At 45.3% G+C, this 117,468-nt stretch overlaps 5 protein-coding genes and 1 pseudogene across 6 annotated transcripts; 4 read left to right on the top strand and 2 right to left on the bottom strand.

Annotated features, from left to right (window-relative positions):
* Positions 1-13,302: 13,302 nt before the first annotated feature.
* LOC132583462 (olfactory receptor 11L1-like) lies at positions 13,303-14,099 on the bottom strand (annotated as a pseudogene).
* Positions 14,100-24,732: 10,633 nt separating this feature from the next.
* On the top strand, positions 24,733-25,695 carry LOC132583461 (olfactory receptor 6N1-like). Its single transcript, XM_060255098.1, has one exon. The coding sequence runs from the start codon at positions 24,733-24,735 to the stop codon at positions 25,693-25,695; it is 963 nt and encodes a 320-aa protein (XP_060111081.1).
* A 16,891-nt stretch (positions 25,696-42,586) lies between these two features.
* LOC132583460 (olfactory receptor 5V1-like) lies at positions 42,587-44,517 on the top strand. The gene is made up of 2 exons (XM_060255096.1): positions 42,587-42,598; positions 43,567-44,517. The coding sequence occupies exons 1-2, from the start codon at positions 42,587-42,589 to the stop codon at positions 44,515-44,517; spliced, it is 963 nt and encodes a 320-aa protein (XP_060111079.1).
* A 4,009-nt stretch (positions 44,518-48,526) lies between these two features.
* LOC132584402 (olfactory receptor 10C1-like) lies at positions 48,527-49,948 on the top strand. 2 transcript variants are annotated; one of them, XM_060256274.1, is made up of 2 exons: positions 48,527-48,538; positions 49,025-49,948. In XM_060256274.1, the coding sequence occupies exons 1-2, from the start codon at positions 48,527-48,529 to the stop codon at positions 49,946-49,948; spliced, it is 936 nt and encodes a 311-aa protein (XP_060112257.1). The 2 variants fall into 2 exon arrangements, with proteins under 2 accessions (XP_060112257.1, XP_060112256.1); XM_060256273.1 differs by lacking the exon at positions 48,527-48,538 and having other exon boundaries at positions 49,007-49,948.
* A 17,855-nt stretch (positions 49,949-67,803) lies between these two features.
* On the top strand, positions 67,804-83,026 carry LOC132583459 (olfactory receptor 5V1-like). Its single transcript, XM_060255095.1, has 4 exons — positions 67,804-68,273; positions 68,563-69,014; positions 73,132-73,284; positions 82,704-83,026. The coding sequence occupies exons 1-4, from the start codon at positions 67,804-67,806 to the stop codon at positions 83,024-83,026; spliced, it is 1,398 nt and encodes a 465-aa protein (XP_060111078.1).
* A 7,416-nt stretch (positions 83,027-90,442) lies between these two features.
* Positions 90,443-91,399, bottom strand: LOC132583458 (olfactory receptor 5AP2-like). The gene has a single exon (XM_060255094.1). The coding sequence runs from the start codon at positions 91,397-91,399 to the stop codon at positions 90,443-90,445; it is 957 nt and encodes a 318-aa protein (XP_060111077.1).
* Between the last annotated feature and the right edge of the window lie 26,069 nt (positions 91,400-117,468).

Raw genomic sequence — 117,468 nt, 5'->3', positions numbered from 1 at the left:
TGCAACTGAGAAATTTTCTAACCTTTCTAATAATGAACCTATCCCTTCAGTGAATGTAAATCCCTGTATGTAGTTTACTGCATGGAACACCTGCCTATGTTAAAACTTCCTGAAGCCAGAGCCTCCTCATGGATGTTGCTTCTCACCTTTTTCTTCAACAAAAACCTTAGACAACCAGATCTGAATCTTCACTTTGTCCATGAAAGTTTTCTTAATGACTTTGGGCCCATCACAATCTCTCAAGTTTTAGCCACCAAACAAAGTATTTTATTAACTTTACTTAATTTACATACCACCTTTCTCCCCAATGGGAACCTCAAGTAGCTTACAACTTTCCATCCTGTATTGTATTTTTTATGTTTCACTTAGTTCAACTCTACTGAGTAGGCAAAGGCAACTCCCAGCCGATGAAGTGTGGGAATTAGACTTGTATTGTTCTAGAAAGTTCTACAAATTAAGATATTATTCCAGTTGGAATACAGGAGTGTCTAAGAATGTTTTACTGTAGTTAAAATACAATGAACAATGACCACAGACTCAAATGTTGGCAAATTCTAGGTTAAGAGGGGAGGAGGATGTTTCAGTTTTTTTCATTTGCTCACTTCTGCTGCAAGACAATTAAACTTGATGAAAACTGGGCCCTTTTGATTAGCATCATTATACATTAAGGCCTATAAGAATATCATTGTCCTCTCTGATGACATTATATTAAAATAAATTAAAAAGTTATCTATGAAAATGAAGGCCTTTTGGCATTTCAGTTACTACAATGTCAGATGAAGAGAGTCTTGTGTCTCCCAGAGGACGGTAACAGCTTTGATACAGAAAAAAAAAATAAATTACTACCAAGGGAATTTATTAGCAGCTTTTTTTACAGTAGTAGGTTCACAATATGCATTCTCTGCCATCTACATATGCCTTTGCAGCTAGAGGAGGACCCATTGTGACCTTTTTGGAAGTCATAGGGGTCACTCAGTTAACTCCTTTCGGAAGAATATGGTTTTCACTTGGGATCATTAAACACCTACTGAGCCCTAGATGACAAACAATTAAAGAAGACTCAATCAAACAATCAAAGAAGACTCAAGTGTGTGATTAGCTTATGAGAAATAAAGAGCCTAATTATCCTGACTAGCAACAAGTTTATTTGTGCAAGGTTATTAAAAGGGCATCTCTGATGAAGTAGCAATCATGAGGAATGATGCAAAGAATTTTAGAATTGCCAGCATGCTTGTTTACTGGGATATGTGAAACCTCATTAATGACTATTTCTCTAGAGTTTTATTAGTAAGTGTGCTGGAGGGATGAAGTGCCCTCTCATCATACTGTTAATCTGACTGCTTGTTAGATCCAATAAACAGTTTACAAGAATATACACTGATTTCCTTGAAAAAAACCTCCTTGATTTAGTGGATGTTTTGAAGTTCTTGAATAATGATGATCAGCTGTGCCAAATAATCTCAAAATCATGCACACAATATACATGGATCTGATTTTCTGCTGATAAAAAGATGAAAAGATGGTCCCCTTTGTTCATCTTAAAAGGCTATAATGAGGATCATGGGGCTGTCAAAGACAAAAGCCAGGAGAAACAGGGTGTACTGGTGCACTTGCCCGAAGAGACAAGGGCTGGGGTCAGCAGGGTAGGTCATAGGCAAAGTTGTAGACAGTAATCAAAATCCAATCCAGAAGTCAGGGGTTCAAGGGAGCAGGTATACCAAAGCCCAGTCTAAAATCAAGGAATTCCAGGCAGCAAGTCCAAGTCAAGGTCAGGTTATCCAAAAAAGCCAGTTGTCAGGTCCAGTCCACAGTTCAATGTTGCAGAGGTCTGTTAACAGCAAGGTTTATGTCTCAATAGCAAAGTGACTTGTTGCATCCACAAACTGCTGCTTCTTCCTGCTGAATTTATAGCCAAGTCTTAACGAGCTAATTTCCCAGCCAATTCTTTGGCAGTCATCCCAAAACTACTTGTTTCTCTCTTCAATTGACAGCTGACAATGGGTCATGGGTCTCACACTTCTTCGCCTTTCTTGCAACTCTAAACGTCTGATGGCATTGGTACTGCAAGGGTGTGGGTGAGGTAGGTGGGCTGGGAGTGATTTCTGGAGACTTGATTACTGCTTCAGAGCTACAAGCCTTGGGCTTGATTTCAGCTATAAGCTGTGACTTATCAGCTATCAGCTGGTAACCTGATCTCTTGTTCTTCTTCTTCTGGCTCAGAGCCAGCTGTAGCAGGCTGTTCAATTACTAGTTTAGGGTTAGCCACAGAGAAATCCAGCCACTCATCAGAGAAATCCAGCCACTCACTCAATACTGACTGACTTACTGCACAGGGGCTGTAGAGAACTGAGCAAGGTTGATCAAAAACACTGTGGATCCAACTAACATGAACTAAGAATCAGCACAGAGGTCTGAGAGAGAGCAGAACAGAGCAGAGCAGCTCTGATAGCTGAGACAGCTGGAGAAGTTGCTGAGAATTTCTGAGTTTTGAAAGACTTCATTCTGAGGTTTGTGGGACTGCTTAAAATTCTGAGTTGTGATAGCTGGGGAAATGCTGTTTGTTTGGTTGGGTGGGCTAAAGGTTAAAGTGATTGAGAGTGATTGAGAGTGATTGCTGCTGATTGCTTAGGAGTGGCTCTGCTCACCCTCTTTGCATTTTAAGCTGCGCCTTGCGAAAGGCGTGAACCGAAGGTCTCATGGCCTGTGGCTCTTCGCCTAAGGACCAGGTTCCAAGATCCCTAATTTCCTTGTTCTCCCAATAAGGTAAGTTGACCCTCCAGAAGGGGAGCCACAGAAGGGGCTTTCCAGTGTTTTGCACTGAGTGTCACATGTATGACTATCTGCCCAAAGGACAGAAGTCTTGGGTGTGTGCTCGATACAAGGAGCTCCTGGTCCTCAGGGAACGAGTTTGTACCCTTGAGGCCGAGGTGACTGCCCTGGAGAACAGAGACTGTCAGTTAGGCACTTGGGGAAGACTCTTGGGGGCATATTAGATGAGCCCCACTCTGAACGTAGCAGCCCCGTTGCTGCCAGAGAGCGTGAGGGTCAAGAGGGAACAGGGCACCGTGCAAAGGGGAATGTGCTCTCAGAAGGGACCTCTTCTTCGGTTGGTGAACGGGAATCCTTTCATGCCAAGGAACCATCCCTGGGCAGGGGGAGAGGGGGGGGGTTGGTAGTTGGTGATTCGATCCTTAGGCAAGTAGACAGCTGGGTGGCAAAACCGTGTACTGACCGTATGGTGACTTGCCTGCCTGGTGCAAAGGTAGCGGGCATTACGCCTGTAGTAGATAGGCTGATAGACAGTGCTGGGGAGGAGCCTGTGGTCATGGTGCATGTTGGCACCAACGATGTGGGGAAATGCAGTCGTGAGGTCCTGGAGGAAAAATTTAGGCTGCTAGGCAGGAGACTTAAGGCCAGGACCTCCAAGCTAGCCTTCTCAGAAGTGCTACCTGTTCCACGTGCAGGGCAGGAGAAACAGGCACAAATTAGAAGTCTCAATGTGTGGATGAGACGATAGTGCAAGGAGGAAGGGTTGAAGTTTGTTAGGCACTGAGATGCTTTCTGGAACAAGCAGGAGCTGTACAAAAGAGACGGTCTCCACTTGTCCCCGGATGGAACCAGGCTGCTGGCGCTTAAAATCAAAAAGGTGGCAGAGCAGTTTTTAAATTAAATCTTGGGGGAAAGCTGACAGGAGATGAAATGTCTCTGGTTCGGGAGGACTCGTCTCAAAGAGATGAAGGGTTGGCTGCTATTTTTCTACTGGGTAACGGATCAGAGTTGTCCACTGTGATGGTGACAAACAGTATGGACTGTCTGCCAGAGTCTTGAGGCGGCAGGAGGAAGGTGGTGGGCCTGGGAAATTATAGATGTTTGTATGCAAATGCTAGAAGTGTTCGAAGTAAAATTGGTGAATTGGAATGTTTAGTGTTGGGAGAAACCATAGACATTGTGGGAATTTCAGAAACTTGGTGGAATGAGGTGAATCAGTGGGACACGGTGATTCCTGGATATAAGTTATATCAGAAGGATAGGGAGGGAAGGGTTAGAGGAGGGATGGCTGTGTATGTCAGAGAGGATATACGGTCCAGTAAGACTGAGGTCAGAGAATTAGATTCCCTTTCAGAAATGCTTTGGGTTGAAATAGAGGGCCCAAAAGGAAATTTAACTATGGGAGTTTGTTATCGCCCACCAAATCAAAAGAGAGAGAACGATTATAATATGATGGAAAGCTTAAAGATAGCGGCTAAACGTAAAAACTGTGTCATAATAGGTGATTTTAACTACCCGCAGATTGATTGGGTCAATATGTGTTCTGGTTGAGAGAAAGAGACTGAGTTTCTTGATGCTCTCAATGACTGTGCTATGAAGCAGATGGTCTCAGAACCTACCAGGGCTGGGGCAATCCTAGATTTGGTCCTAAGTAATGCCCAAGACTTGGTGAGAGATGTAAAAGTGATTGCGCCACTTGGGACCATAATGTTATTGATTTCACCGTTTGTATAAATAGGAAGTTGCCCAAAAAGACCGTCACAACCACGTTTAACTTTAAAAGATGAAAATTCTCTGAGATGAGGAGGCCTGTAAGGAGGAAACTGAAAGGAAAGGTAAATACAGTCAAAACCCTTGGGGAAGCTTGTAGACTATTTAAAACTATAATCCTAGAAGCTCAGATAAAATACATACCACAAGTTAGGAAAGGCACAAACAGGCATAAGAAAAGGCCTGCATGATTAACAAACAAAGTAATGGAAGCTGTAAAAGGTAAGAAGGACTCCTTTAAGCAGTGGAAAACCAGTCCAAGTGAGATTAATAAAAGGGAACACAGGCTGTGGCAAATCAAATGCAAGACTGTGATCAGGCAGGCAAAAAGGGACTATGAGGAGCATATTGCAAAAAACATAAAGACCAACAATAAAAATTTCTTCCAATATATTAGAAGCAGGAAACCAGCCAGGGAGGCAGTGGGGCCTTTGGATGACCATGAGGTAAAAGGATTACTGAAGGAGGATAGGGAAATGGCTGAGAAGCTGAATGCATTTTTTGCCTCTGTGTTCACTGTGGAAGATGACAACTTTTTGCCTGCCCCAGAACCACTAATTTTGGAAGGGGTGTTGAAAGACCTGAGTCAGATTGAGGTGACAAAACAGGAGGTCCTACAACTGATAGATGAATTAAAAACTAATAAGTCACTGGGTCCGGATGGCATATATCCGAGAGTTCTGAAAGAACTCAAAGTTGAACTTGTGGATCTTCTAACAAAAATCTGTAATCTTTCATTGAAATCTGCCTCCGTTCCTGAGGACTGGAAGTAGCAAATGTCATCCCCATCTTTAAAAAGGGTTCCAGAGGAGATCCGGGAAATTACAGGCCAGTCAGTCTGGCTTCAATACCAGGAAAGTTGGTAGAAACCATTATCAAGGACAGAATGAGTAGGCACATTGATGAACACGGGTTATTGAGGAAGACTCAGCATGGGTTCTGCAAGGGAAGATCTTGCCTCACTAAGCTGTTACATTTCTTTGAGGGGGTGAACAAACATGTGGACAAAGGAGACCTGATAGATGTTGTTTACCTTGACTTCCAGAAAGCTTTTGATAAAGTTCCTCATCAAAGGCTCCTCGGAAAGCTTGAGAGTCATGAAGTAAAAGGACAGGTCCTCTTGTGGATCAAAAACTGGCTGAGTAATAGGAAGCAGAGAGTGAGTATAAATGGGCAGTCTTCGCAGTGGAGGACGGTAAGCAGTGGGGTGCCGCAGGGCTCGGTACTGGGTCCCATGCTCTTTAACTTGTTCATAAATGATTTAGAGTTGGGAGTGAGCGGTGAAGTGGCCAAGTTTGCGGATGACACTAAATTGTTCAGGGTGGTGAGAACCAGAGAGGATTGTGAGGAACTCCAAAGGGATCTGTTGAGGCTGGGTGAGTGGGCGTCAATGTGGCAGATGCGGTTCAATGTGGCCAAGTGCAAGGTAATGCACATTGGGGCCAAGAATCCCAGCTACAAATACAAGTTGATGGGGTGTGAACTGGCAGAGACTGACCAAGAGAGAGATCTTGGGGTCGTGGTAGATAACTCACTGAAAATGTCAAGACAGTGTGCGTTTGCAATAAAAAAGGCCAACGCCATGCTGGGAATTATTAGGAAGGGAAATGAAAACAAATCAGCCAGTATCATAATGCCCCTGTATAAATCGATGGTGCGGTCTCATTTGGAGTACTGTGTGCAGTTCTGGTCGCCACACCTCAAAAAGGATATTATAGCATTGGAGAAAGTCCAGAGAAGGGCAACTAGAATGATTAAAGGGCTGGAGCACTTTCCCTATGAAGAAAGGTTGAAACGCTTGGGACTCTTTAGCTTGGAGAAACGTCGACTGTGGGGTGACATGATAGAGGTTTACAAGATAATGCATGGGTTGGAGAAAGTAGAGAAAGAAGTACTTTTCTCCCTTTCTCACAATACAAGAACTCGTGGGCATTCGATGAAATTGCTGAGCAGACAGGTTAAAACGGATAAAAGGAAGTACTTCTTCACCCAAAGGGGATGTGGAATTCACTGCCACAGGAGGTGGTGGCGGCCACAAGCATAGCCACCTTCAAGAGGGGGTTAGTTAAAAATATGGAGCAGAGTTCCATCAGTGGCTATTAGCCACAGTATGTATATATGTGTATGTATATATATATATATATATATATATATATATATATATATATATATATATATATATATATATATATATATATATATATATATATATATATATATATATATAAGTTTTGGCCACTGTGTGACACAGAGTGTTGGAATGGATGGGCCACTGGCCTGATCTAACATGGCTTCTCTTATGTTCTTAAATTCCTAAAAGCACAAATTAAGCCAATACAAATCCCATTGATTTTTATGGGAGAGTCAGGCACATGCATAACTCCTTCAGTGAAATCGATGGCATTTCAAATGAGAATTTCTACTTTGCACCCTAAAAGATTTCAAGGGTGAAAGCAGGAACACTACTACATTTGAGTGAATGGAGGATATAGTAGCCCAGAAATGTGTGCTCAGGACTATTGCAAACCCAAAGGGTCTAAAAGGTTAAATTTGGTACACATAATATAATCCAAGGTAATTACTCCAGAAAGTGAGAAACACATTTAGATGAGATGTGAAGAAGCAATATCATAAATGCCCATTTAAAAGTAGGGGTATACATTTGCTAACATGCAAACTGTCAGGGGCACACATTCTCCTAATTTGAGATCTTGGAGGAGTGAACCTGGAACCTTCTCTGTGCAGAAGATGCACTCTCCAATTGAAACACAGGGTAGCCAACTTCCAGGTGGGGCCAGAAGATTTCTTAGAATTACAACTGATCTGCAGACTACAGAGCTCAGTTTCTCTGGAGAAAATGGCTGCTTTGGAAGATGGATCCTATAGCATTATACCCTACTGACCTCTTCTCCTCAAACCCCACAGTCCTTGGAATCTACCCACAAAATCTCCAGCAATTTCTAAACCTGGAATTTGCAGCCCTAGAGGCAGAAGGAATCTATAATATAAAGATTCATCCATCCAGGGCTTCTGAGCGGGAGTGGGGAGGGCAAATTCTCAGGACTCAGTCAACTCTTTGTGAGGTTTTGCCCAGATTCAGTCAAGGAGGCTTCTCTGATGAATGCCGAAAAAGCTTTATTGGAAAGATCAGTAGCAAACACTCAGCAAGGTGATCCTTGCCAGAACTGGATAAATCAAAACTAAGCACATATATATATACAGATATAATGGTCTTAGTTTGTACGCCCAGAGTTAATGCTCTTCACACATTTAAAAAGTTTTCCAAGCCTTTACAACATCTCTATGTTCAGTTCAAGGTTAGTTTTACGCAGACAGGAACATTTGCTTGTGCTAGTCTTGTTCATTGTCTTGGATACCAGATAATCACATTCCAGAGGTAACATCCTAAGGCCGATGCTCATGCAAACTCTCTCCTATATCTAACAATAGTAAAACTTCAGTATAAAGTCTGGTTACATGGTGATTATACAATGGATAATATATATGGTGATTACATGTTAAGGAATATGGATATAAGAATCAAATGAATAAATGAAAAATCAGAATAATAACACAAGGCAATATAAAATTGGAATCATAAGTAATGACAATACTAGGATATGTGATTAATAAGCAAGGAAATAATACCAAGATACAGAACACACCACAAAGTCTATAATCCATGAGCAAGGAAAGCAATACTGGAAACTCATGTTAGGAGACCATCCTAATACCCTTGAAGTATCATGCTGCATTCCTGGAATAAATTTCAGGGCGTTTTCCCACAGAGTTTACTGTGGAGCGACGTCCCTCTTCACCGCGCAGCGTCTGCGCGGATTTCCCACCAACGTAAACCAGTTTACGTTAGCAGCACAAAAGCCGCGGATCTTCCTAGTTATGTGGAGCAGTTGGTGGGAAATCCGCACAGACGCTGCGCGGTGAAGAGGGACGGCGCTCCGCAGTAAACTCTGTGGGAAAACGCTCTCAGTTTTTATTTTACATCTGGTGCAGTTCTCAGGTTCTATACTGCAGCCAGTATGAGTGTAGGAAAGGCAAAGCCGAACCTGGTGCTAGAGTTTCTGGTGCTCCATGCCGCACCCTGCACCAGCTCCCCCTCCAATGCTCCTCTCACATGCGCTTTGCACACAGGGCTCAATGACATCACCGGAAGTAACATCATCAGGCCGCGCGCACTTTGTGCAAACACTCAGCTCAGCTCTCTTCCTCTTCAAAGGGAGCCAGGAAAACCCAGCTCCCTCTGAAGAAGGAGAGGAACTCCCGTGCACCGGCCCTGCCTCCCAAGCCCCATTGAGGTCTAGATAGCAGCGAGTGTGCTCAGAGCTCAACTCTGAGCACAGTTGCTGCTATGCTCCTCCCCGACTTTGTCAAGGCTTCCCAAGCTTCGGCGAGATCCAGATAGCAGCTGGCGTGCTTAGTGCTGGGCTCTGAGTGCACTCACTGCTACCCCCTCCCCCGACTTCGCTGAAACCTCAGGGGAAGCCTTGGTGAGGTCGAGAAGGCAGGAGGCTCAGCATGTCTGTGTGTGGGGTGACTCATGGTGCCTCTAGGCCAGATGGTGCCCCAGATGGCCACCTACTTGACCTACTCCCATGCACCAGACCTGTGCAGAGCACAGTACTATGACTCTGTTGGCTGGGCCTTCTTAATATTTACCATGAAGCTGAGGGAAATCCTTGCTTCTGAGATCCTGCTGAACACATCAGCCAAGCCAGCACTGGAGCAAGATAAGACCAGCCAACACAATCTACAGTTATAGCCAAGATGCAGCCTCCTAACAAGATTATTATCTATGGTTTCCCTCCTCCTTTAGTTCCACCCAGCTCCATGGTACTATGTGCAATGGAAGCTAAGAAAACAACTCACCTGAAGCTAAAGCTAGGAGCCTCTGAACTGGCCACAAGTTTCAGAATGATCATGGGAGTTCCAACATCAAACATGGAATAAAATTAAAACATCCTATTATGACAAAGTACAACTGAACTTTAGCACCATCCAGTTAGTTATCTTATTAGTTAACTAATATCTTAACTACTACTAGTTATCAGGGCTTTTTTGTAGCAGGAGCTCCTTTGCACAGGGCAGTCTCTACATATTTTTGAGGGGGAGGGCGAAAGTAAAAAATGGCACTCATATTTTTCCTTCATTTATATAAGACAATTTCATGTATGTGTTCATGTGAAGCGTTGATTATAGTTGGCTGCCAGGCAGGACCAGCCTTGATGGAGTCTATATTGCTTCTGCTTAACTGTCTGGAATGGTTAAAGCAGACTCTCACACAGGGAATAGCAGAAAAATAGAGTCAGGATTACTGGAAAGACCAGTGAAATAGCTGCATGCAGCACAATGCATAAGGCTGGGAGACAAGGGAAAAGGGAAGGAATTAGGGACGTGGGTAATGAAACTTAAAGGAGACAAAGAGATTGTAGTGAGCAGGGGAGGCATTTGGGCAGAGTTAGAAGTAATTCATCCTGTTCTAGTCCAAGTCTGGAGTGCATTTTAGTTTCTAGAACAGATTCTACAGTCCAGTTCAAACACACACCATGAATCCCAGCTTTATTCTCTCTGGATATGTTCCAATGCCTCCATGGCCTGTGGTATCTGAAATCATCATCTCCCCCACTTCTAGCCCAGAATGTGGCCACTCCTGAGTCCATTCTGAAAAGTATCCATGTTAAAAGATGAATTTCTAGTTTGAGTTCCAGTTGGATCAGAATCTTCATACATCCCTAAATAAGGGATCAACTGGAAATATGAAAGGCTTGAGGAAGTCTAGAAAGGCTCTACTGAAAGCTGAAGAAGAGTATGAAGACAAATCCAGAATCGTTGTTATACCTGTCTTAACCAGTTGTTTCACCAACTTCTACCTCTCTGTCCAGCAAACAGGTCTTACTCACAGAAACAAACAGGACTCTTTCTGGCTGAATTGACTGACCAAACAGAAACCCCACTTTGTTAACTATAAGGACAACTACAGTTGAGCAGAATGGACTTCTGCTAAAAGCACACTTTAGGAAAAGGCTGGCATACTGTAAACACATAACAATATTTTATGAACATAAGAACATAAGAGAAGCCATGTTGGATCAGGCCAACGGCCCATCAAGTCCAACACTCTGTGTCACACAGTGGCAAAAAATTTTTTATACACACATACACTGTGGCTAATAGCCACTGATGGACCTGTGCTCCATATATTTATCTAAACCCTTCTTGAAGGTGGCTATACTTGTGGCCGCCACCACCTCCTGTGGCAGTGAATTCCACATGTTAATCACCCTTTGGGTGAAGAAGTACTTCCTTTTATCCGTTTTAACCTTTCTGCTCAGCAATTTCATCGAATGCCCACGAGTTCTTGTATTGTGAGAAAGGGAGAAAAGTACTTCTTTCTCTACTTTCTCCAACCCATGCATTATCTTGTAAACCTCTATCATGTCACCCCGCAGTCGACGTTTCTCCAAGCTAAAGAGTCCCAAGCATTTCAACCTTTCTTCATAGGGAAAGTGCTCCAGCCCTTTAATCATTCTAGTTGCCCTTCTCTGGACTTTCTCCAATGCTATAATATCCTTTTTGAGGTGCGGCGACCAGAACTGCACACAGTACTCCAAATGAGACTGCACCATCGATTTATACAGGGGCATTATGATACTGGCTGATTTGTTTTCAATTCCCTTCCTAATAATTCCCAGCATGATGTTGGCCTTTTTTATTGCAGACGCACACTGTCTTGACATTTTCAGTGAGTTATCTACCACGACCCCAAGATCTCTCTCTTGGTCAGTCTCTGCCAGTTCACACCCCATCAACTTGTATTTGTAGCTGGGATTCTTGGCCCCGATGTGCATTACTTTGCACTTGGCCACATTGAACCTCATCTGCCACGTTGACGCCCACTCACCCACTCACTCTAGAACTTTTTCTAGAGTGATGGGGAAAAAATTAAAAAAGAGATTCTTGTTATTTTATTGCTCTAAAGTCCCAATCAACTTATAGTGATGCTCTGGGGTTTTCAAGGCAAGAGACATTGAGAGGTGGTTTGATACTGCCTGCTGCTGTGTAGCAACCCTGGTGTTCCTATGTGGTCTCCTATCCAGGTCCTAATCTGTTTAGCTCCTGAGATCTGATGAGAATGGGCTAGCCAGGTCAGAGGAGGGGGGAAGAGCAGAGAAAAATGAGAAATACAAGAGATCAGTTCAATAAAGACTACAGGAAAAATTCTGGGATATAATTTGTATTTCATCAATGAGATGCCAAGCAACCCAAAGTAGTACTGGATCAGGTTCAAGGTCTTGGTTTTGAACTTCAAGTCCCTTAGTGACAGGGATGCAAATTTTTTGGAGGACCACCTCTGTCAGTATTTTGTGTGAATATACAGTGATCATTGAAAAAGCAACCTACCAACCAACAATGATGCAGGGCAGGGGTGGCCAATAGTTGCTTTCCAGATGTTTTTTGCCTACAACTCCCATCAGCCCCAGCCAGCATAGCCAATGGTTGGGGCTGATGGGAGTTGTAGGCCACAAACACCTGGAGAGCTACCGTTGGCCACCCCTGATGTAGGGCATGCCTTGAAAGCCTGTACTATGGAATTGTAAACTGAAACAAATGTTTGGAGAGAATTTAAATATCACTTTATTTAAGAGTTCTTCAGTGTTAGAATATCTAGAAATCCATAAAAAAAACTACTCATAGTTAGCTGATATAAAATGACAAATGATCCATTAAAATAAAGAGTGACAAAGAAAATGATCTGTGCAATCTGGCAGAGAGACATGTCAGAAAATCTACATAGAAACAGGGGAAAATGTTAGTCAGGTTGCTCCTATATCTTAGTTCTTTACCTGAACTTAGTTCCATTTGTATAACTTTCCATCAGATCAGGTCATGGATGCTTTTAAGGAAGCAATTATATAAAACAAGATTTTCAGCTTCTCCTGGATTATACAACTACTACTTTCCATTAAGGTAGATTCAGGCAGGTAAATGTGCTGGTCTGAAGCAACAGAACAAAGTTTGAGTCCAGTGGCACCTTTAAAACCAACAAACTTTTATTTAAGATATAAGCTTTTGTGTGCACGCAGACTTTTTCAGATACACTGAAACAGAGCAATAAACATAGCTTAGGTTGGATGAAAGTAATCAGTAAAACCTGTGAACAGCAGCAAATTGGCATATAATAAAAGAGTTTACAGATGCAAGAGCAGAATTACATTAGCATGTATAATGACATAAGAAATTGATATCTGTTAAGACCTTGGGGTTCCATGGTCCTGAGTGTTGTAATAACTTGTAACTCCACAATCTCCCATTCTATTCTGTTTCTGAAATTCCTTGTCAATAAAACAGCCACTTTGTGGTCCCCTATTGAATGTCCTTGATGGTTTAAGTGTTCTCCTACAGGTTTCACAGTTTTGTGATTCTCAGTGTCAAATTTGCATCCATTTATCCTTTGGCATGGGGTTTGACCTATTTGCCCTACATAGAGAACTGGAGGGCTATTCACAGGTCTTACCAATTGCCTTCATCGAATCTTAGCTATTTTATTTCTCAGTTACTTTATTTGAATTGGCCTTTCCTGGCAATACCCTCCCCACTCTCTACCTATGTGTAATAGTTGATGGCTTTTGTTTCAAGATATCTGAAGAAGTGTGTGTGCAAATGAATAATTATCCCTATAAAGAAACTTTCTTGGTCTGAAAGGTGCCACTGCATGCAAACTCTGTTCTACCTCTATCATTGACATCTTTAATTCATTGTCCCACTTAACATGATGCTTGATTTTGATGCCAACATGCACTTCCTTTGGACTGCTTTCTGCAGAGCATCTTTGACCTCCTTGTTTCTCAAACAGTAAATGACTGGGTTTAGCATGGGAGTAATCACAGTGTAGAACAGAGATACAACTTTGTTGAAATCCACAAAGTCCACAGAGAAGTTGGATGTCGGACGCACATACATGAACATCAGGGTGCTGTAGAAAATAGTCATGACTGCCAGATGGGACCCTCAAGTGCAGAAGGCTTTTTGTCGCCCAGAAGAGGATGGGATTTTCAAAACAGTGATTATGATACCATAATGAGGAGGAAGGAACTGACAATGACACTGGTTGCCACAATGAAGTTGGACAATTCGGCTTTGTGGGGCGGAATGCAAGAGAGTTTCAGTAAAGGGGGTGCATCACAAAAGAAATGGTTAATTTCATTGGGCCCACAAAATGGCAGTTTACATAGTGAGATTAGTGGTGGGATATTAATTATGAAAGCACCAACCCATGCACACACAGCAAAATAAAGGCAAACTTTGTTATTCATGAGAGTTGGATAGCGCAGAGGGCTGCATATGGCTAAGTAGCAATCATATGCCATGATGCCAGAATGAAACATTCTGCTGTACCAAATGCGATAAAAAAAATAAAGTTGGGTAATGCAGCCAGTGTATGTGATAGTTTTGTCTTTACCTAGGAAGACTTCTAGCATCTTGGGAACAATATTTGAGGTATACCATATCTCTAAGAAGGAGAAGTTGCTGAGGAAGAAGTACATTGGAGTGTGGAGATGTTGGTCAGTGTGTACTATAGTGATAATGATGATGTCAAGGTCTGTGAGATCTGTCTAAAGCATCAGCCACTACAATATTGTGGCCGTTGGCCTATGACATTTGAAATAAGTTTCTGGGATTCTAGACTGCAGAGAACTACATTAAGGAATGATAAAAATAAATGAAGTGCACTAATCATTTAGTTAATAAAGATGACTAAGAATGCAAATATAATAAAAGTATTGTGATACTGAATGATTTGAAATTTCACTGTTGTGCTTCCTCCTCTCACATATTACCAGAGAATCAAGAATGCAAAGTATGTTTGGAAGAATTGATACATTACTACCATATTCAAAGTAAGAACAGATATCCTCTCACTGATCCTTTACATACAATTTTAAAGTAAACATGTTTCAACATATTGCAAATGGAGATTGGGAGTAAGGTTGAGAAATAACAGCCAGACTGAAACCATACTGTGAGTTCAATGAGAGAAAAGTTGAGGCAGGGTTCCTTTAGTTTCCACAATCTTACTTCCCGTGCTATACAACCATTTAATTAATTTTCCTTCCTCTATTGGTTGCTAGTCAGAAAGGATCTGACTAGAGAAAGCAAGAGGATCTTAAATTTTTGCCGTTCTAGGTAGATGACACTCTTTCCTTTATATCACTGACTGGGTGTGTGTGTGTGTGTGAAATTCCCTTCTGCAAGTAGAATAACACTGAGAATGGACTTTGTAATCTGGCTTCAGGGAAATGGCTACCCAACACTAAAACACTTTAATAAGTTACTTACCTTTTTAGATTTTGAATAGTTGGAAATTTCTGTCAAGCATGCGGGTTCAATGACGAGTCGAAGTTGATACAAAGACTACGTTTATTGATAGACCAATACTTTTGGCATAGCCATGGCTTGAGAGTAATGAAACTGATACATAGATACGACACTTTTAAGGTCTACTTCAAAAGGATTCCAAGGGAGGGGGTTGCAGGTTAGCATTCACACATAAAGCATCATAAATGTCTACATTCCCATAGCATTATCAGGACCTCGTCCTTGCTTTCTCCAGATGTCCCGTACTCCCTTAATAGAATGTCTGGGAAGGTGCTGATTATTTAGTTTTGGTTCACACTACCTCTTATTATAAGCAATAAAGCAAGGAAGGGAAAGAGGGAAAGAATAACAAACTGACAATATGGGTCCTTCATTACACTTTCCAGATCTGACTTAGGCAGGATCCTAAAACAATCAATTATCAGTGGAATTTCACCATGCTTGACAATTTCTCTGTTGTACTTCCTTTCCTCCTTTCATATATTACTAGAGAATCAAGAATGCACAGAAGTACGTTTGATAGAAACTGGCTTCAGGACTTAAATGCAAGTTATGTGGATATGTAGCTATATCCCTAAGAGCTGAGAGTCACATATGATGTTTCAGAGAATGTCATGAAGTGATGAAGGAGCTTCCTGTACCTTCACTAAAGTGATGGAATGGTGGAAAATATAATCTTTTCCACTGCACATCTCCACTCTTATTGGGAGCTTTGGTTTCCCCAGAGTACTGACACTCTAATAAGATCTTCCCTGACTCAGATAATTAGGTTGGCAAAACTTTTGTGGAGGAGGGGGAGCAGATATTCATATGTGTATCTTTTTAGTTGCACAGATTGTATTTTGTAATTTTTTTCCCTGGCCAAAAAAGGAACAAGGAATTTCTCAAATTGGGATGTCAAGTCAAATCAAGTCAAAGACCTTTATTGGCATATCTACAGTCAAAAGCAAATAAAGCAGTGTAGCATAACAATAAGGTCCAGGGAAGATTAAAAACGTTTAAAAGCAATACTGTTGGAAATCTAAAAAAAATTCCTAAGAGAGTTTGCGTCATATAAAACATTGAGCCGTGGGAATCAGATCTAGGATTCCATACAGATAAGTATAGTAAAGAACATTGCTATCTAAAATTTTGAATTTTAAGAACTTCTATAAGAAATTTGGCAACAGCATTAGTGAACTCAGGGACCAAATCATTTGAAAGAAATTGACATTTCAACTTAGTATTCAAATACCTTTTGGGACAGAGCCAAGTTAAGAGCAGTTTTTCACAGGGTAGCTCATACAGAGGACATTCCACAATTATGTGCTCTATTGCGTCCAGGCAGTTAAGACTACAAGGACATAGCCGTTCTTGTCTTGGGATCTGATGGTATCTGCCATAGAGCAATCTAGAGGGGAATGCATTACCCCTTGCCAGAAGAAAGACTCTGTGTTGGAGAGGAATATCAAGATTATAAAAATATTGGGGCATTTTCCCAAAGTGATTAGTGAGCATAGCAGGAGAACAGTTATGGGGTTGGGTGAGAAATAACTTTTGCTGCTCAATGTCAAGTAATGGTTGTTTGATTAATTTAAAAATATAAGATTCCTCTGATAATGATAAATCATCAAGAGGGATAACAAATTGGCTTAATTTAGATATAATCTTGGAGTTCCAGAAGGCACAGCGCAGTTCTTTTTGAAAAAGAGATGAGAGAGTCTGGCTCAGTTCTAAAACAGAGCCTGAGCCAGTAGCGTGATGTCAAAATCCAAACTTTGGTCTCAATTAGGTTTTGTCCAACTTCAGAGCAGATTGTAAAATAAGGCATGCATTTAGTGACACCCAAAATTTGTCTGATAAAAACCGCTTGGATATTCTCGACATCGTGATTGAGAGCACTGAACCAAATAGGGGTTCCAAACAGGACCTGAGGTAGGATTTTGGAGTTAAATATTCTAATTGCAGCAGGGACATATTGATTGCCATTAGTAAAGAACAAGAGACCTGAGTTGGGAAAGGGAGATCCTTGCCAGTTTTATAGCTCTACTTCTGTGAGCTGCCCAGTTGAGGTTGTAGTTAAATGTGACACCACGACATTTATGACTTTTAACTTGTTGGATTTTGATTTTCCCCATGTGCCATCTGTCAAGCTTGACTTGATTCTGTTTAAGAACTATTGGGTTCCGGGCAGGCCACAAGCAGGCCTGGATAAATCACACTGAACCAAATGCTGCTAGTTTATTATCCTTTCCTGGCCCCTCTTTGTTTTATGACTGGTAATTACTGAGAGCAAAGCAATCAGCACCTTCCCATGAATCCTCTTGCGGGAGGAAGCACCATCTGGGTGATACAAGGCCGAATGCCTGATAACTGCCCTGGGAATGTATGTAGTTTTGTAGCTTATGTGTGAATGCTCCCCTGCATTCCCTCCCCGTAGGAATCTCTTTGAACTGTACCTTAAAACTCATGTATCAATGTATTGGTTTCATTCTTCTCAAAGCCAAGGCTTGAGCCAAAGCAACGGTTTATCAATAAATGTAGTCTTTGTAGCAACTTCGACTCAGCATTGAATCCGTCTGCTTGACACCATCTGAAGGGGGTTGGTGAAAAATTTTTTTGGTGAATTTTGGTGAAAGCTAAAATCACAGTATCATCTGCATAGAAGAGGATAGGTAATGGTTGGACTCCTAGTTTGGGTAGAGAGCCAATTTTGGTGTAGTGGTTAAGTGTGCGGACACTTATCTGGGAGAACCGGGTTTGATTCCCTATTCCTCCACTTACAGCTGCTGGAATGGCCTTGGGTTAGCCATAGCTATTGCAGGAGTTGTCCTTGAAATGGCAGCTGCTGTGAGAGCCCTCTCAGCCCCACCCACCTCGCAGAGTGTCTGTTGTGGGGGGAGAATATATAAGAGATTGTAAGCTGCTCTGAGTCTCTGATCCAGAGAGAAAGGCAGGGTATAAATTTGCAGTCTTCTTATTTTAGAAACTGTGATGTTATGAAAGCATGTATAGGTGAAGGGGTCCCTAAATCCCACATTGAGCCAGGTTCAACCAGTATGGTTGCCAAAACTTTGTAGGGATGCCAGTCTCCAGGTGATCTTTCTTGCCAATGTTGCTGCCCTGCCTATTGTATCACTAGGTTCCATTCTCCCCCCCCTTTTTTTTTTTGCTTTCAAGTCTCTTGTGCCCTTTATAGCCACCAGTCAAAAAGATATTCTATAAATGGTGGCAGCGGAATGTGCTGTCAAGTCACAGCTGACCCACAGCAATCCCATTATGTTTTCAAGGTAAGAGACATTTGAAAGTGGTTTGCCATTACCTTCTTCTGCATCATGACCCAGAACTTCTTTGGTGCTCTGCCATCCAAATACTTCACTCTGAAACATATACCCGGGTCAAAAAATTTCTTAGCCGATGCGCTGTCTAGACTGCTCCAACATGAGAGTCAGAGGGAGGAAATAGTGGACTCCATCATTCCCCCTAGCGCCGTAGCAGGCTCCGTGACCACCCGGTCAGAAAAGAAGTGGGAAGTGCCCGAGCCGTGGGGGGGCAATAGACTGATCGAAGAGACAGAGTGCGATGGTGAGGAATGACCCGAAAGACTAACTAAAGGGACAGGGGGGATTTGGTACCACGATGGAAAACTGTATGTTCCAAAAGCCCTGAGGCAAGAGGTTTTACAGCACTGTCATTGTAATAAACTGTCCGGTCACTTTGGATATGTAAAGACGTTACATCTGGTCAATAGACAATTTTGGTGGTCGCAAATGAAAAAAGACATCTTCGAGTTTGTAACCTCTTGCCCTGTGTGTGTAATTGCAAAAAAATGAGGCAGGAAGCCCCCCAGTCTCCTCCAACCCACTTCCACGGCAGAGCGCCCTTGGTCAGTGGACTTTATAGAGGAAATGCCTGCCTCACAGGGAAAAAACGTAATCTTGGTAGTAGTGGACACCTTCTCAAAGCAAGCACACTTTATCCCCTGTAAGAAATTGCCTACAGCAAAGAAGCTTGCCTACTTATTTTTCCAACACATTGTTAAAGTTCACTCTTTCCCTGATAAGGTCATTAGCGACCGCAGCTCGCAGTTCGTTGTCAACTTCTGGCAGGAGTTTTGCAAACTAACAGGCATGGAGCTGGGGTTGAGTTCTGCCTATCACCCGCAGACGGACGGGCAGATGGAACGCGTAAACGTGCTTCTAGAGCAATATTTACGGTGCTATGTGAACTACCAACAGACTAATTGGGTAGAACTGCTGCCGTTTGCAGAATATGGATACAATAACAGCCTCCAGAGTTCAACCAAAGCAACCCCTTTTAAGATTGTGAATGGCTATGAGGGAAAACCATTCCCACTGTTGCCTAGTGGCAGCGGGGACAACCCCCCCCCCACTTCTTGTCAGCGACAATGGGAAACATTGGGAAAAGGGTGGGCTATAATTCAAGAAAACCTGGAAATGGCCAAGCGGGACTATAATGCAAATTATGACAAAAAGCACACCCCAGAATGGGATTTCAAAGTAGGAGAAACTGTGTTCTTGTCTACCAAAAATCTACCTTTGCCGCAAACTTCCAGGAAGCTCGCTTACAAACATCTGGGGCCATTCAAAATAAAGAGAGTGATAAATAAAGTGTTAGTGGAGTTAGAATTGCCAAAACTGTTTAGTAAAATGCACCCTGTTTTCCATTGCAGCCTTCTTCGGTGAGATCCGAGGGCTACGAGTTGGCACCCTCGCCCACCGGAGCCCAAACCTATTCAAGTGAAGGGTCAGAGTCATCATGAGCTGCAGGAGATATTGGATGCCAAAGAAAAAAGGGGGGTACTGCACTTCCTAGTTCCTTGGAAGTATTTTCCCCCTAGTTGTGATGAATGGGTGAAAGCATCTGACCTCTGGGCCCCCCTTCTCCTCAAAAGGTTTTATCTACTGCACCCAGACAAACCCCGAGCAAGAGCTTAGGGGGGGGCAGTATGTCAAGCATTGTATCTTTATTTTCTATTGAAGTATTTATACCATAGAATTGTTACTAACCATAAAGTAACCTCAAGCACATCAAAGTAGCAACCCCCCTCCTTTGCTTCTTTTGCTTCTACTAACAAATGCAGGAATGTACTCTTTGAAGATAAGACCTCCTGGGACCGGTTCTCAGGCACAGCCAGGCCTGAATCCAGGATGCGCCAGCCGTAATATAGATAAAAATTCTAGGGTGTGAATTTCACACGAGAATGTAGGATTGTTGATAGAGTCTTTGATGTGCCATGTTAAAGCCTGTATTCTGTTGTTACAATGTATCAGTTCCAATACCTAGCTCGGCTAAGCCACATGGATTATCAATAAACCGAACTTTGTTTCAAAATCCAAGGACTGGTTATTTTGAAATCCCATGCTTGACAAATTCATTTATTTACATTGGAACATGGCTCTGTAGGTCATCACTGGGACTCCTCAGATGGCACACATCTAACCTGTGTTGTGCAAGTTGCACTGGCTTCCAGTGGAACACTGGATCAGGTTCAAGGTCTTGGTTCTGACCTTCAGGGCCCTTCGTGGTCAGGGATGCACATGTTTTTGGGACCACCTCTCTCCATATGCCCCCCAAAGAGCGTTACACGAGGGGAATAAGAACCTCCTGGTGGTCCCCAGTCCAAGAGAGATATTGCTGTCCATGCCTGGTAGAACCTTCTGTCAGGAAATGGCTGTGCCCTGTGGGATTTACTACTTTTCCACAGGCGGAGATGTTCCACAGGTAAGGCAGAGATGTCCCATTGGGCATTTTGTTGAGAACAGCGATGGGACAGTACACAATCTGGCACTCTAATACTTTCTCCACTCCCTCCCCCCTAGCTGGCTTTTGAAATTTTTTCCTGCCATCTCCGAAAACATATTGGGGTTTTTTTCTTGTATTTTATATTTTAACTCCATTATTTATTGTTCCTGTTCTGCTGTAAGGCACTCTGAGCCCTGCCTGCAGGGAAAGTTGACTAAGAAATCTAATTTAATAAATGAATAAATAAATAAGCAAGCAGATGCAGAGACCAAAGTTTATAATAACATATTTAGCTGTGGGGACAATAGACAATTGGGGCTTAGAGCTGAGATTAGGTAACTATATTTTATGAAAATTCATTGTTGAATTGGTTAGAGACTAGAGTGCTAGATTAGCATTTTAGAGATCCTGATTCAAATGCCTGCTCAGCTATGGTGTTATCTGGACCAGTTGTAGTATTTCAATGCAACCTACTTTACAGGGTTCTTGTGAGAATAAAACATAAGAAGGGATGGCAATAGGGTTGCCAGGACCAGCCTGCCAACCAGCAGGAGGGTTGGGGGTGCATGGCATTGGCTATGTTATTATGTCACTTTCACAGAAAATCTAGAAGTGATGTTGAGCAACTATAGGAAACTTGCTGGAAACTTTATGGTTTTACGTCACTCATTGCATTGACACAGCCAATGTCATTGTGTTTTTTCCCCTTCCACTGTCATAAAGAGCAGTGGTAGGCAAAGGAGCTTGCCAGTAATAAGCCTTCCACCATAGCATGAGGTCTGGCAGTCTCAAATGGCAATGAATGCTGCTCTGAGCTTGTGAAAAGAACTGGCTGAAATAAAAAGCTGTGGTGGACTGTACATACAGTGCAACAGTCTTTAATTTCAGCAGTGATACTGTGTGCCTGGAGAAAATACAGAAGATAATATTAGATTATTAGTCATGCACAAACATCTGATTTGCACAATCTTACAATCTTCTTAAGGGTGAAGAATGCCAAAACCGGGTATGCTTATGTATCCTCCTCTCTGTAGTCCTGTCCCATGTGGCTTTTGACCATCGGGGTGCAACAATCTCAATCACGGCATTTGAGGTGGTCAAAAGGAAGCAATCCTCGCTCTTTCTGCTGTGGAAATGCTGGCATGATCCAAACCTTTAACCTTAAATCTTCAATTAGATAGGGACAAATTCTTTATTAGTCAAGTTGAAACTTTTATTAATTTCACAGGGATTTAGCAAGGTAATTAAAATGGTGGAATAGACTCTATTAGTTTAATCAGTACTGTTTGTAGAGTTAGACAGGTTAAGAAGGCTGCCAAAAAGAGGATCTATATTTCCTAACTTTAAACTCCAGTGTCTGATCCTTTGGAGATCAGGTTCCCCAGAGTTTGAGTATGTTGATGAAACAGCATCAACTCAGAAAGTGCTTATATGCTGGGGAAAATCTTCACATGTAAACATGATGACAGAATTGATTTTCTGGCCAATGCTTGAAAATATTTCAAAACATCCATATTCTATTATTCTTTCTAACCTCTTTGGTTCTTCTTTTTTATACTTTCCCTTCCTTCCTACTTGCTACATTGTTCCAGAAAGGATTAAAGGCCTACCTCCTACCCCAAACAAGCTTAGAATAAAAATTAGATTCAAGATGTGTCCTTTCCATTAATGTGAGTATGCTCAAGCCATTTCACCACTATCTGATCAAATGTAATATAAGCTGGTATAATGATACCCAATTTTTAGATGTCTAGAAAATGCAAAATATTTCAAAACTTTTACTGTTTTTGTAACAAGTTTATGTTAATGTTTGGACTTTTATATGATATCCTACAGAGATAAGCTTAATGCATGTTTTTTTAAGCAGGTGTCTGTGGGTGAAGAATGACATTTTGTTTCTTCATTTCAGTAATATTTACAAAGGAATATAACAGGAAGGAAAATATTTCTATATGAATTATACATTCTGTTTTGTAGTTTCATTTTTAAAAAAATCTAGGATATGTTTCTTTAAATTTGGAAATTTTACTAAGACATTTGTGAAGAGGCTATATCTATGAAATAAATGTTACCAAAGGCATACACTAATATTTTCCCTATAGTTACAAAAATGAATTTCAGAATAGTACCTATATGATAAGGTAGTCTGTAAAATGAAAATATTGCAAGTTATCTTCTAGAACAGGGGTGGCCAAACTTGCTTAACATAAGAGCCACAAGACATGAACATCAGATGTTTGAGAGTCACAAGGAAGGAAGGAAGGAGGGAAGAATGGAAAGAAAGCAACTTTAAATGCATTCTCCAAGCTGTCAGCTGGTTTGACTTGGAGAAGTGATTTAAAGAGACAAATGCCTTCTCCAAGCTGGCTGACAGGGTAGTGGAGGCTTCAAGAGCCGCACAATATGTGTGAAAGAACCACATGTGGCTCCTGAGCCAGTTTGGCCACCCCTGTTCTAGAACAAAACTAAATCTGACATACTGGTAGCATGGAAGGGGGAAAGACCTCTTAAAATGATATGCAGCAAAGTCCTATACATATTTGCTTGAAAGGAAATTCCATCAAATGCATTTGGAGTTACACATAACTATGGAAAGGGTAACAGTCTTGGCAAACTGTATTCAGTTGCATCATATGTAAATGAAATGTCAATAGTCCAAACACACTAACAATCTGTACCCTGTGTTACTAGAGGGGGGAGGGAGGGAAGAGTAATACCATTGGCCAGTTGTACATAAATGCTATTTTTCTCTCCCTCACCCCCTCAAAAAATGTGTTTAGAAGGTTCTTGATACAGAAACCTTGTTAATGCTAGGATGGTTTGTGCTTGTGAGTTCCATGTAAACTAGGGCTTTTTTTTGAGCAAGAATGCACAGGAACGCAGTTCCGGCTGGCTTGGCATCGGGTGTGTGGTCTAATATGCAAATAAGTTCCTGCTGGGATTTTACTACAAAAAAGTTCTGTGTGAAACAATGGTGATGTCAGAGGGTGTGGCCTAATACACAAATTAGTTTCTCCTGGGGTAGTCCTGATGTTCACTACTTTCATAATGGAAAGCTCTCTTGCCATGATCACTAATGCCGTATGCTCACCCATACAGGTGATGCAGACAGTAGGTGAGCTGTCACATTCTGCACCCGCTGCAGTTTTTGGATCAGTTTCAGGGGCAAGCCAGCATAGAGCGAGTTACAGTAGTCCAGCCTGGAAGTAACCATTGCATGGATCACTGTAGCCAGATCTTGGATAGGTATGGCGCTAGATGCCTGATCTGCTGTAGGTGGAAGAAGGTAGACCGTGTAGCTGTTGTGACCTGGACCTCCATGGAGAGGGAAGCATCCAGAATCACTCCCAGGCTCTTCACCTGCTGGGCTGGCACCAGGGCGGTGCTGTTCAGGGCTGGGAGCTGGATGTACAACCCCCCCACACCACCCCAATTCAGGTACAGGACCTCCATCTTAGTTGGATTTAACATCAGTTGACTCTGCTGTAGGCATCCAACCATGGCTTCTAACACCTCAGACAGCTGTTCAGGGGCAGAAGACGGTCTGCCGTCCATTAACAGATAGAGCTGGGTGTCATCAGCATACTGGTGACAGCCCAGTCCAAAACTACGGGCAATTTGGGCAAGGGGGCACATATAGATGTTAAATGAACTAGGCAAGAGAATAGCTCCCTGTGGCACTCCACATATAAGTGGGTGCCACAGGGAGGTCTGCTCGCCGAGCCCTTTTCCCCATCCCTGGAGGAAGGAGGACATAACCAATTTGAGTACTTTGTTTTCCTCTGGCTACTGTTGCTTAAAAAACACTGTAACCTCTATTTTTATGTTTTGTAAAACACATAATGCATAGGACTAGCATTTAATTCCTGAATGTTTTGTTGGAAATCTTTGCTCAACTGGAAAACTTTAGGTTTGTCTGTTGAACTATTCTTACTGAAAAATCATATAAAATACTCCTATATTACTACTAGGAAGGAAGGAATGTTTAATCCTAGAGACAACAGCTATCATATGAAATTTTCTTTTTCCCTTTTCAGGTAAAGAACCAATTGGAAGATGGATATTTCAAACCATACAAGAGTGAATGAATTTATTATCACAGGGTTTCCCAGTCTGCAAAATATAAGAGTACCATTACTTGTTCTGGTCTCAATAATGTACACACTATCACTAATGGGGAATGTTGCCATAGTCTTTATCACCAGATATGAACCCTCTCTCCATACACCCATGTACTTCTTTCTGGGCAACTTTTCCTTTCTGGAGATTTGTTTTACCTCAGTCACAGTCCCAACAATGCTGGTTGACCTCATGAGGAAAAAGAATATTGTATCCTTCAACAATTGCCTTGCCCAGATATATTTTTTCCATGGTCTTGGTGGTGTTGAATGCCTGCTTTTAGCTGCTATGGCATATGATAGGTATGTGGCTATACGATCCCCTCTGAGATATAACACCATTATGAATAGCACTGTTTATATTCAACTTGCTGCCTGGTGCTGGATCATTGGTTTGATCCTACCATTAATACCAGTGATCCTTATCTCTCAGCTCAACTACTGTGGCAGCAATGTGGTGGATCACTTCTTTTGTGACATCTTGCCTTTGTTGAGGCTGGTCTGCAATAGGACCCAACTGAATGAAATGCTGAGTTTCTTTATCTGTTCATTTATCCTTGTTGGCTCTTTCACAATAACTATAATTTCATATGTTGCCATCATTATCACAGTTCTAGGCATCCCTTCTTCAGCCGGATGCAAAAAGGCCTTCTCCACTTTTGCCTCCCATTTGACGGTGGTTGGTATCTTCTATGGAACAATGATGTTCATATATGTCAGACCTACCCGAAACCTTTCCTTCAATATGGATCAGTTAGTCGCTGTGTTCTACTGTTTGGTTACACCAGTTTTAAATCCTGTAATTTACAGCCTCAGGAACAAGGACGTGAAAACAGCCCTTAAGAAAGTTATTTTTGCAAAGAGGGAAACTTCAATGGCAAAGTGTTCTATGGAAGGCTGAAATAAGCCAGAAGGGGGAGAAAACAATAACTTTCTGTAAAGGTGACAGAAAAAATTCAGACTTTTTGAATTTTGGACAATCACATTTAGTTGCCAACAAAATGAGCTCTTGACAACATGATGAATAGTACTGTTAAAACTTCTTAATTACCTTCTCCTGATTTCCATAACCATTGCTTAAAGTTTTAGGATAACATTTACAGATTACTTCAAAGTGCAATGCTATACACCCCTTCTCAGAAATAATTCTCAGAGTTGAAGAAGACCTCTTTTTTGCTAAATAAATATGGGTGACTGGAGACTTATGCTTGTGTATCTAACCAGCTTTTCGGCTGATGAAAAAGGGAGGTTTCTCTTTTACCAACCTGAAAAAGGTGGAGACCTTGGGATCTCTGGCAACAAAAGCCAACCAGAATAAGGATGGTAATAATGAGGAGAATTAGGCAGGACTGAGAGAAAAAGCAGGCTGGATCCTATCCATTATTTTACTATTAGAGATGCAGGTGCTTCTCTGTCCTTTGTCTGTGTGTGTGTAAAAGGAAACAGCATTGTGTTGTTGGGGGGGGACTGCCTACAAAATTCATTTTTTTAGATTTAGCCATTGATTCATCTTATTCTCTTTTAAATGAGAAATTTGTCTTTCTTTTCTCTTTATATTTTCCTTGTAGAGAAATCAATGCACCTTTATGTAACTTCAGTTTTGGCATTTATTTTATACTACATACCACAGGGTGCTGCTCTAGCAGAAGGATAGGAGGGTTTGGGGAAATTTTGCCTGCCTCTAAACATCTATGGAGTAAAATTCTGAAGTTTTAAGAACTTTCCATTCCTTCTCATTTCATTTTGAAAAACAAAACAAACCCAGAATTAGCAACTGACTTCAAATTCCAAAAAAGAGACAAATAAATGGATTGTTGCATTTCAGTGGAAAACTGGGTGAAGAAGAATTAACAAAAAATTTTATAACAATGCTTCTCCATAAGATAATTATCAAGGTTAATAAAAGTACAATATTTCAAAGTGAGAAATTATTTACATGGTAAGAGCGAGTTAATTTTACAGGTATCAAAATTATGAAACATTTACTGATTAGTCACCCATATCTTAAATTAATAAACAATTTAAGTTTGGTTTGTGTACACATATTTTTGATATTTTTTCAACTGTTTCTTATTGCCATGATTACTCTTATTCTTCCTCAGTTCTTAAATTCCATTGCTTACATACCATAATGTGATAGAGGGGATTAGCAATTTATTAGACAACAGATCCAGTGAACTCCCCCCCCTCCTCATTTTTCAAGCTCTTCTTTTCACTTTTCATAAATTAACTTTTATCTCATATGTATATTGTACAGTTTTTATATGTGATGAATTTATATATAGCATGCAAGTTAAATAAACTACTGATAGTGTTAAAATATGTATATGTTATGAGAAAGCTTTTATGTACAAACAAAACCCACAATTTTTGCAAGGTGAGGTAAAAGTGATATGCACATTTTCAGAATTAACAAGCAGAGATGAGGGATCTGAAATCATAGTAATTAAGTGCCATTTACTTTTTAATAGAAATGAGGGGGACCCTGAATGTTTGGTGTTTCACAGGTCTGAGATTCCCAATTATTGTTTTCCTTAATTATTATACAAAAATGTAACCCTGCATGTATGGATCCAAATTTGGATGCAGATTAAATAAATGTAAGGAAAAAGCTAATGTCATGCCATCAATATTATTGATTTAAATCTAATTAAATCTGATAAAACACAAAAACTGACAGGATCTGAATTTGTGGTAAGAACAGAGATTATGATGTTATGTGAAATATTAACTTAGTGTGCAGCAGCAGTGCAAAGACAAAAGTCACATTATGGATTGTTAGAAAATGAAATGAAAATAAATATATTCTCATAACATCTTTCAGCAAGTCTATAATGATTGGTATTTGAGATATCGTGTATAGCTCTGGTCTTCCCAACTTTAAAAAGATAACATAGGTAAGAAAAATTGCAATAAAGGACAACCAAAATGATCAGGGGGGTTGTACACCTTCTATCTAAGGAACACCCTACAGTTTGAGCCTTTTTGGTTACAAAGAAATCTAAAAGAAAGCACAATAAAGGAACTCATGCACAGGAAGGAGAAATTATCAATCTTTTCCTCTCATAATATTAGCATCTGTAGTAATTCAAAATTATTGTGTGACTCCAGGACAGCCACATTATTTACATAATACACTGTTTACATATAGAATTTGCAGTCATGGGGTATTGTGAAATGATTAGATAAATTCATGGGGTTGGATAAAACCAGCTTTTCTGATAATAAAAAAGAGAGGAAGGCTCCCCTTTGACCACCCAGCATATCTGTGATTAGGATCACAGTGAGTTATCAGCGGACTGGATCCTACTTTTTTTTTTTTTTTGCTTTCTCTCACCCAGTTTCTCTTATCACTGGTTTCACATGACTTTTTCCCACACAGGACCCACAATCTCCAGCATAGACTTTTCAGTGCTCACAGCTCTTCCCCACCACTAGATAAATTGGTGGGATTTAGCCAGTGGTGGGATTCAAATAAATTAACAACAGGTTCTATGTCCTAATGACCATTTTAACTATACCAAAAGATATACCGAAAGGTAGTTTAATAATTCATGCATTAAATACTGCAATAAGAACAGTAAAAGAGGTCTGGGGTGGGGGCTATGTTCCAAGTGTTGTAATAACTTGTAATTCAGCAATGTGCTTTTCCATTTTGTTCCTGAAGTTACTTTGCAATAACAGCTACTCTGAGGTCACCCGTTGAATGTCCTGGGAGGTTAAAGTGATGTCAGATTTGTGTCCATTTATCCTTTGACTTAGGAACAGAATGGAAAGGGAAATTGCTGAATTACAAGTTATTACAACACTCAGAACAAGTACCCCCAGGACTTAACAGGAATATCAGTTTCTTATCTCATTATATATGCTAAACTCATTCTCATCAAGAAGGACTACACATCCTCCATATTTTATGCATTTCTTTCTTTCTTTTTTGAATAATATATTGGCATACTGTTTGTATTGCAATTCAATATATAGGAATAGATTTTCCTGACATAACACCTCTAACAAAACAATACATTGGTATAGCATTTAGAACACCATAGTGATTGTAATGCAATGCAATGAAGCTTTAAATATATTTTCCTACATAGCACTAGTCTGCACCCCCCAAAAAATGCTGTTTGTTACCATCACACTTGAGAGAAGACAAATGGGGCATCCTAAAGGAGTCTCAGTTAATTTCCCACAAGGAAATTAACAAGAAAGAATTTCCTTACACATGTATTGCCTATTTTGACATTTATTGATTCAACTATTGTTCCCCTCTTAATTAAATCCCTGCATGTAACTATACACTTAACTTGTTATTCCTGTTTTGTCTCAAAATACCTTTATCATTATATGCTAATTTGCTGTTCAGCCTCTGTCTATAAGTTTGAATGGTTTTCTTCCATTTCATTTTATCTGAAGAAGTGTGCCTGCACACTGAAGCTCATACCCTGAATAGAACTTCGTTGGTCTTAAAGGTGCCACTGGACTCTAACTTTATTCCTTCAGACCAACACACACCTACCCTTTTGGATCTCCCTTTTGTAATAGCATAAGGCTTTTTAGTTGCTTCTCGATTATTGTTCTAAATGAGTCTCTTGATAAAGTAGCAAGTTTATTGTAATCAGAACTGTGGACCATGGCAGAGATTGAAGGACTGAAACACATATGCACTAATCCAGTATTTAAAGTATGAATCTAAAGGATTCCTACGGGGGGCAATCTATGCAACACATCTTCACACTAGGATGCTACTTCTTTCGTTCCCAGACCGAAGTCTTGACACCCCATACTCCCCACAGAGAACAAGGCTGGGAAGGCGCCACTATCTTGTTCACAGGTTAGCATTTCAAAGCAGGTTACACAACAAAGGCATTTCTAGAGAGGGGGCAGGAGAGTGAGCTAGCAGCCCCCGGTGTACACTGTAAAGTACCCAGACTCCTTCACTTCAGAACCAACCTTAATACAGATATTGAGTAACCCATAGCAGACTTGACATACTGCCCCCCCTAGGATCCCCCTCCTGCCGGGCGGCCTTGCAAGGAGGGCGAGTCACATTTATGGCTCCGGAACTCGGGCCCCGAGAGGCTCCGGCACTCCCCCTTCGAGGGGAGGGTTGGTGAATCTTGTGAATGCCATTTGGACGGCCCCGGAGATCTGCGCAGTAGGCTGCAATGAAAAACAGGGTGGACTTTACCAAGAGCAGGGGGGAGGTCTAACTCTACTGTCACCGGGTTGATTACCCGCTTGATTTTGAATGGCCCTAAGAACTTAAAAGCCAATTTCCTAGACGGTTGTGCCAGAGGCAGGTTTTTTGTTGACAGGTACACGGAGTCCCCCACCTTCAAGTCCCAGACTGGCACATGGCTTTTATCGTACTGTTTCTTATACGCCTCCTTGGCCAGCTTCAGGTTTTCTTGAATGGCTGGCCAACATTGGCTGGGACCTTGCCACCATTGCTCGAAACTTGAGCCCGTCAATCCCTCCCCCCCTGGCAGCATGGGAATCGGCTTTCCCTCATACCCGAACACTGTTGCAAAGGGAGATGCTTTTGTGGAACTGTGAGCGCTGTTGTTGTAAGCGTATTCAGCGAAGGGGAGGAGGTCCACCCAGTCCGACTGGCGTAGGCTCACAAAGCACCGTAGGTACTGCTCTAGCACCCTGTTCACTCTCTCAGTCTGTCCGTCCGTCTGGGGGTGATAGGCAGAACTTAGCCCCTGTTCCATCCCTAGTAACTTACAAAACTCCCGCCAGAAGGTGGCAACGAACTGAGGCCCCCTGTCACTTATGACCTTGTCAGGGATGGAGTGATGTTTGGCCACGTGGTCGAAAAATAAAGTCGCTAGTTTCTTGGCCGTGGGTAATTGGCTGCAGGGGATGAAGTGGGCTTGTTTTGAAAACGTGTCCACCACCACCAGTATGACTGTTTTCCCCCGGGAGGGGGGTAGCTCGACTATGAAGTCCATGGACACCATGGCCCATGGCCGTTTTGCTGTTTCCAGAGGCTGTAGGAGTCCCGGGGGTTTTCCCCCCCCCTCCTTTTTGCCATCACACACACCGGGCAACCAGCTACAAAGTCCGACACATCCTTCTTTAGGGACGGCCACCAGAACTGCCGGTGCACCAAGTGCAAGGTTTTTACATAGCCGAAGTGCCCAGCTAATTTGGAGCAGTGACATAGTTGGAGAATTTCTTTCCTTAATATTTCCGGGATGTACAGTTTCTCCCCCTTGTACCAAAGAGCGTCTTTTCTTTTCTGCAACCCCTCCGGCCGCCCACCTCCCTCCCGTTCGGCCTCTAGGGTGATTCGTTCTTTGCTTAGCCCGCTCAATTCCTTTTTCCTCTGCGATCGGGTAGTGACCATAGCCGCCACTTGTGTGGGGGGGATCAGGGAATCTACCACTTCCTCTCTCTGGCTCTCATGCTGTGGGAGCCTGGACAGGGCGTCTGCTAGGAAATTGCGGGTCCCCGGGATGTGTTTCAGGGTGAAGTCGAATCTGGAGAAGAAGCCCGCCCACCTGATTTGCTTTTCACTCAATTTTCTTTTCCCTGTTAGTGCCTCTAGATTTTTGTGGTCCGTCCATATCTCAAAGGGCACCCTGGCTCCCTCCAACCAGGACCTCCAAGTTTTCAGTGCAAACATGACAGCGAAAGCCTCTTTGTCCCACACTGACCAGTTCCTCTGCTCCTCCGAGAACTTTCGCGAAATGTAAGCGCAGGGTCTCAGCTTCCCCTCCTCATCCCTCTGCATGAGAATGGCTCCTACGGCGACGTCGGAGGCGTCGCATTGGACCACAAACCCCTTCCGCTCATCTGGGTGGCTTAAGACCGGCTCGCTTGTGAACAGTTGTTTAAGCCGGTCGAATGCCGCCTGACAAGTCGGTGTCCAATTCAGCCTGGCCCCTGGTCGCTTTGCCTCCTCCCCCTTCCCCTTCGTCTTCAGGAGGTCTGTTAGGGGCAGAGCGATCTGGGCGAACCCCTCAATGAATGTCCTATAGAAATTGGAGAATCCGAGGAAACTTTGGAGCTGTCTACGTGTCCTCGGGGGGGCCCACTCTAGAACTGCCTGAACTTTGGCTGGATCCATGGCCAGCCCGTCCCCAGACACCCGGAAGCCCAAATAGTCTAGTTCCGTGCGGTGGAACTCGCATTTAGACAGCTTGGCGTAGAGCTGGTGCTTCAGCAGGGTGGCCAGCACTTCCCTCACTAGTTTCACATGGGATTGTTCGTCTTGCGAATAAATAATGATGTCATCAAGGTACACCACCACCCCCTTGTACAGAAATTCCCGCAATACATCATTTATGAAATTCATGAACACCCCCGGTGCCCCTTGCAATCCAAACGGCATGACTAAATATTCAAATTGCCCCATCGGGGTGTTGAACGCCGTTTTCCACTCATCCCCCTCCTTGATGCGCACTCGGAAGTACGCGTCCCGCAGGTCAAGCTTTGTGAAAATCTTCCCCCCCGCCACCGTGCTTAGCAAATCTTTGATGAGGGGGATGGGGTAGGCGTTTGACATGGAAATCGCGTTAATCCCACGAAAATCCGTGCAAAGCCTAAGACTGTGGTCCTTTTTCTTTCTAAACAACACGGGGGCCGCGTGGGGGGCCGTCGCGGGTCTGATGAACCCCCTTTTCAAGTTCAAGTCTAGGAATTTTCGCAGCTCCTTCTTCTCAGCCCACCCCATTTGGTAGAGCTTGGCCCTGGGAAGGCTTTCCCCGGGGATTAGTTCTATCGCACAGTCTGTGCTCCTGTGGGGGGGTAGCTGGTTGGCCTCCCGCTCACTAAATACCTCCATCAGGTCGCGGTAGGCGTCCGGGACATGGTGCACCTCTTCCACCAGGACGCACGCCCTCTCCCGAGCGGCTGGCGCTCGTGGCCCCCATGCTGCCTGCCAAAGGTGCTGGTTGCAACTTGGGTCGGGAAATCTGATGGTCTGGGCTCTCCAGCGGATGAGGGGCTCGTGCTTTTCCAACCACCCCACTCCCAGGACCACGGGGTAGCCGCAGGCGGGCGCGATCACAAACGTCTCTGAGTCCCAGTGATCCTCAATCCCCAGGGGGCACGGCTCAGTCTCTTGCGTGCAGGGTTCCCCCCCCCCATTACTGACTCATCCATCTGTTCAAAGTGCATGGGGTGGGGCAGTTGTAAGCGTTTCAATCCCAGAGCCTCCACCACCTTGGGGGAAATCAGCTCTCTATTACAGCCCGAGTCTATGAGGGCCCGGATCTGTAGGAACCTTTTTAGCTTTGGGTTCAACAATTTGACCACTATAAAGTACAACCTTCCCGTGGGTCTCACCGTGAGCGGTGCCTCCTCTCGGTCGACCTGCTGGTTGGCACCGTTCAAAGCAGGTCGGCGTCGTTTCCCGCCGGCTCCTCTTCCCACGCCAGCTCGGCCAGCTCCTCTGACAGACGCACCTCCTCCTCTTGTAGGTCGTCTTGCACCAGGAGCGCGCTGCTCTTCGCCGCGTCCTTAGGGCGGCCGGTGGTTTTCTTGGGGCCGGGGGTGCCCGGGCGGGTGGCTCCCTGCGGTGGGGCGGCCCCGGTGGCTGATTGGGGGCAGCCGGAGGCTAGATGGTTGGGGTCCCCACACCGAAAACAACGTCGGGACCCCCCCGGGGCAGCCACCGCCTGCTTCTTGACTTTAGGTGGCTCAGCCTTCCCGGGGCTTGCTTTCGGCGTTCCCCTGCCGGCGGCCAGTGCTTGGCGCAGCATCGCCACTCGTTTCAGGTTGGTCTCCACCTCCCCCGCCAGCTGAATCCACCCCACCAGGGTATCGGGGCGGGCTTGCGTGAGCGCTCTATCCAGGATGCTCGGGTTCAGCCCATTGGTGAAGTGCTCGATCTTCATCACCTTGTTCCAGTTCCGAGCCCGGGCGGCGTTGGCCTGGAAGTCGGCCGCGTACTCCCGGATGGATCGGGCCCCTTGCTTCATGTTCCGCAGCGCCGCCAGCGCTCGGGTTTCTTGCAGGGGGTCCTCGTACTGGGTCAGCAGGGCCTGCACGAAAGTGTTTACGAAATGGAGGACCGGGCTGTTGGTTTCGCATAGGCTCACATACCACTTCTTCGCTGCGCCCCGTAGCTTCGACCCGAGGTAGTCCACGCGGCTCATCTCATCGGGGAATGAGTCCCCCCAGTAGTGCATGTAGCTGTTTGCTTGGATCACGAAGTAGTTCACTTCCTCCGGGTCCCCGTCGAACGTGGCGTCCAGCTCCCGGCCCCCCCCAGGTCTCTTTGTCTGACCGGGGCAGGGGGGGCGCCGCTGGGGCTTGCGGGGCCGCTCCGGGTGGAGGAGCGGCGGGGCCCTGTCGAGCCGGGGGTCCCCGCGGACCCGCCGGGGCTGGCTGTTGCTGGCGAGCCCCGGTCACCCCCAGCGCTCTGCCCAGCTGCGCGGTCAGGGTCTGCATCTGGTCCTTTAGGTCTCTCACCGCCCCGTCGATCTCCCTGCGGACCATCGCGCGAAACGTCTCGTACTCCTCATCGGTCTGGTCCTTGGGGCTCGCCCCTCCGTCCTCCGCTCCGCACTCGGCCCCTTCGCTTCCACTCTCGAGGTCCTGCGCCCCCGCGGCGCTGGCGCCTTCGCTCGCCTCGCCCGGGTGGACGGCGGCGGCCTCGGCCAGTTGGACCCGCTTGGTGTGGCGGGTCATGATCGCCTCCCGACGGACCGGGGCTTGATCCATCAGCGTAGTGGAGGTTCTTGGCTGGTATTGCCGTGGGGTCGCCACCAGCTGAAACTGTGGAGGGGAGGCCGCGGTCCTTCTGGCAGTATGGATGTGCCAGGGTGTCTCGGCCCCCTCCACTCTGGTTGGGAATCCTCCATTCTCCGGAGACTGTTCGGACATCGCCTTTTCAGTTGCCGGAAAGGTTGAACTCCAAGATAGGGAGTCCTTCAAAATGTCAAGTCGGCTGAATTCAATAACGAGTCTCTTGATAAAGTAGCAAGTTTATTGTAATCAGAACTGTGGACCATGGCAGAGATTGAAGGACTGAAACACATATGCACTAATCCAGTATTTAAAGTATGAATCTAAAGGATTCCTACGGGGGGCAATCTATGCAACACATCTTCACACTAGGATGCTACTTCTTTCGTTCCCAGACCGAAGTCTTGACACCCCATACTCCCCACAGAGAACAAGGCTGGGAAGGCGCCACTATCTTGTTCACAGGTTAGCATTTCAAAGCAGGTTACACAACAAAGGCATTTCTAGAGAGGGGGCAGGAGAGTGAGCTAGCAGCCCCCGGTGTACACTGTAAAGTACCCAGACTCCTTCACTTCAGAACCAACCTTAATACAGATATTGAGTAACCCATAGCAGACTTGACATTAGAGGTTCCAGTTTTAACACACTATACCAACAGAGGACACATTTTCCCATCATTGCATTATAATGCCAAGAAAATTCTCACTAAAGTTTGGGTGCATTCACACTACATTAAATAATGTGTTTTGCAACTAGATTTTTGCTATTCTTACACAGTAAAAATCCAGTTGCAAAATGCTTTATTTAGAGTGTAGTGTGAATACACCCTTATTCCTGTCAGGACTGTTCAGGATGCAGGAACCTGGCGATCCTAAGGGTTCAGGATTGCAAACTCCATTCGGTTCTAGTTCAGTTCTATATACACGAGATCACAGGTCTTTCTGTTGCAATTAAATTGGGGTGGTTGAGTTTTATAAATCCCTGCTTCTAAAGTACATAAAAATGCGAATATAGGCTTCCATAGCGATAGTATGGGGGGAGGGGTTGGGGGGGAAGCTTGAGTGTGAAGAGAACTAGCCCCAGCAACCCTCTGCTTGTTTCCTTGCAGGCACCCCTTCAGACAGACCAGTGGGAGGAAGAGCATATGTTGGTCTCTTAGGGCAAATGAGAGTCCTCCGTCACTCGGAGTAAGTCCTCTTTTCTCTAATTAGTAACTTATGAACATGATTTTTCTTTGCTCAAATTAATCAGAAACAAATTAAGCTTGTTTCTGAGACATTCTGATTAATTTGAGCAAAGAAAAATCATGTTCATAAGTTACAATGATCGCTTCTACATTCTGCCCAATGTGAGTACAATTTTTTGTAAGAAGGATCCAAAAGGCATTCACTTTTCAAACCATGGACAAATGTGGGGTTTGTATCAGGGTCCAGAGGCCTGGAGAATTGCGCAACACATCTCTTATTCAAGTGTACAGCTGTAGACGGATTGGACCTGAGTTGCTTGCAACTTGTGAGCAGGGCGAAAGCTAGGTCGCTGTCGTTATTGCAGATGGCTACCACTTAAGGTCAAGGGGGATGAAATTCTTGGCAGCCTCGGCTGTGATGCACCTCACACGATGACAAGGTTGTGATGCGCAGCCTCACTGGAGGGGACCGGGCCGGCCTTTCCCCTGCGCTTTTCACGACCCCCTGGGCCTAAAGCATCAAGAGGGGCAGCAACCACAGGGCCCCTCAGGTGTGACATGCTGCACTTCGGGGAATCCCTTTCTCTTGGTGGCAGAAAGCACCGTCAAGTTGCAGCCGACTGTAGGTTTTCCAAGGCCAGAGGTGGTTTGCCATTCCCTGGCTCTGCCTGCCCGGCAACCTTGGAGTTCCTTGGTGGTCTCCCACCCAAGCCTTAGCCAGGGCCTGCCCTGCTTAGGTTCCAGGATCTGAAAAGGTGGGACTAGCCTGGACCATCCAGCCCAGAGTTCCCTGCTTGAATCCAGCCTGACTATGCCGCCTTCTAGCAAAGCGGTTGTCACCGACCGGGCAGAACAGTTTCATGACCCGTGGCCTGGGTGGGAGCCAGCCAGCCATTTGGTCTGGCCTAGTCAGTTTACCCTCGGCATCGACTGGGAACCCAAGAGAGAGTCCCTGTCTTGGCTGCCAGCTGAGCAACTGGGGGAAGCTTTGCTCCGTGGAGCAAAAGGGAACCAAGGATATCTCCCGTGACTGTGCACAGACCCCGGATGGCTGCCCTTTGGCAGCCTCAGCAGTTCTGCACGCCGGAGAGGCTGGGGTGGAGGGGAGATCCCGCTGTTTTTGTGCTCCACCTGGAGGCTGCGCTCCCCAAGTGGGGCAGGCAGGCGAGCGGCAGGAGAGAAGAGAAGCGGGGAGCCGAGAGCGGCGGCCAAAGGACCAGAGCGGCGGCATGGGGGTGCCTCTGGCTTTGCAGGCGCGTTGCCTCCGCCGGAGACTTTCTGCCCACAGAAAGCCAGCAGCTCAGGAAGGAAGCCCCTTCCCGCTAGCCCACAGCCCAGCCAGCCGCTTGTGTGCTGAAGGGACATCGCGTTTAACCAAGGGGTTTGGTTTTTTGGGGGGGAATGATCCCAGCAAGCCACCTTCCTCCTCCCCCACCTCGCCCCCCAGCTCTGCCACTTTTCTGCCGAGCCTTCCCTGGCTCTGGAACTGCGCGCTCGGGTCGTCGTGACCACCACTGATGCTGCACTCCTGCCGGGCCTCTGACAAGCGAGACAAGACGTGGCCGGCTCAGGCGCGCTCGTGGGCCACTGGTCCTTGTGGTTGGGGGGGCGGGGGAGATGGCAGACCCCACCTGCAAAGCTCTGCTTGGGCCTTGGCCACGAGGGCTCTTCCGGGTCGGTGCCAATAGCACCATTCTCCAAGCCCCCCCACCTCCTCCCAGCCCCCTTTTGGATGGAGGGAGCACCGCTGGTTGTGTCTGTGCAGGCTTCAGCTGCCCTCCGGCCTTCCCAGGTCCGGCAAGACAAAGCCGGCCTTGAACAGCGACTCCCAAGCCACTGCCCGCCCGCCCCCTGCCCGCTGGGGAAAAAGCAGGGGAACAAAACCGCAGCTCGTTTGCCTGCCCGAGCCCAGCATGGGGGCAGCGCGGGCCGTCAATCTCGCCCTTTGTGCCTGCCCCCCCTTTGTTCCCCAACCCAATGAGCGCCACTTCTCAGGCCCTTCCCGGTGGTTCCTTTCAGAGCCCCACAATGGGCTGCTTTGCCTGCGCGCTCCTTTCCCTGTTCAGGGCCCGCCTTCCCACCTGCCTGCACATTATCTCCGTTCCTCTTCTCCCGGACCAGCCGAGGGGATCACAGTGCGCAGGCAGAGCTCCCCGAAACCAGCCTCCCCCACCCTTCTGTCACCACCCTCCCCTTAAAGGCATAGAGCAGCGAGGCACCTGCGGAAGCAGCAGCCATGAGCTCCCAACGGTGGAGCGCTGGGCCTGTATGCACCCAAGATTGCAGCTCAAGGGAATGGATTCCTGAGCTAGGCTGCTGGAGGCTCCATTGTCCAGGCCAGGGCAAGCTGCGGTGGACAAAAAAAGTAATAAAAATTAACAGGAGGCACCCGGCCAACAAACGGTTCTGCCGATCCGATAGCACATTAGGTATCGGTTTGGTAGAACCGGTGCGAACTGGCTGAATCCCACCACTGGATTTAGCCCATTACAATAAAGATAATAAACATGCAGTTTTAAAATAATATGGCATGCTAAGACAACCAAGAGGAGTGCTTGTGTGGGGGTAGTATTTTGCCTTTAGCCAAATGTCTGGGGAAATTAGAGTATCTGAACCCGGCATCTAAAATTCAGGTGTGTCAAATGAACAGATACAGGGAAGCTATTCCATAAATGATGCATTACAACAGGAAAAAAAACACCTATAGAAACCAACCACTCTCATTACTTTGGAAGACGAAGGCACATAGAGAAGAGCCTCTGCACCAGATTTTAACTTTGAGGAAAGTTCATATGATACCATGCAATAATTTGAATACTCTGGTCCCAGACCATTTAAAGCAGGAGTGTCAAACATTCAGCCCAGGGGCCAAATCAGGCCCCTAGAAAGCTCATTTCAGCCCCCCAAACAACTGGTTGTTGTCCATTTCCTTTTCCCTCACTCTTGCTTCCTTCTGCATCACAGATTGCTTTGCCAGGCTTGATCAATCGCACAGAAGCTACACCCTGGACAGTAGTGACCATATGATTTTGGAATTTACAGTCTTAGCAAAGGGAAAAGGTATACGTAGTCAGACTTATAAGTTGGACTTCAGAAAGGCAAAGTTTGATAAACTTAGAACTATGCTGGGTAAAATCCCATGGTCAGAGATACTTAGAAGGAAGGGGGTTCAGGAGGGGTGGGAGTTTCTTAAAAGTGAAATACTGAAAACATAATCACAGACGATTCCTATGAGAAGAAAAAATGGAAAAAGCCTAAAGAAGCCGAAGTGGCTCCATAAACAGCTCTCTAAAGACTTGAGAAATTAAAAAGACTCCTTTAGGAATTGGAAGGAGGGCCTTATAACCAAGGATGAATATAAACAAATCACCAGTGCTTGTAGAGAAAAAGTTAGGAAAGCTAAAGCTCAGTATGAGCTTAGACTGGCCAAAGATGCTAAAAACAACAAAAAAAGGGTTCTTTTCTTATGTTCAGAGTAAGAAAAAGGGCAAGGATATAGTAAGCCCATTGCGAGGGCAAGAAAGTGAAATTGTAACAGGTAATGAGAGGGTGGAACTGCTCAATTCCTACTTTTCCTCAGTCTTCTCTTTGGAGGGAAATGGTGCTAAACATGGCAAAAACAGAACATATAAGGAGGGTATGAAGTTCCAACCTAGGATCAGCATAGGGGTAGTACATAAACAGTTTCTTTAAATGAAACTAAGTCCTAAGGGCCAGATGAATTGCATCCAAGAGTTCTAAAAAAGCTTGAGGATGTAATTTCTGAGCCTCTGGCTATTATTTTTGAGAATTCCTGGAGAACAGGAGAGGTGCTGGAAGATTGGAGGCGGGCGAAGGGGAAAAAAGATGATCCAGGTAACTACCGACCCATCAGCTTGACATCTATACTTGGAAAAGTTTTAGAACAAATCATCGAACAGTCGGTCCTGGAACATTTAGAAAGAATGGATGTGATTACTAAGAGCCAGCATGGTTTTCTCAAGAACATCAGACTAGCCTGTTCTCTTTTTTTGAGAAAGTGACTACCTTGCTGAATCAGGGGAATGCTGTAGACATTGCTTATCTTGATTTCAATAAGGCTTTTGATAAAGTTCCACATACTATCCTTGTTGACAAGTTGGTAAAATGGGGTTTGGATCCTGTTACCATTAGGTGGATCTGTAACTGGTTGATAGATCGCACCCAAAGAGTGCTTGTGAATGGTTCCTCATCCTCTTGGAGAGGAGTCACAAGTGGAGGGCCTCAAGGTTCTGTCCTGGGATCTGTATTGTTCAACATCTTTATAAATGATTTGGTTGAAGGAATAGAGGGAATGCTTACTAAATTTGCAGATGATACTAAATTGGGAGAGATTGCAAACTCAAAAGAAGGCAGAAACAGGATACAGGATGACCTTGACAGGCTGGAAAACTGGGCTAAAATCAATAAAATGAATTTTAACAGGGATAAATGTAAATTTCTACATTTAGGTAGGAAAAATCCAGTGCATGATTATAGGATGGGGGAGACTTGTCTTAGCAGTAGTATGTGCGAAAAGGATCTAGGGATTTTAGTGGATCATATGCTGAACATTAGTCAACAGTGTGATGCGGTGGCTAAGAAGGCAAATGCCATTTTGGGCTGTATCAACAGAAGTATAGTGTCCAGATCACAATATGTGATGGTATCGCTTTACTCTGCTCTGGTAAGACCTCACCTGGGGTATTGTATTCAGTTTTGGGCTCCACATTTTAAGAAGGATATAGACAAGCTAGAATGGGTCCAGAGGAGGGTGACAAAGATGGTGAGGAGTTTGGAGACCAAGTTCTATGAGGAAAGGTTGAAGGAGCTGGGGATGTTTAGTCTGGAGAAGAAGTTCAAAGCAAATTAAAATTACAATATAAACAACTAAAAATAAAGACAAAATTTAAGACAAGACTTATGCAGTGTCAAGACCCCTGTGTGATATGAGAGCCTTGAATGCCACTACTTATGGGTTGGTATTCATTTTATTTAATTTTATTAATTATAATCTGACTTACTCTTTGAGAATCAATGTGGATTGCATAATATAAATCAATGCAATCAATAGAACAAGACATCTGTTATATGTAACTAGAATTACAGAAATCTGAAAACAAAGCATAAGTATTGCACTTGATATGTTAACAATGACAATAGGTAGTGAGAGTAGTCAGACTGTAGTAAGGGCAAAATAATACAATCTGCAATTAGATAATAATTATATTAATAAAGTCAACACAACTATTTAATAATGAGTGCCCCCTCCCAAATCTGCCAAATGGATGAGTTACTGTTGGCTTTGGAAGCTCCTTTTCATATGGCTTAGATTCAGGTTGAGGGTACTCTAATATAATCAATAATTTCTGGCATGTTTAGAGAAAGCTTTATTTTATCATGCATTTTACTATATTGTGCTATTATTTTATACCCCTGGATTCATTAATGGGATATACCCAACAGCTTCTCCAAAGAATTAAATTACATCATACACCAGCATATATAAAAGGAGATTCTCTTGCTTCTTGCACTCTCATGCCCAGCTTTGGACCAAAAAGTATGCAGTCAAGGGAGATACTGTATAAGATGGTGTGTTGATTGGTTGCCATTAAATCAAAGGTGCTCAGTCTGATATATTGGTTTCTGTACATCTAAATAATGTTGCATTTGAAATGAATTGATTTTGTTATTCCAAGATTCAGTTTTTGTATGTTTATTTGGTGAGCTAGATTCTGCCTAGACAGCAACATCCACGTTGGACTATTACAGTAGTGTCGTGTCTACTAATATGTGGATCTTTATATAGAAAATGGCAATGTCTATAGTGGCACAAGATACATCAGTGTTTTTAATCATCTCTGTATTAGGAGAAAATGTAATTTAGGGCTTTATTGATGACAGCTAACACAGTTTAGTTGTAGGGTGTCATACTAAGCTCTGGGAGACCGAGGTCTGACACCCACTCTGCCAAAAAAGATCACTGGGTGAGCAGTCACCCAATCTCAGTCTGACTCTGAGAGTTGTTGTGAGAATAAACATGGAAGAGAGGTCAATAAATGTAAACTGTTTTGGGTCCCTATTGAAGAAAAGGCAGGGTATCAATGAAATAAATAAATACTTTCCCCTCTATTTAAAATATTCTATTACCATTTCTTTTAAATGTTCTCCAAATGGTAGTGCTGATTTAAAATGTGTAGTTTATCCTGTTTTCATTCCTCTTTCTGACACAAATAGCCACAAGTTGTATCTTTTCACTCCACTAAGCTAAAAACATGTTCCTCCAGTACAAGGAATTCTCAGCTAGTAAAATGACTACATATGTGGAGTTAATAGGCAGCACTTAGATAGGCTAACTAGACTACAAAGGTAGGAGACAGTAATGGGCACCTATAGAACCACATGATGCAGTAGTAGATCAGGGAAGAAAGGCTTTAAAAACTTCCAGGTCTGAACTTGATCCAAAGTCCAATCTCCTATACATTTTCAGATTTCTACGCAATGGTTTGGCTTAATTGGTACTATGGATGGATTTTTGAAATGGCCTGTCAACTAACTTTCTGTGAACCTGGACCTGTGAACAAGGCAATTTGGGGGCATGCAGATCAGGTGAAATGCCGAAATATTTATTTTTAATAGTTAAAAAAGTCTCCAGGTATTGATAGTGGGCTGCCAGAAAACAAACAACAGAACAGTATGAAGCAGAGAATGAATAATGGCAGGAATGTAAGATTTACATCACATTTCCTGGACAACTGCAATTGCACAATGTTGCCCACTGGATATTGAATTACAAAGGTATGAGAACATTTTCAGAACAATATATATATATAGGATGAGCATGTACATTTTTTAATCTTAGTGGTATTAAACTGAATGGACCTTACTAGAATATAACACTCACATGGAGTTATATGTCTAGCCTTTGCTGACTTTCTACCAAGGAACAACAGATTGCATAATAAATAGACGAATAGAATATCATTATATTTGTGTTGAACACTCTTTCTATCTCTGCATGCATGTGTGGTTGAATTCCACTAGCTTTTCTGCTGATTCAGAAGGGAAGCTGAGTAGCTTTTGAGCCCTCAAAAGATTGTGTTAGAAATTTCATTTCATTTTCATGGGAAAGAGAATGAGGCAGCAAGGAAGGTAATTTTCATGAGATTATCCCTCCTCTCTTGTGCCAGTTGGAGGGGGGGGGGAACACTGAGATGATCCACGCTATAATGTTTTGAGTACTGATGGCATTTCACAGGCATTGTCAGAAATCCTTTCAACAAACATCAAAGGTTGATTGGTATTCCTTTGAAGGTGGGAAAATCTAGATAGATTCAGGCAATTTAAGACCACCCGTCATCTTCATGGTGGTTGAAAAAATTGAACCATGAACTTCTAGGTTCACTTCCATCTCTTCACCATCAGTGCCTTCTTAATGGTTGTAAAGCCGCAGACTTCCAGAGACATATAAATGGGGAAGAGAGGAAACAAGTTTATTCAAAAATGGAGAGAATCAGAAAGTCACTCTCTAGGTACTAAAAATGTTTGGGGGAACATTTGCAAGGTGGCTAGTTCATAATAAAGGTGTGTGTGAGCGAGCGAGAGGGAGAGAGAGAGCAGGAAATCTTTCTAAACCACCATGACATACTCTCCTAATGCCAGCACATGTAACAGTTTCCTGTTGCAATAAATAACAGTTGACATACAAAGGTATTCCAAGAATTGATATTCAAGGGATCTCTGTGAGTGTGATGAAGCTTGTATCATTTCCTTATATCTAAATGCGATATTCTAAAATTTGCAGCAGCACTTATGCCACATGCTTACTTTTTTTTTGTATTTCTAAGATTTAGATTAGAAATCATGAACCTGTCCTGCTCTGAGAATCAAACATCCATCAAGGAATTCATGTTATTGGGATTTGTCAAAGTCAAGCAAGGAAAAAGCTTCCTTTTTGTTCTCTTTCTTATCATGTATACTATCTGCTTATTAGGAAATTCACTCATAACTGTTGTGATTCTCTTAAATCAGACACTCCACACTCCTATGTATTTCTTTCTTGGCAACCTCTCTTTCCTAGATGTCTGTTACATCTCTGTGACTGTACCAAAAATGTTAGCAGATACTTGGGTTGAATCTCCAAGCATTTCTTTCATGGGATGTGCTGCACAGATGTACTTCCTTGTAACTTTAGTGGGCACTGAGGGATTTCTACTGGCCTCTATGGCTTTGGATCGTTATTTTGCTATATGTTGCCCATTAAGCTATACCAGACTCATGAGTAAATGGACTTGCCTCCAGATTGCTGCCACATCCTGGATTTGTGGCATCCTCAACGCTTCTCTCCATACAACACTCACATTCCGTCTGTCGTACTGCCAATCTAATGGAATTAGCCATTTTTTCTGTGACATCCCTCCACTGCTGAGTATCTCATGTTCAGACACATCAGTCAATGAAGCAGCTCTTCTCACAGTGGGTGTCTTTGTAGGGCTTAGCCCTTTTTTCTTCACTCTAGTCTCCTATGCTTTCATCCTTCATGCTATTTTGAACAGTCGGCAGAAACAGCAGAGTCACAAAGCTGTTTCAACTTGCATATCCCACCTGACAGTTGTGATTTTGTTCTATGGTTCTGGCATCTTCACTTATTTCCGTCCTACATCCAGCTACTCGCTTGAAAGAGACCAGCTTGTTGGGGTTCTGTACAATATTTTAACACCAACACTCAACCCTCTTATATACAGCCTGCGGAATAAGGAAGTGAAATTGGCAATGAGGAGTTTGATGATCAGAGAACATTCTGTTTTGGAAAGGAGGCTTTGCCACAACAACTGAGTTTAATTGACACCCTCAATTTGCGGTTGAGGAGTTCAAAACCATAAGTGCTCAAGAAACATTTCAAGGATTTTAGCTATCATGTTATCATTGAGAAGAGATAAATGAGAGATTTATCTTATCTGCATTTAATATTTAATAAGAATAAATGCTCAGAGTGGTTTCAATGGTGCCAATTTTACCAGTATCATTGATTTGTTTTAATGTAGGATGGTAAATTTACTCATAGGAAACATCCAGCTAGCATTTTTGCTGATGGAAAAGGAAAGAGGGGTTCTTTTCAGTTGCCCAGATAGGCTATGCTGGGGGTTATCAGATCTCTGTGGCCAAAAGCCATGGAAATGGATGAGAATGGGGCAAAAAACAGGTTGAATTCTGGCAGCCTCCTGAAAGGGTGAATTAGAGATTCTAGATGTTCAGCACAGGAATTACATCAGGGTGCCTAGCCTCTGATGAGAATTTAGAAAAATATAGGAAGAACACTGATTTTGAAAGGAGAGTGGATTGTTCATTGAAATTGGTAAACTAGCATGTTTCTCCTTCCTAGGTGCTATCCTGCAACAGGTGTCTGCAGACTCTGGTACTTCCGTATTCACTGTCACCTGTCTTAGGAATAACATGCACACCTTCTTCTAATTTGTCATTTCATTCATATTCTTCCTCTGTATGAACTTTGGTGCCAGCCCATTTTTCTCACCGATTCCAAATACTAGTCTCCACCAGGAAAGGAAAGGTCCCCTGTGCAAGCACCAGTCGTTTCCGACTCTGGGGTGACGTTGCTTTCACGGCAGACTTTTTACAGGGTGGTTTGCTATTGCCTTCCCCAGTTTTTTACACTTTCCCCCCAGCAAGCTGGGTACTCATTTTACCGACCTCGGAAGGATGGAAGGCTGAGTCAGCCTTGGGCTGGCTACCTAAATCCAGCTTCCGCTGGAATCAAACTCAGGTCATGAGCAGAGAGTTCAGACCACAGTACTGCAGTACTGCTGCTTTATCACTCTGCGCCAACAGGATTGTAAAATCTGGATAGCATTTTCATAATCTTTTTTTCTGTCACTGCACCAACATTATGTAATGACAAGCAAAAATCTGCATGGATTTGGAGTGGGCATTTATTTTTTCCCTCTTCACACTATTTCTTTTTTCTCTAGCCCTCCTGTCCTTACCCTTCCTTGCTTTCTTTTCTCCATCTCAGGAACAAACAAACCTTTAACTGTCCCTCCCAGTCTTCATCTTTATTATTTATTTACTTCAGTTATATGGCTTTCATACCAACAGGGATATGAAAGTTTTACATCATTCTTTTTTCTTACATTTTATCTTCCAGCTGCTCTGAAAATTACAGTGTTTGACCACTGTCACCCAGCAAGCTTCCATGATAGAATTGGGTCTCTAGACTGGCATTCTAATTACTACACCGTACCACCTCTCAACATTTCTGGCCTCTCTCCCCCAACAGTCTCTCCCTGGGAGTATCTAACCAAGTTGCAAAAGTCATGAGGTGGCAAGTAGTTGAAGTGAAATTGTGTTGGTGGCCAGTGCCAGGCCTGGTCAAGTCATGCAAGTTGTGTGGAGCCTGCTGCTGGGTCCAGGAAAGTTGTGCAGCATCAGAGTATAACTGCTGCCTCACCTGAGTGAGTTGCACAAACTACATCATAGCTAATTGCCTGATGGTTGCTGCTAGTCCATGTCCTGATGAATTTTGTCTCCAGGGCAGGTGGGAGGACAGGGTATTAGACTGGGGTGCTAAAATAGCCCTCCCCACCATGTTACTGACAGAAACCTAGATTCGAAAGCTTTTAATGTTACTGTCGTTTGTCTAGCATCCCTTACAAAGGCTACTGTGATATGTCAAGGGGCATCCATTTCTTAAAGGTACAGTTTCTGCTTCTATTGTTTTGGGGTGTTATAACCTGCCTATATATGAATGCATGCATATATGTATATTTTAAGATTTTTTCCCAGGAAACATGGGGGCTCAGGTTTGCAGAAAGATCTGTCTTATTTGTTCATAGATCTGATCTCTAGATTTAAGTGTGCACAGATGATTCATGTTGAGTATTAGATATATTAGATGACAAAGGGCCTCCTCATTACTGGCCTTTAGGAGACTGTATGTGAGGCCATATTGTTAAGTAGGGCCTTTTATTGAAAGGTGGAGAACAGAATTTATGTCCTTATGTTTGTGTTCTGGGAGTTTGACAAGATGTTTTCTAAATGATGTTCAGTTAGTTGTAATGATTGTGAAATTATATGTTGTGTTTTTAAAATGTATGAACCCCCCCCCCCCAGTAGAATAGAAATGCAATAAATAAAATGAAAACTTCACTCTGCATCTAAAGCCTTACTACTGTTAAGAGTTTAATCACTTCTCATTGTGGTTTCGCTATTAAGTCATTCTCTGTAATGGCAACCTCCTACATGAAAAGTCTGGCAACTCTGCTTCTTAATTCATATTTCTCTTGAAACATTTTGTGTCCTGACTGTGATATCAACAAAGAGACAGAATTCAAAAACCATGACTCATTTAACCCAATCTACTTTGAATTGGACAGATGCATTTATCACACAGTTAAACTATCCTTCCTATCACTTAAGCATGTTCCCAGTATGGAGTCAGTCATCTGTTGGTGGTAATATCACACCATGGTGGTAAAGTGATAATCTCACACCATTCCTCTGTGTGCTACAGCCCCCATTCCACATGACTTTTATCAGTGTAGGCTACATGATTCTCAGCAGTTTTGGAGTTAGTCAAAGGAACCTCCCCTTTTCCTCCCTTACCAACTGAATGTCTGACTGGATGCAATCCTTTGTCTCTTGAGTGTGAGTCATGTTAGACAAGAACCCCCCCCCCTCATTTTTCATCCACAAGATTACGGCATACATATTTAGCTTTTATTTGAACCCCCCAGTGAACTAATTACTATGATACTCTCATGAGCTTCCCTTAATTACTAAGTTGCATCAAAGGGTGATATAAAAACAACCCCCCCCTTCATTATACATTGGTGAACTGTTTTGGAACAAGAAGGAAGCATTCTGCAAAGTACGGTTGTTGTTTTTTTTGCAGGTTTGTCTTTTGCCTTTAAATCAAAAGGATTCCAACTTTTTTTTTTGACTGAGAACAAAGTTGAGATGATTGTATTTGATTTGCACTAAATTCTATAATTGTATGACATGGGTGACATAGGTGATATCCAGCCAGCTTTTTTACTTACTCAGACTATCTTTGTTATGGTCACCATATAATTTTTGCCCATGCCTATCCAATGGCCAGCAGCATAGCTTGTGTTTGTTAGTCAAAGGGGACCCTGTCTTTCTTTCCTAACAGCAGAAAAGCTGGTTGGATTCAACCAGCTTTTCAACCCAATATCTATGCTGGGCTTGTGATTCGGTCACTGTACTGATTGAATCACAGGCTGTGAGCACACTCTAAATAATGCCCTTTCAATCCACTTCTAATACACTTTCTGACTGGATTGTACTGTATGAACTGGCAAAACCGAGTTGGAAAGTACATTGTGAAAGTGGATCGAAGGGACATTATTTAGTCTGTGTGATTCCAGCCACAGTTTACTAAGTGAACTTCTGTCAGAGATGTTCAGTTCACAAACTTCTTGTAAAATTCAGTCAACTATTGAAAGTTCTATAAACTGTTCATTTCTAATTCATCATCTATAATAATAAAAAGTGGTATCTGTCAGTCCATCCATCAGTCTGTCTGTTTGTTCATCTGTGGCAGGAATAATTCCTTAGTACATCAACAGTGGCCATCTGCTTCAAGATGATCATTGCCATAGTAATGACAAAAATGAAGAGTCTCAAAGCATCCTGGTATGTATTAGCTCGCAAATATCACTCTGGTATTTGTATTGGATAAAAAGATTACTCACAAGAAGCCACAAAATGGCAAGCAGCACGGTAAAAGAGGGTGGAAAATATCCCCTCTGTTACAAAACCAGGTGGCTTAATAATTCCCCTGAGCTAAAAGAACCCATGTGGTATAATGGCTAGAAATGTTGGGCCCAAGTCAAGGAGACCGACGTTTGAATCAACACTCTGCCATAGAAGGCTGCTGGTTGATTTTGGGCCTGTCATATACTGTTAGGCAGATCTATCTCTCCAGGTTGTTGTGAAGATGAAATTGGATAATGATATAAGCTTCTTTGGGTCCTCACTAAGGAGAAGGGCAGCACAGACAGAAATAATGGATCATATTCCTTTGTTAATACTAATATGGAAATTGTACAAAATGTGTTTTTTTTGTGAAGAATGTGGAGTGGAAGGCTGTTTTTTTGTGAAGAATGTGGAGTGGAAGACTGTCTGTATCTTTCTTGTACTTATCACAGCTTTACAGCACAATCATAAACAGAATTACACACTTCAAAGCCCATTGAAGTCAAAGGATGTAGCTCTCCTTAGGGCTGCATGGTTAATTCATTTTCAATATATATCTTTTTTCCTATTCATACAGGCTACTCATTCTATGGAAGAAACTGGAGAGAATGAAACCAATCTCAATGAGTTTATCTTAGTGGGATTTTCACACCTGGCTGAGTTACAAATCTTGCTGTTTTTGCTGTTCCTGATGACATACCTGGTCACCATAATAGGGAACATGCTCATTATCCTGCTGATCAAATGCAATCCTTCCCTTCAAACACCTATGTACTTCTTCTTGGTGAACCTATCATTCTTGGAAATTTGCTACACTACCAGTGTGGTCCCACAGATGCTGATCCATTTATTAACAGAGCAAAAAACCATTTCCAAGAGTGGCTGTGCTGCCCAAATGTATGTATTCACTATCCTGGGACTGACAGAATGCTGCCTGCTAGCAGCCATGGCATATGACCGCTATGTAGCCATATGCCATCCACTGCGTTATACAGTCATCATGAACCACCAAGTCTGTTCTCAGTTAGCAGTAGCATCATGGGTCACTGGCATCTCAGTGGAAGTAGCTCAGACAGCATGGATCTTTAGCTTACCATTTTGTGGTTCTAACCTTATCCAACACTTTTTCTGTGATATCCCACCTCTGATGAAAATGGCATGCACTGACACTTCTAAAAATGAAAATGTACTTTTAGCAATATCGGTACTTTTCATCATGGGTCCATTCATGCTAATAATCCTTTCCTATATCCAAATTATTTATACTATCCTTAAGCTTCCTTCTGCAGCAGGAAGGAGGAAGGCTTTCTCCACTTGTTCCTCACACCTGATGGTGGTCACATTATTCTACGGGACAGCCATTTTCACATACTTGAGGCCCAAGTCCAGCCATACTATGGGAAGTGACAAAATGATTGCTTTGATGTACACTGTGGTTACTCCAGTTCTAAATCCCATAATATATACATTACGGAATAAGGAAGTCATGGCAGCTTTTAGAAAGACACTTATAAAGACGTTATTAGCATAGTTCTGGACAAATTGAACTTCTGAAAAAATTGAGAGAGTACCAGTCAAGGACTGAACACCACAACTATAATTGAGGTTTAGGAGTCCATGGCCATGCTATTAAAGCTCTTGCTTACAGCTGAGTTGTTGCAGAAAGACAGTTTGATTCTAAGGTGTTGAAAGAAAAATGTCAATGAACACAAGTGTAACTGGACTGGGGAAAATATTTAGTATCATTTGTTGATAAAACGCATATCCTCACTAAAGAGACTTTCACAAAAAGCAGTTGAGATGGTAAGGATATATGTGTGGTTCTAAATAGGGATAGACATAAGCACAAAAATTCTTGTTCAGCTCAGGATTTGAGGAGGTTCCTAAACCAAACCCTGAACCAAGCAAAAAAAAAAAAAAAAGCTCAAACCAGCCAGTTTGGATCCCCCTTTCTCCTCGCCACAGCAAACCACAGCTGGTCACCCAGAAAGGATTAAATGGCTGGCAGTCATTTAACTCATCCTTTGCTTCCCCCCACTTCAAAGCTGGGGACTGAAACAGAGAAGTTTAATTATTTGCAGCCATTTAAATCTAAGAACTGATGGGCGGATCTGCTATGCTGGCAGCCATTTAAACCTAACAGGTGAGCTGTAGACCTGTGCCCCTCACCTTTAAAAATGAGGTTGTGGTACTGGCTGTTTCAGTGCTTTCCATCATGGGACCATTAGTGTTGATAATCCTTTCTTATATCTCAATTGGCTATATTATCCTTAAGTTTCCCTCAGCAGAAGGGAGGAAGAAAGCCTCTACTTGTTCCTCACACCATGCTGGTCACATTATTCTATGGGACAGCCCTGTTCACATACTTGAGACTCAAATCTAGCAATACCTCAGGGAGTGACAAAATGATTGCTGTGATGTACACTGTGGTTACTCCCATTCTTAAGGCAGAGGTGTTAAACTGGTTTGTTAAGACAGATCTGACATAAATGAGACATTGCCAGGCCAGGCCATGTGTGTCATCAAATGCAATGCCAGGTATCAGAGATGTAAACTTTATTAAGGACACAGGTAAACCCAATTAATATTATTCTTTAACTTATAATACAAAAGTGCTCAAAACAATAACACTCTTGCCATATTTTACTTATTGAACAGTCTTTATATATATCCCATATTTTACTTATTGAACAGTCTATATATATATCCCCACACCTCTCTCCCTCCCCCCTCCCTCCAAGCACAGAATATGGGGCAGAGCCACAAAGGCCCACACAAGCCTGACCCACACAGTAAATGTGCTTACATTACATTTGAGATGAGGCTAATTTGCCACAGGGAAGCAACCACTCACAATATCTGTTTCAGCTTGATGATTTGATTTCCATTTATTAAGATCCAATGCAATTCCAACTGAATTTGATGAGCATAGTTTTTCAAATATTGAAACAAAATAGTATGCAAAAGCAAACCAAGTTGATTCAGTTTTATATCTCTTATAGAACAAAGCCACCTCTTTTACATTGTAAAATGGTTTAAAAAAGCAATTTGTGTCCTTTTAATAAAACCTGTTCCAAACTAATTAAAATAAAGCTTCACATCAAAAGAAAATGAATAGGGATGGTAAGAAATATATCAATGTAAAGTCATTTCTTCTGCAGGAAAGCATCACAGGGAAAGATGGGGGCACTGCTTGGAATAGACAGAAAGCACAATGGGGCCTACAAAAACAGCAATCTGCTCTGCACTACTCAGATATTGGTTTTAGTTCAATCAATCAATATATTTATTACGATCATAGATCAGAATAAAACAAAGAGGTATCAATCAAGAGAGATAATATAAAACTAGATAAAAATTCTATTTTGCCCTAAAATAAAACAAAACAACTTGTTGCTGTGATCTCTGGCATATTCTATAAGAAGCTGTGAAGAATTTTGCACAGTTAATAGTTGTTTGAGAGTTAGTCCCTTTCAGAAGACTTTCTGTGATTTTGTTATCTGAATGTCCGGGGTAAGATTGAAGTGAAGGGGCAATAAACTTCACACAGATCCATGCACATATTACAGTGTAATAGGATATGCTCAACTGATTCAATCTCATTAGATCCCCAGAAACATAGCCTTTGTTCTAAGGGAATCTTCTTGAATTTTCCATCAAGTATGTAGTTGGAGTGATGGATCTTTTCATGCATCATGATATAGTACATGCTAGCTTTGACTTATAAACAGATTCTCAAAAGTCTGGTGACACATGTCAGCTCTGCTGAAAGGCCTGTCCAGGAAGAGCCGACAGGGTTACCAGAATCAGCAGAGCTGAGAGCGGGCCCTCTCATTGCATAACTGATTTATGGCCACCAGCCAGCACTTCAGCTGATGAGGCAGAGACACCTCCCAGCTCATCACCTCATCTGGATTGTGTCAGAAAGAAGCTCTGACAAAACTTAGAGATTAGGCAAAGGGAGGCCAGAGCTAGGGCAAGAAGATCTCTGAGTCCTGAGTTTTAACAGAAGCTCGGCTGTGATACTGCTGACTAATTGGAAACTGTTACATAAAGCTTCCATTTCAGGCAATATGTACTGTGGATGTCAAGTCGACGGATTCAAGAATGAGTCAAAGTTGATACTAAGACTACATTTATTGATAACCAGTACTCATGGCACAAGCCTCTAGCTTGCTAAGAATGAAACCAATACATTGATACATGGGTTTCAAAAACATTCCTACTGGGGGGGGGGGTTTACAGGAGGGAACATTCACACATCACTCCTAGATACTTTCTCAGGCGATAGCTAGCCAGTGTCCTTGGATTGTTATGCAAGGCTTCCTCCCACCTCAGGCCCTGAGAAGGCGCTGACTAGTTCCTTCACAACAGTTACAAATCAAAATAAGAAAAGGGGGGGGGAGGGAAGCAACTAAGGCAGAACATTAGCAGCAGTGGATCCATTATGATTTTAACCAGGCCTATTGCTTAGGCCGGATCCCCCAGTATTAAGCCATTATTAGTCAATCCTGACATACTGCCCCCCTTAAGCGGACCCTCTCAGCCTTTGAGGGTGTTTAGATAGAAATTTCTTGATAAGGTCAGGGGCTGACACATCTTTTCCTGCTACCCACTCATTTTCACTAGGAGGGAAATGTTTCCATTTAATCAGGTAATACAGCTTCCCATGTTTAAGCTTTGACTCCAGGATTTCCTGGATCTCATGGTGACTCTGGCTCCCCATCTGGATAGGTTGAGGTGCTTCTGGCCGAGGATGCCAAGGGGAACAACCAGGGTCCTTCCGAAGAAGACTGCAATGAAAGACAGGGTGTACTTTACTAAATATCTTTGGCAACTCCAGCTCTACTGTAACTTTATTTATCACCCTTTTGATCTTGAAAGGGCCCAGGTATTTGTAGGCCAATTTTTTGGACGGTTGAGTGAGTGGGAGGTTCTTTGTGGACACAAACACCGAGTCTCCTACTTTGAAATCCCAGGCGGGTACATGGCTCTTGTCATATTGCTTTTTGTAAGCTTCCTTGGCTGCTTCCAGGTTCTCCTGTATTTTCTTCCAACTCTTAGTCAGGGTGCCCCACCACTGATCAAAAGGGCTCGGCTCTTTCTTCACTTCCCCCCCGGTAGTAAAGGGAAGGGCTTTCCCTCATACCGTTTGAAATGGTGAGGCTTTGGTGGAGCTGTGGACACTGTTATTATAACAGTATTCTGCAAAGGGCAACAGGTCTACCCAATTGGATTGTTGATGGTTTATATAGCATCTTAAATACTGCTCTAAAAGCCCGTTCACACACTCAGTCTGTCCGTCTGTCTGGGGGTGGTAAGCGGAACTCAACCCCTGCTCCATACCCATCAGTTTGCAGAACTCCCGCCAGAAGTTGGCAATGAACTGCGGCCCGTGGTCACTAATCACCTTGTCTGGGATTGAGTGTAGCTTGGCAATGTGGTTGAAGAATAAATATGCCAACTTCTTTGCGGTGGGGAGTTGGGCACAGGGAATAAAATGGGCTTGTTTGGAAAAAGTATCTACTACCACAAATATCACTGTTTTGCCATGAGATGGTGGTAGCTCTACAATGAAGTCCATGGAGACTATCGACCAGGGTCTAGAGGTGGTCTCCAGCGGTTTGAGTAGCCCAGGGGGCTTCCCTCCCCTTCTTTTAGCCATTATGCAAATAGGGCATGTAGACACAAACTCAGATATATCCTTTTTCATGGAGGGCCACCAAAACTGCCTGCTGACCAGATGCAAGGTCTTGATGCACCCAAAATGCCCAACCAGTTTGTTGGAGTGACAGAACTGTAGCACTTCTAATCTCATGGTCTTAGGAACGTATAGCTTTTCTCCCTTGTACCATAGCCCATCCCCTCGTTTCTGGATTTCCCCTGGCCGCCTCCTTTTCATCCCCCTCCTTTTCGATTTCTGTTGCCATTCTTTCTGTTCCCCAACCCTGTAGTTGGCGTTTCTTTTGTGACCATGTAGTTACAACGGCAGCCACTTGGGTGCGCAGAACTAAAAAGTCCACTATTTCCTCCCTTTCACTGTTGTGCTGGGGCAAGTGAGACAAAGCGTCTGCTAGAAAGTTCTTGGTGCCTGGGATGTGCTTTAGCACAAAATCGAATTTAGAGAAGAAACCGGTCCACCTGATTTGTTGTTCACTCAATTTCCTCTTCCCTGTGAGGGCCTCAAGGTTTTTGTGGTCGGTCCATATTTCGAATGGCACTTTCGCCCCCTCTAACCAGGACCACCATGTTTTTATGGCAAAAATTACTGCAAACGCCTCCTTGTCCCACACTGACCAATTTCTTTGCTCCGCTGTGAATTTTTTTTAAGATGTAAGCATATGGCCTCAATTTCCCTTCCTTATCCTTCTGCATGAGAATGGCCCTGACGGCTACATCAGAGGTGTCACATTGCATAACGAAGGGTTTGAGCTCATTGGGGTGTCTCAGGACCGGCTCACTTGTGAACAGCCGCTTCAATTTATCAAACGCTGACTGGCAGTTTGATGTCCAATTTAACTGGGCTCCCAGTTGCTTGGCTTCCGGGCCCTTCCCCTTTGTCTTTAACAACTCAGTTAAGGGGAGCATGATTTGTGTGAACCCCGGTATGAACGTCCTATAGAAATTTGCGAACTCGAGGAACGATTGGAGTTGTCTACGTGTCCTCGGGGGAGCCCAATCTAACATGGCTTGCACTTTTGCCGGGTCCATTGCCAGTCCCCTAGCGGACACTCGAAAACCCAAGTAATCCAGCTCCCTTTTGTGAAATTTGCATTTGGACTGCTTAGTTCTTATGTTCTTCTTTAATTTATGACTCAACAGGGTGCTTAGCACCTCCCGCACCAATTTACATGAGACCGTTCGTCTTGCGAGTAAATAATGATGCCATCCAGGTACACCACCACCACCTTAAACAAAAACTTTCTTAATACATTGTTTATAAAACTCATGAACACCCCGGGGCCCCCTGCAGTCCAAACAGCATCACCAGGTATTCAAACTGCCCCAGTGGTGTGTTGAACGCCGTTTTCCACTCATCCCACTCGTTAATGCACACCCGGAAATATGCATCTCTCAAGTCCAACTTTGTGAAAATTTTCCCCTCCAACACAGTACTCAGTAAGTCTTTAATGAGGGGGATAGGGTACATGTTGGAGGTTGAAATCGCGTTTGTCCCGCAAAAATCTGTGTAAAGTCTAAGCGAGCCATCCTTCTTTTTCCGGAACAGAACCGGGGCTGTGTGGAGGGCCATGGCCGGCCTAATAAACCCCCATTTTAAGTTCTTGTCCAGAAATTTGCGCAGCTCTGCCTTCTCCGCCCAACCCATCGGGTACAGTTTGGCTTCGGTGAGCGATTCCCCTGGTGTTAACTCAATAGCACAGTCCGTGTCCCTGTGGGGTGGCAGCTCGTTGGCACCCTGCTCGCTGAACACCCCCATCAAGTCCTGGTATGCCCGGGGGATTTCCGGGACTTCTTCGAGTGTCAGGCACACCCTCTCGGTGGAGAGCGGAGGGTGAGACCCCCACTCTAAGTTCCATAGGTGATTTTTGCACCGCGGGTCTATGAACCTTATGATTTGCCTCCCCCACCGAATGTCCGGTTCGTGCCTGGCCAGCCACCCCATCCCCAACACTAGTGGGTAAGAGCAAGAAGGGGCAATTACAAAAGACTCCTGCTCCCAATGCTCCTCGATCCCCATTGCCAGAAATTGAGTCTCTGAAGCACAGGGCTCCCCCCGCGTTACTGACCCATCCATCTGTTCGAGCTGTATGGGGCAGGGGAGGGGGGTGGTAGTCAGGCCTAAGGCCTCTACTATTTTGGGTATTATTAATTCCCGGTTGCACCCTGAGTTAATTAAAGCCCTCACTTGCATGAATCTCTTGAGTTTGGGGTTCAACAGTCTCACTGGTACAAAGTATAGTGATCCAGTCACTCTCACCCTCACTGGTGCCGGCTCCTCTGCGACCTGCTGGTGGGCACCCTTCAGAGCAGGTCATTCTCATTTCCCGACAGCTCCTCCATCCAGACCAGCTCACTCAGGTCGTCACTCAGGAACGGTTCCTCTTCCGCCTCCTTGATAGCCGCCACGTTGCCTTTCGCCGCTTCCTTAGGGTGGCCGGAAGGCTTCTTCGGGACGGGAGTGCTCTGCTTCGGGGCACTTGGTGGTGCTCACGGCGGGTTCGGGCAGCTGCTCGCTAGGTGCCCTGGGTCTCCACACTGAAAGCACTTGCATGTCCCGGCTGGCTTACCCCCACAGAACCCCCTGCTGGTTTCTTCACCTCTGCTTTCGTGTCCCGTCCCCCTTTTCTGCTCTGTTGCTGGTGTTGCATGGCAACACGTTTCATATTGGTCTCAACCTCACCCGCTAACTGGATCCAACCTACCAACGTGGTAGGTCGGGCTTGGGTGAGGGCCCGATCCAATATGCCCACATTCAGCCCCCGCGTGAAGTGCTCGATCTTCACCAGTTCACTCCACCCTCGCACCTTGGCTGCATTGGCTCAGAAGTCCACAGCATACTTCCGGATTGACTTCTGCCCCTGTTGCATGTTGTGTAGAGCCGCCAACGCCCAGGTCTCCTGGAGGGGGTCTTCGTACAGGGCCAACAGAGCCTGTAGGAACATTGCTACATATTCCAGTTCCAGGCTCATGGCTTCGTACAGGCTCATGTACCACCTTTTGGCCACCCCCTTCAGCTTTGACCCCAGGTAATCCACTCGGCTGAACTCATCTGGGAAGGTATTCCCCCCAATAATGCATATAGCTGTTCGCCTGGATTGTAAAGAATTCCACCTCATCTGGGTCCCCGTCGAAGGTAGCATGGAGCTCCCTTCCTCTCCCTCCGTCGCGAGGGGCAGGAGAGGGGGCCGCCTGCCGGGGTGCAGCGGGCAGCGCTGGGGCCACGGCTGGTGCTGCTGGAATGGGAATCGCTGGTGCTGGTGGCTGCCAGATGGGGGGGGGGGGTTGAGTAATCCTCCTGGGCCCAGGCAGCCCTAGAGAGTGAGAGATCTCTCTGGTGATCTCTCCCGCCATGCGGTTGGTCATGGCCTGCATCTCCGTCTTCAGGCCCTTGACCACGCTCTCCACTTCTTTGCGGACCATGGCTCAAAACTCCCTAGCTGTTCCATCCTCCTCGTCTTTAGGAGCTGCCACACCCAGTTCTCTCTCGTCTGGCTCCGGGCACTCCTCATATATCAAAACCACCACGATAGTGTCGATCTCCTCTGGCTCCATGCGTCCCGGATTGGGCCCTTCCGCGTTCGCCAGTTGCATCCTTTGCATGTGCCGAGTCACGATGGCTTCACGTCTGGCCGGGGCCTCATCCATGGTACTGGTGGAGGTCCGGGGCTGCCACTGCCTCAGGGTGATGAGTAGCTGCTGGAATTGTGGGAGAGATGCTGCTACTCTCCGGGCATCCAGGACGTGCCAGGGAATGGATGGCCCTTCTTCGGTGTCAGGAAGCTCACCGCCTTCTGGTATCTTTTCAGCCATTTAGCTACAAAGTGGCCAGGGTGGTTAAGCTTCAAAGTTGATTCTTAGCAAAATGTCAAGTCGACAGATTCAAGAATGAGTCAAAGTTGATACTAAGACTACATTTATTGATAACCGGTACTCATGGCGCAAGCGTCTAGCTTGCTAAGAATGAAACCAATACATTGATACATGGGTTTTAAGATACACTTCAAAAACATTCCTACGGGGGGGGGGGGTTACAGGAGGGAACATTCACACATTACTCCTAGATACTTTCTCAGGTGATAGCTAGCCAATGTCTTTGGATTGTTATGCAAGGCTTCCTCTCACCTCAGGCCCTGAGAAGGCGCCGACTAGTTCCTTCACACCAGTTACAAATTAAAATAAGAAAAGGGGGGAAGGGAAGCAACTAAGGTAAAACATTAGCAGCAGTGGATCCATTATGATTTTAACCAGGCCTATTGCTTAGGCCGGATCCCCCAGTCTTAAGCCATTATTAGTCGATCTTGACAGTGGAAGCCACAATATTCAGTGATTTGCAACCACCCCAGCCCCGTTATCCTTGACTCTGTTCCTGCTGTTTCCACAGTTACCTGACTTCCGGCTTGAACGACCTTGCTTTCAGACTATGATTCTGATTGAGGCTTTTGGTTCCTGCAATACTCCCCTGGATCTGATGTGGACTACACTCAGACTACTCTCTTGCCGGCACCACAGTGTGTGACACATGCCAAACTAGGGGTGGGGTGGGGGAAATCAGACACAAACTCAACTTTTATACTCAAGATAACCTAAAGTTCTAGAAACAGGGTGACTCAGCAATATAAACACTGTAATTATTATTGCACAGATGACACAGCAAACCTTATCTTGAGATTTAGTATTTGTCCTAAAGAATTCATCACCTCTTTTTTTTCCAGAGATACCTTGAAGCAAAACACTTTTTGAAGCAAAAAGACAAAACAATGATTTTTAAAAATAATAAATGAAGCTAAAAAGATTTTCCAGTTGACTGAGACAGCTGTTATGAGATAATGCCAACAATAGCTCTCCAGTTGTTTTTTGCCTACAACTCCCATCAGCCCCAGCCAGCATGACTGATGGCTGGGGCTGATGGAAGTTGTAGGCAAAAACATCTGGAGAGCTACCGCTGGCCACCACTGAGATAATGGATCAAAATGACTCATTTTACCTATTCCCACATTACAGTCTTCACATCCTGCTTCAGAGATGGCCGCCTACTGGTTGAGTCAGATTGAGATATTGCCTCCTCACTGGAAATGGAGGCAGGGAAGGGAGGTCTAGGCAGTGCAGGTTGTACCACCTGTAGAACAACTAGATTTTCTATGGCTTCTTCAATTGTGGTAACGTTTTCTTGGAGAAGATCTATATTCTGGAGGGGGTTAGGGGCAGCAGCAGGCAGGCAAGTACAAGGAAGGAAGGGGAGGGGGAATGAGGAGATTTCTAGAACAGCCACCTGACTCCAGCTTGATGAGAATCAATAAATGGCCCTTTGAACACATGAATCTACTTTTTGAGTCACAGCTTTCAGTCCAACAAGGTCAGTATCACACTGCAGTTTCAAATAGTGCAGCCCCACCCACCATTTCAAAGTTTCCCCTAGAAGGGAAGGAGATTTAAAGTTTACTGAATGTCCTTTTTTATTTTCCTTAAGCTCAGATTTGTATTAAAATGTAAGCATTGGTTAGATATTAAAAAGACCAAATGTTTGCTATGTTTGTTTTGGATATTGGTATTTTAATTAAAATAAGAACCTGGAGAATCTCAATTAATATCAGTTGAAATAAGATTGTCTATTCTAAATATGTTTTCCAGTCCATCTTCTTTTTCTAGATGAAATTGGGATGCTGTTATGTACCAGGAAAGAGGTTTAATGTTGATGGATTTAGATTTGAAAAACCTGTATTGCCAAATATGTTCCCATTGCATAGGTGACATGATTTTACAATCCTTTTGCCACTTAGTTTGGTATGATAAATTGGGAGTTGTCATCTGATGCTAATAGTGTGGAATACATTTTAGAGATTAAGCCTTTGCCAATGTTTTGTTGCACTTTTCGGTAAGCGTTCAAAAGGTATAAGGACTCTTTTAAAGTCAGCTCTGAGATTCATGTTTTCCAGGTGATGTTTTAATTGGAGGTATTCAAACCATGGAATAATTATATCTGAGTTCTTTTCTAACTGTGCCTTTTCTAATATTGTGTCACCATGAAAGATCTAACAATTAGGATTTGTGAAGGGATATCCATTGGTTAAAAGTCTTGGGATCTCTCCCTGGACTGAACCAAGTTTGGCACAAAAAAAGAGGTGAAGGGTGTAATTTCAAATTTGTTTTCTTTCTATTTCAAATTTTAAACGTAGTTAGTAAAAAAATTATTTTGTTTTATTTGATGTGGTCTTTCATGGTGGGATTTCCATAGTAAATCATACGTGTCATACGCCCAAATAGGATGTTTCAATAAATGTTTCAGATGAATATAATAAGCTATGTAGATAGATCCAGGTGGGCAGCTGTGTTGGTCTGAAGCAGTAGAACAAAGCAGAGTCAAGTAGCACCTTTAAGATCAACATAGTGTATTCAGAATGTAAGCTTTCATGTGGTCTAAGTGTGCTTAGAGGACATGAAAGCTTACATTCTGAATAAAACTGTGTTGATCTTAAAGGTGCTACTTGACTTTGCTTTATAGTAAACTGTAAAAAAACCTGTAAAATACAATTCTTCCAGCCAGATAATTAGTTACTTGACTCTATGCTCAGCTCTAAGCTGAAGCCATAATTTTCCTCCTCCAAAGGAGCTGCCAGTCAGATTAAAAAATAAAAAGGTGATACCAGGCTGTTTTAAAATACTGTGTCTGGACCAAAAAGGGTAGAAGTCCCAAAAAATCAGGTAGAAATATTCAGCCCTATTCAGATCTGTTCAGAGAGCTTCAGAGTCAGTAAAATCTTCTCTCTCGGCAACTAGGTAGACAGTTTACTGAGTGCTCCAAGCCAAGTGAAGGAGAGAGGAGAAAAGATAAAAGGGGACTTAAGACGCCCAATATCACAGTACATAAAATTAGCTTTTTTTTATGCTTGATAAGAGCTTGTTAAAACTTTAAAAACTCAGGTTCGGCATGTTTGTCGGGCGCCACCCACCACTTGAATCTTTATAGTAGACTAAGATATCCAGAGAGTTGAAATGGTGATCTCTTACCTTCCCTGTCACTCTTCTTTGTGTACACAATTCAGAGATTTACATGCTAACAATCTAGTTTTTGACTGGTGCATCTAGTAAGCTTTCCTGGTCTCTATGGTGCCATCCATTGGAGGCCAAAAGGTAGCTGTGGACTTGAGCACTTTTGCCCTGTTCCTATGGCAGCTCCTGCAACTAGCCACTCTCTGTTGTGTTGGTGTTGCTTCTTAGAAGCTCCCTGTGTGACACATTTGCATCATACATGTTTAAACTTCGGTGGTCCGGATACACCACAGAGCTGCCCAAAGTCAAGGCTTTAAGTGAGGCATGATAGATGTGCTTTTTTTTTTTTTAAATATCCCAGATGAAATCTGTTCATTGATTAGTAATGTAAATGAACACAGGGGAAGAGAAAACAGGAAATGGGGAACAAAACCAAACAGAGCCAATTACTGGACAGCAACCAAATCCCTCCCCCAATCCTACCATTTCTTTGTGAAGTTCTCTATAACAGCCCCTTAGTGCCTAGCTCCTAATGAAACAAAGCCTAATCACACTTCACTGTAATCACATAAAATTACAAATGATATTTAAATTAAGAAAATTGAATAATGATCAAACTAGATGTGATACTGGAATATCCGTGATGGGATCTTTAACGGACAGTTAATGATCAAAGATTTCAGTTTTTCACGGCTGGTAACATCATTAGGGTTAGTAGAATCTTTCGGGATCAAGTGCCGTGTTCTACTAGAGAAAGTTTTCCTTCCAGACGTTTCGTTCTCAGCTGCGGAGAACATCCTCAGTGGCGTTGCAGCCGGAGCAGGCGCTCAGACCTTCTTGGCTGCTGTGCATTGAGAGGGGACAGTTAATGCTTTAACCTGGTCTATGAACCTTGAGTGATAGGGGATTCAAACAGAATTCTGCAGCTGAGAGTGTCAGGGGAGTGAAAGGTAAGAATAACAGTTGAGTGTGAAGGAGAATTAAGCAGAATGGGAGGATATAGAAGGATCTTGAGTTAGGGAAGTGGGACAGGTGGCCCTAACCTGAGGAAATAGATCCTGGTATTTAGGAGGTGCTGCCCACCAAGTAGTTAAAAAAGGAATAATGGAAAATTGTATGAATGTTAAATATCTTTGAGACAAAGAAGCTTATGGATCTTGTGGATCTTCTAACAAAAATAACTTGTGGATCTTCTAACAAAAATCTGTAACTTGTGGATCTTCTAATAAAAATCTGTAATCTTTCATTGAAATCTGCCTCCGTTCCTGAGGATTGGAAGGTAGCAAATGTCACCCCCATCTTTAAAAAGGGTTCCAGAGGAGATCCGGGAAATTACAGGCCAGTCAGTCTGACTTCAATACCGGGAAAGTTGGTGGAAAGCATTATCAAGGAGAGAATGAGTAGGCACATTGATGAACACGAATTATTGAGGAAGGCTCAGCATGGGTTCTGTAAGGGAAGATCTTGCCTCACTAAGCTGTTACATTTCTTTGAGGGGGTGAACAAACATGTGGACAAAGGAGACCTGATAGATGTTGTTTACCTTGACTTCCAGAAAGCTTTTGATAAAGTTCCTCATCAAAGGCTCCTTAGAAAGCTTGAGAGTCATGGAGTAAAAGGACAGGTCCTCTTGTGGATCAAAAACTGGCTGAGTAATAGGAAGCAGAGAGTGAGTATAAATGGGCAGTCTTCGCAGTGGAGGACGGTAAGCAGTGGGGTGCCACAGGGCTCAGTACTGGGTCCCATGCTCTTTAACTTGTTCATAAATGATTTAGAGTTGGGAGTGAGTAGTGAAGTGGCCAAGTTTGCGGATGACACTAAATTGTTCAGGGTGGTGAGAACCAGAGAGGATTGTGAGGAACTCCAAAGGGATCTGTTGAGGCTAGGTGAGTGGGCGTCAACTTGGCAGATGCGGTTCAATGTGGCCAAGTGCAAAGTAATGCACATTGGGGCCAAGAATCCCAGCTACAAATACAAGTTGATGGGGTGTGAACTGGCAGAGACTGACCAAGAGAGAGATCTTGGGGTCGTGGTAGATAACTCACTGAAAATGTCAAGACAGTGTGCGTTTGCAATAAAAAAGGCCAACGCCATGCTGAGAATTATTAGGAAGGGAATTGAAAATAAATCAGCCAGTATCATAATGCCCCTGTATAAATCGATGGTGCGGTCTCATTTGGAGTACTGTGTGCAGTTCTGGTCGCCGCACCTCAAAAAGGATATTATAGCATTGGAGAAAGTCCAGAAAAGGGCAACTAGAATGATTAAAGGGCTGGAACACTTTCCCTATGAAGAAAGGTTGAAACGCTTGGGACTCTTTAGCTTGGAGAAACGTCGACTGCGGGGTGACATGATAGAGGTTTACAAGATAATGCATGGGATGGAGAAAGTAGAGAAAGAAGTACTTTTCTCCCTTTCTCACAATACAAGAACTCGTGGGCATTCGATGAAATTGCTGAGCAGACAAGTTAAAACAGATAAAAGGAAGTACTTCTTCACCCAAAGGTTGATTAACATGTGGAATTCACTGCCACAGGAGATGCTGGCGGCCACAAGCATAGCCACCTTCAAGAGAAGTTTAGATAAAAATATGGAGCAGAGGTCTATCAGTGGCTATTAGCCACAGTGTGTGTGTGTGTGTGTGTGTGTATATAAAATTTTTGCCACTGTGTGACACAGAGTGTTGGATTGGATGGGCCATTGGCCTGATCTAACAATGCTTCTCTTATGTTTATTTATTTAAGCAGAAACTGCCAAGGAATCTCTCTCCTCAGTTTTAAAGACCTATTTGTATAACAAAGCAGCTACTTGTTTATGACCATGTATTGTACGTATTTATACAAAGTTACCTCATTCCTGTTGCCTGTTCACCTTCAGGAGTCTTAAACCTGATACCTACCTGACAATTTCCCCTTAAAATTGAAATAAAGCAAGGGGGGGCGGGTTTCCATTTTGAATTACCATCAGACTCTTGTGTGCCATTATCCGACAAAGACAGATGAATGATTTTAGTCAGTCCTTCAATTCTTTGGGCTGGGTCAGCATAAACATTTAGATACCTGAGTGGGGCTGACAGAGAAACAAAGAAGAAAGAAAAGGGTCTGCTCAATCGGTAAAAGCAGAAACATTACAGGCTCTGCCTGTCAAGATCGACTAATAACGACTTAAGACTGGGGGATCATCGCCTAAGCAATAGGCCCTGTTGAAATCATAATGGATCCACTGCTGCTAATGTTCTACCTTAGTTGCTTCCCTTCCCCCCTTTTCTTATTTTGATTTGTAACTGGGGTGAAGGAACTAGTCGGCGCCTTCTCAGGGCCTGAGGTGGGAGGAAGCCTTGCATAACAATTCAAGAGCATTTGCTAGCTATCGCCTGAGAAAGTATCTAGGAGTGATGTGTGAATGTTCCCTCCTGTAACCCCCCCCCCCGCGTAGGAATGTTTTTGAAGTGTATCTTAAAACCCATGTATCAATGTATTGGTTTCATTCTTAGCAAGCTAGAGGCTTGCTCCAGAGTACCGGTTATCAATAAATGAAGACTTAGTATCAACTTTGACTCATTCTTGAATCCGTCGACTTGACACTGGCCTCATTTCTTTTTTAAAAAAACACATAAAATCTGTGCTGGGCAATAAATGAGGTCAGATCTGATTGGGAAGGGAATGCTAACTAATTAGAACAAACCCATCCATGTTATTGTTAGCCATTGATGGAACAAAACAAAACAAAAAGATTAGCAAAACTTCACATAATGCAAAATGTTAAGTCCCTGTCTCCCTAGATGGAACAAAACATACTGATGCTTTCTGTTATCCTTATATTTTAAAAAGAAAGAGGATTTGATCACTGCTGTCCTAGAATTGTGACTGTTTTGACCATTAAAAAAAATGTACAGGCACCAAAGGATGAATGTGCCTGCTCTTTTTGATTCTTCGCTGTTTTCCAAAAAGAACCACAGCAGGCCACTATATAAAACCAAATTTATGAAACATTAGGTAATCTACATTTAATGACCACTTTTTATTTTCATTTAAACTGAATATGCATTTTGACTATATCAAGATATATTCAAAACATGGACTTTCTTACCATTTACATCTTTAACTAGCTCATTAACCTGAAAAACTGCAAGGGAACTAGGGCCCAAAGTCCCTTTATAGTCATACTTCACCTATAACAAGCCCAGCTATCAAATCCCAAAAGTTAATTACAATTTATCCAGGGACCATGGTACTCTTAAAATAACAATTCATTTTGGGATTGTATACAAACACTTTACCAAGAGATCAATTACATCTTTAGCACACATATAGTTCATGATAAAGTATAATTTGTATTGAACAGGCATTGCCTTTCAGAACTATGATAAGCACATGACTTCAGAATTCAGTCATCTTCCCAAAGTAAGAACCTATTTCTTTATATTTGAAGGACAAAAAGGATCAGTATCCAGCCTTCTCATTATATAGATCTTTGGTCCCCAAAAATGCTTTGTTTGGGAAGGTAGCTAATGCTAAAACGACCCCTCAGCCTATAGGTATCTGTGTTGAATTTACGTTTAGAAGCTAAATAGTAACTCGGAGGAATCTAAAACTACCTTCACAGATAGGCATTATTTTTCTAACTAGCATTCAGGCTGCCTTGTTGCCAGGATATATTAGAACATTCATATGTTAGAACAAAAGCATCAAGCTCACCAGCACATAAAAGGACCAACAATTTTTTAAAGCTTTCATGAGGCAAAGCTCATTTCATTGGAAACCATTGTATGTTAATGTAGAGTATCCAGCAGAACCAAGGAGTTCTTTCCTTTGACATTGGGATCTATGATTGAGTAACTCACAGAAGTCTATTAAGAGCTAGTAAGAGTCTATATGTAAAAAAGGGAGTGATCTGATTGGTTCTTAATGGATTGGTTGGGGGAAGAATTGGTTGGGGGAAGAATGGTCAGGAATGGCTGGAAGAGAAAGAAGGAAAAAATGCTTTAATGGAGAAGGCCCATAGAGAATTAGCATCAATTGATGAAATAGAAATGCAATAGTTTAAAGTTTATTCTGTCTACATGCATTTCATTATCATATAGTAGTTAGTTTTAAACCTAAGGAGACTGGCTAATGTGTATTGCTCATTTTATTTTCCTTTTGTTTGCTACTCATTTTTAGGGATGGAAACAACCCACAAAAATGCAGTTCAATTCATGCAGTTCAATTTGCAAGCCATGAATTGAACCATGAACCGAAACTACCATTTATGAACTAGTTTGTTCGGTTTGTGACCCTGCATATGCCATTGAAAGTGACCACAGTCCCTTTAAATGGGGTTTGCAGAAAGCTCCCCTCAAAAAACACTGATCAGCTGTTTTGTGCTGCCTTCTGCTGCCTCTTTAAAGTTTAAAAGGACTGCAAAAGACAGCACAAAACAACTGCAGGGATGGGAGCACCTCCCTGCCCCCCCCCCCAAAAGAGCTGCACATCTGGGAGCACCTCACTACACCACAGCTCTTTCAGGCTGCCTTCAGTTTCTTTAAACTTTAAAAGGGCAGTACAAGGTAATACAAAACAGCTGATGGGTGGGGACTGCCTTCCCCACTCATTGGCTGCTTTGGGCTCTCTTCTGCAGTACTTTTCAAGTTAAAAGGAACTGAAGAAGACAGCACCAAACAACTGATGGGTGGCAGGGTGTGCTGTTTTTGAGGCTGTTTTTGGCCCATCAGCAACTGAATAAAGGTTAATTTGTCAACTAAATCAAGAAAGAAAGGGAGGAAATGCAGTCTCCTCCCTGTATTTGAATTTAATAGGAAAGATTCCCAAGGCATCCACTGCATCCAGGGTAAGCTTGAGTTGGTGACCAGAAAAAGGCTGGAGTTCCTACTCTGCAGAAGAGCCATTAAAAAAAAAATAGAGTTTTTAATTTCCAGAGGAACTACAGTGCCACTTCTTTATAAGTCTATGGTGTGTTGGTGAATCTTTAAAATATGTTATTTATTTCAAGGAGATTATGAAAGAAAACTGGAAAGGTGATGTAGCAGAACCAGGGAGCTGGTTCAGTCTGGTAAATACCACATTTTGTATAATAGAAGAGAGTACCTGTGCAATCCATTTTGTCACAGAACTTATACAGCCTACCAAGTAATTAGAGCAACCTTTGAATGAAATACAATTATATATATTCCACAAAAAGGAGGAGGAGGAGAAATTTGTATGGTAGATTTTAAGCTTGCAAATTATTTAACCCACTTCGTCATGCATACTTACAACGATCTCTAAAGTTAGATCAGTATTACTGTCACTACATTGTAGATTGGATGAGAGATAATTTGCTTGTTTAATGCCACCTTGTAAATTCAAAACATACATAAAATTTGAACTTGTAATTTATCAGTTCTCATCCCAGGGTTATAGTTCCTTAACAAAACTGAAGGCATAGATACAATTCCTAAAATGAAAATGGAAAAAAGTCTTTAATAATATTTCTAAGTTTGGGGGAAAAGGTAATGCATCATTGTGAAGTGGCAAAGACCATGGTGTTGTGGAGGGGCCCTGAGAATAGCTGCTATGTGGAAATAATGGAAGAAAGTTTTGATACATAAGGAAATGGAGTAATCAAGTCTTCAACTCAAACCAGATGGCAGAATTATGTTCAAGAGCACAAGTTCCATAATGCTAAAAATATCATAAATATCCTCTTTTAATATTTGCATTATTCAGGTCAGACATCATGCCTTTGCCCTCCTCTGACAATCAAACGTCTTTCACAGAGTGCATCCTGCTGGGATTTATCAATATCAAGCAAGGAAAGATTTTCCTCTTTGTTTTCTTGCTCACATTGTATACTATCTGCTTCTTAGGGAACTCATTCTTAATCACTGTGGTACTCCTAAATCAGACTCTTCACACACCTATGTATTTCTTTCTTGGCAACCTCTCTTTCTTAGATATCTGTTACATTTCTGTGACTGTACCCAAAATGCTAGCAGGTCTTTGGACTGAATCTCCAAGCATTTCCTTCCTGGGTTGTGCAGCACAGATGTATTTTTTTGTCACCTTAGTGGGCACTGAGGGTTTCCTTCTGGCCTCTATGGCTTTGGACCGTTACTTTGCCATATGTTGCCCACTTGCTTACACCAGTCTCATGAATAAATGGATTTGTTTGCAGCTGTCTGTGATATCCTGGATTTGTGGGTTTCTCAATGGTCGTTTTCGCACTCACCTTAATCAGCAGCGACGACCCTCTTCACCGCTCAGGATCTGCACGGATTTCGCACTAATTGCCGCGGAGCACTCAGAAGAGCCGGAAAGTCCCGGCGCTTTTGCGGCATTTCCTGAAACTGGTTTTTGGCGGTTTCCGTTTGCGCCGCAAAAGCGCCGGGACTTTCCAGCTCTTCTGGGTGCTTCGCGGCAATTAGTGCGAAATCCGCGCAGATCCTGCGCGGTGAAGAGGGTCGTCGCTGCTGATTAAGGTGAGTGCGAAAACGACCAATGCTTCTCTTCACACAACCCTCACATTCCACCTGTTTTTCTGCCAGTCTAATAAGATTAATCATTTCTTCTGTGACATCCCTCCATTGCTGAGTATTTCATGTTCAGACACATCAGTAAATGAAGTTGCCCTTCTCACAATAGGTGTCTTTGTAGGACTTAGCCCTTTTTTCTTTACTCTGTTCTCATATGCTTTCATCCTTCATGCCATTTTGAGTAACCAGCAGAAAGGGAAGAGTCACAAAGCAATTTCAACATGTGTATCTCACCTGACAGTTGTTATTTTATTCTATGGCTCCAGCATATTTACATATGTCCGCCCTACTTCTAGCTACTCACTAGAAAGAGACCAGTTTGTGGGAGTTTTATACAGTGTCTTAACACCAACACTCAATCTACTCATCTACAGTCTACGGAACAAGGAAGTGAAACTGGCAATGAGGAAACTGAGTAGTGCTAGGCCATTTTCTTGTGGAATTTAGGATCCCTCTGAAAAATGGAGCTTAATTATGACTCCCAAGCTGTGTGCTGAGATTGTGGTACCTTTCATATCCCTTTTACATGAGATCTTTAACCTGCATTAGCTTCTATGGTTGCCAATCCCCAGATGACCTCAGGATCATCAGAAAATGGGGAGCGGGAGGGAAATATCTGCTGGGCACTCCATTATTCCCTATAGAGACTGATTCTCATAGGGTATAATGGATAATTGATCTGTGAGTATCTGAAGCTCGGGGGGGGGGGTTGTTGTTTTAGATAGAGGCACCAAATTTGCAGCAAGGCATTCAATGCCTCTTCTCAAAACACCTGTCAAGTTTCAAAAGTATTGGACCAGGGGGCCCAATTCTATGAGCCCCAAAAGTGGGTGCCCCTATCCTTCATTATTTCTAATGGAGGAAAGGCATTTAAAAGATGTGCAGTCCCTTTAAATGTGATGGCCAGAACTCCCTTTGGAGTTCATTTATGCTTGCTCCTGGCTCCACCCCCAAAGTCTCCTGGCTCTACCCGCAAAGTCCTCAGATATTTCTCGAACTGGACCTGGCAACCCTATTAGATTCTGAAGGCAAATAATTTTTTTCAAGGTTTTTCAAGGTTTAAATGGTAAAACCTCGTTTTGCTTCTGAAGCCAAACAAATTTTTTTTTTTAAGTAAATGCAGCAGATGGTGATAGAAAGTGCCATCACATTGGGACTGACTTACAACAACCCCATAGGGTTTTAAAGCAAGAGACAAACAGAGGTGGTTTTCCGTTGTTTGCATTGGACTCCCTTGGTGGTCTCCCATCCAAGTACTATCAAGGGCTGACCCTGCCTAGCTTCCAAGAACTGATGAGATCAGGTTAGCCTGCATTTTCTATGTCAGGGTCCTTCTATAGTTAATAGAGCTTTAATCCCGTTTCTCTAAAACTGGTTTTGTTTTTGTTGTTGTTGTTGCACTTTATCTTAAAAGTATGTGATTCCTAAAAAAAAAATCCATGTGCCTTCAGAAATCAAGCTGGGTTAAAAAGCCAAAAAAAATGAACCCAAGTAATCTGACTATTGTGTATAGGGGAGGTGCTGAATGTCACGTAATTAAAATTGTATGAAAACAAATTTCAGGAGTATCTCCTGTGTCTTGTCTTTTTGATATCCTTTCAGCTTACCATTGACAAATACTTAGCTCTGATTTCATTCCCAGCAGCCTGTTATTGGAAAAGGCAGTACTTCACACTGAATTCTTTATTCTCATACCAGCCTTGGTCTACTGCTGTTCCTTACTGAATTGCAGTGTTTGACCCCTGCAGTGAAACCTTGTCATACATATTTACTTCTTATCTACCTTCAGGGCCAGCCCTAGACTATCTGGCACCCTAGGCAAGGCTAACTTCTGGTGCCCCTCCCCACTGATAACCAACTTTCAAAAACAGATGGATTGTGGGAATAAATGAAAAGCACAAAACTTGGAATTGCTCCTTGACCTGGATAGCCAAGGCAAGCTTCATCTTATTAGATCTCAGAAGCTAAGCAGGGGTGACTCTGGCAAGTATTTGGATGGGACACCTCCTTGAAATAACAAAGTTGGGAGGTCAGGGAGGGACTTCTGGAGGTGACCCTGTCTATTGCTCCATACAGTTTAGTAATCCAAATTCCCATCAGTGCCTCAGCAGAGTTCATGGTTAAAGTCTCAGAAACACCCTGGGTGTTCTGGAATTCTGTGACATCTTTCTGTCTCCAAAGGTGGACCATCCTAATCAGTCAGTTAGCTACCATTACTGGGAGCCAAGACTAACCAAACTTTTAGCAGAAAATAATATTGCCAGTTCGCAAGAAACCTGCTTATTATAAAAAATAAACCCACAGTGTCATTTTTTTTTTGTGAAACACCATTTAATGTATAGTAATTATTCAGCTATTTTTATAAATGGTTCCCAGCCCCATGACCATATTAGAGTGCGATTATGTACCTGCATCAAAGACCATAGAAGACCCTGGAAGGCCTCAGCATAGCAAAGGAAATAGCAAAGGAAAGGAAACGTTCCCTGTGCAAGCATCAGTCGTTTCCGACTCTGGGGTGATGTTGCTTTCACAACATTTTCACAGCAGACTTTTTACAGGGTGGTTTGCCACTGCCTTCCCCAGTCTTTTACACTTTCCCCCCAGCAAGCTGTGTACTCATTTTACTGACCTTGGAAGAATGGAAGGCTGAGTCAACCTTGGGCCAGCTACCTAAACTAGCTTTCACTGGGATAGAACTCAGGTCGTGAGCAGAGAGTTCAGATCACAGTACTGCAGTACTGCTGTTTACCACTCATAAGACTATATTAAATAAACTAATGGGCCTCGTTCAGTATAAAGGAGCTTCATAGGAGATTCCAACTCGCATCCCATCTGAGTCTCAGTTTTCCTACTTGTATCAGCAATTCAATGCATATCTAGGGTCAGCAAACTAATTTAAAGACTCAGTAATGCTGACGCATAACAGGGTTGGCGAATGCACTCTCTAGGTTGCAGTAAAGGTAAAGGTAGTCCCCTGTGCAAGCACCAATTCCAAATGCTAGTCTCCACCAGGAAAGGAAAGGCCACCTGTGCAAGCACCAGTCATTTCCGACTCTGGGGTGATGCTGCTTTCACAGCATTTTCACGGCAGACTTTTTATGGGGTGGTTTGCCATTGCCTTCCCCAGTCATCTACTCTTTCCTCTCAGCAAGCTGGGTATTCATTTTACCGACCTTGGAAGAATGGAAGGCTGAGTCAACCTTGAGCCAGCTACCTGAACCAGCTTCTGCTGGGATCAAACTCAGGTCGTGAGCAGAGGGCTCCGACTGCAGTACTGCAGCTTTATCATCAGGCATCTATCCTTCCTCATCCACGGTGGCCAGTTCAGAAAGATTAGGATACTCTTTACCCATTGTGTGCTAATTTTGAGAAAAATGTAAGTGGGATGACAAACTATGGAGGGATAAACCAATGATTCCCCCCCCCCCAAGTTGGAATAAAGAGGCGGGCACAATTAGATTGGTGAAACTATGGGCCGAACTGCGCAAAGGCCAGGGCCAGGGGTCTCCTCAGACCGCTCCCCTGCCTTTTTCAGTGGACAAGAGACCCAGCCCCCCAGCTGGAGCTGTGTGTCACAGCTCCCGTCAAGCAGGCCTAGCAGGGAGGCTCGCACCAGAGGGCCCAGACACCAGACGCGAGTCTCAGCAAAAGGCACCCATCCAATCGAGTCTCCAGGACAGTCTGCATTCACACACCTAGGGTCACCAATACCCAAAGGTTGATCCTGCCAGATCCCTAACTCCCCAAAAGGGGGGAGGCTAACCGGTCCTCCCCAGGCTGCATAAACCCCGTAAAACCTGCCACAACTAGGGCCAAGTCTCTACTTAGGGCTTAGCACCCACCAAAAGACCCAAAGCCGACACAAGCCCTTGCCAAAGATCCCTCAGGAAAAGCATATTACCCTTTTCTGAGAGATGCACCCCATCACCTCTGTAGAGGTCAGGATGTTCCGTAGAAATATCCGGATGGGGCAAATAGTGGCCCAAACCACCCTCCAACACCTTGCGAATCTCCTTATTTGCTCTGTAACGAGCCCTCTCAATCCCCGCTGGATTCCAAGCACAGCGCCACACCAAGCACGGAATCATGGCTGACCACACTATAATGGTATCGGGCCATCTCTTCCTAATGTACTTGAAATCATCTCGGGCTTGCAAGATCAAAGCCTGGCCTTTAATCAGCCCGAGATCATTCCCCCCCCCCAAGGTGAATAACTAAAACCTGAGGAGGAGGGCTCGCACACCCATGAAACAAAAGCAGGAGCAAACCGGGCCACTGAAGACCCTGGCGCCCCTGCCATTCGACTGTAACATATTTGCTTGCCCCCTGCTGCCCTACCCCAGGCCAATTTCCAAATGGACCAAACTGACCCTGCGGCCACATCCAATTGTTCTGCTGCCCCAAACCCAAAGTTGAGGGAGCCCATGAACTACCCGATGTAGCACCAGCCCCATTAGGAGTGGCAGATCCCCAAGCCCCCCAGGGCCACACAGGCCCAGTGTAAGGCAACGAACCATCCCCTGACTTACCAGGAGCTAAAGCAGGCACCAACGCTGGCCCAGCACCGAGCACACTGGACGACGGGCCTGTTCCCACATCCAAGCCAACAAGCCCTACAGCTCCTCCAGTCATAGTCACAGCAGACCTGCCCTCCAAAATAGACGAACGGGTCAGTATACCTGCCTGTAAGGCCCGCATAGGAAGCCACCCCTTCTTAGGCATTTGAGAAGGTGGAAACCCAGATGCCCACTCCAGGGCCTGCAGCCTCTAAAAAATGACAGCATTCACATCATCCTCACCCACCTCATCAGAAGACGAGGGGGGCGGAGGACGCTTCTGGGGCGGCTTAGGAACCTTATGAGCAGGCTGTTTCCCCTTTGATTTTCCACTACCTTTATGCCCTGACATACTCATAAATTACAGCACCAGTCAAAATTAAAGGGAGAATGTACTGCTCTGAGGCAGCTAACCACTCTGTGACAAGGGGCGAGTCACAAACCCACAAAACCTTTCAATTATCTTATTAGGAAAAAAGGGGGCCAGAAAATCACCCCTAAAATGGCCACCGCCTCACTAAGTCTTAATATGGCTGCCGCCTCCATAAATTCTAAAATGGCTGCTGCCTCTCTAAATCCTAAAATGGCCACCAAGAAAAAGGGACAAGGGAGAAGAACCCAGCAAAAATGGCCGCCAAGCCCCAGAAAAAAACAGCCATTCAGGTGCCTACAACATGGCCAAACTGCTCCCCCACTAGCAACCACCTCAGTCTTTCTTAAAATGACCGGCAAGGCCACAACAAGGAAGCTCCCCAACGCTCCAAAAAGCAGAAGTCGCAGGGGAAAAATGTTGCCCCTCACAAACCAGGCAACCTCTCCCCGCCCCTATCAACCACGATGGGCTGAAGCACAAGGCCAGCAGCCGTTATAGTGCAAAGGAGAAGGGACGATTATTAAAAAAGGCAAGCCTAAACTGGTCCCATGACGCTCTCAAACCGGCTCCGATCCGACGCAAACAGCCTAATCCACCCCCGGTGCAAGCCAGGAGCGTGAAAGCACGCTCCCTACTGACCAAGCACCAGAAGAGGACTAATAAGCAGGGGAGCGGAGGCTTCCGAAAAAGCACGGAAGCCCCGCCCCCTCAAGATGCGCTGAAAGTGCGCCGAAGTGTCTGCTCTCCCTCCCGGGGGGGGGGGGGCAAAATCTCCCCGGCAGCCACGTCGCGATGCAGCGGGCTGCCGGAGGCTCCGATCTCTCTCACACATTAATCCCTTCTTTGAGCCACCTATGCTGAAATAAACCATAGCATCCTGTAGCAATGAGTGCCACAGCTGTGCTTCACAAGGAAGTACTTCCTTTCTACAGTCGGAAACCTAGTCATGATATTGGCTTTACAGTTTGCCTGATTTCCCTTAAAGAATGCACAGATAAATTTTTCAGTTCTCAAGAAGCCTCATACTGAGCTGTAGCCGATGTGAAATTGCTGTTGGAGACGCTCTGCGTCCCCTTTTTAAAAATTATGTAAAGAATCTATATAATTGAATCAATATTGGTCCCAGGTCTGATGAAGACTGGAAAGAAACAAGTACTTAATCGATTGGCTTGTCACCACACTACTTTGGGACTTGAATGTACATGTTTTGGACATTTGGACTGGTTTCTATATATTTCTTAGTAAATTGGTCACTAGCTTGTATTTTTTGTTGTCTTATCAAAAATATAGATGGCTGGCACTTAAGAAAGCTTGTGGGTGCCGCAGACTGGAACTGGCCATTTCATGTGTAGCTTTATCAGATTTTGGACTAGGGTCATGCAAACTATAATTTCACTTACACTCCATTCTGAAAACTTGACGAGTAGAAAAAGATGCTGGCTCCTCCCAGTCATCTTGGGATTCTGGGGTACAACCTTTGTTTCCACTGGCAATTTGAAGAAAGATGTTGGTCTCCATTATAAAATTATAAATTTTGCAATGGAATTCTTGCTTTTTCTGGCCTCCACTTACAACAGGACTGCAGCAAGTCAAGGATTGAAATTCACTCAAGTTGTGGTGCTATATAGCACATATTGAAAAAATACCTATTTTTGTACAGCATTGGTGATCGCACTGATGGCAGCATGTTCAACCTGAGGCGACTAAAGGCTCACTCCAAGACAATGGAAAAACTCATCCGAGAGCTACTATTTGCTGATGATGCTGCACTCGTCTCCCACTCGGTATCAGCTCTGCAGCATATGACGTCCTGCTTTGCAGAGGCTGCCAAGCTATTCGGCCTAGAAGTTAGTCTGAAGAAGACAGAAGTTCTCCACCAGCCTGCACCCCAGGAAGATTTTCACCCTCCCTGCATCACTGTGGGTGAATCAGTTCTGAAGACAGTCCAGCAGTTCAGCTACCTAGGTTGCATCATCTCCTCAGATGCCAAGATCGACAAGGAGATTGACAACAGGCTGGCAAAGGCAAACCGTGCATTTGGCCGACTGCACAAAAGAGTGTGGAGCAACAAGCATCTGAAAAAAGGCACAAAGATCAATGTTTACAAAGCGGTTGTGATGACAACCCTCATCTACGGCTCCGAATTGTGGGTTTTATACCGTCATCACCTGCGACTCCTTGAGCGCTTTCATCAGCGCTGCCTTCGCACCATCCTCAGCATCCACTGGAGTGACTTTGTGACCAACACTGAAGTCCTCAAGCGGGCGGAGGTTACAAGCATCGAAGCACTGCTGTTGAAGACGCAGCTGCACTGGGCAGGGCATATTTCAGGATGGAAAACCACCGCCTTCCCAAGATTGCTCTGTATGGCGAACTTTCCACCGGCCATCGAAATAGAGGGGCACCAAAGAAGAGGTACAAGGACTCCTTGAAGAAATCCCTTGGCACCTGTCGCATCAACCATCACCAGTGGTCTGACCTAGCCTCAGATCGCAAAGCATGGAGGCACACCATCCACCAGGCTGTCTCTTCCTTTGAGAACGCACGCATAGCTGGTCTTGAGGACAAAAGGAGATTGAGGAAGAATCGCACTGCTACAGCACCAACCCCAAATCAGACTTTTCCCTGCAGCCACTGTGGCCGGATCTGCCTGTCCCGCATTGGTCTTGTCAGCCACCAGCGAGCCTGCAGCAGACGTGGACTACTGCACCCTTCTTAAATCTTCGTTCGCGAAGTCAAGCCGAGAGAGAGAGAGAGCGAGAGAGAGGGGGTGATTTTGTATAAATACTTTTGTATGAATTGAATTATCGGTGTCAGTAATTTGCAGCCGTGAGTCCTTCGTTTATTTTTTTTGTTCAGTCTTTCTATGGCTTCCTCTTGTTCTGTTGTAGTTTCAGGGAATTCCACTATGGTGGCTGTCATTTTAGTCCCCAGAACAGCACTCTCAAAATCTGTTTCACATTATCTTTGCATCTTTTGCATACAATAATGTTTTTCCATGAAACCAATTGACATTTTTGGATACCTTTATATCCATCAGGCATCTCCCTTTGTTCTCAATGGGCATTTTTGTTCTCAATTGGCATTTCTCTCATTCATTTTGGTACATCCTATCTTCAATTGGTGAATGCATAAACTTGTCTATTTTGGAATCCAGTAAAACAGAGCCTCTTTGTTGAATGTGCTTGACATTTGGATGAAAGTGTCAAGCATTGTATTTCTGTTCTGAATAGTAGTTGTTAGATTATTAAAATGTTACTAACCATAAATTAAACTTAAGCACATCAAAGTAATAGACCCCCCTTTTCTCCTTTCGCTTTCACTAACAAATGCAGGAATGTCCGCTTTGAAGATAAAGGCTCCTGGGACTCGTTCCCAGGCCAAGCAAGGTCTGGATCCAGGACGCGCCAACTGCAGTAGAGATAAGGGGGAGAGAGTGTGAATTTCACACGTGAATGTAGAATTGTTTAGAGAATGTAGGATTGTTTAGGAAACCTTTGATGTGCCATCTTAAAGCATGTAATTTACTGGGACAATGTATCAGTTCCAATACCTAGCTCGGCTGAGCCACATGGATTATCAATAAACCATACTTTGTTTCAAAATTCAAGGACTGGTTATTTTGAAATCGCATGCTTGACAGAAAGAGGATGTATTAACAGCTAATTTGGTGGTGTTACCTTGAATGACTGCTACCCCAGGATTGTCTGTCTTTAAAAATAACAATGTCTGTAGTGTATGTGTGTGTGTATGGAAACTTGTTTATTTTGAGATCCAGTAAAATGGAACTCTTCCGCTGAATCTGATTGAAAGATAGGGGGACTTGAGAGAAGAGGGAGCACTGTGCTCAGAGAACATTAAGTGGCATAATCTTCAGTGGCTGCAACTTCAGATCTTCAGATTGGCTATTGATGGGAAATCTACCCAGCATAAAGCTATCATGGTAAATCCCCACCATGACCAAGTCAGGATCCATAACTATAACAATGATTTTTTTAAAAAAAATATGTTATTTTTTTTACTGCATTGGCTCTCTGAACAAATTCAACAGAATGCTTTAAATTTAATTCGTTTCTAGCAGCCAACAGCATGCTGCTAGGCTGCTGGAACGTCTTTGCTTCCCTGGAAGGAAAGGGAGGACTTTTGTAGCCCATTTGGGCGTGCTTTTGAAGGGACAGGGCTTGCTGTGATAGCAGCACTATCTGCCCCCTACCTCAGTTTACAGGCTGAGATCTGTTATTATAGTTCAGCTGCCGCGATCAGGCCTCTGATAAGGCCCTGCAGCTGGCTGTTTCTCAGTGTTGGATTGGTGGTGTTTTGGAAGAGGAGCTCCATTTCATGGCCTGTTATTTCTTCCCTTTCTCCCCTCCCCATTCTCCTCCATCTAAGGATTTGAAAGTTTTCAGGGTGGTGGTGTTTTTCTGTGCACCATTCCCTTTTAGTTTGAGCAAGGGGGGGGGGGATTTTGTACGGGGCCAAAATTTGTTTTCTGGGCTGCTTCAGGCTGGGTCGGTCATATTTGCTTCTTCTTCATAAGGACAGAGACCATTTTAGAGGCAGTGGAGTGGAGGCCATTTTGGGGGTCTGCTTCAGTATAAGGCAGCTTCATATAGGCATCCAGTATCAGCTTCCGGTGGTTGTTCTTTGTGAAGGTGTAGACAGTCATTTTAAATGGTGCCTGGCAGCAGCCATTTCAGATCAGTTTCAGTGAATTCAAGGGCAACCATTTTTTAGGGGCATTTTGTTAGTTTTTATTTTTATCTCGGTTTGCAAAATGCCTGGGAAGAAAGGGTCGGGGAAGCCTAAAGGCAAGCAGCTGGCACCCAAGGCCCCTAAGGCCCTGCCAAAAAGGCCAGCCCCCTTTTCATCTTCTTCTGATGAGGAGGGCGATGATGGGGTTAATACAGCTATTCTGCAAAGGCTTTCAGCATTGGAAAAGGTGATGGGCATTCTTTCCTCACAGAGGTCAGGCTTAGGCTTGGTAAAAAAAAGGTGGTATTGCAGGCTACTATATTAACTAGGTTGTCCATCCTTGAGAGCAGGTCTGCAGGACTCTGCGCTAGAGGAGTCGAGTGCACCGGCGGTGCAGATGGAGGTGCAACTTTGTTTCCAGCGGATACCGGATAAGGGTCAGCACTGGTGCTGATTGGATCTGGGGGTAAGGCTGGGGGCACTACACAGTCATACATGGGGATGGCTTGGCTATGGGGTCCTTGGACCCCTACTTCTCAGGCGGTGCTAGGTGCTGCTGCTGGGACTTCAGGTACCTCTCCCTCCGTGGGCACTGGTCCACAGCAAGCCAACAGGCCAGTTTGGCCCCTATGGACCCTGGCCTGTGGCTGGTCAGCAAGGTATGCATGCCCCTTTTTGGGGGGATGGGGCTGTTCCCCTCAGTTTGGTGCTGCATATGGGTCGGTCCCATCTACTGCCATGCCTTTCGGGGATGTAGCGTTACCTTTAGGTGATCATTTGTTGCCTGCAACAAAGAATAAGATCCTAAAGGGTGAGTATGTTGACATTTTCTCCCTCCTCTTCCGTGAGTTGCAGAAGAAAGATAAAGAGGAGCTGGATGACAAAGAAAAAGAGAAATAGAAGAAGCGCAAAGTGGACCAGACTTGAGCCAATTGGCTGCCTGGTTTTTTTATATATGCTGGCATGGTTGCACGTGCCCTGCCTTGGTGGGCAGCTGCACTCATCCAGTATATGAATATAATTTATAAGGGGTACATGATGTTTAGCGGGGCTGCCTGGATTCAATATGATGAAGAATTCAGGATGAGGGCCGCGTTGTACCCTTCCCTTCAGTGTGATCGCATCCACCAGCAGTTGTGGCTTCAGGTCATGTCCCCAGCGTGACCAAATTGGAGTGACGGCTCTGACAGTGATCATTTGGTTGCTAGGACATCGGCTACTTCTTCTGCTTCATCATCCTCTTCTCGGAGTTCTGCAGGGCAGGTGGTTCAACCTCACTTGCTTTGCTGGGAGTTTGGCTCCCAAGGAGTGTGCAGCAGGAAAGCTTGTCAGTTCAAGCATGAATGCTCCATGTGTGGTGGCCCACACTCCTTTAGTAACTGCCCCAGAACCCGGCCACGTAAGGGCCAAAAGAGACAATGTGGGGGTGGAAGTACTCACCAAGCTGGAAAAGGAACCCAGTCCGATAAAGGTGGGACCTCTTGAGCAGTGGCTGTATAGGTACCTGCGAAGGGCTGATAGGGTTTACTTGTTAAATGGTTTCACGTTCAGTTTTAGAATTCCTTTTCAGGGTCCCCGGGTTACATTTTAGTCTGGGAACCTTAGTTCTGTTAAAAGTTTAGAGCATGTAGTTAAGGATAAGATTGCCAAGGAGTTAGCAGAAGGCAGGATTTTGGGCCCATTTCTTAATCCTCCAATGCCTAACCTTAGGGTTTCCCCCTTGGGAGTGGTGCCAAAGAAGGTGCCTGATGAATTTCATTTGATTCACCACCTTTCCTACCCCAAGGGTGTGTCAGTTAATGATGGGATTCCTGAGCATTTATGCCAACTTTATACCAACTTTGATCAGGCTGTGGACATAGTACGACGCTGTGGAAAAGGGGCAGAGGTGGCTAAATGCAATATTAAGTCTGCGTTTCACCTTCTACCTGTCCATCCGGCTGATTTTGAGCTTTTAGGATTTTCCTTTGAAGGGTAATTTTACGTGGACAGAGCTTTGCCAATGGGCTGTTCTGTCTCATGTGTGGCTTTTGAGTGTTTCAGCACATTTTTGGAATGGGCTGTTCATGAAAAAGTTGGATCTGAGGATGTTGTTTATTAGTTGGATGACAACCTCTGTGGGTTCTGCAGGGATTGGGTGTTGCGCATGGTTGCTGTCTGGCTTCATTGAGCTGGCTGCAGAACTGGGGATTCCGTTGGCACAGGAAAAACGGAAGGTCTGGCTCAAAAACTTATTTTTTTAGGGATTGAGCTGGATACCCTGGTACAATTGTCCAGAATTCCCATTTAAAAAGTGGAAGATTTGAGGAGTAGGAATAATTCCTTCCTTCTTAAGAAAACGGCCACATTGCTTGAGCTCTAGCAGCTGGTTGGGCATCTTAACTTTGCTTGCAAAGTGGTTGCTCCTGGACGAACTTTTCTTCGCCTGCCCCAACATAGAACACGGGTTACTAGCAGCATGAGGGAGGATTTAAGGGTATGGCAAGAATCTGTGGAGTCCTTTAATGGGGTTTCTTTTTGGAGAGACTACATGAGGCTTGAGGCAGAGCTTCAGGTCATTTCTGATGCTGCTGGGTCTTTAGGTTTTGGGGTTTATTTCTGTGGACATTGGTGCATGGACGCATGGCCGGAATCATGGGCTCAGGCAGGTTTGAACCTAGATTTAACATTTCTTGAGTTTTTTCCCATTCTTGTTGCAGTTTGGCAGTTGGGAAATTATATGGCCAATCGCACAATTCATTTTTGGTGCGATAATATGTCAGCGGTTCATGTCATTAATTCCCTTTCATACAAATCTCAAAGGGTTATGAAATTGGTGAGGGCCTTCACTCTGTGCTGTCTGCGGCTTAACATACTGTTTTTAGCCGAGCATGTTCCTGGGGTGAATAACAGGGTAGTTGACACTCTCTCTCATAAACAGATGGAGAGGTTTTGTCAGTTGGCCCCAGATGCCAATCGAGAGCCGGCGCCAATGCCCCAGGAGCTATGGCTGATTGGAGAGCCGAGGCCTGCAGAGCAATAGGCCTAGCCATTGCACCTAGCACCAGGAAGACTTATGAACGTGCTGTCCAGCAGTTTGAGGACTTTAGGGCTGAGGTAGGGTATCGTATTGTTTGGCTCCTCCCGGTGGAGCAGTTGCTCCACTACTGTGTTTTTCTAAAAGGTAAGGGATTGGCCATGCGATTCATTAAGGGATGCCTGTTTGCTCTGGCTTTTGCTAGCATGGCATTGGGATACAAGGAGGAAACAGCAGACTTTCGGCTGGAGGGATGGGCCAGAGAGGCTGGGACTAATCTCGATACTAGGAAGCCTATTTCTCCTCTGATTCTTAAGTGTTTGAAGGGGGTTTGGGACACCAAGGATGAGTTTTTGTTTTGTCAACTTAACGGCAGCCCACTGATAAAGCATCAGTTTTGGGCTGTGACTTCCCAGGCTTTAACTCAGCTGGGGTTATCTGGGGTACGGTTTGGTACCCACTCCATTAGAATTTGGGCAGCCTCTACAACTGCTGCCCTGGGATATCCTTCTTCCTCCATTCAGTGCCTGGGCTGTTGGCAGTCATCAGCCTATAGATCTTACGTTTGTCCTCTGCTCAGTTCCTAGCTTCGTTGTTTGTATTTGAGATATTATGGTTCTTGTTTCTAGTTTGACTGTTTTTTCTTTTTAGATGCTGTTGTTCCTGGCCAGAGGAGCCAAGTTCTCATCTGTGGACACAGCTACGTGTTTTGGGCTGCACATCAGGCTTGGAGAACTTTGGTCGGCTCTCAGCTGGGACTCAGCCAATATGTTACTGTCGAATGGCTGGGCCACTGGGGTCTTCAGTGGCCTGGCCTACTGTCATTGTTATTACATGGGAATTCAGGCCCTCCTCCTGAGGTTTTAATCATCCACCTGGGAGGGAATGCTCTAGGGCTAGTAAAAGGCAAGGCTTTGGTTTTGCAGGCCCGTGAGGATTTTTGGCACATTAGGGAGAGATGGCCCTGGACCACTAAACTTGATCAGCCATTATCCCCTGCCTGATTTGGCGTAGTGCTTGGGACCATGCAGGTATAGAGAGGGCCCATTATAAAGTTAACAAAGAAATTAGGAAGGCATTGGAAGGGGGGTTGAGCCACTTTCTGCCCCACCAGGATATTTCTATGAAATTTCCTGACCTCTACAGAGGGGATGGGATGCAACCCTCTGAGAAGGGTAACGTGCTTTTCTTGAGGGATCTTCGGCAAGGGCTGCGGGTGGCCTTGGGCCTCCCGGTGGGTGCTAAGCCCTAAGTAGAGACTTGGCCTTAGTAGTGGCAGGTTGTTAATGCGTTTATGGTTCTATATGGTGAAGGGAGGACCAGAAAGCATCCTACTTTTGGGGAGTTAGGAGTCTGGCAGGATCAACCTTAGGGTTTGATGACCTGGGGTGTGAGAATGCAGACCGTCCTGGAGGCTCGACTAGGAACTGATCCAATACAGGTTTATCCGAACCGGCAAATTTTAAGCTGGATGGCTGCCAAGTTTCCGGATAACGGAGAACCCACCAAAACTACTGAGGAGTCGAAGGTCCCACTGGGAGTCAGCATCGAGAGACGGAGAGGGGGGTCCCCGCTACATCATCACGCCACAGAAGTGGAAGCCCTGCACCTCGACCACGCTAATGGATGAGGCAGCAGGACGTTTTGGGAACCTGTTTACCGGGTTGGGAGACAGGGGAGAGGAGATCGGGGATGACCGGAACAGCGGGCCAATCGGAGACGAAGAAGGGTCCCCCAAAGGGGGAGAGGACATCCAGCTGCTGAGGAACGAGATGCGAATATGGGTGTGAGAAATTCGAAATGAGTTCCAAACGACCACAGTGCACATCACCTGTGAGGTGCAAAGGCAGCTAGACCAGATTCGGGAGCAGCTGTGACCCCCGCCAGGAGAATAGGAGCCGCGGCACGACCCGGACCAACCGGAGCCACAGCTGAATGAGCCAGCGGAACCCGCTGAACCAGCTGAACCGGCCGAGCCTGTCGAACCACCAGCCCCGATGGGGCCACCGCTGGCATCCCCGGAGCCTACCGCCCCACCGGCACCGGCACCCCCACCTACGTGGCCGGTGGCACCAATTGGGCTACAACCTCTGCTGCCCTGGGGCGGAGGCAGGGGACGGGGCCTAGACATCACGTTCGATGGCGACCCCGAGGAAGTGGAATACTTCACCATCCAGTGCAACAGCTACATGACCCATTGGGGAAACACCTTCCCAAATGAACCCAGCCGGGTGGATTACCTAGGGTCGAAGCTGAAGGGGGCGGCCAGGCGATGGTATGTAGGACTATACGAGAGTCGGGCCCCCGAACTGACTAATGTGGCTGGCTTTCTGCAAGTGATGCTGCAACAGTATGGGGACCCACTGCAAGAAATGAGAGCCCTAACCGCCCTGCTCGAGTTGCAACAGGGTTCAAAAACGGTGAGGGAGTACACCGCCAACTTTAGAACCCATTGCTCCAAAGTCTGAGGCTGGAACAAAAGGATGAAAGTTGAAGCCTACCAACAGGGTTTCAACACGAGCCTCCTCGATCGAGCCTTCCACAAAGCCTGACCAACAACCCTGGTGGGGTGGATACAGCTGGCGGGGGAGGTCGAGACCAACATGAAGCACATAGCCCTTCAACGACAGCAGCAGCAAGGATTGAAGGAGGGACGCGAGGCCAAATCGGGAGCGAAAGCCGAGCCTAAGAAAGCGATGACCCGGGCGGGGGGCTTCTAAGCCAACCCAGGGCTGGAGGTGCTTCCGATGTGGCGACCCGGGGCATCTGGCCGCCAACTGCCCAGAGAAGCCCCGAGGTTCCCCTCCAACTGAAACCGACCGCCGCGGGGCTGAAGAAGACGCCGGGGAAGCCCAAAGAACCTAGTCAGGGCAACGTCACCACATCCATGGCACTTGACGAGGATTCTATAATTACCAAGAACTCGGGAGAAGAATCGTGGAAGCTGGAGCCAGCGGGAAACGAGAGCAACCTGCACTGAAGGGTGCCGGGCGGCAGGTCATGGATTTGATGGCACCACTGCGGGTGAGGATAACAGGGGCCCTATTATTCGTGCCCAGTGACTTTGTTGAACCCAAAACTGAAGCGATTTATGCATGCCTGAGCCTTGGTTGACTCAGGCTGCACGAAATCATCACCCCCAGGCTAGTAGACGCCCTAGGGTTGGCTAGGACCCCCCTTCCCCACCCGATCCAGTTCGAGCAGATGGACAGGACTGCCATGAGGGGGGAACCTTGCACCGAAGAAACCCAAGGGTTACCGGTAAGAATAAAAGAACATTGGGAGGTGGAGATTTTCGTTATAGCCCCCTCCTTTTCATTCAATGTAGTAGTAGGGGTTGGTTGGTTGGCCCACCATCAACCAGACATACAGTGGGGGGTGCAAACGATAGACTTCACTGACCAACAGTGCACCCACCACCATTAGCAGGGGCGATGGGGGCCAACCCCCCCCCAAGAATGAAAAAATGTGCGTGTCGGTGGAAGAGGTCTGCTCAATCCCAAAGGAGTACTGAGATCTCAGGAAAGTGTTTAGCGAGGAGGAGGCCAATGAGTTGCCGCCCCACAGGGACACTGACTGCGCTATCGAGTTGATCCCGGGGCAGGAATTACTGAAGGCAAAACTGTTCTCAATGGGGTGGGCAGAGAAAGCAGAGTTGCGGAAGTTTATCGACAAAAACCTAAAGCGGGGATTCATTAGACCAGCAACCGCCCCGCACGCTGCTCCGGTCCTCTTCCGGAAGAAGAAGGATGGGAGCCTGAGACTTTGCACAGACTTTCGCGGGATAAATGGGATTTCAATGTCCAATGCCTACCCCATCTCGCTGATCAAAGACTTGCTAAGCACAGTGTCAGAGGGGTCCGTGTTCACAAAACTAGACCTGAGGGACGCTTACTTTCAAGTCAGGATCAAAGAGGGGGACGAGTGGAAAATAGCATTCAACATGCCCATGGGGCAGTTCGAGTACCTTGTAATGCCGTTCGGTCTGCAAGGAGCGCCCGGGATCTTTATGAACTTTATAAACGAAGTACTCAGAGGGGTTCATTCAGGGGTTCGTTACAGGGGGTTCATTCAGGGGTTCGCTCAAGTAATGCTGCCCCTGACCGATTTGCTGAAGACCAAAGGAAAAGGGCTGGAGGCCCAGAAATCAGGGGCCAAGCTGCCGTGGACGCCTAAGTGCCAAGCGGCTTTTGACGAGCTTAAGAGACTGTTCACTAGTGAACCGATGCTGGCCCACCCCAATGAACTAAAGCTTTTCATGGTCCAGTGCGACGCCTCCGATGTAGCCGTCGGAGCCATATTGATGCAGAAAGATGAGGAGGGGAGGCTGAAACCCTGCGCCTATATTTCTCGTAAATTCTCGCAAGAGCAGCGCAACTGGTCGGTCTGGGACAAAAAGGCATTCGCAGTAACATACGCCTTAAAGACATGGAGGTCCTGGTTAGAAGGGGCGAGAGTGCCATTTGAAATCTGGACCGACCATAAAAATCTGAAAGCACTCACGGGCTGGAGAAAATTGACAGCTAAGCAAATCCGGTGGGCAGGATTTTTTGTGAAATTTGACTTTGTCCTCCGGCACTTTCCCGGCTCAAAAAATTTCTTAGCAGACGCTCTCTCACGCTTGCCACAGCACGAGAGTCAAAGAGAGGAGGTCATAGACTCCATTATCCCCCCTTCGGCAATCGCTGGTGGAGTGACCACTCGCTCCGGAAAAAAGACGGGGCAGTCGAAACCTGGGGGGGGCGGGCAGCCGACTAATTGAAGAGACTGAAAATGAGGGAGAGGGGAGGCTGGAAGGAATTGTTAAAGGGGAAGGAGGCTTCTGGTACTACGAAGGGAAACTATATGTGCCCAAGACCCTCCGATCCGAAGTGCTGCAGCACTGCCACTGCAGCAAACTGGCAGGCCACTTTGGCTACGTAAAGACACTGCACCTAGTAAATCGCCAGTTCTGGTGGCCGCAGATGAAAAAGGACATTTCTGAATTTGTGGGATCATGCCCCACCTGCATCATGGCAAAACGGATGGGGGGGGGGAAACCGCCGGGACTACTTCAATCCACCCCCACGGCCACTAGACCGTGGTCAGTAGTCTCAATGGACTTTATAGTGGAACTCTCGGCTTCACAGGGGAAAACAGTGATCTTGGTGGTGGTGGACACTTTCTCAAAGCAAGCTCATTTCATTCCTTGCAAACAGCTCCCCACAGCTAAAAAGCTAGCTTACTTGTTTTTCCAGCATGTGGTTAAACTACACTCATTCCCTGACAAGGTCATTAGTGACCGCGGGCCGCAGTTCGTTGCCAACTTCTGGCGGGAGTTTTGCAAAATGGTGGGCATAGAGCAGGGACTGAGTTCCACCTACCACCCCCAGACGGACAGACAGACAGAGCGTGTGAACGGGCTTCTCGAGCAGCACCTAAGGTGTTATGTAAACTACCAACAGTCTAATTGGGTGGAGCTGCTCCCCTTTGCAGAGTACGGGTACAATAACAGCGTGCACAGCTCTACCAAAGCCTCGCCACTTCAAATTGTGAATGGCTACGAGGGAAAGCCATTCCCCTTACTGCCTGCTCCTGAGGAAACAGCACCACCTACCTCCTGTCAGCAATGGTGGGAAAGCATAAAAAAGGGCTGGGCAGACATCCAGGAAAATTTAGAAATGGCAAAAAAGGATTACAAAATGTACTTTGACAAGAAGCACTCCCCAGAATGGGACTTTAAGGTGTGGGAGAGCGTGTTTCTATCGACCAAGAACTTACCATTACCACAGACTTGTAAAAAATTGGCATACAAATTCCTGGGACCTTTCAAAATAAAACGAGTAATCAACAAGGTGACTGTAGAAGTGGAACTTCCTAAAATGTTTAGTAAAATTCACCCTGTTTTCCATTGCAGTCTTCTCCGAAAAGACTCTGGAATTTCGTCTGGGCACCCCTGCCCTCCAGAGCCCACTCCTATTCAAGTGAAGGGTCAGAGTCACCATGAGGTGCAGGAGGTGCTGGACTCAAAAATGCAATGGGGGGTATTGTACTACCTAGTCCGCTGGAAATACTTCCCTCCCAGCTGCGATGAATGGGTCAAGTCATCAGACCTGCGGGCCCCCTCTTTATTAAAGAAATTTTACCTACTGCACCCAGACAAACCCCGAGCAAGAGCTTGGGGGGGGGGGCAGTATGTCAGACTCTGGAAAGCTTTACTGTTATGATATGATGCTAGTATTATAATATGCTGCCTGGCTTAAACTGTTGTGGGTTGCTTGACCTGACCTACTCCATTTTAGAACATCTGCTACTAACCCAAATGTAGAGACCTTGCATATCAAAGTAGAATTGAAGTTGCTGTTAGCCCTGCTGTGAGTTCCTATCCTTGGTACTAACACTTGTAACAATCCTTTGAAGATAAAACGCCTCAGGGACAGCTAGAAGCTGCTCCTGTGAGAACGGGAACCACAGCGAGATAAGAAGGACCTAACTTGTGAAATGTATCACCATACTGTGGGAATGTATTCTTGTTTAGCAAAGCCTTTGATGTAATCTTAGTTAAAATGTCTATGCACCAAGGGGAGGGCATCAGTTCCAATGATTCTTTGTTCAGAACCTTTGGTTTATCAAAAATAAAGTCTTAACATTGTATTCAATGGAAGCCTGTTCACTTTGAATTTCCATTGTCTGACAGAGGGTGCCTTCCATTGAGATGTGCATCTGGTGGTCAGGCCCTCTGGGGCTTGCCTCCTTGCTGGGCTGGCCTGGCGGGAGCTGTGCCACACAGCTCCATCTGGGGGGCTGGGTCTCTCACCCACTAATGGCAGGGGAGCCGTCTGTTGAGACCCCTGGCCCTGACCAGGCCACAGTTCTGGTTTACCCTTGCCATTTATTATTATACTTAATAAAGTGGCCCTTACTTATACCAATACCTTGTGTCTAACTCTTCATTCCGACTTGGGGGGCAATTCCAAATCATGTTTAAACTACATGTGGACTCTGTTCTGAATGACTCCCTAACCTCATATTTTAGGATGTGACTGATATTTATTTTATTTTATTTAGTTTATAACCTGCCTTTCTCACTGAGACTGAAGGTGGTTTACAAAATAAAAGAGGAATATATTAACAGTGCAATAGGAATAAGACTAGAGATATATATAAAAATCAAAGACAGTGAAAGCAACAATGAAAATGACAAACTGCAAGCAGTATGTGTAATTATAAGGTATATGATAACAGAGATGATAGCTAAAAATAATAGATGATACCAACAATAATTTACTCTCCTGACTAATTCATGTCACTTTATTAAACTATTTCGTTATTTGAGGATACTCTATAGGCATTTTATTACATTTTTTGGCTTCTCCTATAACTTGTATTTGAAAGTAATTCAGATATTGTTATGCTCACCCCACAGTGAGAACTTCTAGTGGTTAACCCTTATCCAGGCTAGTCTCCAGAGATAACAGGTGTCTTGTAGTGTTTTTGTCGTATTTGGGTTATTTACAGATATACAGGTAGAATGGAAGCACAGAGACACTGCTAGAGATTTGCTACTTTACATTAGATCTCACAGGGAGATTCTCAAGAGATGCTTCAGTTCTCTCTTTGGGTATTGACTTCACTGTCTGTGTCTCTCCTTTACCAGTTTCACATTCTATGCTTTCTTCTCTAATATATATACCTGTCTCCCTGCTAGTACAATAAATATCAAATCTTCCACATCTGATGGCTACTGGGCAAGAGCCATTAGGGCACATTGTGATGGGGTATCCACAGCCATCAAGAAGCAAGCATCACCATCTCCTTTGTCACAAAACATTGGTTAGGAACAATAAGACACTACAGTCATTCACCAATTCCAAGAAAATACCAAATTCTGTATGGTAATTTCATTACATGTTCTTTTCTACCAAAGTGTTGAGTGTTTTTTTGAGAAAACACCCTCTATTATCCTGCTAAGCAGGGCATTGCATATTTTGTCCTTCAATAGGAGATTGTATGGGAGCTCCATATGAGTTGCCCAGAAGAAACAGTTAAAATATAAATATTGTTATTATATAGTGAAACCATTAAAATTTAAACTGATCCCACTGTATATACTTTCTCCATAAACAAAACCACTTGGTAATTGCCAGCAATATTTAAACATCATCATTAAAATAGACTATGTAATAAATGTCTTGTTTCATTTTCAAAAACCATAAACTCAAAGTTTGCCCCCCCCAGTTGAAAGAATGAGACAAACACGGTGTATTGGATAAACAAACAGGGCAACTTTATTGAACAACCACAGCATGGGGCAACCTAAGCTACCGGACAGGCCAAGGGAAACCCCTGACTCTTCCCTGTCCAGACAGGGTGAGCCACCCAGCCCCCGGCAGTAGCCAGTTTGTACTGGCTAATGCTAGACCGGCGAAGGCCAGGAATACCCTCAAGTGGCCATGCCGCACACCCAGGAGCAGCCTGCCAGAGGAGGAAACCGTATAGCGGGCATCACAGCAGAGAGCCGTACAGCCCAGCTGCCGTCCCATCCCGCCACTTCCCCTGAAACAGGGAAAAACTGAGGGTGCTCACCGGTTACCTACATAGCCCAAATCAAACTCCTGCCAACTTAAGGTTACCAAAATCCCAACCTCAATGCAAACAGTACAAGGTAGGTGAAACACACCCCAACCATAGCCAATCGGTTGAGATGAAAAAATTCCTACCTGGCCCCAAAACACGGCGACCAGAGAAGCCTGTACTATTGCAGAGTGGGAGGGTGGGCCAAAAGCACCTGAGAACTGCGCCACTGGAGGCATGGCTGGGACTGATAAAGCCCCAATCCACGTCCCCACACATCCCCGGATGGGCAGAGGTCTGTTTGCCTCGCCTCCATTCGGGGAGGCAAACACGGGCCCCGCCCTATGCCACCGTACAGCAGCGTGGGCAGGAAGGGGCCGCATTACATGAGTCTTCCTAGATAACACACAGTGTTATCATATCATGCACTATCTAGGAGGCTCTTAACGTATTTGCAAATCGCCATTTGATGGATGAATTGGTTCCCTGTTATGTTTGCTATCATGCCAATAAAGGTTATTGAATTGAATTGAATATCAGTATCATCAGAACCTTTTTTCTGGCTCAGTGGACAAAGATAAATTTCTGGCGTGTGTAACTGTCCAGCCCACAAATATAAACTCTAAAACCCCACAAAGACACAGTTAATACTTCTAAGTAGTCTGCCTTTCTGTACAGAATTTCTTTAACATCATTCTTTTCAAAGGCTTTTTGACATCTTCATTTCTCAAGCTGTATATGATGGGGTTGAGCATGGGGGTTACCACACTGTAGATAAAAGACACCACCTTGTTCATTTCCATTGATGACTTGGCTGCAGGATTGACATACATGAAGATCACCGTTCCATAGTAGAGTGAGACCACAGTCAAGTGGGCAGAACAGGTAGAGAATGCCTTCTGTCGACCCTTAGCTGAGGACATCCTTAGGAGGGTGGCCAGAATGCAAGCATAAGAAAGCATAGTCAACATGAAAGTACCTAACACTATGAAAGATGAGCTTATGAAGATGATGGTTCTGCTGATGTAGGTGTTGCTGCAAGAGAGGTTGAGCAATGGTGGAACATCACAGAAGAAGTGGTTGATGACACTGCCACAGAAATACAATCTGCTAACGAGGATGGTGGATGGGCAAGGATTTAGAAAACCAGTAAACCATGATCCAACAGCTAAGAAGACACATACTCTGTTGCACATGAGTATTGGGTATCTCAATGGATTGCAAATGGCCAGATAACGGTCATAAGCCATAACTGCAAGGAAGAAACATTCTGTGGAACCCAGGAAGAAAAAGAAGTAGGACTGAGTTAGGCATGCTGTAAGAGAGATATTTCTCGCTCTTCCAATACAGATTGCCAGGAGTTTAGGGAGAGTGACTGAGGTGTATCCAATCTCCAGGACAGCAAGGTTGCTCAAGAAAAAGTACATAGGTGTGTGGAGGCTTGTCTCTACTTTGAGTGTGAATAGCAAGGTGATGTTTCCCAAAAGAGTAAGTAGATAGATGAGGAGGAAGATGATAAAATACAAAATCTGGATCTTCTTGTTACCTGGGAACCCAACAATGATGAATTTTGTTACTTCTGTGTAATTTATTCTCATGTTTTCCTCCATCTGGAACCTAAACTGAAAAAAGAGAAAATCTGGAAGTTCATTGGCTGTATTGACAACCATGATTCTTGTGAAGAGTTAAACAGAATTCTATCAAATATATTCTAAAATGTATAAGAAGTGAAGGGATACTTTCACCACATTACCTAAACTAAGATATGGGGCTAAATTTGGTTAATACATGTGAACTGTCCAATTAAAAAATGGCAAACTTTTCAGGACCTCACATCTAGATTGGGGGCCCACAGAAAACTTTTAACACATTTTGATTAAATTGTATCATATATTATGAAAAAACTAAGAGTTTCAGATTATTATGCCATTTGAGAAAGAACTGGAAACAGACATGCTAGTACTTACAGATATTATTCAAAATATTTCATGGTGGAGGGGAAATCAAGGGATCCAAAAAGATCAGGTTTCAGTATACTAATGGTGGTAACTTGTCCTTTTGCAAACTTTCCTCATGTATTTTAAATAAAAATAAATAAAAAGGATTTCATGCTTTCACTTAGAACCTCACAGTATGTAGTATAAATCACAGTCACACAAACACAATGTGGTAAATTTGACCAATTTTTCTTCTGGTGAAAAAGGAAGAAAAAAATCATACAAATAATACATACTAGTATTAAGGGGAACTTCATGGACAAAATACTATGCAAGACATAAGCTATAATAGGAAAAAGACCTGGGCAAAACTGAGTAAAAAAAAGTTTGCTAGATTCAAAACCTTGTGTTTCTTCGTCCTCCCCACTTTCTGATCCTTGTTCACATGGCTTCAGCAAAGTCTCCCACTTTGTCATTCTGTAGGAGTACATTTCAGGGCACCTCAGAAGTAGAAGGAAGTAGGAAAAAGAGAGACTGAGAGCATTCTGCATGGGAAGAGCTATTTACATCATGGGAAAATGCCTTCAGCTGCAGGAAGGTACCACATGATGGTGGAACATATCTGCAGGGTCCAACCCGATGTCTGAAATGTCATAAATATAATATATGCTCCCCCATACATAACATTTGGCAGGAGGCATATATAATTTACTTATACATATTTGACCATGTAAACCATTGATTGTTATAACTAAATTTCCACTGATTTTTGTTTGTTTGTTTGTTTTAAGGAGAATATCTACATTTGCATTACATTGCAGACCAAATGATATTTGGCAAATTGTTTACACAGAGCAACTATGATGGGAAGGGAGGCTTGAATCCACAGGGCTTTGAGAGTATCTTTATGGAGATACTGCTCTTTCACTCACCTTGAGTTCTAGCATAACAGAGACCCCCCCACACACTTAAAGAGGTAGGCAGTGGAAACTGATAATTATGTCACATGGATGATTTGTGCAAAGAATGGCAGCATTGTCCATCATTTTTTTGCTAGTAATATGTCTATACGCAAAACTCTTAACTAGTCCTGAACAGACATGAAAAGTTAGACTGGTGATACTAAACGGCTTGGGAGCCACAAGTGCTGCTTTGACATACCACATATGGGTCTTTTGAGCTCTCTTCTCCCTTACAGCACACGCCTCATGTTTCAGGAAAGTGGGCAACTAATAAATATTTGGCAAGTGTTTACCATCTTGAAATAACCATCACTGAAGGAATGGGTAAGCTGCAGTCTTCCTTGAGGTGAAGCCCTCATGCCAGGGATGAAAGCAAATGTTGCTGTTGTGGTGGATAATAATTACAAAAGCAGCTGTGTATGAGTTACAGACTGAATACCTTTATGCTAGACAAAACAAGGTCCACTTTTATCAGGAAGACATAGAGATCTATGGGAGAGTGCTAAGTGCCATTGGACCACAATTGCAGATAGAAATCATACCTTTTTGGGAGGATGCTTCAGTAACAGGATTGCCAATTCTGGGTTGACAAATTCCTGGAGATTTGGGGGTGGAACAGGCTTTGGTAGTGGGTAGAATTTTGGGAAAGGAAGGACCTTGGGGGGCATAATGCCATAGAGTTCACCCTCCAAAGCAGCCATTTTCTCCAGGAGGAACTGATCTCTGGAGATCTGTTTTCATTCTAGGCTATCTCCAGTTTCTGCTTGAAGGGTGGAAACTCTATTCACTGAACAACACTAGAGTCAAAATTACAGTAGCTTTTTTTGGTGTCCCATATTGACTTGAATAGTCTCACCTAGCACAATCTCATCAGAAGATAAGTAGGGTCAGACCTGATTCCCATTTGGATGGGAGACCACGAAGGAAGTCCAGTATTGATACGCAAAGGCAGGAAATGGAAAACCACTTGTGTTCATCTCTTGCCTTGGAAACCCAGTGAGGTTGCCACATTAACTGTGACTTGATAGCACTTTCCACCACCACCCCTTCTTGACAAATCTTTGCCATCTGTGCTTGCAGATGAAATACTGCTGCAACCAACATACACACTGAAGAAGTCCAAAATGAGTTCCTTCCATACAGGCCTTGAGAGGAAAAATAGATTTAAATACATACAAAAATACATCACAACTTGAAGTGTCTGGAGGACTGTTTATAAGCAATTTGACAATTATTACTGATAGATTCATACCTTCTTTGGTCTATTTCACTTAAACTCTAGAGTCAAAATAAAAGGTTTTTGTGTGTGTGTGTGTGTTCTGTATTCCTTGATCTTCTCAGTGAATTTCTGTGGTGCATGGTCACAGATGAAATTTATCAAGGAAAGCATCCATTCTAAAAATGCATTCAATTTTAGAATAAGTGGATAAGATGAAAAATAAGAGAGAGCGAGAGAGCATAGAAGTGATTCTAAAACGAGACTGGGTGCTCTCTATATTATCTACCCATTTGGTTTGATGCTTTTCCCCTAGAATTTACCAAACTATTTCAGCGGTTCTTTCAGTCTCCTGAGAACTAATCAATTTAACATTTCAGGGAATATATATATAAAAATAATAATCAATCAGGTAATTAAGATTGTATATCATGACTAACTATGTAAACTGTAAGCTTTGAAGTCTCAGTTGCCTTTGCCATGAACTAAGCAATCCACAATCTTTGTTTTAGCTCCACATGAGAATTCAGAACACACTAAAAACTTGTGATGCAATCATGTCCATTTCAAAACAGAAATAAGTCCTCCTGGGAGACATTATCTTGCCCAGGTGGACTCTCCTGGGTTGATAGTCATAAAAAATTGAAGTTCTATGGAACTTTTAAGGATGATAAAGATAGGGTTTGCAATTTGTTTTTTAAGGATGATAAAGATAAGACTACAGTTCAGTGTAGTGGTTGAGTGTGGGAATCTTATCTGGGAGAACTGGGTTTGTTTCCCCACTCCTCCACTTGCAGCAGTTGGAATAACCTTGGATCAGCCATAGCTCTTGCAGAACTATCCTTGAAAGGGCAGCTTCTCTGAGAGCTCTCTCAGCCCTATCTACCTCACAGGATGTCTGTTGTGGGGGAGGAAGGTAAAGGAGATCGTAAGCCACTCTGAGATTCAGAGTGAAGGGTGGGATATAAATCCAATATCATCATCATCTTATTATTATTATAATGGAGGAGACAGTAGTGTTAGGGGGTGGGCAAATGAGTTTTGTCTGAATCCGAAACTGTTGCATTGGCATCACAATGTAACACTACTTATTGGCCCCTTCCAGCCCAGCTGGCATCGCCAGCGTTCTGGCTGGGGGCCGTTAGTTGCTGGCCCCAGAAGGAGGAGGAGGCTTACTGTCAGAACTTGGATGAACTTCAGACAAGTCCAATACTTGTCACAAGTTAGGATCTTTATTGAAGAACTACAGTGCTAGAGTAACGAAATAACAGTAATGCCAATTCCTGGCAGTTGGTTACATTTTATGCCATCAGCAAAGCATAATAAAACAATCATTCACACGGTTTCAGACAAGAGTCTCTTCTTCCCAGCCTTCGTTATCAGGGGAGAGGATGCTCCCCCGTTGTGAAGGCCAAACGGCCTGTCTTCAAAGGGCACCTGTGGATGTTAAGCAGAGACTATCTGCCGCCTGCCCTATTGCCCTAAATATTTGGCATAGCACAGGGGCCAGGGTTAATGGCTGTGGTCAAGCACTCTATGTTATTACTAAGTTACAGCATGGAGTCAGTTTGGTCAAGGAATATAAAGCAAAAGTTACAAGTTCTGACATACTGCCCCCCTAAGCTCTTTGCCTTGGGCTTGTGTGGGTACAGTAGGTGAAACCTTTTAAGCAGTTGCGGAGCAGATACATCGCTAGCCTTTACCCATTCGTCACAGCTCGGGGGGAAGTATTTCCACCTGATAAGGTAGTACAGCACACCCCGTTGGACTTTAGAGTCCAGGATTTCCTGCACCTCATGGTGACTCTGACCCTTCACTAGGGTCGGAGGCGGCTCCGGGGGGCGAGGATGGAATGACGTAGCTCCAGGATCTTTGCGAAGAAGGCTGCAATGAAAAACAGGGTGGATCTTACTCAAGGATTTGGGTAACTCTAATTCCACCGTTACTTTGTTGATGACCTTTTTTATTTTGAAAGGACCCAGATATTTCAGAGCGAGTTTGCGACACCCTTGCGGGAGGGGCAGGTTCTTTGTGGACAGAAACACTGTCTCTCCCTCTTTCAGTTCCCATTGAGGGGCGTGTTTATTGTCAAAGTGCTTCTTGTACTCCTTTTTCGCCTCCTCCAGGTTTTCTTGAATTACTTTCCACCCCTCCCTTATTCCTTCCCACCATTGTTGACATGAAGTGGGCTCCGGTGATCCGGAAGGCAGAGGGAGATTGGGGAAAGGCTTTCCCTCGTAGCCATTGACTATTTGGAAAGGGGAGGTTTTGGTGGAACTATGGAGGCTGTTGTTGTACCCATATTCTGCGAAGGGGAGGAGTTCCACCCAATTCGTTTGTTGGTAGTTGATATAGCATCGCAAGTACTGCTCGAGAAGCCCGTTCACTCTCTCCGTCTGTCCGTCCGTTTGCGGATGGTACGCGGAGCTAAGCCCCTGCTCAATGCCCGCCAGTTTGCAAAACTCCCGCCAGAAGTTGGCAACGAACTGTGGCCCGCGGTCGCTAATGACCTTCTCCGGGAATGAGTGTAGGTGGACCACGTGGTTAAAGAATAATTGGGCCAACTTTTTGGCAGTGGGGAGTTTCTTACAGGGGATGAAATGGGCTTGTTTGGAGAATGTGTCTACCACCACTAATATCACTGTTTTCCCTTGGGAAGGAGGGAGTTCCACGATAAAGTCCATTGACACCACTGCCCATGGGCGGCTGGCGGTGGGGAGGGGAACTAGATGGCCCGGTGGCTTCCCCCCCCCTCCGTTTGGACATGATGCAAGTGGGGCAGGCGAGCACGAACTCAGAGACGTCCTTCTTTAGTTTGGGCCACCAGAATTGTCGGGTGATTAAATATAGGGTTTTTACATAGCCAAAGTGGCCCGCCAGGCGGCTAGAGTGGCTTTGCTCCAAGACCTCTTTTCTCAATGATTTGGGCACGTAAATTTTCCCTTTGTAAAGCCACAGCCCTTCCTCCCCCTTTTCTAGCCCCTCCGGTCGTTCCGTTCCCTCCAATTCTGCCTCTGCTGCGAAGCGTCCCTTCTGCGGTAGGTCAGGGGCCCCGATTTGTTTCCCTGAGCGGGTAGCGACTGTGGAGGGGGGAATGAGGGAATCGATCACCTCCTCCCTTTGACTCTCGTGCTGAGGCATGCACGATAGTGCGTCGGCCAAGAAGTTCTTAGTGCCGGGGATATGTTTTAGCACGAAGTCGAATTTAGCAAAGAACCCCGCCCATCGGATTTGTTTTGCAGTCAGTTTGCGGCGGCCGGTGAGGGCCTCCAGGTTTTTGTGATCAGTCCAAATTTCGAAAGGGACTCGGGCTCCCTCCAACCAGGATCTCCATGTTTTGAGGGCAAACATTACTGCAAAAGCCTCCTTGTCCCAGACCGACCAGTTCCTTTGTTCGTTTGAAAATTTGTGTGAGATGTAGGCGCAGGGATGGAGTTCCCCCTCTTCGTTCCTCTGCATCAATATGGCTCCTACGGCGACATCGGAGGCGTCGCATTGCACCACGAAGGGTTTTAATTCGTTGGGGTGAGCCAATATTGGTTCAGAGGTAAAGAGTTGTTTGAGCTCTTTAAAAGCTTGGTGGCATTCCGGCGTCCACGTTAGGCGCGCGCAGGGTTTTTTCGCCTCATCTCCTTTCCCCTTCGTTTTGAGGAGTTCGGTGAGGGGGAGCATTACACGGGCGAACCCCTTGATGAACCCACGGTAAAAATTTGCGAACCCGAGAAATGATTGTAGCTGCCGTCGAGTTCGGGGTGGTTCCCAATCTAGAACCGCTTGAATTTTAGCGGGATCCATTGCTAGCCCCTCCCCTGACACTCGGAATCCTAGGTAGTCTAGTTCCGTCTTGTGGAACTCACATTTGGACAATTTGGCATACAGTTTGTTCTTGCACAGGTGATCGATTTGGGTTGCGTTGGGGTCGGCGTTGGTCTCACAGGGCAATTAGCGGCCAGGTGATTTGGGTCCCCACATCTGAAGCACTTCCGAGCTGTGGCAGTGGGGGTCGAGGTTGCTGGAGCTCGCTTCCCTTCTGTTTTGCCGGGGGAGGGACTCGGTTTTCCTCCTTTCTTGCCTTGTTGCTGACGCCGCATTCCGACATGTTGGAGGTCGGTCTCTACCTCTCCCGCCAGCTGAATCCATCCCACCAGGGTATCAGGTCTTCCCTGGTGATAGCACCGATCTAAGATATTCGCGTTCAGGCCTTTCTTGAAAGCTGTATATTTCATCACTTCGTTCCACCCTCTGGCTGCCGCGCAGTGGCCCATGAATTCAGTAGCGTATTCGCGGGTGGTGCGGTTGCCTTGTTCGATTCTTTGTAGGGCCTCGATGGCTTTCTCCTCTCGCAGGGGATCTCCGTACTGTCGGAGCATCGCCTGCAGGAAGTCGGCCACCGTGGCTAACTCGGGTTTCCTCCCAGTGTAAAGCCCCACGTACCATTTCCGAGCCGGCCCTCGCAGCTTGGAGGCGATGTGGTCGACTCGGCTCGCTTCTGTAGGGTAACCCGCTCCCCAGTGCGTGAAAAACGTGTTGCACTGGATCGTGAAGTATTCGACCTCCTCCCCATCTCCGTCGAACGTAATTTTCAGTTCTCTGGTTCCGCCCCCATCTCCCCTGGCCGGGGCGGCGGGGCCCACCGGGGCCGGTACTACCGGGGCGACCGGGACCGGGGCAGCCGGTCCGCCGTGTGGCGGGGCCGGGGGGCCGGCTGGAGGGCCCGCTGGGGGGCCGACTGGAGGACCGGCTGGAGGGCCGGCTGGGGCCCCAGCCGGAGGGCCCACAGGAGGGCCGGCCAGGGGACCCACGAGAGGGCCGGCCGGAGGACCCACGAGAGGGCCGGCCGGAGGACCCACGGGAGGGCCGGCCGGAGGACCCACGGGAGGGCCGGCCGGAGGATCCACGGGAGGGCCGGCCGGGGCTCCTCCCCCCAGGATCTGGCCCACGGGCACGGCACCCTGGAGCGTGCGTATTTGATCGCGGATCGCTCCCAGGTTCTGTTGCATCTCCTCTGCCATCAGGGTTCTGGATGCATGGACCTCATCGTGGATCTCTTTCACCCAATCGAACAATTCATTGCGTAGTGTTCGAATCGGGTCCCCTCCGCCGTACGTGCCGAGCCCCTCGTCTCTGGCCTCTTCCTCCTCTCCCTCTCCACCGCCCGTGGCAAGCATCCGGTACCGTTGTTCCGCGGCCTCCATGGCTGCCGTGGACTTCCTCGGGCTCCAGGTCCGCGGAGCGAAGGCGTCGACGGAGAAGGGTGCGGGGACTTTAAGTTTCCTCCTCGCTCCGGTTACCTTCGGGTCGAGGGGCTCCTCGTCGGGTGGGATGTTGGGCTCTCCGTTGTCTGGAGCCTTTGCCGCCATCGGGCCAGGTTGCCAGTACAGATAAGTCCAGAGTAGGATTACTGTTATAATGTCAGAATTTGGATGAACTTCAGACAAGTCCAATACTTGTTACAAGTTAGGATCTTTATTGAAGAACTACAGTGCTAGAGTAACGAAATAACAGTAATGCCAATTCCTAGCAGTTGGTTACATTTTATGCCATCAGCAAAGCATAATAAAACAATCATTCACGCGGTTTCAGACAAGAGTCTCTTCTTCCCAGCCTTCGTTATCAGGGGAGAGGATGCTCCCCCGTTGTGAAGGCCAAACGGCCTGTCTTCAAAGGGCACCTGTGGATGTTAAGCAGAGACTATCTGCCGCCTGCCCTATTGCCCTAAATATTTGGCATAGCACAGGGGCCAGGGTTAATGGCTGTGGTCAAGCACTCTATGTTATTACTAAGTTACAGCATGGAGTCAGTTTGGTCAAGGAATATAAAGCAAAAGTTACAAGTTCTGACACTTACAGCTGATCCCGGGCATCCAGGAGCCTGCTCTGGGTGTGGCGTCGGGGCTATATAAGTTGGTTTTCAGCTCTCTGGAAGAGAGCCGTGTTACGAGCTGACTGCGTACGCTGCAGAGATTAGCGCATGTGAGGGGCTTACCTTGAGGCTGCAGGGTGTTTTTGGAAGTGCGGTGGTCCTGCGCGGCATGAGCAGCGGCAAACTGGGAGGTCCTGGGGCTTGTTTTGTGAGGCTCAAGATCGGGGCCAGGTTGGCCCAGGACAGTGGTGTCGTCTGGGGTGTTAGGGTGGGCGTTCATGGACCCCCCTCCCTCCCCCTGTTCATCTGGTGCGGTGGGGATTAAGAGTGGGTCCCCCCCCACATGGACTCCCCACCCCTATATCCTGACCTGGATGGTCCCGGCTAGTTTCTAGTGTCAGAGCTTGGAGGCTGGGCGAGGTCTGTCCTGGATTGGACTTGGAGGGGAGACCACTAAGGTTTGATTCATAGTATCTGGATGAAAAGGGGGTGTTTTGGCTGGGGAGTGCTTGATTTTCTGCACCTTCCCCACCCTCACTCCTCACTCAGCCCCCCCACCCTGGGTCTTAGCCTTCTTGTGTGGTCCAGTAGTAGGGTCATTGGGGTGAGGGGGTGGAGTATTCATAAGATAAGGCTCCATAGGGGGGAGGCCACTCCTTAGTGGGATTGGGGCTGTTGAGGTCCTGTGGGGTGTTTTTTGGGGGGCGCCAGTATGGCTCCTAAGAAGGGCCAGGGCACATCAAAAGGTAAGCAACCTGCCAGCCCTGCTCAGGGGCGGGGTCAACAACCCGGCCCTGCTGAGGATGTGGGTCAAGAGGCTCAGGTAAGTCAAGCCATTATGGGCCAATTGGAGGCATTGGAGCAGCAGAGAGGGAGGTACTGGCTCGACTTTCTGCATTGCAGGGTGGAGCGCCCGGAGTTGGCGCGCGACATGAGCCTGACCAGGAGGATGACCCTGACCCGAGCGAGCGGCCGGTCGATGACCCCTTGGATAATGGGGCAGCGGGAGATGTACATCAGGCTGCAGTGGTGGCAGTGGTGGTTAACCCACCGGGTGATGTTGGTAAGCACTTGTTACAACAACAACCCCAGGCATGGCCTTGGGGTTCATCACAATTTTTGTCTCCCCCAACCACAGCTGTGGGAGCGCTGGTGATTACAGGGCAGAGTGGACTTTCGGTCCCCCAATGTGTGGCGGGGCCGTCATGGGCTTGGGGTACCTCTTGCATATTGCCACAGGGCCAAAGTGGGGGGGGGGTTTTTCTGTTTCACAGGTCTCTGGGCAGATAGCCGCCCCGGCCGCATCACAGAGCGCCCCAGCACAACAGGCCCTGCCTGGGGTGCTGCCTTGGGGTAGGCAACAACAGTCACAGATGTATGGCGGGTGGCCGGGTTATCAGCAGGGTATGTGGAGTTACCCCCAAAATCCTTATGGGACCATACCTTTTCACATGCTTTCATATGGTGACACGGCGTTGCCATTGGGGGATCATCTGTCAGTGGCTACATGTGACAAGATTCTGAGGGGTGAATATATAGACGTTTTCAGTCTCCTCTTTAGGGAATTAGAAAAGAAGGATAAGGAAGAGCTGGATGATAAGGAAAAGGAAAAGCTGAAGCGCGGAAAAGTGGACAGAACTTGGGCCAATTGGCTACCCAGCTTCCTTATTTATGCTGGTGTCATAGCAAGGGCGCAGCTGTTTCGTGCGGCCCCGCTTTTCCAGTATTGTGACATAGTGTACTGTGCATACACTGATTTTGTTGGTGCAGCTTGGTTGCAATATGGCGAGGCCTTTCGTATGAGGGCTGCTGTCAACCTGGGGCTGCCTTGGGACCAGATTAATCAGCAGCTTTGGCTGCAGTTGATGTCCCCGGCAAAGCCGAATTTGGGTGACAGGTCAGATCGTGGACACTTGGTGCAGAAGCAACAGCTTGCTGCAGGGGCCCACAGTATGGCGGGCCAGTCGGTTCAACCCCGGCTGTTATGTTGGAAGTTCACGTCAAAGGGCGTGTGCTCCAGGAAGCCCTGTAAATTTAAGCACGAGTGCCCTCTCTGTGGTGGGTCACACGCCTTCTCAGCGTGCAGCTGGTCAAAACCCAGGACAGGTGTTAAACACCCCGTTGGGGGGGGGGCAACCAGCAGCCACCTGGTAAAGGGGCCCAGCCCCATTCGTCTGAAGGTACTCAGTAGGTTGCTTGGTGGATATCCACATAAGGTGGATAGAGAGTATTTATGGGAGGGTTTTTCTTTCGATTTCCGGATTCCATATATGGGTCCTAGGGTACCTTGTTTGGCTCCCAATCTTCATTCGGTATGGAGCACGTGGTTAGGGCAAAAATAGCCAAGGAGTGTTTGGAGGGGAGGGTCTTAGGACCCTTTGAGGCTCTGCCAGTGCCCGCTTTACGAGTATCCCCCTTGGGGGTGGTGCTCAAGAAGGCTCCAGGGGAATACTGTTTGATACACCATTTGTCCTACCCGAAGGGTGCATCAGTGAACGATGCCATTCCTGATACTTTATGGTCAGTACAGTACACTTCATTTGACCAAGCGGTCAAAGTAGTCCGGGGGTATGGTGTAGGGGCCAAGATGGCGAAGTGTGACATTAAGTTGGCATTTCGCCTCTTGCCAGTCCACCTGGAGGATTTTGAGCTTCTGGGTTTCAGTTTTGAAGGTAAGTTTTACATGGACAGGGCTTTACCCATGGATTGTTCGGTGTCCTTCTCCACGTTTGAGCATTTCAGTTCCTTTATGAAATGGGCTCTGCGGGATAGGTCAGGGCTAGATGACATGGCACATTACCGGACAACTACCTTTTTGTGGGCCCGGCGGGGACTGCGCAATGTGCCAGGCTATTGCAGTCATTTCATGATCTGGCGCGGGAGTTGGGGGTGCCATTGGCGCACGAAAAAACTGAAGGGCCTAGTTCAGTACTTACGTTTTTAGGTATTGAGCTGGACACCAATCAGCAAGCTTCATGGCTGCCTGAGAATAAAGTGTCAGAGCTTAGAGTAAGGTTAGCCTCACTTAGGAGGCAGCGCAAAGTGTCGCTGGTGGTGGGTCACCTCAAATTTGCATATAAAGTTGTTGCACCAGGTAGGGCCTTTTTAAGATGTCTTTGTGACGCCATGAGGCACTTGCAGCTTCCTCACTATCGGGTCTGTGTGACTGCAGGCATGCATAGGGATCTCAAGGTTTGGGAGGAATTTCTGGAATCATTTAATGGTATTTCATTTTGGCAGGAAGACTTAAAGATTGAAGCGGAGCTCCAGATATCTTCAGATGCAGCTGGAGCCGCCGGATTTGGGGCATATTTCCGGGGCCACTGGTGTGTGGAACAGTGGCCTGCAGGTTGGTTGGCCAGCGGACTCTGCAGGGACCTCACCTTTTTGGAATTTTTTTAGTAGCTGTTTGGCTTTGGGGGGAGCAGCTGGCCAACCATACTGTTCATTTCTGGTGTGATAGCATGGCTGTAGTACATGTCATCAACTCCTTGTTCTCCAAATCCGCACTGGTAATGAACCTGGTGAGCGCGTTCACTTTGCGATGTCTCCGCTTGAACATTTTATTCCTTGCAAGGCATGTTCCGGAGTGTGCAATGGGGTGGTGGACGCTCTATCTCACCAACAGATCGAGCGTTTTCACCAACTCGCTTCAGAAGCGGACCCGCGGCCAGCTCGAATGCCCCAGGAAGTATGGCAGCTTGGAAGGCTGAAGCCCGTAGGGCAATTCATTTAGCATTGGCACAGAGCACCTGAAGAGCTTATGATAGGGCAGGATTACAATTTTGGGCATTTAGGAACGCTGCTGGATTGCCTGATAGTTGGCCGGTTCCTGCGGCACATATCATGCAGTTTTGTGTACATCAGAAGGAGAGAGGCTTGGGGCTTAAGTCAATTAAGGGTCAATTGGCAGCACTTTCCTTTATGAGTAAAGTGCAGGGGCTCCCCGAGAATACGGGGAGTTAGGAAGATGTTGGAGGGTTGGGCAAGGGAGCATGGGCCGTGGGCCGATACCCAGCAAACCATATCCCCTTCGGTGCTTAAGGGGTTGTATAGGGTTTGGCCGAGGATATGTTCTTCCTTGTTTGAGGCCGTGGTGTTTCATGCAGCCTCTTTGGTTGCCTTTTTTGGGGCTCTGCGCATTAGCGAGTTTGTTGTACAGCCTAGGACTGACAATTCTAACCGAGCGCTGTGTGCCAGGGATGTCAAAATTGTGCAAGGGCAAATTCTTTTGACAGTTAGACTGTCCAAAACGGACCAGCATCAGAAGGGGATGATTATTACAATTGGTCAGTGTGCCTTACCAGATTTGTGCCTGGTCAAGGCCATTGAGCAGTATGTACTGCTCAGGGCGGAGGGTGATGGCCCCTTTTTTTCGGCATAGTGAGGGCCCTCCCCTTACTAAATATCAATTTTGGGCCGTGACCGGCAAGGCTTTGGCTGAGTTGGGTTTGGGGGGTGTCAAGTTTGGAACACATTCATTCCGGATTGGGGCTGCTTCCACAGCAGCAGCGATGGGTTACACCCCCTTTACCATACAGCGTATTGGCCGGTGGTGGTCAGCAGCTTTCAAATCCTATGTGCGCCTGTTGGTCACTTAGGAGGATGCAGGAGCAGCTTGATTGTTTTGTTGCCTGTTGGCATATTTCCGGGTGTTGACATTTTTCTGTTTCCCAGGTGCTGTGCTTCGTAGGGAGAGGTGTCGGATTGTCATCTGCGGGCACCGTATGGTGTTCTGGGTGGCCCATCACTCCAGGAGGTCTCCAGTGGGCACCCAGCTGGGCATCAGTGAGTGGGCAACGGTGGAGTGGCTGGGTTGCCGGGGCCTGCGTTGGCCGGGGATCATGCCACTGTTGTTCAGGGGGAGGTTGGCGCCTCCTCCACACATCCTAGTTATTCACCTGAGTGGTAATGACTTAGGATTCATGAAAGGGAAGGCCCTTTTGCTGTAGGCGCAGGCAGATCTTTGGGCAATTAAGCGAAGATGGCCAGGCGTTATCCTTGTGTGGTGGGCAATATTGCCACGCAGGGTTTGGAGGTCCGCCCTTTCCCCCGGGGGAGATAGAACGTGCTAGGTGTAAGGCCAACCGGGCCTTACAGAAGGCCATGGAGAGGGGCCTAGGGATATTCCTCCCACATCCGGCCATACGAGTCGAGAATGCTGACTTGTATAGGCCGGATGGGGTTCATCTGTCTGAGTTGGGCAACTGGGCCTTTTTGGAAGAGCTTCGGCAGGGGTTGTGGTCGGCTCTGGGCCGTCCAGTGGGCGCTAATGCCTAAGCAGAGGCTTGGCATTGGTGGTGGCAGGATGAGGTATTGGCCACAGTGTTTTCAGGGGAGCACCTATGGCTCAGCACCAGGTGTGTGGGTGGTCTGTATGAACTGCAGATGGGCTGTACGGCTCAATGTGGGGAGTGCAGATCACGGCAAAGCCTCATCATGGCAGATCTTTCCATGGGGGATTGATGCTAGCCCTGGTAGAGGCGGGCTTTGGACCTGGCCAAAGGTCAGAACCAGCCAAAATACGAGGCTTTTGCTGGGGGCAGGGTGGCTTGCCCTCCCAGGACAAGGCGGGGTCATGGGGTTGACCCCAGGGCTTGTCCTGTTAGGCCATACCCCTGCTAGTTATAAGTTTGCTTAAGTTTGTTTCCAGTAAAGCGGCCCGGTTTTTACCCAACACACTGTGTTAGCCTCTTCATTCCGACTGGGGGGGCAACTAGTTATTCAATGGAAAAGGCTTGATAACATCAAAACAACTCTTTATTAGATGTCTCCTTGAGTGGGCTGGTGAGCAATGAACGCAGAATTAAAAAGGCCTCCTACTGAAGTGGTAGACCTAGTCTTCCTAAGGGACAATGATCTTGAAAAAATCATCCATAGCTAGATGCATTTGAGGCAGGGCAGCTAAGAGAGTCAGATGAAATCTGAAGCCTTATCTGGAGACAGACAAGGATACTTGGGGGTGATGAGGTTGGCAGAATGATTTTTGAATCATCACTTAAAGATGGATGTTGACTTGTCACACATTTTAAGTTAATTTGGAAAGCTTAAGTGGGACAAACTAAAGCCCATCTGAATTATCATCACATAGAAACTTAGCCCATGAAGCACCCACACAGTTATTAATCCATTATAAAACTATGAGGAGTTAATTAGGCCACCAAAGCCACCTCTTATAGGAAAGATTAGATTATACTTGGTGATTCTTGCTAAGTCAAACTGCCTTATTGGTGTGTGACATGTTTGAGCTACAATCCCAATTTGTCTCTGTTCTTGCTGCAGACTATGAGTTGCCTCCTGCCATTTTTTTTTCTAGCCAGATCATTTCATTTTGCTTCATAGGCTTGCAAGGCCTCAAATGGCAACCAACAGGAGCATTTAATGGGGCAGGAACCATAGAGTTTTTGTAAATCCTTGCACATTCAATTTTGTCACTTCCAGTTTTTGTAAATGTTGGAGTGCCCCATGTTATCGCTTCTGGTGATGTGACATCAGCCCCTATTTCTCCCCACATTTCTTCATACCATTATTTCAGATGCAGGAGGGCAACAAATTGCAAACCCTATTTACTTTGCTTTATCCTGCCCCCAGTTTGATTTAGCTTAACTCTGTCACTATCCAAGTTGCATACAATGAGCTGCAAACCCTACAGCCCAACACATTAATTAACTTCTCATTGAAGAGTGAGATTTCCTTAGTAACTAATAATGCACAAAGTAGCTGGAACAATTTCTATAAAACCTTTGCCTTTTTCACATAGTCAATCAAGTACTATACCTAATATATGTTAGGTTATTGGTTTTCTCAGCTGCAATGTAACGCAGGCTTGTGACTTACTGAACAGAATTCAGCCCACACTAGACATCTATTTTGGTCCCTAAACATCTGGATTAGTTTTTAATAATCATAACTTGGTGTTCTTGAGTCCCTAATAGGCAGAGGTATATGCTCATCATTGGTAGGTGATTCCTTGGGTTCAGAATATGTATAATGGGCTCAAATTACTTGCCTTTCATCCTCAAACATTATTTGGCTTGAATAGTACATCTGAATTTCCAATTTTTCCCATTAGCTATCAAACTTACCTGCGGCTGGTACAGACAAATGTGGTTGCAGATCCAAAAAGTCGTAGGGCAGCCAATCAGGAAACAGAGCTTTCTCTTTCTGTTGCTCCTTTGTTCTTTTCTCCTACACTTCCTGTACTCCCTCCCTCACCCAGAACTCTGCATTCCTAGAACAAATTATTAATGTTAGTACATAGATTTGAAGCAGCAAAGTGAGTGTGAGACACATAACTGTGATGCTCCCCATAATGTAATTGGGAGTGCCACATTGTTCCAAGAGCTCATGACTGGGTTTGGAATCACTTATGTTATATGTCAATTTATTACAAGTTGTTTAGAGTGAGAAACTCACTTGGTAAAGCTTACCTATCATAATTAAGTTGTTCAATATGAGATTTGGTGACATCTTGAAGCCCATGTTTATAAACAGAAATGCCACCCAGTCTTTGTCCTCTTTTCAATGATTAAATCAGAAATCATTCTGAAGGATATATGATAGGATCTCCAATTTGATATGTCTGTATAAATAGTGGCTGAATGACCCCATGTAGACTGTGGCTGTGAAACAAAAAGAAAGATATTGGACTTGATAGCCTCAGGGCTGTTTTTGAGCAGCAATGCACAGGAACACAGTTCCAGCTGGCTTGGTGTCAGGGGGTCTAATAAGCAAATGAGTTCCAGCTGGGCTTTTTCTACCAAAAAAGCCCTGGATAGCCTTATGCTATTGCCCCCCCATTCAAAAAAATGAGACAGACAACAATGTGGGATAAAGGGCCACTTTATTTAACTTGACGGCAAATGGGAGAAAAAACTGGGGCCGGGTTGAGCCAGGGGTCATAACACCGACCACCTCCTCAACCCGAAAACTGGGTGAGCCCCAGGCCCCGGGTGTGAGCTGACCCAATGGCTCAGACCCGGCTGGCCAGGCACAAGATCCCGTTCACCAAGCTCCACCCTCACCTGAGCCGTGCAGCCTGGGATGTGGACAACTCCCTAGTGACGGGATCACGAGGCTCCCTGGAGCCAACCTTGAGCTGTGCAGCTTAGGTCACCCCAGGGACGCCGTACACCCCAAAGGTGCATTGCCATGGGAGCTCACCAATACCCCAAAAGAACATGTTCCCAAGAGTCAAACCACCACAGACAGAGCCAAGCCTCAGCTTAGGCCACTGTCCCCCACTGAAACAAGAACATGTTCTAGCCCATGCCGTAACTTGGCCAAAACTGCCTCGTTGCCCTTTATCAAGAGATGCACCCCATCAGGCCGATACAAGTCCGCACAACTGGCTCTGATGGACGGGTGGGGCACATAAACTCCCAAACCTGACTCCATGGCAATACATAAGGCTCTATTAGCCTTCTTCCTGGCCTGCTCCAAGCCTGCTGGCTCCCAAGCCGCCTGCCACATGCGGCAACATGGCCGACCACAGGACGAGGATGCCTGGCCATCTCCTCTTAATCAGGGTGATATCATCCCAGGCCTGAAGTGATAGGGCCTTACCCTTCATTAAGCCCAAATCATTCTCCCCCAGGTGAATCACCAAGATATGCGGCGGCAGGCCCCTCTTTTCCTTAAACAACAGTGAAAGGAGTCCCACCCACTTCATGCCACGTTGGCCCTGCCATTCAATTACGGCCTGCTCACTTAGGCCCAACTGAGATTCCACTGGTGTCCGACGGGCTTGATGTGCCACCCAGAAAACGATACTGTGGCCGCAAATGAGGATCCTCCTCCTTTTCAGGCCAGCCACAGCACCAACGGAAGAAAAACATTAAAACTCAGAACTGCATAAATAACATAACATCCTGTAGGGAAGCCTTAACTGCTACCCCCTACGACTGCAGAGGCCGTATATAAGTCCAAAAAGCCCCGGACTTCCTGCAGCCAACTCGGCGAATAACATCACCCTCGTAGCCCATCACTGCTGCTGTGGATGTAGCACCTATGCGAAACGAATGAGTGCCAAACTTAGCACCCCCAAGTCCCAATTTTTCCAAGGCCCGACTCGTAACTGCCCAAAATTGAAATTTAGAAAGAGGGGAAGAGTCTTTATGGTAGAATAGCAGGCCCTGCATCGGTCCGCGCATGTCTAAATATTGCACAAGAGCACACACCGGACATAACTCCTTGTCAGAACAGGGGCCCAAGGTGATAGTGCTGCCCCTCTGTCCTTGGTCAGTCTTGGATCGATGGACCCGAATGACCGCCTGCCCCTTCTCCAGCTTAACATCCCCCACCAGGAGGGCCCTGCCCAAAACATCGTTATGGGAAATTGCCACCAACTTGGATACCCACAATGCTGCAAAAAACGCCATTAATGCAGCAGCATGAAATAAGGCCTGCTCATAACTGTAGGCACAAACTAAGGCCCAGGTGGCGTAAAGTCCACGGAGGATAGCGGACAAAATAGGGCACCTGCTATCGACCTGTCACCCCACTTCCCGCGACTACCCTTCCAACATCTTAGAAATCCAGAAATCCTTTATCAATTCCGAATACCCCCGCGCCTTGCTAATAAAGGACAACCCCGCAAGCTGTCCCATAATAGATTTAACTGAGCGGCCGCGCTCCCTCTGCCACACACAAAACTGCAACAGATGCTCGACCGGAAAAGGCCAAGTCTCTTCAAGCCCAGAGCCCACCCGAAAAACAGAAAACTGACTCACCGCTTGATCATATGACCTTCTTGTGCTAGGTGCTATTGCCAGTTGAATGGCTCGGCTCACTTCGTCTCTCCAATTCGCCACAGCTCTGCTGGCATGCGCACTGGACAAGGGTCGGCCTCTGGGGCTAGCTGTCAGAAATGCACCATCTGTTGGCGAGACAGGGCGTCCACCACACCATTACTGGTGCCCGGTACATGCCGGGCTGAAAACAAAACCTTCAATTCAAGGCAACGCAATGTGAAAACCCTAACTAACCTCATAACTGGGGGAGACTTGGAGGTAAGGTTGTTGACAACATGAACTTCCGCCATGTTGTCGCACCAGAAGTGCACTATGTAGTTGGCGAGGGAATGCCAGTAACCACAATAGGAAAGAACTCCAAAAACGTCAAATTACGAATTAAATCAGAGTTTGTCCACTCCACCAGCCAAGATTCGGCGCACCAAAGTCCCCGAAAATACACACCAAAACCGGTGGTACCAGCCACGTCCGATACAATCTGCAGCTCTGCCTCCAACAGCATTACCTCCCGCCAAAAAGAAGTGCCATTGAAACCCTTCAAAAAGGTCTCCCAAACCTCCAAGTCGCAGCGCATACCCTGGGTGACCCGGGTAAAATGATGGGGCAAGCACAAGGCTGTCATGTTTTCACAGAACTGCCGCAAAAACGCTCAACCTGGCGCCACCACCCTACATGCAAAATTCAGGTGGCCAACAAGTTGCTGAAGCTCGAGCAGCATAACTTTCCGCTTTCCTTTCACCTCAGTCACTTTTTCCCGCAAGCTCTGCAACTTATCAGCCCGTAAACGGGAAAACTGCTGCACAGTATCAAGCTCAATCCCCCAAAACGTCAAAACAGTCAAGGGGCCTTCTGTATTTTCGGTTGCCAACGGGACCCCCAGCTCAACAGCCAACCTCTCAAAGGACCGGAGCAAAAAGGCACCTTGCCCTGAGCCCGCCGGGCCAACAAAAAGAAAATCATCAAGGTAATGCACAATTCTACAAGGTCAGAGCGCCTACTTCAATTCTACAAGGTCAGATTCTACAAGGTCAGAGAGCCTACTTCGGCTGCAACACCACTGAGGATGTTCTCCGCAGCTGAGAACAACACGTCTGGAAGGAAAACTTTCTCCAGTAGAACATGGCACTTGAGCCTGAAAGATTCTACAAGGTCAGAACGCCTACTTCGGCTGCAATGCCACTGAGGATGTTCTCCGTAGCTGAGAACGAAACGTCTGGAAGGAAAACTTTCTCCAGTAGAACACGGCACTTGAGCCCGAAAGATTCTACAAGGTCGGAGCGCCTACTTCGGCTGCAATGCCACTGAGGATGTTCACCGCAGCTGAGAACAAAACGTCTGGAAGGAAAACTTTCTCCAGTAGAACACGGCACTTGAGCCCGAAAGATTCTACAATACCCTACTAATGTGCCATGTCGCGCACTCCCGTCCTAAACTGTAATGCCAACTCTAAAAACATACTAAACCGCTCAAAAGCCGCACAAGACATGGAACACCCCATAGGTAGGGCCTGGTCCATATAAAAACCACCTTCAAAACAAAAACCCAACAACTTGAAATCTTCCGGGTGCACGGGCAGCAATCGAAATGCCGACTTGATGTCGCATTTTGCAAGCTCCGCGCCTACCCCGCAGTGCCGAACAATTCGCACAGCCCGAACAAAAAAATGTACTTAACAGAACACAACTCAACCGGAATGGCATCATTAACGGACTGGCCCCGCAGATATGACAAATGGTGAATCAACCGGTATTCCCCCGTTGCTTTTTTGGGCACCACTCCCAAATTAGGCACCGGAGGCTCCGGGAAGGGACCTAAACTCGTCCTTCTGCACATTCCTTCCTTATTTTGTTCCTTACTACATGCTCCAACCCTTTTACAGACTTCAAATTGGAACACAAAAACGGGATCCTCAGACGCTGGTAAGGGACCCTAAACTCCAGCTCAAACCCTGCTAACAAAAAACACCCATCCTCCAAATGCAGATAAACTTGCAACAATACTCTAAGAACTGTCATTCTGATGGGGCTGGGACCCTTTTCCAGGATGTTGATTGGGGCCTCCAGGCCGCTTAAAGCCCCCTCTTGCTTGGACCTGATGCATGCTGTGAAGGCATGGGGGGCCCCGCACAGTGAACATTCATGCTTATACCGACAGGCTTTTCTGGCACATGCCCCATTGGGAACTGAACTCCCAGCAAAGCAGCCGAGGTTGAACTGACTGCCACCCAGTAATGCGGGCACCAGCAGGTTGAGTCGTTTTTTGCACCAGATGACCACTGTCTGATCTGTCACCCAGATTGGGTTTAGCAGGCGCTATAAGCTGCAGCCAAAGCTGTTGGTTGATCTGGTCCCACGGTTGCCCTGGGTTAACAGCTGCTCGCATTCGAAATGCTTCATCATACTGAAGCCACGCACCGCCAACAAAATCATTATAAATGCAATAAATAATATCGCAATATTGGAAAAGAGGGGCCGCCCTCCAAGGCTGCACCCTGGCAATTATGCCCGCATAAATCAAGAACCCCGGCAACCAATTCGACCATGACCTGTCGACCTTTCTCTTTTTCAGTTTTTCTTTATCTTTTTCATCCATCTCCTCTTTGGGTTTCTTCTCTAACTCCCTTTATAACAAGCTGAATACATCCACGTATTCACTTTTTAGAATCTTCTCCCTAGTTGCTGCTGCAAGGTGGTCGCCCAGCAGCATAGCAGGATCTCCGAAAGGTATAGCATGAAATGCCAACGAACTGTACAGAACCGGGGGATGTGTTGGAAACCCCCAACCTCCCCACTGCTAGCTGAGTTCCCCAAGGGAGCACGCCCCTAGCCGTAGGATTCGTCATCTCCCCAGCATTGCCGGGCTGTCCCACCAATGATGGTGAGGAAGTCCAAGGTGACCAGGTCCCCACCTGCCCTGATGTGGAAGGCCACATGGATGGCCACCCCGTCAGCGTCTGCTGACTCATGGACGGACTGCTGCCTACATACGGGGAACCAGTCAAATGAGGCGGCCCAGTTGTACCCAAACCGGGTCCGATGACCAGGCCCCAAGGGCCCCACAGCCATACCATCCCCCATGGTTGACCCGGCAACCTACCTTCCTGCTCCTGTGGAATGACTGTAACCTCCTCAGGCTCCTGCCTGTGCTCCTCCTCTGATGTCCCCAAGTCCGGCTCATTGCCGTCTTCCCCGCCCTGTAAGGTAGAAAGACGTGCGAGAACCTCCTTCTGGAAGGCAATTGTGGCAGCCCTATCAGTACCTGTGAGCCCCGTGACTCTCCGTGAAGGACCTGCTTAACCTCTTTCACCCTCCGCCGCTAAGCGGTCAAGAATAGCCTGCCGCGTGCCTGCATCAACACCTTCATCCACCGGTGGCTCCACAGGATTGGGCCTCTTAACCGGTTTCTTGGCGGGCTGTTTGCCCATTGAAGGGCCCTGCCCCTTCTTTGGCCCCATGGCTTTTGTTAACCACTTTACAAATTACTAGCCTGGACCCTATTTGGTGTAGATGCAGTGGACACAAACCAGGGTCCCTCTGCACACCAAGCCGGCCCTACACTACTGCACCCCCATCCCCCGAACACCACTGGGCACCAAGCAGGCCAACCACTAACTGTCTCAGCCAATGGATCCCCAATTTGATGACTCTTCTAATGCAAGAGGAGGGGGGGCAGAATGACCACAGCCACACTAAACTGAGCCCTACCCCCGCGTAAGCCCCAGCAGCCACTCCCCCAACCCCCCAGGAGCTCAAGGCACATGCTCCCTAGCAGGAAGGGAAAAAGGGGAGCGGGGGAGGGAACCCCCACTGCCGCAACCAAGCCCCCAATGCTGCTCAGCCTCTTTATGGGGCCCCCGACCGACGCCCAGTGAGCAAGGTGAGGAGGGGGGAGTGAAAGAGGCCGCAGCCACCAAACCGCCCCATGCCCAGGGAGAACAATGCCACCACCGCTCTGCCAAGGGATGAACCACTCGTCCTGCTCAGTGGGGGAGGGAACCACCCACCACCGCAACCAAGCCCCCACTGAAGCCCCAAATGCCGCTCAGCCTCTCTACAAGGCCCCCAGCCAAACGCCCAACAAGCAAAGGTGAGGGGGTGTGTGAAAAAGGCCGCAGCCACCAAACCGCCCCGTGCCCGGAGAGAACGCCACCGCCGCTTTGCAAAGGGATGAGCCGCTCATCCTGCTCAGTGCTGCTGCCCAATCGCCGTCAGAACATCCCACGCAGGCTCTCCAAACACGTCTTCCACAGCTCGCCGCCCAGCCACAGCTGACGCGGCCGAGCTGCAACTACCGAGAAGCCCTGAAAGAACTGCGCCACAGGGGGATGGGCCAGCCTTATAAGGTTGCCCACCCCCTCGCAGTTTGGGCTAAACCATTGTCTCTCCTCCAGCAGGGGAAACAATGGACGGCCCCCAGCCTAAGACAGCCGCTCAGCCGCTCGGCTGGGTGGGGCCGAATTTTCCTGACTAGAGGCAGCAACCTCTATGTTTTCCTCTATAGTGATATCTGAGGATGGAAAATAGTTCAAAGATAATAAACTCTTGATGTATATTATGGATATAGATTAAATTTGGATTCTCCAGGATTACTATTTATAGATCTTCTAGCATGTTGCCTTCTTTGACCCTTAAGAAATCTACTCAAGGTATCCTCAAATTTTATCATACTAATGGTGGCCATTTTCTTTCAGCAGCCCTTCACCTTTATAAGGCAAAAGTTCTGCCACAATTGCTCTATGGCTCTATGTTAGGACCTCCACCTACCAACTATACTTTCTTGGAAAAAGTGCAATCCAAATTTTTAAGATCCATCTTCCAAGTACCCAAGTGCAAGTTTACATCTAGAATCAGGCTTGGTTAAAGCTGAAGCTAAGGTGAAACTTACCTCCATTCTTCACTGACTGAGACTAAGGCAAAATCCACAGGGTCTTATGACTTTATTTTTAAAAAATTAATTTTATTCATCCTGGGCAAATGGGGTTTTTCAGAATCTCCAATCTATTGGACTGTGAGAAGACAGTATCCTCTGAGTAGACAGCTCCCATGCCAAAGCACTGATTCAACAAAGGATACTTTTTAAAATTTTTGTTTTATATGCCATTCCCCTCCAATAATTAAGCATATTTTTGTTTCTAAGTAAACTAAATTTCCAGTAGGTTTCATGGAAACCATGGTCCTGTAATGGCTTTTTTTTTACACTATCTACACACATTATGAATAATGGGCATCTTTGAATAATGATTTATGGAGTAAAATGCAATCCAGGGGGCTTAACAAAAAGATGCTTGAACCCCCAGCACCGAGAGAAATAACCCCATTAGTTGCCTACATCGTTATATAAAAGTGTTTTCCTTACTCTGAGTACTAGTGTTTCAGAAACAACTGCCAGCTCCCCTTTTGCTGAAAGATTTGGTTGATAGAATCTGAGAAGTGGGTTACATTGCTTTTGGTCTTCTTTGCTGAGGCACAGATGGTTTATAGTACCGAGTACATAAGCAAAACTCTCAGCCTTTTGAAACCAGTGCTGAACAGACATGACATGTTAGTTACAACAACCACTTTTACAAGGAAGAGACAGGACGCTTTGGAGGGGTATGATGAGCAACTGGACAAGAATTGCTGATAGAAATCATACCTTTTTGAGGATGCTTCCCTGAGCAACCCAGGAATCAAAATAAACAAGTAGCATCATGCATCCTTTACTCGTTCATGTTAAAGCTCTGCAGTGTATCAAGAACAGCTTCAATTCTAAAAATGAATAGGTTACAAATCAAATAAATGCACTGATCTTAAATGAGATGTCCTACCATCTGATCTGATTTTTGTCTGGAGTTTATTAAACTATTTCAGTGGTTCATTCCATCTTCTGGGAGTTTATCAATCAGGTGTTTTTCAGTGTGGAGAAATAACTGAGCCAGTAATTGCACTTGTATAGTCTGGTGGTGGTATATGTAAAATGGGAACATGGATGTCCTAGTCCCCTGAACTCAATGGGTGGCCATTGGCAAGCCAATATCTGTTCCCAAGTGAAATATGGGGACTGAAATAAACACTACATTGTTGTTGTTGTTAATTTAACTTGTACCTGACCCTTTTCCATGTGGGCTTTTGTCCAAGTGCTTAGCAACAGCAGTTTGGCCAATTTGTGGGGTGATCTGGTGGAGAATCCAGAAAGTATCATCCTTATGAAGCACCACCCAGCTATGTATATATCACAGCAAGGTCCAACCATTATTTGGGGGTCACAATGGTACAAGATTGTAGAATGCCCCTCAGCAAAACAGTCTCTCATTCTATATAACGCTCATCCTATTAATCTAATCTCATTAGATATGAAAAAGTATGTTTTAATTCTGACATTAATGGTACATACTCTACATTTCTAAAAATGCTGCCTTTTCTTCTTTTGTCTACTAATTGCACTCTGAGAATCCTCTAAATTTGTAATTATTTTGTAATGTTTTTGTCATTGACAAGGTATTATTCTGTCAATGTCTTGATTAAAAAAAGAATTCTCATGGACAAATATGGCTGCATACTTTAGATCAAGTTACTTTAAATATTTATATTTCTGATTTTTTCTCTGCAAAATCATGGATTTGGTTAATATAGAAGAATTTGCCCAGTCATAGAAGCATGGCATTGAATATAGTAAATACATTTCCCAAGTATACTACAAAAAATAAAATGTGCATTTATTCAAAGTAGATTCTGTTCACATTCTGGTTGAGAGAAGTCTAAAATAAATACAGTTGCTAAGTCTTCACTAGACAAAGATGGGGGTAGCATTACTAGCTCCAGATTGAGAATTTCCTGGAGATTTGGGGATGAAGCCTAGGGAATATAGAGACCTCAGTGGTATCCACTCTCCAAAGCATTCATTTTCTCCAGGGGAGTTGATCTCTGTAGTCTAGAAAGGATCTGTAATTTTGAGGGATCCCCAGGTCCAACCTGAAGGCTGGCATCTCTAAAAAGAGTACTTCCCTTATCACAACTGGCCAGATAAATCCGGCAAAGTGTGTATTTCTACAGCAGAGACCTCTAGAGATGTGTGATTTCATGCACAGCCACGTAGAGAATGGAGAAGAACAAAGAACACAGGGAAAGGAGATATCAGAAGGTAGTTCCAAGTTAAGACAAAGTGTGAAAGACATCCCTTTCAAGAAGACAATACATATACACAATTTGAGTGATGTAGTGTGCCCTCCCTGTGTCTAGACATGCTGAGTCCCTCACTCCAGTGGTTCCCCATCCACCTCAGTCAATTTCACTTGCTAGTTAACATTCAATATACAAAGTGGCTATGTTGCTTAACATTTCTTGCACCACTGTAGAATGCCTGCAGTTTTTGATTAATCCTATCTTGCTGAAACTTTCTTCAGCTTCTTCATTGTCACTGCCAATAAACAAAAAATCTGTAGGGCTATGCTCATTTCACTGCAAATTAGCTGCTATGGACTCAGTCTCTGTACCAAAATAATTTACATCTTGATTTTGTCCATCTGTTTCCATAGTTCTTAGGAAAGAGTCTGTTTCTATGCAAGAAGTCTCTTTATGCTGAAGGAAGACTCCATATTTAGCTGAATAGGATGTAATACTTTAATATTCCATAACCAACTCTCCACTTCACCAGCTGCATAGATACTGCACAAAATTTGTGGCTGCCAATGTTCCCGCTAAGCTGAGTTAGTGTGAGCTATTTCACAGGTTTTTTAGCCTCTGGCTCACACATTTTTTTTTTGTCTTTTCTCAGGAAAAATGAACCCAGAGAAAACTAATTCATGCAGTAGCTCATAACTTTAATGCCAGTGGCTCATAAAGTAGAATTTTTGCTCACAAGACTCCACAGCTTAGAAGAAGTATTTGATTCAAATATGTATCATGCTCACATCACTGACTGAACACTCTAAAATGCAAAAAGTCACTGGCTTCATCCTCAGACAAATCATGG

The sequence above is a fragment of the Heteronotia binoei genome, chromosome 15, assembly GCF_032191835.1.
Source record: "Heteronotia binoei isolate CCM8104 ecotype False Entrance Well chromosome 15, APGP_CSIRO_Hbin_v1, whole genome shotgun sequence".
NCBI classification, from domain to species: domain Eukaryota; kingdom Metazoa; phylum Chordata; class Lepidosauria; order Squamata; family Gekkonidae; genus Heteronotia; species Heteronotia binoei.
Note: the sequence above shows the minus strand (reverse complement) of the source record. Positions and strands in the feature narration are given on the sequence as shown.

Coding starts and splice junctions, on each gene's coding strand:
- LOC132584402 (XM_060256273.1), top strand. CDS start 49,007: ATGGAAGAAACTGGAGAGAATGAAACCAATCTCAATGAGTTTATCTTA.
- LOC132583459 (XM_060255095.1), top strand. CDS start 67,804: ATGCCTTTGCCCTCCTCTGACAATCAAACGTCTTTCACAGAGTGCATC. Junction 68,274..68,562: donor TCCTGGATTTGTGGGTTTCT/CAATGGTCGTTT, acceptor TGCGAAAACGAC/CAATGCTTCTCTTCACACAA. Junction 73,285..82,703: donor ACGGGTCAGTATACCTGCCT/GTAAGGCCCGCA, acceptor GCAAATTTTAAG/CTGGATGGCTGCCAAGTTTC.
- LOC132583461 (XM_060255098.1), top strand. CDS start 24,733: ATGGATATTTCAAACCATACAAGAGTGAATGAATTTATTATCACAGGG.
- LOC132583458 (XM_060255094.1), bottom strand. CDS start 91,399: ATGGAGGAAAACATGAGAATAAATTACACAGAAGTAACAAAATTCATC.